This window comes from Elgaria multicarinata, chromosome 20 (assembly GCF_023053635.1).
Source record: "Elgaria multicarinata webbii isolate HBS135686 ecotype San Diego chromosome 20, rElgMul1.1.pri, whole genome shotgun sequence".
In the NCBI taxonomy this organism is placed as follows: domain Eukaryota; kingdom Metazoa; phylum Chordata; class Lepidosauria; order Squamata; family Anguidae; genus Elgaria; species Elgaria multicarinata.
In genome coordinates this window covers 11,930,365-12,040,591 of record NC_086190.1, presented here as the reverse complement: position 1 = coordinate 12,040,591, position 110,227 = coordinate 11,930,365, and the positions used below count along the sequence as shown (strand labels likewise).

Genomic DNA, 110,227 nt, shown 5'->3' with positions numbered 1-110,227 from the left:
ATAAAAAAGGCTGCAAAAACAGGGATTCTTGCTCTAATTCAGGTGTGTGTGTGAAAAATGTGATTTCAAATAAATAAGGATTTACTATGCAATCCCAGGCATGTCTACTCAGAAGTAAATCGCACGGTGTTGAATGGGACTTGCTCTCAAATAAGTGAATAAGTGAAGCCTTAAAAGTGCAAGATCCTATAAATTAGGGTGACCCTATGAAAAGGAGGACAAGGCTCTTGTATCTTTAACAGTGGCATAGAAAAGAGAATTTCAACAGGTGTCATTTGTATATATGGAGAACCTGGTGAAATTCCCTCTTCATCACAACAGTTAAAGGTGCAAGAGCTATGCTAGAGTGACCAGATTTAAAAGAGGGCAGGGCTCCTGCAGCTTTTACTGGTGTGACGAAGAGGAAATTTCCCCAGGTTCCCCATATATACAAATGACACGTGCTGAAATACCCTTTTCAATACAATTGTTAAAGATACAAGAGCCCTGTCCTCATTTTCATAGGGTCACCCTATATAAATCAAAGGGGAAGAGAAGTTATTGTTGCTGTTATAACAGCTGTTCCTTTTACAGTTGCTGCTTGAACAGTTATTATTTTAGACGTCTGCAAGCGGTTGCTATGGTGGTAGTGATTTCCATTTAGATCCCATTTCCAAATAAAACATTTCCAAGGTGACTTTACAACACAAACCAATAAAAACCAATTAAAAGGAACATTCTCCATTTCAACTGGTGGAAACTGGAGAGGGTATAACCCAGGGCAGGAACATTGCAAACATCAAGTATATCAGCACAAATGTTTTAAAACAGAATCTTAAGAGCCAGGATGCTGGGAGTTGTGGGACTTTTTTCTGGCTAAACATGCAGAGGATTGCAATTTTAATAAACTCAGAACTATGATAAGTAAGGTCCCATGGCAAGTAACCCTAATGAGAAAAGGAGTCCAAGATGGGAGTTTTTTGTTTTTTAAAAAGGATATTTTAAAGACACAATTACAAACAATTCCAACAAGGAAAAAAGATAGAAGACAACAGGAAAAAAAACCAATGTGGCTCCACAAAAAGCTTAGGGATGACATGAAAACAAAAAAGATACGTATAGGAAGTGGAAGGAAGGCCAGGCTACAAAAGAAGAGTACAGACAGGTGGCACAGAAGTGCTGAAGTGGCGTCAGGAAGGCTAAAGCTGAGAATGAGCTGAGCTTAGCGAGGGATGCTAAAAGCAATAAAAAGTCTTTCTTCAGATACGTGAGTAGTAAAAGACAGAGGAAACAAATGGTGGTTCAACTGCTTAATGAGGATGGTAAATTGATAACAGATGACAAAGGAAAGGCCGAAGTGCTCAATTCCTACTTTGGCCCAGTCTTCTCCCAAAAGAGGGTCTATGACCCTCCTGGAAAAAGTGAAGCAGAAGTTGAGGGGGCAGGATTGCAGTTTGAGATTGATAAACAAATGGTCAGTCACTGGCATCACATGACTTTTTTTTTACAGAAAACATTTGAAGGAAATCCTCCTCCCATATGTGCCTGCCCGGACCTTAAGATCATCCACAGGGGCCCATCTCCGGGAGCCCCTGCCAAAGGAAGTGAGGCAGGTGGCTACTAGGAGCAGGGCCTTCTCCGTTGTGGCACCCCGGTTGTGGAATGAGCTCCCCAGAGGTCCGCCTGGCGCCTACACTGCACTCCTTTCGCCGCCAGCTGAAGACCTTTTTATCCTCTCAGTATTTTAACACTTAATTTTAACTTAAATTTAAATTTTACTGTTTTAACTCTGTATTTTAATTTTATATCAGTTTTGCTGCGTGGTTTTTATCCTGGCTGTGCTTTTTATACTGTATTTTGTATTTGTGCTTTTAACCTGTTGGTTGTTTTATTATGGTTTTAATTTTTGTGAACCGCCCAGAGAGCTTCGGCTAATGGGCGGTATAAAAATGTAATAAATAAATAAATAAAAACATTTGGAAGACATCTTCATGAACAAGCAGAAGTATTTAAAGAGGCACTCGGTGGACCTGGTTTTATTGTTTTATTTAACAAAGGAGATTTCTATGAAGAAAACAGTGAACATGATTACAGTTGTACATTTCTTCTTCTTCTTCTTCTAAAAAAACCCCTTCACAACAAGCAAACTTCATAGCTTGTTTGCATCTTACACAGGTAACAAATGATTATCCACAGGCTCGATCCATTTGGGATTTGAAACAGGCATCGCCGGCTGCAGAGAGCGGATTACGGATGAAAGCTGGTTGATAAAGCACGAGGACATTCTACATCAGCTGTTTCCCAGCCTGGTGCCTTCCAGATGTGTTGGACACATCTGGAAAGCACCAGGCTGGAGACAGGTATGCTACATTAAGTAAATACTGGAAGACTGAACACTCAAGAGTTTTTAATATAGTCATGTTTTTCAGTCTCCTGTTGGAGAGGTTTGGCCCCATCACAAAAGCACCAGAGACAGGTTTGTCATCAAGTTTCTGCAGGAAGAGAGAAAAAGTTTTGCTATTTCCAGAGAACAAGTCCAAGAGGTTGTTTATGTGCCAGGCTCTGCCTCTCCAAAACAGAGTTATGAAGTGCAATCCTATGCATTTGCACTTGGAAGTATGTCTGACTCACTGAAACTCACCCCCAGGAACAGCTGCAGACCATCAAATGGTTTAATTGCCTAGCTTAACTGTTGCGGCTTTCCACAAAGAATCATGGGAGTTGTAGTTTGGCAAGGTTGCCCAGTATTTTATAAGTGGTGTCTTCGTTCAGGGGTGAGCAGCCTTCAGGCTTGTGGGATCGGCTTCATTGTTGTTTTTACTAGAACCCGGAAATCCTTTAAATAAAACTAGTAGAATCTTATTTCATTACGGACTGCTACATTCATTCCGAGCCTGGCCCTCTGAGGATGAGACGCTGAAAAACATACACGTTTCTCTATGAGGATTTAGGACCGATACGTTTACGGTCAATGGATGGCTTAGTCGAACCAATCTGAAAGCCTTCCGGGCCGTTAAAAAGTGCACGCAAACGTTAGTCAGGCAGATTTAAAAACAAACAAACGAGATTGAAGTACTTACGCAGAAAAATCAGTTTGGAACAAGCATCGCTGTACACCAAGGAGAGAATGCCTCTTAAGGAAGGCAAAGTCGTCACCTCAAAACGAAGAATGCTTCCCTGCCCTGTCCACCATTTCATTTCATTTCATTCGTAGGCAAATGTATGTGGATTTAAGCTGCAATCCAAGTCCTACTTCCCTTGGAGTAAACCCTATTGAACTCAATGGGGCTTACTTCTAGGTAGATACGCCCAGGATTGTGCTTGATGATGAAGACACTTAAGATGCAATTCATCAGGTGAGGCGGCAGCCCAAGCGATGTGGTGGGCTGCTTTTTCCCCCCTTTTCTTTTACAAAGCACGGAAACCTGCTGAAATTCACCGAGATACAAAGCAGTGTGTGGGGTTAGCAAGCCTTGTAAAGGTGACTCTATTAAGTCTGCCAATGCGACTGCTAATTTGTGGGCTCAGACCCCTGGCTGTGTGGCTCTCACCTTTTGTCCATTCAGTGCAGTTCTAACTCTGGTCCCTCCCATCAAGTCGCTTCCGCCCTTTCCCCATATCAGGGATATTCCCAACACATCAACCCTCACTGAATCCAGATCCGCGTGCACCACGGGCAGAGAGAAATAAACAAGATTGCCTCCCACGAAAGGAGAAGTGCTAAATAAGGAACAGACAGCGCCGGGTGAATGAACTCAGGTTTCGCTCCAAACCTGAACTGCGGCCTATTCTCTACAGGTTCCATCCTTGGCATCTCCAGTCAGAAGGTTCAGGTAGCAGGAAAAACGCTGGGCCGGAAACGCCGGAGAACCGCTTCCAGCCAAGAGCGAGTAATCCTGGGCTGAATGGAGAAATAGTCTTGCCCTGGTATAAGAAGGCGGCTCCCTGTGTTCCTAACGGGGTTTGCCGGCAGGGATAAGAGAGGGGAGCTCTGCCCTGCCCAAACTCACTCCCTTCTCAAAGCAGCTTTCCGGCCAAGCTAGTTGCCGACCAGAGCTGTACATCATAATTCAGAACAGAATGCTGAGCCCTGCTTCCTCCACCCCCCTGCCTTTATAATCTTGTGCGTTAACCCCTTAACCCCAAGAGGTGATAGGCGCAACTCTGCCATATTTAGAGAGAGAGAGAGAGAGAGAGAGAGAGAGAGAGAGAGACTGCCCTTGTGCCTCTCCCTCCTCCGATTCTGTTTCGGGGCCCTTTCCCGGAAGAACGCCTCGTTGACATTCATTAAACAGGAAACTTGCGTTTCCAGGAGTCCCTTATTTACTGCCTGCTTGTACAGTCTCAAAAACGAAAACAAACAAGGCTCAAATTCTTCTCCCTCCCAATCCGTGGTGCAAAGCATTGCCCAAGCCTGTGTCTAAGAACACTTTATAAATGTCAGTTCAGGGGGGGAATGACATTTAAACTGTGCGTGCGTGTGCGTAGGATTGCTGTCAAAGTTGCTGATGTCATCTCATCGATGGCTGAACATCAAAGGAGGTTTTCCCCTAAACATACATAGTGGCTTCTGTTCCTAGATTTGGCCCATCCGAGAGTGCATGTGAGGTTGAGGGTGTCTACGGGTGCATATCCAACACGCAGCAGGCTAGTGGTTAGGGGGCCGGGCAGCCCCAACGGGTCTCCTTTGCTGGTTTGCATCTCCCACCAGTCAACACTCTATCACGGTGTGGGAATCGGGACAAAACCAACCACCGCTTTGCCTTCTGAAATTCCATTTCGGCAAAAGATGTCCACACCCTGCAATGGAGGCGTTTCCAGCCCGCTGCACCCATGCCGACGGGGAAACGCGCCATATTTCACATTGCTTGGGCAGAGGCTGGACTCCAGAAGCCGCCTCCTTACCTGCGTGCGTTTGGTTTTGATATAAGAGTCACGAGCCGAACGCAAGGCCAACTGATCCGGAACACTCTGCTGCTTCTCAGAGACCTTTGCAACGGCCCGCCTCCCGTTTTGCTCGACTGCGAACCATCCCCTGCCCTGCGAGCGCAACGGGTCTCAGGCTGGCACAGCGGAGGGCGAGAGGCTGGTCTCATTCATACGGCTTGAGGTCCTTGGGAATTAGCGGCTCCGTGGCGCCATTCTGCGACGTGGCTAGAGGCGAAGACACAGCTGCGAGGCTCTGAATGGCTTCTTGCTGACGCTGCTTTGCCTTGTTATATAGCAGAACCCCGACCGTCACGAAGACGGTCCCGATGGCCGAAAGGCTGGTGATCTTGTTACCGAAGACGATGATGCTGAGCCAGATGGAGAGGGCGTGCTTCACCGTGCTGGCGACGCTGGAAAGGGCAAGGAAAAGAAGCGAGTGAGAAGGCACGGCTAGGCCTCGAGCCTCGGGCAGACCGTCCTGATCCAACACCCTTCCAATACTGCAACGCTGGAATAATACCGACAGCGCCAGTCCCTCCAATAGCGAATTCGGACGGCGAGGGCAGATCATAAACATGAGAGACTCGCTTACACAAACAAGCGTTAGGCATTCTCACATCACCCATATAGCATTTCAACCTTTTCACGACTATCTTTTCAGTTGAAAGGAAGGAAAGGAAAGGAACCTCTCGTGCCAGCACTGAGTCATTACTGACTCTTGGAGGGACGCCAGCTTTCGCTGACGTTTTCTTGGCAGGCCTTAGAGCGGGGTGGTTTGCCGTTGCCTTCCCTGGCCATTATTACCTTTCCCCCAGCTAACTGGGTACTCATTTTACTGACCTCGAGAGGATGGAAGGCTGAGTCGACCCGAGCCGGCTGCCTGAAACCAGCTTCCGCTGGGATCGAACTCAGGCTGTGTGGGGAGAGTTTCAGCTGCAGAAACTGCGGCTTTACCGCTCTGTGCCACACGAGGCTCTTTCAATTGAAAAGAGTGACCCAAATAAATCTCAACGGAACAACTATTAGGTGGATCCACAGTTGGCTGTAGAATCGGGCACGAAGAGTGCTTATCAACGGTACCTTCTCAAACTGTAACAATTAGTTTAGTTGGTTTCTTGCGGATTGCTGTTTAATTAATTTTGTCCCTGTTCACATTTTATTTATTAGACAGTGTTCATAAATCTGAACTGAATCAGATTTACTGCAAATCATCCAGCAATTTACCAGGTGACCTTTCTTGCGCTCCCGCCTTGAACAGCACCGTGAGCCTGCCACGAAATATCCAACCACTGGAATATCTATTTATTTTTATGATTACATTTACCTTTATTGATTGATTTAAGAACGTTTCTATAAAGCTTTTAATTAAAATACACACACACACATGCACACATGCATCTCAAAGCGGTTCACTCGATAAAATCATGATAAAAAAATAATAATCAAACCAATCCGTAAGACTGTAATACAAGAATAAAATATCCCAGGGCTGGCTGGCTATGCTAAGCCCAGGCAAACAAAAGGGTTAAGTAGTTGGTGGAAACACTCCAATTATCTCCCCCTTGAACCCAGCTGGTCTCAAGGAGGAGATAATTCCTCACGGAGGGTGGCACAACAGAGAAGGCCCTCCTTCGCACAATGGCCAAATGAACATCAGTAATTAACTTAACTTGCACAAGTGCTCTTAATATTTATTTATTTATTTATTTATTACATTTCTATACCGCCCAATAGCCGGAGCTCTCTGGGCGGTTCACAAAAACCGTAATGCAAAAACTTTGCATTACGCAAAGTGCAGTCTGTATTCTGCTGCAGGATTTTGATTTCTATTTTTTTTAAAAAAAAAATACAGAATACTCATGGTCCAACCTGTAAGGTCCTAGTCCTCATGAACGGAGTCTGAGTGCAAAATACGCCAAGTGACAGTCCGGAGGGTTGTGATGCCCATGGAATCAGAGGAACGGTGCAAGCAGTCACTAAACCCACCCTTCCGCCCTTTCCCCATATCAGGGATATTCCCAACACATCAACCCTCACTGAATCCAGATCCGCGTGCACCACGGGCAGAGAGAAATAAACAAGATTGCCTCCCATGAAAGGAGAAGTGCTAAATACTTCCTCCTGCCCCACCTTCCTCCCAAATGTAGAAACCAGGGCGGCCTATATGGGGAAGGTCTCTTGAATAACCTGAGCTGCTGATATATATATATTCTAATCTCATCTCTACTCAAGACCACCTGGAGTTTTTACCTGAAAGTTACAGGTGAGATCTTGCCCATCAAGGCGTAGGCTGTGACGCTTTGAAGATGGAACAGGGCTCCGTCTATGAGGAGCAGCACGACCACATCTTGGTTGTACTGGAAGCTCTTCCCGCTTTTCCCAATTACTGGGACATCCTAAAGAGGGAGAAAGGAAAGGAAGTATCTCCTCAATTTAGCTTTTTCAAATGTGCTTCTTTTTTTTTTTAATGTTTTGAATCGGTTTTTAAGGTTTGAAATGGTTGCAAACCTTGATGTGTGTGTTTTTAGCAGAGAAGGAGGCATGGCCATGGCATTAATAGCGTTGCCTATACGCTTCCGGTCGGAATTCAAAGTGTTGGTTATGACGTTTAAAGCCCTCAACGGCTTGGGACCTGGTTTTGTCCTGGTTTTTGTTCTTTCCATAGTGTCAGGGGGGATTTTCTATAATTTTCAATAATGTCCTGGAATGACACACCTTCCCCTTTAAGGCTGCCATTAGCACGGCAGGAGGGAATGACATGCTTTCTTGAGGCACATCATTCCCCCACCCCGAGCTCCAATTGAGGTCTTAAAGGGGAAAGTGGGTCATTCGTGGACATTATAGAAAAGGCCCCCATTGGAGTGGATGGTGGTGGTGCGGAATGAAATCCTTTCCCCTCCTCCACTCCAATCGGGTTCTTTAAGGTGGCGGGGGAATAACGTACTTTCTGCAGGAGTCAGAAAGCTGCTTCCCCACACACACACTAGGTGTCCTCTTTTTTGGTTTCCCAAATATGGTCACCCTAGTAGAAAGGGAATTGTTGGCAAAAGGGAAGCAGGCCGGAGACAGCGGTCCAGGTGGGGGGCATCACTCCAAAAGTTATGTTACTTGTAATTTACCAAACTATGTAGATTTGTCCGTTGGAAAGAATAATGCGTTCACACATTGTATGAGGGCTCTACAGTAGGGTGACCATATTTTGGAAACCAAAAAGGAGGACAACATGGTCGGTCCCCAAGGGGGCGTGTCCAGCACCAAGGGGGCGTGCCCACCCGAACATAGCCTTGGTCACATGTCTGATTTTACAGCACACATTTAAGACAAATCTGTTCCACTTGCAACCGGTAGACAAACTGCCTTGATGTGTTTGCAGTCAAACAAAGAAGCCGAACTCTTAGTAAATAGACTTTATTATGCGAATCACCCCAACCAACAGCGCTATGGGAACGGCAAGTTCCATAGCAAACAGGCCACCCCGGCCCTCACCCCCCCCCCCCCCACTTCATGATCAAAGAGTGGAAAAGAACACAGATCTCAGCTCACCATGAAAAAGATCCAAGCTGGAATAAGCATGATCACCGCGGCTGCGCTGGTGTAGAACTGAAGCTCTGGGGCGCTGTAGAAGTGGGGGTGTGGGGTGGAGAAGAGGCGGGTTAGCGATTTGCATGACTGTGATCAAGGCACGAATCACAAAGGTGAATAACAGAACTGGAGGTACCATTGCAAAGAAGAGGATGGTTTTTAAAAACGAACAAACCAGACTTCCCCCAACCTGGTGCCCTCCAAACTTTTTCAGGTCACCGCCCCCTGGGCCCCACAAACTCATGCCCAGCGCCCCCCTGCCCTACCCTACAAAAATCATTATTCAGAACAGCGGTTTTCAACGACCCACTACGGAAGATAATAATAAAATTCAAAACAGTAACAATTCATTGAATATTTATTCAAAATCCAATTGCATTTTTTTAGTTTATTCGATTAAACATAATTGGTGAACGTGATCCAGTGATACCATCTTTTCAAAGTCTGATCGTCATTTAGCAAGAATGTTAGGTATCACATTTAGTATCTAGGGCAGATCGAGTACCTCACTATTCTGTAAATTCTTAGAGTGATGGATGGGCTTGATGAAGCGATACCAGTTTCCCAATGTCCGGTTTAAGGTCACTTAACATGAGTCTTAAATCACCACATTTAGTAATCTGGAGTCGATTTCTTTGTTTGGAGAGAAGTAGGCAGACCACACTAAAACTACATTCCACCAAATATGATGTTGGAAATGCAACCAGGAGCTTCTGAACCACTCTCCATAGTGCAGGAGAGCGATCAGAAATGTCCTCCTGTAACCAAAACTCCTGGTACGGAAAAGACCACCTGCCACCCCCTTACCTCTTAACGCCCCCCTATGCAATCCCACCGCCCCCAAGGGGGCAGTACCGCCCACTTTGGGAACCACTGTGTTAGACTACAATGCCCATGGTGGCTGGGGATGATGAGAGTTGTAGTCCAGGGCATCTGGAGGGTGCCAGGGTTAAGGGCTACTGACTGCAGCGATCAGCAACGTGTGTGGCGTAGTGGCTAAATCGTCAGACTGGGAGTCAGGAGATCCAGGGTTCGAGTCCCCACTCAGCCATAGAAGCTCACTGGGTGATTCTGGGCCAGTCACAGACTCTCAGCCCAACCCGCCTCACAGGGTTGTTGTTGTGAGGATAAAATGGAGGGGAGGATTCCTTGCAGGAAAAAGGCGGGATATAAATGCAAGAATATCTAAAATAAATAAAATAATAAATATCTTGGACAATGGGCCAGCTTAGAGCCGAGGACGGAGTTTTTCTCCGTGTTAAAAAACACACACACCAGACAGTGGTTGTGTTTGGATAATCACATCTGCAGACCACGAGTTCAATTGCAGTTTTTAAAGCTCGGTTGAAAACTTTCCTTTTTCCTAAAGCTTTTAGAACTTGATTTTGATCTTACTTTCACACTGTTGGTTTTATTGTCCCCCTGTGCCTGTTTGGTGCATTCTCTTCCCCTTCTTCATGGCCTGGTTCAGGCAACACGCTAAACCATGCTGCTTAACCCCAGAATGGTTAAGGGAATGCATGCATCTGGGGCATTCTGGGAGATGCAGTCCAACACATCTGGAGCGCCCCAGGTTGAGGAAGGCTGGGCCGTGTTGTCTGAAAGGGGCCATGGCTTTATTACGATTTTATTAGAACGCAAGCCTATATGGCAAAGTCTTGCAATTTTAGTGTTTTACTACGTACAGCACCATGCACATTGATGGTGCTAAATAAATAAATAAATAATAAGCTGAGCGGTGAAATTAGCCTCTTGGCCACACATTCAGCCGCTCTCTTCCTCCCACTGTGGGAGCTAGTAAACAAACCAGTTTCTCAAGTCATCCGGACTGGGAAACGGTAGTTTGTGGCTTTGGAACAAGCCAGCCCTCTTTGAGCTTAGCTTAATATCGCGGCTTGTTCCAAAGCCACAAACCACCGTTTCCCAGTTCGGAGAAAAATGAGAATCTATAGTGAATTGACTTCCTGGTTTGCTTTCTAGCGTGTACATCTTGCCGAACTATAGGCGCTCGGAGAGTAGGTTTGCTATTTACAAAGTACATGAACTGTAAACGAAGTGACCACATATTCTTTCTCCGTTTATCCCGCGCCTCCGTCTTCTTCCTGTCTCGCTGTATCCTCTCTCCTGTGGCAAATCTTAGATTGCAAGCTCTACAAGCCGGGAACCTGGAGCTACTTGGTAAACCCTGGGGTAGAATAACCCCTCCTTCTATTTCTGATGCTCCAAGTTGAGTGCCGTCACTCTCCACCATGCCTGGGTCCAGCTCCAGCTGAGAGCCCCCTCCCTCCTGCTACCAACTGACTCTGGGGAGGCCATCAGTGAGGGAGGAAGCAGCAGCCAGGCACCTCTCCACCGTGCCTGGGTCCAGCTCCAGCTGAGAGCCCCCACCCTCCTGCTGTCAACTGTCTCTGCAGAGGCCACCAGTGAGGGAGGAAGCAGCAGCCAGGCACCTCTCCACCGTGCCTGGGTCCAGCTCCAGCTGAGAGCCCCCTCCCTCCTGCTGCCAACTGTCTCTGCAGAGGCCACCAGTGAGGGAGGAAGCAGCAGCCAGGCACCTCTCCACCGTGCCTGGGTCCAGCTCCAGCTGAGAGCCCCCTCCCTCCTGCTGTCAACTTAACTGCTGAACTTTCCAACTAAGATTGTAGTGCCTGAATTTGCTTTCCTTTCCCCCCAATCACCTTTCCTTTTGCGTCATGTCTTTTAGATTTTAAGCCTGTGGGCAGGGACCGTCAAGAAATACTTTTGTAAGCCGCTGTGAGAGCCTTTTTTGGCTGAATGGTGGCATAAAAATCCTTAAATAAATAAATAAATAAAATAACAGGAGAAACTCCCTGCACAAAAGCCCAATGGGGGCGGAACATGCCGAATGACTGTTGGGGGGGCGGGGGGGGGCGGTACCAAAAACTGGAAGAGTGAACCTGAGCATTTAGAGCAGGAGCACTCCACGCTGCAACATTTTGTTGCAGGTGCCCTTTGTCCTAATGCTAAAACTCTGACAACGGGCTAACGAAAACCATTTAAGATACAATCTGTTTGCTTCCCCTGGCTTAAGGCGCAGTTTTGCAAACAGAGCGTGAGGTTGCAAATCTCAGGATATTCCCCTCTTGCTGTCATTTGTTTTCTTTCCCCTTTTTTTATTGTTTGACCCTTCTGTGTTCTCACTTCCCTGCTGGGGCGGTATCAGAGCCAAAGTGCCTTTCGGTTCTCCGGCCAGGGCTACAAAAACGTCTTCTGGGCACTTCCTTAATGGCTTTGATCCGACAGCGCGCTAAAGGGCTTAGCTGCCTCTGCAAGGAACTGGACCAGGGAACATCAGCAGATCAAGTAGAAGGCAACCGCCCTACAAATAACAACAACGAATCCCTAGAAGTCCACAGCCTGGACTTCCTGCACAAGGGACCAACCCCGTGGGTCGCTCAACGAACAGGAGAGAGAAGCTTTGTTTCTGTAATACGACGGGTACTTACGAGAAGCGGTACTTGTCTCCGCTGAGCAGTTTTTTGGAGAAAACATTTTGCAAGCTGCAAGGAGGAGGGGAGGAAATGACATTTATTATTTTAAGTATCGCTGGGAAGTAACAAGGGTGGTGGTTACTGTAATGGCAGGTTTATAGGGTTATCGCTTGATAAAAGAAATCTTAAGAACAGTCTTAATAACTCCCAGCATATCTCAGCCAGTCCACTGGGGGAGGGGGGGAGAAAAGGGGGCATCAAAAAGAGGGGGGCAGAGAGAGAGAAAAATGGGGCAGAGAGAAAAGAGAGAGAGATGAAGATAGCAGAGAGAAAGAGAGAGAGATGAGGGTGGCAGAGAGAGAGAGAGAGAGAGAAATGAGGGTGGGAGAGAGAGAGAGAGAGAGAGAAATGAGGGTGGGAGAGAGAAAAAGAAAGAGGGTGGAAGAGAGAGACAAATGATGTTGGCAGAAAGAAAGAGGAATGAGGGTGGCAGAGAGAGGGAGAGAATGATGTTGGCAGAAAGAGAGAGAAATGAGGGTGGCAGAGCGAGAGAGAGAGAGATATGAAGATGGCAGAGAAAAAGAGAGATGAGGGAGAGAGAGAAATGAGGGTGGCAGAGAGAAAAAGAAAGAGAGGAGGGTGGCAGAGAGAGAGAAAGGGAGAGAGAGAGAGAGATGAGGGTGGCAGAGAGAGAGAAAGGGAGAGAGAGAGAGAGAGAGAGAGAGAGATGAAGATGGCAGAGAAAAAGAGAGAGATGAGGGAGAGAGAGAAATGAGGGTGGCAGAGAGAAAAAGAAAGAGAGATGAGGGTGGCAGAGAGAGAGAAAGGGAGAGAGCGAGAGAAATGAGGGTGGCAGAGAGAGAGAGAAATGAGGGTGGCAGAGAGAAAAAGAAAGAGGGTGGAAGAGAGAGACAAATGAGGGTGGCAGAAAGAGAAAGAGAGAGAAATGAGGGTGGCAGAGAGAGAGAGAGAGAGAGAGAATGATGTTGGCAGAAAGAGAGAGAAATGAGGGTGGCAGAGAGAGAGGAGGAGGTGCCCCCACCCACCTGGGGCTCTGGCCCCGCCCACTTCCAGCACGCAGCACCCAACTGAGTGCAGTCCCGAGGAAATGGAGCCCTTGGAAGCAGGGAAGGGGGGAAGGTTCCCCACCCCTGTTATAGATGAAGCTGCTCTTGAGAGGAAAGTAAAGGTACGGGTTCAAAGTCTGCAACCCTAAGGAGGAGGGGGACAGAACAAGGGTGACACCCCCACACACACCGCCCTTCAAAATTCCTGTCCAAATGCCTGGCAGCATTTCTCCAGGTTTTCAGAGAGGGTTCCCCCTGCCAGGAGATGTCAGGAATCGAATCTGGGACCTTCTGCGTCCAAGGGGAGCGCTCTACCTCCGAGCTCTGCCTTGCCTTGCCACCCCTACAAGGCGCTTCTTCATCTTACTTTTAGGCCCCACAGCCGCTTTTGCAGCCTACAACGATGCCTAGGTACAACTTCAACACGCAAACCTCTCTCTCTCTCTCTCCCTCCCCCGAACGCCTCCGCCCACCACTTCCGGAGCACCTACCAGTCCATAATGTTCGTAGACAAAGCCGCCGAGAAGCCGAGGAAGTTGAAGCTCAGCTCGGTCGCGGTGCACAGGGCGAGACCTCCCATGACGGGAACCAGAGAGAGGTTCACCAGCAGTCCTGGGTCCCGGCGGAAGCCGAGGGAGAAAAAACAACAACCGAGATCTCAGACGGCAGCACTCAAAACCCAAGCCAGCGTCCCGCAACTGATCACGCTTTCCCCGTTCGTTGTGGTTTCGTGCCGGCTCGGTGCCGAGACGCTGAAAGTCTGGCTCGCCTGTGCGTGGAGACGGAGGACGGACAAAAGGGACTCATGATGTTTGCCCTGTGGGGAAGAAGAAGGACCGAGGGGACAGGAGCAGGCCGAGGAAACATCGGGGCCTGCTCCAGTTGGACTCCCCTCCTTCGGGAGCAGGACAATCCCATCAGCCCTTTCCCCAGTCCACGTAATTTCTCTCTCTCTTTACCTCTTCCCTCCTGAACTCCTGTTCCTTGTGTGTCATGTCTTTATTAGATTGTAAGCCTGAGGGCAGGGACTGTCTTTTTTGCGAAGTGTAAGCCGCTCCGAGAGCCTTTTTTGGCTGAGGAGCAGGGTATAAATATGATAAATAAATGATCCCGTATAGCACCCTTTCCCATCGGACTTAGGAATGTAGGAGAAATCCATTTGGGGTGGAGTTTGAGGAGTTTTCCTATGCTCAGCACCCCCATGACTTTGTTTTAGTTCCTATTGCAGCACCTGACCTGATCTGCAGCGAGTCATGCCGGTTTGCCAATATTCTGGAAATTTTGTACAGAATATTGTACAATATTCTGTCCAATATTCTGTGGAATGAGCTCCCTAAGGAGGTTCGCTTGGCACCTACGTTAGATGCTTTTAGACGCCAGGGGAAGACCTTTTTATTCTCCCAGCATTTTAACAGTCTGTAAATGAATTTTAACTTGGTGTTTTAAATTTGTAATTTTGCACTGCTGCTGTTTTGATCTGGTTGAGCTTTTATATTGTATTTTATATTATCCTGTTGTTTTATACTTTGAGTGTTTTTAATTTTTGCGAACCGCCCAGAGAGCTCCGGCTATTGGGCGGTATAGAAATGTAATAAATAAATAAATAACAGATAAATCATCCCCGTTGCCCTCCTCTGAACCCCCTCCAGCTTGCTGGCCTCCTTTTTGCAGTGTGGTGCCCAGAACTGGATGCAATACTCAAGATGGGGCCTAACCAATGCCTCATAATGCACAGGCACTCGGAGAATCGCTATTCACGTACGTTGTTTCACCCCTGTCTTTTCCTGCAGCAGCAGCACCTACCGGTATATTCTCCTAATATCATGCGAGACATGATGACGGTGAAAATGGGCGCGGAGCTTTTCACCGTCTCGGCAAAGGAAACCGCAACGTTCTTCAGACTGACCAGGCCCAAGACCACGGTTGCAAACCTGGGGGGGTGGAAAGGGGGATAATAAAGCTGATAGCCACCTTATCCGCAGCGGTGAAGAACACGCTCTGCATTCAGCATGAGCCAGGCGTCTCCGGCGAAAGGCTCTGAGCAAACCAGACTGGGAAAGGCCTTTGTCCGGAGGCAGGGAACCACTGCCAGCCAGAAAACAAGCCCTGGGCCGACTCAGGGGAAGGCCAACCCTCCTAAAAGAGGGCTACATGTTTGCTGTGATCCTGCAGCAGCACAGCAAAAGCCGCGTAATGAAGTATTGGCCGCACAATTTAATTCCAGCTTTCATTAAAACAAAAACGCATAGGATTGTGCCCTTAGTTGTTTTAGTACGTCTTGTTATTTAAATTGTTTTACGTTTTAGTAGGTTTTCATCCCTGTTGTAAGATGCCTTGAGTCTTTTTCTGGAAAAGGCATCTATTAATAAAAGAAGAAAGAGGAGGAGGAGGAGGAGGAGGATCATAGAATAGTAGAGTTGGAAGGGTCCTCTAAGGCCATCAAGTCCAACCCCCTGCTCAATGCAGGAATCCACCCTAAAGCATACCTGACAACTTGAGTCTTTTTCTGGAAAAGGCATCTATTAATAAAAGGAGGAGAAGGAGGAGGAGGATATAGAATAGTAGAGTTGGAAGGGGCCTACAAGGCCATCGAGTCCAACCCCCTGCTCAATGCAGGAATCCACTTTAAAGCATCCCTGACAGATGGTTATCCATCTGCCTTTTGAAGGCCTCTAGTGTGGGAGAGGCCACCACCTCCCTAGGTAACTGGTTCCATTGTCGTACTGCTCTAACAGTCAGGACGTTTTTCCTGATGTCCAGCTGGAATCTGGCTTCCTGTCACTTGAGCCCGTTATTCCGTGGACTAGGAGGTGGACTAGGAGTCCGAATCAGTATAAATAGCTTCCTACGTCCCCTTGTTCCAGAGCTTCATAGCTCCGCACAACATTTAAAAAGAAAAGCAGAGGCAGCGGACAAAAACTTTCTCACGTGAGCCACCACGGCCAGTGCAAGGAAAGGCAGGCTACAAATTAGCTGCCCTGAGCACTTAGATCTATTTTTTGTTTGTTTGTTTAAAAAAATGAAATCGAGGGATGAGCGAACAAGTGAGCCCCGTGCTTCTTCTCCAAAAGTGTCTCGTCCCGTACCTCATCAGCCCGACAAACAACATGATCATGATGAAGTTGGGCGGGTAAGAGAGGCGCGTCTTGTGCTGGTATAGGCAGCAGGGGACGAACATCTTGATGAACCCGATGAATGTGGTCGAGAGCATCTGGACGGCGCCTGGAAGGAAGAAGGGAAATGGGGACATCTTGACCTGCCTCTCTCCTGGTCCTGGAATAGGACGGAACACGCCTGCTCCCCGGTGGCATATTATGAAGCGGGGACAGTCCTCGCGTGGGCACCCAAGGAGAACCCAACGTCACAGGCGGCTACGTTGATCCATATCGAGAAACCAGTTCTATTGGTTTTCATCGCGAACGGGAATTAATTCCTCATGGTCGAGCGAATGGGAACTAATTCCGCATTCGAGAGAAAACGCACCACGGCAATGCGTAGTTGCTGCAAAAAATCATACCTCCCCAGTGCCTTGAGCAGCTAAGCTCAGAAGGAGCAGAGAAGTCAGGGTGGGTTTGTTGGCAGATGACACCAATGTCCCCCCGAATGACAAAGGGCCAGCGTTGTGTCCCGGCAAACCCTGCCTCCGCTCCACCACCGCTCTGCTGTTCTCCGCTCCTCAGGTGCCCCCACAACCAAGCCCCCAAGGAGAGTCCAAAATGACAGGGGATTTGGCCTACAACACCCAGAATCCCTCGCCGTTAGCGACGCTGGCTCGGGCTGATAGCAGTTGCGGGTCAAAACATCTGGCGAGCCGATGTGCTGCAAGGAGGGAGGGATTTGGGACTGCAGAGAAATGTGGGGCTTTGGCATGCAGTTTTGGCACATGCAAACCGCCCCCTCCCCTCCCCGGGCTTCATCCTGCCATGTACAGGATGGATCTCCTGGTTAGGGAAATCTGGTGCCCCAAAAACTGCTCATTCAGAGTACTCATTCAGGAGTCAACTCCACTAAGTTCCAGGAGACTCATGCCCAGGTAAGGGTATACAGGACTGCAGCCTCGTTCATCCATTCCGATTTATCCTGCCCCTCCTCCAAGGCACCCGCAGCAACACATATGGCTCCCCATTTTAGCCTCACAACAACCCTGTGAGGTTGGCCAGGCTGAGAGAGAGTGACTGGCTGAAGATCAGCCAGGGAGCTTGGGGGCTGGGTGGGGATTGAAAGGCGGGCTACTAGTCTCAGGAAAGGTCTCAGTGGCCACATTCCGTCCGAGGAGGGGGCCAAAGGCAAAGTGGACAGGCCCAAAATGTGATACTGACCAATTTGAAACCTACTCAGAAGTAAGCAGGACAAACTATGCATATCTACTCAGAAGTAATCCGGACTGAATCACTCAGCTGCACTTTCAAATAGCCTCACAAATACCAAGTCTCTGCATGTCTACTCACAACTAAGCAGGGCAAGACTCTTCATTACTCAGAAGTAAGTTGGGCAAACCTCAGAAGTAAGCAGGACTGTGTCCCGCAGCATCTTCCTTCCCCTGGCCTTGACCCCTCTAATCTCCTAACAGCTTTTCCCTGCTGATTGCTGAGAGCCTTTTTCAGAGCTCAGCAGGGAAAACGGCTTCTCTCCGATCAAGTGTTTCCAGCCGGGAGAGCCTGGGGGAGAGGTGGGCTGGCCGGTTATGGAAGACGCGCAGAGCGTATCTGTCCTGTGGGACATCGGTTCCCCTTGCCTGTTCGACAGGTTGCAAAATACAGATTGCCGCACAGTTAATCTGTGTTCAAACTTCAGGGAAACAGCACCCTGCCCCAAAACCAGAACATTGCTTTTTTGTTTCGGGGAAAAAGAAGCATCATATAATAATTACCCAGCATGCTCGGCTCCCCCTCCAGCAGCGAAAGGATGTACTTATTAAGAAAAAGGGTGCAAAAGCTGAAAAAGAACCACAAAGTGAGGTAGATCAGGGCGTGGGAATTCCAAATGCCCAGGTCCGACTCAATGACCGTGGTTTCGGTGATAGTGATTTTCAAAACGTTCTCTTCCGGCACGCTGTCGCTCCGGGCGATGACGAACTTTTCGTTGCGGGCCCCGAAGAGGGAGCCGAGTTGGAGAAAGCCTTTGTGCTTGGGCTTTTCCTCCAGGAGGAGAGGCGAGGCGGCGGAAACATCACTGGCGTTCTCCGAACCCGGGCTGCTCGGGATGGCGGCCATCTTGAGGGACGAGATCAGCATTCGGCCTTGAAAACGACGCGCCTCAACCGAGTAGAGAACTCAGCTTCAGTGGGATGAATCCTCTAGCCCAGCAGTCCACGGGTATCCCACCAAAGTTCCTCTCGCTTGCAGATAACTTGACATGCTTTTGCCTGGGTGCCTTTCCATTCCCTGTATTATTATTTTTAAAAGAAAGAAAGAAAGAAAGAAAGAAATTTATACATAATCCCTGCTAAGGCATGCAAGATAGCTGCTGTGGTGTGCAGGGCCTGCATTTTCAGAAATTCTCCACCTGCACCCCACGTGAATAACACCTGTTATTAAGCATGCAAGAAACAGGAGAGAGGAGGTTGGAGTTTTATGCCTGATACATCCCCATACCTTTCTATTCTGTTTATTTCATTTCTTTATCATGGGTATTTCTATAGCATCTTTTAATAAAATTCCCAGGACGGTTTACAGTGACATTCATTTAAAAACAGTAACGATGTTGCTGAAATAACAAGAAAACAGTCTTCCTCAACCCCCATCATCCACAGCCAACTTTGCTGAGGATGATGGGAGTTGTGGTACAACATGCCTGGAGGAGCCCAGGTTGGGGAAGGCTGTGAAACAACCACGGATGAGGCAGTAAAACTCATGCAGTGTAAAATGGGAGGGGGAACCCACCCACCCCATTGAAACACTTAGAGAAATAAGTAAATAAATTTGCTATTTACTGTTTTACTCTGTACAGCACCATGTACATTGATGGTGCTATATGAATAATAATAATAATAATAATAATAATAATAATAATAATAATAATGTGGTCTTTGCCTGGTGATGAACTGATAACAACGGTGATGGGCACTCCAGACATGCTCTATGGATTTTGTGCAATCTGTCCAACGTGCGTTTCTTGACTTGTACAGTACCGTTCGTTCCAGCATCCGTTCCCAGATGGGCTTTTGAGAGAGGTCTTTCAGAGGATATTTTGAGAGTCCCGAAAGTCACTTCCAAAAATGTTCAGCCACGAAAATTTAACATCATACATTGTGATGCAGGGTAAAAGACTCTTTCTGATGGAATTTTTTCCCACCGTTAGAATATTTGCATGGAAAGGTTCCATTGCTTAAAAGGCACTCTTTCATAAAAAAAATATTAGCAATGTAATGAATGGATTCAACGTCAGTCAAAATTGCAAATGTTTTTCTTTGTTTGCAGGCGACATTCCTTAGGAAACGGCTCACATACAGATTCCGAAAAAATGCACATATTTTTCTGGGTATGTGAATCCTTACATGATGCCCTCAGCCTTTAAAACATTGTTGTTATCTGAAAATAGTCCAGAAAATATGCATTTCCAAGTAAAACTTTGCTTTTGTTTGAAGACATCATTTAAACCGCACTAAGAGTGCTGTTTTGCTTACTCAGAAGTAGGTCCCACTGAATTCAATTGGACTTAATCCCAGTAAGTGTGAACCTACACTCTAAAGCTGCAATCCTATACGCACTTACCTGGGAGTAAGCCCCCAGGTAAGAGAACTCTGAATGAAAAGCTTAGAGGCGGTAATGGGCTGGATGAGGAAAAGCAAACTGAAGCTGAATCCAGACAAGACGGAGGCGCTCGCTGTCAAAGGCCATAACCTGGGTTCGGAGGTGTGTCAACCAGTTCTGGATGGGGTTACACTCCCTCTGAGAGACTGCGTTCACAGCTTGGGGGTGCTTCTAGATCCGTCGCTCCAAATGACAGCCCAGATAGATGTGATGGCCAGGAGTGCCTACTATCAGCTTCGGCTGATATGCCAGCTGCGCCCCTTCCTAGAGTCAGAAGACCTAAAGACGGTAGTGCACACGCTGGTAGCTTTGAGGCTCAATTTCTGCAATGTGCTCTACATGGGGCTACCTTTGTGCCTATTCTGGAAACTTCAATTAGTTCAAAATATGGCAGCCAGACTGGTCATTGATACACCTAGGGGTGACCACATTACACCAGTCTTAAAATCTCTTCACTGGCTGACAATTAGTTTCCGGGCGAAGTATAAAGTGTTGGTTATCACCTTTAAAGCCCTACATGGTTTGGGTCCAGGCTACCTGCGGGATCGCCTTCTCCCGTACAATCCGCCCCGCACACTCAGGTCCTCTGGGAAGAATTTACTCCAGCACACAAAAGCAAGGCTGACAACTAGTACCCAGAGGACCTTTTCCTCTGCCGCTCCCAGATTATGGAATGGCCTGCCGGGAGAGATTCGTCAACTTAACAGTCTTCCGGATTTTAAGAAAGTTATAAAGACTGATCTCTTCCGGCAGGCCTACCCAGTTGAATTTTAAGACGCCTTTTAATAATGTGCTGCTTTTAATGATGTATTAGTTTTGAATGTTTTAATTATATGTATTTTATGGCGTTTGCATTTGTGTTGTACCCCGCCTCGATCCGGAGGGAGAGGCGGGTAACAAATAAAATAAATAAATCACACCCGGTGTGTTTTATAGACCCCCCACAACCACCAATCAAATATTTTAATTGAAATACTTTTGGCTATTGGGTCGTTTCCCCGCTTTTGAGATACGGGACTGATTCGATCTTCCAGAAAAGCTACATCAATGATTAAAATCTCCCCCCCACCCATATCAAATTTCAAGACGCTGCGGGAGAAAACCACAGCAGGGACAAATAAATTAAGAGGTACTGTTGTTAAATATCTACCTTCTTACATCTTTGGATCTTCAGCTAGCTACGCAAACAGACAGAGAAGTTGGCTGCCTGCAGGACTTTAACCGGTTTACTGAGCTCTTAAACTGGCATCAGGACAGAGAGAGAAAGACAGGCCTGTGATTTGACGCCACGTCTTTGGGATATCGTCTCCGGTGCTTTGCCGGAGCGTCCCTGTGCCTGCGTGTTTTTTTAAAAAGGAGGAAGTCACAAGCAGTGCTCACCACGCTGCAGAGGACCGAAAAAGTAACATTTCAAGCCGCGACGACCTCGACTGATCGGGGAAAATCGGAAACAACTGGAAACAGAAAAACAGGAGGCGATTCTGTTAAGGCGCACGAATTTCCTCTCCTCTTTTCAAGCACGGGTGATGTGGAAAAGAAAAGGGCAGATCTGAAGCGAGCGACAACAGAAGACAGAGGCGATCATGACTCAGATAAGATGCGGTTTCTCAAAACCGGTCTGGTTTATTTATTTTTATTTATTTATTACATTCATACCCTGCCTTTCCCCCTCCTTAAGGAATTCAAGGCGGTGTACATAATCCTCCTCCTTTCCACTTTATCCTCACAACAACAACCCTGTGAGGTAGGTTGGGCTGAGAGTCTGTGACTGGCCCAAAGTCCCCCAGTGGGCTTCCATGACCGAGTGGGGACTAGAACCCGGATCTCCCAACTCCCTGTCCAACACTCTAACCCAGAGCTTTCCAAACTTTTCATGTTGGTGACACAGTTTTTAGACATGCATCATTTCGCGACACAGTAATTTAGTTTTACTAGCAAACCAGAAGTTAAACTAACCCCTTATAAGAGATACAGGCACATACATAAATTGTAATACGTTCGCGCAACACACCTACACACTGCAGCCGACACACTAACGTGCCGCGACACAGGGTTTGGAAAGCTCTGCTCTAACCACTACACCACACTGGTTGAGTTGTCGCTCATAAAACCGAAGTCCACGGGGTCAGGAAGCAGATGTTAAAAAGCACGGCTCCAAAGCCAGATTCCTTTGCTGTGCAAAGGTTTTGCACCTTTGCTCTGGTGTGTGATCTTTGTTAACATTTTTCTCCAAGTCTGTGGTAATTCTATGAAATGCTTAAAGTTACACAAGACAAGCACAGCGCAATTTACGATAGTTCACGCGGTGACCGTTGGATCACCAATTCATGATCAGTCTAGCTTAACAATATTAATTAACCCCAGTGTCCTCTTCGAAGGTGATCTACGAAATCAATGGTCAACAATGCCCTTCTGTTTTCTGCACCAGACAACAGGTCTGTCTCTGTCTACATACACCAAACTCTGAGAAACCGCTGAGAAATTCTATTATATTCAGTGGTATATCAATGTTAATGGACACAAATCTCACATCCGAAACGGCAACACTGAAGAACTTCATAAACTGCGTGACACTCTTACCGCTGTCTAAAATGGTACAATTCTCCAAGAGAAGAATTCCAAAGGGAGATTCCAGTGTGAAATTAAAATGTATCAAGGTTTGATTCTATGTGTTTAGGCTTGAATAGAGACAGGGATTTGCTGTCCCACTACAAGAGTTAATTAACCCTGGAAAGCAAGGATGGTTTTAGCTTTATCAGTTTATAAAATTATTTCTGAATTGCCTTTCGGTCCAAGAAGAACTCCAAGGCGACTTAAGATTTAAAACTTCAAAACAAATTTGGAACTTTCAAACAATGCACACAGCACAATTAAGAACATGGGATCACCAGTTACCGCTGCTGTGAACTCTCACTGTGCTTATTTTGCATATATTTCAGCTTTAATTAACAAACTATACTTTTTGAATTTCATTGCCAGTTGACGCTGTACTTTACCTTCTTTTTCTCTACACCGGCCAACTAAAGATAACACTTCCAGTGTCTGATGACGCAAGCTCTACTCCCAAAAAACCTCTTCTGCAACAATAAGGTGCCCGCATTTTAAGGTGGCACAAGACGCTCAGTTTGTTTGACAAAAGAATTTCAAAGGGGGCATCCAAGCAGGAAACTGCTGAACCTATTAAGAAATTTGATTGTATTTGTTTCGGCATGAACCTAGATCAAGGTTTTGGCTTTTCGTCCTTCTCTAGGGGCTAATTAACCTAGCAAAGCTAGGGTGGCAGTGTTATCACCAATGACCTCATGTGCATTTTAAGATTTAAATGGAATGGTCAAACTGGACTTGCATGTATATAATTTAAGTGGCACCAGGGGGGACACTGATTATACTCCCACCCACGTGCATCCAGTGAACTGTAGTCCACAAAAGCTTATGACTCCATGAATCTGCCTACGTGGGAGGCAAAAGCGGTTTTGTTTCAATTCAAGGATGAAGTCAAAGAAGGCCAGGACAGCTTCACTTCCTACCAACTTGGAAGTGGGGGCTGATGATCCAGGGTTAAAACGGATGAGAAATCAACTCCCTATGTCTGCTCTACACACAGAGAGAGGTGCACACATCAGCAATACCCGGGGTGAATCCAGATCGGATGAGCCCTGACAATAATTCAAAAAATCATTCCAGCACTTCCCCTCTCCCCCCCAATAATCCAATCCTACCCACCCACCCGGGCTTCTGAACATACAAATAGTATTTTTTTTATTTTGCAAGTCTGGCGCTAAAAAAAGGAAAGGGAAAAAAGGGTTTTTTTCCCGAATGGCTTCAACACTCATTTGCATGATTTCTTGCAAAACATGCCCCCTTTTCCCCGATTGCAATGCAGTGCGATGGCACAGTCGCAGCCCCCCAAAACACCCACCTGCCTCTCCCCTCGGACGGGTCTCGTCCTCGTCTTCCGCAGCCATGATCGCGGCCGCCTTCCCCGGCCAGATCCGCCAAGGGCCCCTCCTCCAATCGGGCGGAGCAAAACACCAAACAAAAGCTTGTTGGGGGGGGCGGTGGGGGGTAGAGAAAGAGAGAAGATTTGGGGGTTGTTGAAGTCCTTAAAGAGGCTCACGCTTAGGCGCGGGGCCGTTGCCACATGTTGCTCCCCGCCCCAAACCTTGCGTCATTGATTCTGCCTCTGGGCGCGTGCAAAGTGCGGTTCGTGTTTCACCCCGAGCCTCCCGTTCTCCGGGAAGCTGTAATGCCAGCTCTCCCACCCACACACACCCACACACACACGCACACACGTGATTTTCTTTTGAGACGTGTCTTTGTGAAAAGAAGGGTTGGAAGGAGTAGATTGCTAGATCAGTTTATACACGCATTATTTTAGTGTTTATACAGCCCACCGTTCTTGGCGTTCCCCTATGGGGAGGAAATAAAACATAGGAACATAAGAATCATAGAATAGCAGAGTTGGAAGGGGCCTAGAAGGCCATCTAGTCCAACCCCCTGCTCAATGCAGGAACCCACCCTAAAGCATCCCCGACAGATGCTTGTCCAGCTGCCTCTTGAAGGCCTCTAGTGTGGGAGAGCCCACGATTTCCCTAGAGAATTGGTTCCATTGTCGTACTGCTCTAACAGTCAGGAAGTTTTTCCTGATGTCCAGCTGGAATCTGGCTTCCTTTAACTTGAGCCTGTTATTTCATGTCCTGCACTCTGGGAGGATCGAGAAGAGATCCTGGCCCTCCAGAAGTGCCTTGCTGGATCAGACCAAGGGTCCATCTAGTCCAGCATTCTGTTCACACAGTGGCCAACCAACCATCGGTCAGGGAACAACAAAGCAGGACATGGTGCAACAGCACCCTCCCACCCATGTTCCTCAGCAACTGGTGCACACAGGCTTACTGCCTCAGATACTGGAGGTAGCACATCGCCATCAGGGCATGTAGCCATGGATAGCCTTCTCCTCCAGGAATTTATCAACCCCCCTTTTAAAGCCATCCAAATGGGTGGCCATCACTACATCTTGTGGTAGTGAGTTCCATAGTTTAACTCTGCGCTGTGTGAAGAAGTCCTTCCTTTTATTTGTCTTGGATCTCCCACCCATCAGCTTCATGGGACAACTCGGGTCCTAATATTTGGTTGCCTTCAATAAATTGATTGTGTTTTCTCAGCTTGAGATGGCTTCAAATGGGGACTGGACAAATTCATGGAGGACAAGTCTACCAATAGTGGCCAGATGACCTGGCTTTATTGACCCTCCAGGTTCAGGAGCAGTCTATCTACCTCTGAATCCCAAGGTCAGGAGAGAGCTAAGGCCTTCACGCCCCGCTTGCCAGAGACATCTGTTTTGCACACTGTGGAACAGGATGCTAAATGAGATGGGCCATCATATTTCCTTCCTTATGTTTCCATCTTTACAGATTCCCATAGTTCTGCTTAGAAGGGTGCTTGAGAGGAGCCATGAGGATGTAGGGTGACCATGCGAAAAGGAGGACAGGGCTCCTGTATCTTTAACAGTTGCATAGAAAAGGGAATTTCAGCAGGTGTCATTTGTATATATGGAGAACCTGGTGAAATTCCCTCTGCATCACAACAGTTAAAGCTGCAGGAGCTATACCAGAGTGAACAGATTTAAAAGAGGGCAGGGCTCCTGCAGCTTTAACTCTTGTGATGAAGAGGGAATTTCACCAGGTTCCCCATATATACAAATGACACCTGCAGAAATCCCCTTTTCAATACAACTGTTAAAGGTACAGGAGCCCCGTCCTCCTTTCCATAGGGTCACCAACACTCATCCACCAACACTCAATTTTAAAACAAATAATAATAATACCCCACAAGTTTCCAGTCCTGTTGAGGCAGCAACAAGCTAGGTCCTCATTGCTAGGAACTGAAGTCCCTACATTTAAATCAAAAGACAAGCACACAGTCCAGTTGAGGTAGCATTAATCCAAAATGGCAGTAGCCTATGTTCCAATTTAAATGTAAATTCAAGTTTCCAGTCCACTTGTGAAACAAGCAAGCCCCGCCCTCTCCCCCCACCAATCTACCCAATCAGGAAGAGGGATATTTATAACGGTTCCTGCGTCTATAGAGGAAGCCGAAGTCAGTCCGAGACAGGAAGTGACGCAACAACGTTTTCATGATAGCATAGACGCGCTAAGAGTGTAGAGATGCCAAAGGGTAGAGCGACCATTCTCAAAATGGCATTTTTTCTTTTTTTTTCCTTGTATGGCTTTTTTAAAAGACTTTTAAAGTGTTTTCTTCAACCAAAAATCATGCTGTTTGTGTGTATCATATATAACTCTATGGCTTTTCCACTCCTTACTTCCCATACTTATGGAGAGGCAGTTTTACCATAGACATGCCATGGCGACTCCCCCCCCCAACCTCTATTTTTAAAACAATTAAATTTTTTTTTAAAAGGGAACTGTTTTTACAAGCCTATGTTGTGCTTATCTCCACAGGACACACACACACACTATTTTATGTATTGCTCTATACTTTTATGTATACTTTTATGAGTTTATGTATAGCTCTATACTTTTCTGTCTCTATGAGTTTCACAATCAACAGGGCGACGGTGACCAAAATGGCGGCTTTCCGCGTTTACCGGAAGTAGGGCCGCTCTAGCCTTTCCCAGTCTCTATGGTCTGGGCCCACAAGTGCGCCTCAGACTTCTGCGCTGGGCCATGTAACATCTGCTGTCGCCATGGAGCCGCCCGACACGAGGTAGCTGCCGCCTTGCGCCTCGCGGGGACCCGTAGCCAGCCCGGGGGTGTGGGGTGGAGGGTGGGGCTTGTTAACTGGCCTGGCGAGTAGCGGGCAAGACTCCTCCCTCTTTCGTAGAACCACTCCTCCCTGGCTCTCGGCGTGACGTCACTGTTGCGTCGCGGCATTGCTTCTCGACGTCATCACGCCCCACTGACGTCATTTTCCATACAACTTTTGGGGTTCTGCCACACCAAAACGTTTTTAATACCTCCCTTATAGACCCTTTGCAAAGTTGGATTTCCTTTTAAATTGGCAGACACACGCCTACCCGTGCAGAGGCGCAGTTGTGGCTGCTACCTCATCAGGACTAGAAACTTAGCTTTTGATTTTCATGTAGGAATGGAGGAGTTCAACCCCTTGTCTTCCTTGAACTTATGCTTGCATTCTCTTCCCCTCCTTATTGTTTTACTATGATTTTATTAGATTGTAAGCCTATGCGTAGGCTTGCAAGATTGTAAGTCTTGCTATTTACTGTTTTACTCTGTACAGCACCATGTACATTGATGGTGCTATATAAATAAATAATAATAATAATAATATGCTGTCATCCTAATGAGACTTGAGGTTAGGGTGCGCTTGCCTGTGCAAACTCAATGCTGCAAATTGTTATTTATTTGTTGCATTTATATCCTGGCTTTCCTCCTGGGAGGAAAGGAGGCATATCTGATCCTCCTCTTCTCCATTTTATCCTCACAACAACCCTGCGAGGGAGATTAGGCGGAGAGTCAGTGACTGACCCAAAGTTGCTAAGTGAGGACTGGAACTCAGGTCTCCTAAGTCACAGTTCAGCCCTCTAACCCCAACACCACACTGGCTTTGAAGGATTACGAAGGCTCTTGCCTGTGCAAACTCAGTGTCGCAATTTGTTACTTGTTGCATTTATATCCCCCCTTTTTCCCTCCAAGGAACCCAAGGTGACTTACATGACCCTCCTCCTCTCCATTTTATCCTCATAACAACCCTGTGAGGTCGGTCAGGCTGAGCGTGATTGGCTGAAAGTCGCCCAGTGGGCTTTAAAGCCGCCTTTTTTCTTTCAAAATCTGGAGAAATGCCAAGTGCTCATCTAGAATTGGTTGCTGCTTTGAGATGACACCATTGTTGGGGTTCATGTGTGAGAAAAGCAAGCCGGCTGAATCCTTCCCTGGCTGGTAACGGATTCAATGAGGGATTGTGTGTGTGTGTGTGTGCTTGAGATAAGAGAGCAGGGAGTCATGTTCTGTGGAGGGGCAGAAACGTGGATTGGGCTCTTAGCAAGCCTCTCTCACTCACACACACACACACACACACACACACACACACACACAATCACAATCTTGCACTCTGCAAAAGCAGAGCCGGTCACCCTGACCACGAAAAGCCGACAAGGTGAGGGTAGTGCAGACAAGTCAGATAAAGACAAAGATCCGGAAGGCTCCAAGTGAACAAAATAAGCCGTTAGAGAAGCCTTCCCAATCTAGTAGCCCACTAGACTGCAATTCCCATCATGCTAGGTTGAGGGTGATGGGAGTTGTAGTGCAACACAACTGGAAGGCTGCCTTATATACTGCGCCTGGGTCTGACTCCCTGCCCTCTGATAGACTCCACCCCCTTCTGATAAGTGGAGACCCTTAAACGGCTACATCTCTGGCCTGCAGGCTATTATATTATTATTATTATTATTATTATTTTACATTTGTATACCGTCCCATAGCCGAGGCTCTCTTTTTATCTTTACATAGGATAAAAACACTTCAAAACAACATACAAACATTTTAAAATCACAAAAACGTATCGTTTAAAACCACAGAAACATACAAAAACAAATCCAGGCGAATTGCCTATTGCTAAATGCCTGGGAGAAGAGAAAAGTCTTGCCCTGGCGCCGAAAAGATAACAAGGCTAGCACTGGCAACTTTCACTTATGGTGGTGATCAGGCACAGGGGACTCTGAGGCGCCCGGTGAAGAGTGGGCTGGGCTCTCAGCGTGATCCCTGGCCCAGAGGGCACGCATGGGTTTGCATGCCTGTCCAGGGCTCCTGTATCTTTAACATATGCCTAGAAAAGGGAATATCAGCAGGTATCCTTTGTATTCTCTCTCTCTTTCTTTTCTGTCCAACTGTTGAAGATACAGGAGCCCTGTCCTCCTTTTCATATGGTCATCCTAGATAAGGCTACCCATAGCTACTAGTCCTGATGTCTCTATGCTACCCGCAGTATCAGAGGCATTACGGCTATATACACCAGTTGATTTGGAACGTGGGCAGGACGGTGTTGTTGCACTCAAGTCCTGCTTGACGATTTCCTATGGGCAACTGGTGGGCCCCTGTGTGAACAGAATGCAGGACTAGATGGACCCTTGGTCAGATCCAGCAGGGCTCTTCTAATGGTTCTTAATGGGTTCTGGTGTTGATTGCTGAGGCAAGAGGAATCTTCATGGTGGAGGTCTTTCAGCACGGCTGAACTCAGAATTGAACTCAGGTCAGGCTGGCAATTTGTCCACGGCCATCCAATGAACCTGGTAGGTTTCCCAAATCCGTATACAATATTCTCTAGTCACTGCATGGTTTTGCCTCCAGATATTCTCATTCTCTCTCTCTCTCTCTTTCTTTCTCTTTGCTGTTCTTTCTCCAGCGTTCTCCTTTCCCCTCCTGAAGAGACTCTAAACCCCCCATTGCCAAATGAGGCTGTAAGCTCTTCGCTACCAAATCTCACACCACGGCATCAAGAACTCATCCCGACTCCTTGCGGTCCTGTAAGTCCCTGAACTTCATAGATCTCTATTAATTTCAGTTGTATATATCATACATAGAGCAACGCCTGGATCTTGCTCACGCATGATGCAGTAATCACGTCTTATTCCCCTGTTTACCCTGCCTCTGTTCCTTTCGCTTTCCTCCATTTTGTTCTGTGTGTCAGTTTTAAACTGTAACCCCCTTGGGGCAGGGATCTGTCAAACCTGATCTTTCTAAACCCACGTATGTAGAATCAAACTACCAAGGCTGCCAACTCACAAGCAAGCAGCTCTCTTGCCTGCAAAATTCACAGCACGAAATCTTACGAAACAACTTGATTCTTTGCTTTTAAATGCCCCTTTCAGGAAAAGAAGCTTACAGGCCAAAGTTCTTTCCAGATACAGATGGTGCTATCCAAACTAACATACTTCAATAAAAACGATAGTAGGAAGCTGACATTTGGTTCACAGATACTCCATGATTACTTACAAAAGCCTGAAAACGCGCCTTTTTGTGTGTGTTTATCAGTTCAAAGGCCTCAGCGGGCTTCACCTCATAATAGCAGCCTGCGAGACTCCCAAGTCACATCTGTGATATAACAAATGAACACTGGAACTCTCTGTTTGCAGACTTTATCAATCCTTGCGCTGGGAAAAGAGCGATTTCCAGCGGCAGTGAGAAATATACCTCTTTGCTTTCGAAACACAAACCACGCTTGCTAGTTTATCATAAAGCTTCCGGGTGGTAATTCTTGTGTAATGATCACGGAGAAACAGCGATGGAAACAGCAGCCATTAGAAGCAAGTGAACGCCGGGTTCCATCCATGGAGTTTCAAGCTTTGGCTAGAAACAGGAAGGTCTAGAACAGGGGTACAGAGCAGGCAGCACTCCGGATGTGGAGGAACTCTTCCTGGTTCTTCTCCACATCAGCCGGCTTGGCTTGGCAGATGGCAGTGGGCCTCCAACATCTGTAGTGCAACAGGTTCTCTCCCTAGGGTGACCTTATGGAAAGGAGGACAGGGCCCCTGTATCTTTAACAGGTGCATAGAAAAGGTGTCCTTTATATGCATGCAGCCCCTGGTGAAATTCCCTCTTCATCCCAACAGTTAAAGCTGCAGGAGTATTTTACTGCTGCAAAATACTCTGGTCTTACCCGGTCGCCAGGCTGCTCAGAGAACCTATATCTGCACTCCAATTACAGATCAAGCCATGGTCGGAACTGTCCTCCCCGGTCAAGATCTATTTCTGCGTCACCATCCTCTCGCTGCTGAGTGTCCTCGGATTAACCATCGAGAACCTCGTCCTGCAAAAAGATGAAAACTTCACCGTCTCGCTCATTCAGTTCATTGGAGTGGGTAAGGGATATCTAAACCATCACTCCAGCAAAAGGCCCGGTCTCACGGCAGGTGGGAAGAAGGCCTGTATTCAACCAGGTTGGGGAAGGGAATGTGCTCGGTGCATGGAAACGCTTATTGTATTTATTGATTGCATCTGTGGGGCCTCAGGGTCTCCCAGGCTCACGCAAACAGCCTGAGTATGTGAGCTAGCCTTCCCCCGCCAAGGGCTCTTGTGATGACCCCCACCGTATACTGCTCCTTAATTTCTCTTCTGAATCAAAGGACCCATCCCTGTGACACGCCCCCCCCCCTCTCGTACGGGAGAAGGCGATCCTGCACGTAGCCAGGACCCAAACCATGTAGGGCTTTAAAGGTGATAACCAACACTTTATACTTTGCCCAGAAACTAATTGGCAGCCAGTGAGGAGATTTTAAGACTGGTGTGATGTGGTCACCCCTAGATGTACCGGTGACCAACCTGGCTGCCATGTTTTGAACTAGTTGAAGTTCCCGGACTAGGCACAAAGGTAGCCCCATGTAGAGCGCATTGCAGAAGTCGAGCCTCGAAGTTACCAGAGCATGCACTAACGTCTTTAGGTCTTCCGATCTAAAGATGCACGTAGTTCCTCCTTATCTCTATCCAGTACTCTCTCTTGTCAGGTCCCTCAACAATCCAATATATCCACACACATCCAGTATATCAGCCAACTCCTCCCATTCTTCCAGCCAACTAATCCAGTCATTCCTCACAACTGGCCAATCAGCACTCACGTTTCATCCTGGCCTCACACTCCCCCCCCTCCCTCGTCCCTTCCTTTAAACTTAAACCCAGTGAATACATCCTGGCATAGATACCTGCTTTAACTTTTTCACCTTCTTTTCACCTTTTAAATACTTATGTTAATAAATGCATAAACAGCAAGATCTTTCAGGACAGTTATAATGCCCTGCAGATACGTTGGACTGCAACTCCCATCGATACCAGTCCGACTCATCTGGAGGGCACCGGGTTGGGGAAGGTTGCTAGGAACGGTTCCATTTCTCGGCCCGCCCCCAAACAATGAGCAATGCCGTGTACAGCCAGCAGGGGGCATCCCTAGCTCAACCATTTCCTTAGTAGCCGCCAAAGGGGGTGTGGTCCCAACACGTGGGCACTTCCGCTAGTAAACTGAACGGATTTCCTCTTCGGGCCTGTTCAGACGACACGCTAAACCGTGGTTTGGCCCCAAACCCTTTTGCAGCAAATGATTATATTTATTTATCGCGTTTAAACCGTGGTTATGTAGCCACCATGGTTAGGAATGGTTCACGCGACACACTAAGCCATAATGTTTAGCTCAAAATGCTTAACCACGGTGGCTTAGCATGTCGCCTAAACAGGGTCTTCTAGCGTAAGGCATATATAGGGCTTTAACTATAGAGTCTGGGGTCTACAAGGCAGTACCCATGGGTGTCTGTGTGCCCACAGAGACCTCTCTGGGCAAATGCCCAGCTCTGCTCTTCCTGATTTTAATTTTATTTAAGTTTTTTTTTTAAAAAAAAAATTAACTGGGAGGTTGGCATGCTGCCACATGAAGTTGTGCCATCCAGCAACATCTTTATTTGGGTTCAGAAGAGTATTTGGGGGGGGGGGGGTTTGGAGCTCAGACTCCCACCTCTGTTTTTATCATTAGTTTCTTCTTACCTAAATTGCTTTTCTTTTTGTCTCACCTGTTCTGGGAAATGAGTGCTTCTAGATGAGCACTTGGCATGAGTGCTTTGAGTCCAGTTATGCCAACCCTGGCATAAGGTTGCCCTGTGTGGCAACCTTTCAAGTATTTGAAGAGTGCTATCACGTCCATCCAAACTTCTTGTGTCTGATGGAAACTGTAGAGGGGTGGGGACTGATTTTTAGGGTGAGGAACATCTGAGATGCTCTGATCTAGTTCTCTTCTAATGCTACTGTTGATTTGGTACCCTAATCAACAGACCCTACTGCGTGCATGTGGCTGTGTGCAAAGATTTTGGGTGTTCGTGTGCCAAAGAGATGGCTGCTTGTTTGACATAGTGAGCTCAGAAGGTAAAGACAGTTTAGAAGGGGAGCTGTGGTTGTCAAGTTGAAAAGTATGGTTCTTTCAAGGTACGGCCGTGGAGAAATTTTAAACATTTTAGCCCTTGCCCAGTGACAGAGTAGCAAGCTAGCTCAATAACCATGGTTTAAGGTGTCATCTGAACAGGCCCATTGTCTGTAATTTTAAAGAAAACTCAGCAAAACAGCGCCTGCATTGCCTGCAGAAGGTCTCCGATTCAATCCCTGGCCTCACCAATTAAAAGAGGGTCAGGTAGGAAGTGATGGGGAGGGGGGGAAGTCCCCTGCTTAAGATTTGGGGAGCCACTGTGAGTCAGAGTAAGCAATATCGGGTAACATCAGGGGTCCCCAGCCTATTCGGACCTCTGGCCACATTTGGAGTTTGAGAAACCCTTGTGGGCGCCTCCACAAAATGGCTCCCATGGCAGATGTGGCCAGCCACATCATGGCTGATGTGGAGGCCTGGCTAGTCAAAAGAGGAATGGGGAAACAGAAAAGTTAGAGGTTGGGAAAGAGAGGGAGAGAAAGAGCCAGGCTAGAGGCTAGGAGAGGGAGAAACAGTGAGTTAAAGAGCTGGAGGAGTAATGAGGCTAGAGGCTGGGATGGAGGAAGAAATAGCAAGGCAAAGGGGCAGTGGGAAGAGACAGAGCAAGGCTAGAAGTGGGGAGAAAGAAGACTGCCCTAATATTTCCCAAGGTTTTTCTTCAAACAGTATTTTTGAAAGGGCGGGCAGGGAGGGGAGAGCTTTGTGGGCACAGCTGGAGGTCCCGGCAGGCACGATGGCACCCGCGAGCACCACGTTGGGGACCCTTGGGGCTAGGTAGACAAATCATCTGACCTGACCTTTGGCAGCCTCCCATGTTCACTGGAGCATAAGCAGCTGCGGACTAACAGTAGGGCCTTCTTAGTGGTGGCACCTGAGCTCCCAGAAATGTCCATCAGACGCCCTATTCTTTCCCTTTTCAGGGGCGGGTCAAAACTGATGCATTTCGCCGTATTTGAGGCAAGCACATCCTTCCCCCTGTTGCTGTCTTAACAGCGCTGCTGGTTCCATTTATTGTCTTGTCTGTTTCCAGGCATTTTGTCTTGAGCCTCCTGAACGTGGAGGAGACGTAACAGAGGTTTCTTTATGGAGTGCGCCATCACGAGGTCCTTGCAAGGCGGAAAGGCAGACTGTCGATGACAGTTAGACAGAATGATAAAAAATGAACACGTAGATAAATTACCTCTTCTGCAACTGGCGTCAGAGGCCAGGACCAAGGGCCTGCGGCCATAGCAACAGACAATTGAACGAGACAAGACTAAGTTAGGTGCACCAATGTGATCTGTCTCAGATAACGGCATATTTATTGCTTAAAGCTACAAGCCACAACAAAGGCCATGCACGCTAGAACAACTATACTCCTGCCCCAATTTAATTCAGATGGGCATGTTTAGACTGGAGAAAAGAAGATTGAGAGGAGACATGAGGACACTCTTCAAATCCTTAAAAGGTTGTCACGCAGAGGAGGGCCAGGATCTCTTCTCGATCCTCCCAGAGTGCAGGACACGGAATAACGGGCTGAAGTTAAAGGAAGCCAGATTCCGGCTGGACATCAGGAAAAGCTTCCTGACTGTTAGAGCAGTATGACAATGGAATCAGTTGCCTGGTGAGGTTGTGGGCTCTCCCACCCTAGAGGCCTTCAAGAGGCAGCTGGACAACCGTCTGTCAGGGATGCTTTAGGGTGGATTCCTGCATTGAGCAGGGGGTTGGACTCGATGGCCTTGTAGGCCCCTTCCAACTCTGCTGTTCTATGATTCTGTGATTCTATGACTGGCTCAAAGTCCCCCAGTGGGTTTCCACGGCCGAGTGGGGGACTAGAACCCGGCTCTCCCGACTCCCAGTCCGACACTCTAGCCACCACACCACACTGGCTCTAGGAAGCCCCCAAGCAGGGCTTGAGCATAAAGGCCCCCCTCTGCTCGTGTTCTCCAGCAACTCAAAACAGCTCTCCCTCCAAATGTGGGCTGGTGTTTTTTGCAAACAGTCTTTAAGCCAGGAATAGCTTTCTAGCTTACCGGCTTGTTGTTACAAGGATGGATGAGCAGAGGGCGGGACGTTCTTTCCCTCCTGAACCTTGGAGATAAAGGAATGCCATAATTCTCACTAAACTTTAAATATAATAAAACTGAAGACATACCTCACTGGACGTCAGTATTAAGCTTCCCATCCAGCCCGGGAGGTTTTCATCCCCCACGCGGACGGCTACTGATGGATTTCTCTCTCTCTCTCTCTCTCTCGGCAGTCTTCTGCATCTACTATGTGAGCCGGGGGATCCTGCAAGAGAACCACCAAGAGCTCATAGTGTTTGTGTTCTCCGTCTCGCTGGTCATGCTGCGCTCCATCGTCAACTTCACAGTGCTGTCCGCCAAGCAGAAGCCAAAGTTGCTGGTGAGACTCCAGTTGTCGGCTCTTTGACTCGAACCCAAACCCCGAGAGAGCCTGTTATATATTGCACAAATCCGTCACGCACATTGCCTGGGTAGCCCAGGGCAGGGTCGTGGGGGGAGAGGGGATTATATCGATCCCTCTTTTTCACTGAACGCCATCAACGTAGGTGGCGTTTTGCAGCGTAACGTCAACGAAGCAGAGAGATTCCTGCCCCGAGGAAGTGACACGGTAGATTTTGACAGACAGCAGGGAAGAAAGTTGCAGTTAAACCTCAAAAAAAAAACCCAAGATTATGGCAACCGGCTTGATTGATAACTGGCAAATAGAGGGAGAAAACGTGGAGGCAGTGACAGACTTTGTATTTCTGGGCGCAAAGATTACTGCAGACGCTGACTGCAGCCAGGAAATCAGAAGATGTTGACTTCTTGGGAGGAGAGCAATGACAAATCTCGATAAAATAGTTAAGAGCAGAGACACCACACTGACAACAAAGGTCTGCATAGTTAAAGCCATGGTACTCCCCGTAGTAACCTATGGCTGCGAGAGCTGGACCATAAGGAAAGCTGAGCGAAGGAAGAGAGATGCTTTTGAACTGGGGTGTTGGAGGAAAATTCTGAGAGCGCCTTGGACTGCAAGAAGATCAAACCAGTCCATACTCCAGGAAATAAAGCCAGACTGCTCACTTGAGGGAATGGTATTAAAGGCAAAACTGAAGTACTTTGGCCACATAATGAGAAGACAGGATACCCTGGAGAAGAGGCTGATGCTAGGGAAAGTGGAAGGCAAAAGGAAGAGGGGCTGACCAAGGGCAAGATGGATGGATGATATTCTGGAGGTGACAGACTTGACCTTGGGGGAGCTAGGGGTGGCGACGGCCGACAGAAAGCTCTGGCGTGGGCTGGTCCATGAAGTCACGAAGAGTCGGAAGCGACTGAACGAATAAACAACAACAAGGGAAGAAAGGGGAAATGAACGCAAGGGTAATACACACACACACAGATGAGATAGCTGTCCTCCACTTCAAATTAACCAGGGATGATGACCGTCACAGGGAAACCCAAAAAGAGCCAGTGTGGTGTAGTGGCTAAAGTGTCGGACAGGGAGTCAGGAGATCCGGATTCTAGTCCCCGCTTGGCCATGGAAACCCACTGGGTGACTTTGGGCCAGTCACGGACTCTCAGCCCAACCCACCTCACAGGGTTGTTGTTGTGAGGATAAAATGGAGGGGAGGAGGAGGGTTATGTATGCCGCCTTGGGTTAATTGGAGGAAAAAGGCAGGATATAAATTCAATTAATTAATTAATAGGGCTGGATTTCCCCGTGCCAGCCATCTCTAGTTAATGTGAGATGGAAGAGAGCAGTCTCATAACTATATATGAGTGTGTGTGTGTGTTTCTGTTGCTCAAAATCCAGGAACTTTCGGTTGTTTTTTCTTAAAATTGCCATTTACACAAATTGTAGCCTGTCTCCGTAATTTATGCAAATTGCAGCCATGGTATGCCTAATTGGCACAAATTGTGCCTGCGATTTGCGCAAAATTGAGTTGATTGCAGATGCAATTTGTGCAAACTCCCCAAATTACAGATGGAATGTGTGTGAATGACACAAATTGCAATCACAGTTTGCATATGTGGAGTAAATTGGCGTAAATGGTGATGTTAAGACACCGAAAATACATAATGTGATACAGGTCAAGCTGGAGTCCTGGGGGGTGGGGTCAAGCTGCTGAAAGCTTGGCGAACTTCACCCTCTGGACAGATTCCTCTGATGTCCTTAACGTTATCAAATTCAAATTTAATAGTAATCCTTCTCCTCTTCATCTAACCAAGATGAAGCCTAATAATGTATACACCATATGTACAAACATAACCATGGTTTCCTCGTAAGAGAATATACCGACGCATGCCTTAGCCCCACCCCCGTTCCTTACATGCCCCTGGGGATGTCTTAGGATGCAATCCCATTATGCACTTACCTGGGAGTAAGTCCCATTGAACTGAATGGGACTTCTTCTGAGTAGTTTCGTATAGAGTTGCACCATAGAGCTTGCACATTTGCAGCTTGGAACAACCCGCCGTTTACTGTTTACATCTGACTGTGGGAAACGGTGGTTTGTTTAAACCACAAGCAGTGAAACCAGGAATGGAAACCACAGTTTGATCTCGGTTGGTTATAACTAACTGTGGCTTGTATAAACAACAGATCCCAACAGATGTACCGGGAAGTCCACCGGGGAAGAGCCTTCACTGTGGTGGCCCCCCTCCTATAATTCCCTACCTCTGGAGGTCAGGCAGTCGCCAACTTTGTATTCCTTTCAACGCCTCCTGAAAATGTCATTCCAGGAAGACTTTCCTTAATGAGCAGCCACGGTTCACTTTTCATTTTGCTTCTTTTAAAAATCTGTTTTAATGTGTTTTATTCTGTTTTTATTTTATCTTGTACACCGCTCCGGAATTTTGAATGGGGAGCGGTATATAAATATTGTAAATACATAAATAAATAAGCTGTAGTTGCAAACCGCAATTTCCTCCCCTTGTGGCGGGTAAGCTTTGCCAGAACATTTTATCATAACGAGAAAACATTATTTCCTGTTATGTCTCAATCGGGACAATATCTGTTTCTGCCCCATTCGTTTCATGACCTCTAGCTAGGCCAATAGCATTCCTAGAAATCATAGGCTAAATTTTGTTGTTGTTAATAACACAAAGCATACTTTGATAATAATAGACAACAAACATTGAAAGAAATCTCCATCATCCCATAAGTCTTCCAGCAAGGCAGAATTGCAGTGTCTGACTTTGCACCAGACTGAGGTCGGGAAGTTCCCTGCAACCCTGGGATAGAAATCCAGACCGATACTTCTACATCGGTTCTAATGAACCACCACCCTCAAGTCTTAAGAAGATGGCCACCACTGTTGGCAGGAGGATGCATAACAAGTTTGGGCTGGGCCAGGAGGTTGAAAAGGTTTATTTTGCTCACTCAGTCACTTCATGGTTAAAGCCATGGTTTAAGGTGTCTTCTGAACACAGCCAGTGTGACTGACGGAGGTGGATCAACCGTGGCATGGGCGGGATGGGAAGGGTGGTCCATTCTGACCGTTTGGTTCCCCGCCCACCCCCAGGCTCGCTTCGTCCTGATCCTTTTGGTTGGTGCCTTCGACGTGATCTGCGCCGTCGTCCTGATCCAGAGCGATAGCATGATGGCCTTCCGGGTGGGCGGAGCCTTGCAGAGCCTCCAGGCCCAGTACTTCATGCTGAATCTCTGCTTTTCCATGCTGACCTTCGACCTCCAAGCTCAGGTAGGCCGAAGCCCGAACCAAATCACTGTCTGGATATGATGCCTATTTTCCCCATCCCTCTCTAACTATGTCAACCACTTGAGTATTATCCAGTATTATCACTGCTTGGAGTAGAATGAGGCTTAAGCGAAATGAACGAAGCTTAAGTGAGTTGCGACTAACCTAAGTCCCGTTCATTTCAATAGGTCTACTCTAAGTAGGGCTAACGTTAGAGTCAACCGATTGATCGAACAATGGAATGACTAAGTTTATAAGACCTGCTAATATTATTTTTATTAAGTTTCATTGACTGCCTTTCTACAGACAAGGAATACTCACGGCGACGCACGCAAAGCTAGGAAACCCACGAAAATAAGGGAAATGAAACGTTTTGTTAAACATGTTCACAGTGGTATCGTCTGTGTGTGTTTTTGGAGTTCAGAATGTCCTTCCCTTTATTTCTGACATCCAGGCTGTGAGTGCAGTTGGTTACGTGGCCAAGATGGTCCTACCTATGCACAAGGAATCAGCGCACTTGAGGGGGGGAGCCCCAAAGTTTGCAGAACTACCCCCCCCAAAAGAAAACTTGAGGGGGAAAACCGTGTGGATGTGTGTTGAGGGGGAGGGCACGTTAGTGGCCACAAATGCTGGGTGACGGAAGGTATGTGTGTTGGAATATCAGGGAGTGGGGAACGGAATGGAATAGGCTGAAAGAGGATGTGGCCGGCTACCTGGGACCCTGAACAGGAGTGCTCCACGGTGCCACGTTTTGTGTTCCTTCTATCAAAGCCCCTGGAATCATTCATGAAATGATTAACTTTGTGAAGAAGGAAGACAGTTGATTAATTTTCCATGAACCATACCTGGGCAACCAGGATGATCAGGGGTCTGGAAACAAAGCCCTATGAAGAGAGACTGAAAGAACTGGGCATGTTTAGCCTGGAGAAGATAAGATTGAGGGGAGACATGAGAGCACTCTTCAAAGACTTGAAAGGTTGTCCCACGGAGGAGGGCCAGGATCTCTTCTCGATATAAATAAATAAATAAATAAATAAATAAATAAATGGCTCCAGTTACAGGAAGCCAGATTCCAGCTGGACATCAGGAAAAACTTCCTGACTGTTAGAGCAGTGCGACGGTGGAATCAGCTACCTTAGGGAGGTTGTGGGCTCTCCCACACTAGAGGCCTTCAAGAGGCAGCTGGACAAGCATCTGTCGGGGATGCTTTAGGGTGGATTCCTGCACTGAGCAGGGGGTTGGACTCGATGGCCTTGTAGGCCCCTTCCAACTCTGCTATTCTATGATTCTAAGCACGAAGCAAGATGTCTCCCACCTGGGGCCTCTCTGACTTCCATCTTCTGCCTTCCAGCTCTGCTTGTGTGTTCTGCTGCTCACCACCATCCGGGAGATCTCAGTGCTGCACAGCGTCTTCTTGGCTGTTGGGATTCTTTGGGCTGTCCTAAAAGTCACATGCGGCATCACGGCGGTGAGTGTCTCCGAAGAGACAGTTGTGCCCCAAAGGGCATTTCCAAGGGCCGGGGACACTTCCCCTTAAAACCTCTGCCCTTGTTCCACCTGCGTGGAGAAGGGGCTGCCCCAGCTTTGCCTCCAATGGAACCTCTTCCCTGCCTCTGCCCCTGTTCTACCTGGGTGGAGAAGGGGCTCCCTAGATTGCCCCGCCCAGTACAGAAGAACTTAAGACCCCTGCTGGATCAGACCAAGGGTCCATCTAGTCCAGCACTCTGTTCACACAGTGGCCAGCCGTCTGTCAACCAGGGACCCGCAAGCAGGACATGGATGCAACAGCACCTTCCCACCCATGTTCCCCAGCAACTGGTATGCATAGGCTTATTGCCTCTGATACTGGATGGGGCTCTCCTAGTTCTGCCCCCTGTATTCTCCCCTATGAACCTGCCCGTGCTCTGAGATCTTTTGGGGAGGCCTTTCTCTCAGTCCCACCAACATCCCAGGCGCACCTGATGGGTACATGGGACAGGGCCTTCTCGGTGGCTGCTCCAAGGCTTTGGAACTCCCTTCCCAGGGAAGCTAGTCTGGCTCCCTCTGTGCTACACTTTCGGAGGCAGGCAAAAACCTTTTTGTTTCAGCAGGCTTTGGGAGCTACTCTGGACCTGTGTTTAATGTATTGGATCCCCCCCACCCTTTTAAGCTGTTACAGTTTACATTTTTAACGTGTTTTTAATTTTACTGTAGGTTTATTTCTATTTTAACTTTTGTAAGTTTATATTTATATGTTTTAATTGTACGTGTTTTAATTTTGTAAACCGCCTTGAGTCTCAGTACTGGGAAAAAGGCGGGATAATAATAATAATAATAATAATAAGGTAACTAGGATAACGCTTGGGAGAGTGACTTTAAAGAGAAGCCAGAAGTATATGGCTAAAATATATGAGGTGCCCTTTGCCACGACACAGGCTCTGAACACCAGACCTGGCCGCGGCTACTCCCTGCTCAAGCCAAGTACCACCGCTTGATACGCCTGAGGCAAGGGATAAAACCCACCTTCCTCCAAACTAGGTGGAGAAAGGGGTTTAAATGGAGAAGGATTTTTAATATATATAATAATGCGCTGTGAGTTATATCTGCTGAGGTGAATGGTTGTCAGAGTGGGTGTTAAATGTGTAAACTTAAGATGATAAATGCCAAACAGACACGTGGGATTTTTGTGGTAGTTAAAAACAAAATAATTTAAATTTATTTTTAAAAGTTCACAAGCTTTGTTTCAAATAAAACCTTTAAAACCTTTTTGAAACCTTTCATCCAATCCTTTCACTCATTCACATACACGCTTTTCTTTCTCTCACACAATCACTCTTGAGCTTTCTTTATTATCTGTATTGATTAATATACATCAACTATGTGCATGCCACACTCCAAAGACACCACTCTCTACCCTGAACCTCCAATTTCCCAGAACTTAAGTACCCTAAACACAGAGAGCACTAAAGACTCTAAGAATACCTAAAACGTCCCCCACAATCCCCTCTGTCCTTCCCTTATATATCCTCCTCCCCCCTGCTAAGATGTTCAATCTCCACCCACTCAGGCCAACATCCTAAAACCCACAGACTTTCAAACTGCAGACATACATTTGGGAACTGACTTGTGGGGTGTAACGCCACACCCTTCTGTGAAATGGCTCCGCTGATCCAATCCCTGACTCTGCAGTTACTCAGCGTGGCTTTGTGCTCTCTTTCCCCAGATCCTAAAAGAGTTAAAACCTCTAGCCTGGATTTTCCTGACTCAGAATTTACCTGAAGTGGCTTACCTCGCCTACCTGCTCTACACAGTAAGTCTTGCCAAGGGCCTTGTTGACTTAGCGAGAAGGGCAGAGAGAATTCTTCCATCCTCGGGGCACTGCCCAAGCCAGGGGAAGCTGGTGGCTCTGATTTTGGTGGAACTGTGAATCCATTCTGGGTTTCGGTCAGAACCATCCAGAACTCTAAAGGAGCTATCCGAAAAGCTGAACCCTATCCCCAAAATAGGTCCAGCACCTTGGATAGCTCCATTAAGAGTTTTGACTGGTTCTGACTAAAATCCACTGGTATCTGGCTGCCCACTGTTGGAAACAAGACACTGGGCTAAATAGACAGATGGTCTGATTCCGCAGAACTGTTAATATTCTTTGATTTTAACAAGCCAAAGTGTCAGGCTGTGCACACATTTGGGCGCTTTTAAAAAACAAACCTTATTTTGTTAAGGGGGTGCTTCTGGATCCGTCGCTCCAAATGACAGCCCAGATGGATGCGACGGCCAGGAGTGCCTACTATCAGCTTTGGCTGATACGCCAGCTGCACCCCTTCTTAGAGTCAGAAGACCTAAAGACAGTTGTGCACGCGCTGGTAACCTCAAGGCTTGACTTCTGCAATGCGCTCTACACAGGGCTACCATTGTATCTAGTTCGGAAACTTCAGCTACCGTATTTCTTCGATTCTAAGACACATTTTTTTCCCTAAAGTAACAGCTCTAAAAATTGGGGGCGCCTTAGATTCGATGGCGCCTTAGAATCGAAGAAATACGGTAATTACATTTGTCGAGTCTGCAGCGGGACAGGCGGGGAAAGAGCGTAGGGGTTGAAGAGCGAGCGAGAGAGAAGCGAGTGGAGAGAGGCAACGTCTCGGAGCATCTTAAACGTTGCCGCCGGGAGCCGGCTGGGAGGGACCCCAGCTCCGGCAGGCCAGCAAGCTTCCAAAGAGCTCGGCCTCGCCTCTGTTAAGGAGATGGGAAGCGGAAGAATCACCTGAGCAGCGCTGGTTGGGCTCGCCCGCCCACCCCCTCCCATCCGTGTGAATGGTGCAGACCAGCTTTTGAATGCATGTGTGGCTGTCCGTTCCCAGGCAGGGGACGATTGATTCCTGCTTCCCATTCATGTAACCTGCCTCTATGCGTGTGCGTGTGCGCGCGCGCGCGTGTCTGTGTCTCGCTCGCTCCCTGTTCCTCTCCCCCTCCGCTGCGTGTATGTACCGTAAAATTGCTTTGCTGGCTGATTGGAGAAATTTATTTTTTCTTCGAATCAAAGCTTTTTTCCCCTGTTGGTGGCACTGAAATTAGTGTGCGCCTTAGATTCGATGGCGTCTTACAATCGAAGAAATACGGTAGTTCAAAATATGGCAGCCAGGTTGGTCACCAGTACACCTAGGGGTGACCACATTACACCAACATCAAAATCATTCCACTGGCTGCCAATTAGTTTCCGGGCAAAGTACAAAGTGTTGGTCATTACCTTTAAAGCCCTACATGGTTTGGGTCCAGGTTACCTGCGGGATCGCCTTCTCCCGTACAATCCGCCCCGCACACTCAGGTCCTCTGGGGTGAACTTACTCCAGTCAGCTAAAACTAGGCTGACATCAGTTTCCCTGAGGACCTTTTCTTCTGTCGCCCCCGGATTGTGGAACGGCCTGCTGGAGGAGATTCGTAAAATTAACTCTCTGTGTGATTTTAAGGCAGCTTTAAAGACTAGCCTTTTCCAGTAGGCCTATCCAGATCAATGTTAAATCATGAATTTTTAAGATGTGTTGATTCCTGTTCTAATGTTGTTCCCCGCCTCGATCCAAAGGGAGAGGCGGGTAAGAAATAAATTTATTATTATTTATTATTATTATTTTAAATGCAGGGAATTGTCACATAAAGCAGCTTAACGTAATTTGAATGATGGAGCACAACCTAGTGAAAATGAGTCAGATTTCATATGTACTGAAATTTGCGGGACTCTAGTTCGCGGTGGTGACTAGGACTCGGTCCTGAGCCCTGGCTTTCAATGGAATGTAGTTGTGTAGCTGGATTGTACCCTAAGAAATCACACATTGGCTAGGTTCAGAAAACAAATCAGCTATAGCTAGCATTCACTTGCCCTTTCTCCCACCATGAGCAAATCCGCTTTCATCTTATCTAAACCATTGTGTACAAACTTGGGGAAACTGTGGCTTGTTATAACTTCAGTTAGAACTGAAGTTAGAACAAGCCCGGATCAAAGTGTGGTTTCAGATCATGGCTTGTTAACTTTGGTTAGAACAAACCACAGTTTCCCAACTCCCTACATGACAGGAAACTGTGGTTTGTTCCGAAGTGAAAGTAGATGCTTTACCGTTCCTCCCCTTCTGCACAAAGGAAGACAGGGGGCACAGAGAAGACCACAGCTCCTTCCTGGTCACCTTAAAACATGGCTTTGGTGATCATCTGAACTGGGCCAGAGAGACATCAAATTTAATGTCAAACCAAAATAAGAGGGCTAGTTATAAATCTGGCCACAAGCCTTGTTGAAATAAAAGACTCCTTTGATTCAAATGTGCGGGAGATAAATGTGCCACAGCTGCCTGGCTGTGTCTCTTGTGCATTTCTGATGTCTTTCAGTTGCCTTTGAAGGCGTTAACGTTAAACGTTCTCATAAAATTCCAGGACTGTGGATTTCATTCCATGCCAAACTCTCCCACGTACCGGCCCTTGCCAGACATCCACAGCTAGGGGTCAGATCATCCCAAGGGGCTTCTGTGAAGAAGCCGCAAGTCCCCCATGTCAGAGTGCCCTGGAATTTTTCTGCTGGGCAAGGCGAAAGCAGAGAAAATCCAGACACAACAATCCCTTTCTTTTTGTTTTTAATGCATTGCAGAGATGGTGCTCAAGCAGCTATCATCACATATCAGGAGGAGGAGAGTAGACACATTCCAGGAATAAGGGGGTTCTGCTCCGACAGAAGGGACGTAGCACAGTCTTTCACCCGTAAATAGTTTCTGCAAAAAGCATGAAAACCGGGAGAGTCCTCCTGAATGGGCTAGGTGGGTTTCACTTCCCTGACAGTCCCATATCTTCAGTCAGCTCCTTCAAACTTTAGAAAGAGATCCCCAAGCGGGATTTCGATGTCTCAAGGCAGAGTGGCAACAAGGCAGAGGGACTCCAGAGGGATTCTTATTTTAATAAGAATCTGGCCGGCGAGATCACATTACGCCAGTCCTTTTACAACTTCATTGGCTGCCAGTCCAGGTCCGGGCCCAATTCAAAGTGCTGGTATTGACATTTAAAGCCCTAAACGGTTTGGGGCCAGGTTATCTGAAGGAACGCCTCCTCCCATATGTACCTACCCGGACCTTAAGATCATCTACAGGGGGCCTTCTCCGTGAGCCCCTGCCAAAGGAAGTGAGGCAGGTGGCTACTAGGAGGAGGGCTTTCTCCGCTGTGGCACCCCGGTTGTGGAACGAGCTCCCCAGAGAGGTCCGCTTGGCGCCTACACTGTACTGCTTTCGTCGCCAGCTGAAGACCTTTTTATTCACTCAGTATTTTAACACTTAATTTTAACTTAAATTTAAATTTTACTGTTTTAACTCTGTATTTTAATCCTATATCAACTTTGCTGTGTGGTTTTATCCTGGTTGCGCTTTTTATACTGTATTTCGTAATTGTGTTTTAAACTGTTGGGTGTTTTACTGTGGTTTTAATTTTTGTGAACCGCCCAGAGAGCTTCGGCTATTGGGCGGTATAAAAATGTAATAAATAAATAAATAAATAAATAAATAATCCCAGCACCTGTCAGCTCCTCCAAAAGGCTTAGAAGTTCACAAAGGAGCCGGGCACCACGGGAGAGGTCACGTCGGCCGGGAGTGGGTGTGCAAGACAAGAAGGTCTTGTCTTGCAGAGACAAGGTGCAGAGAGGTCAAGGGCTTACAGTCGTGGTTCTCAGGGAAAGCAAGAGGAGACAGACAATATCCTCACAACCACTTGGTGGGGTAGGCTAGACTCCGGAAGAGGGACCGCTTCTTGGCTAAGTGGGGATTTGAGCCTGGTCTCCGCGGATCTTGTCCAAGCCTACACCACCCTAGCAAGAGAGTCATCTCCGCATGGCATTATCAAGCTGCGCTCTGGAGCCTTTTCTGGATTATCCGTTTATACACACGTTGTGAAGAATCATAGAATAGTCGAGTTGGAAGGGGCCTATAAGGCCATCAAGTCCAACCCCCTGCTCAATGCAGGAATCCACCTTAAAGCATATCTGACAGATGGTTGTCCAGCTGCCTCTTGTGTAGGAGAGCCCACAACCTCCCTAGGTAACTGGTTCCATTGTCGTCCTGCTCTAACAGTCAGGAAGTTTTTCCTGATGTCCAGCTGGAATCTGACTTCCTTTATCTTGAGCCCGTTATTCCGTGTCCTGCACTCTGGGAGGATCGAGAAGAGATCCTGGCCCTCCTCTGTGGGACAACCTTTTAAGTATTTGCAGAGTGCTCTCATGTCTCCCCTCAATCTTCTCTTCTCCAGGCTAAACATGCCCAGTTCTTTCAGTCTCTCTTCATAGGGCTTTGTTTCCAGACCCCTGATCATCCTGGTTGCCCTGGCTGTGTACGTCCCACCTGGCTGTGTATGTCCCACCATATCCCTGAATCAAGCGTAGCTTCTTTTGCAGGCACATCACGTATCCCCCAGTCTACTGCAGGTCTCAGTTGGGTACACTGGAGAACACCAGTTCCTCCCATTCTGCCACCATTATGAACTTCCCTGCCAAATGTGGCTTTTTCTCCCCAGGTCATCGAAGAGTGGGGCCAAGGGAACTCCTACGCGCTAGAAGCTGCTGTCATCACCTGCTCCTGCATCTCCGTGATGATCAAAAGCGTGCTCTTCTGGGCTTTGTTCCATGTCTACCGCAGCTTTGGGCAGGGGCTGAGAGAAAGGAGTGAGTATTTGAAGCAACTGAGGCAGCGGATACCAGGTAGCAATGCTACCAGCAAAAAAACTGGCGCCATCAAAAAGCAGGATGGCCCATAGAAAAGCCCCACAGGGCCAATGCGTCTGGCTGTGCAAAGCCAGAGGCGCCCAAACACAGCAGACCACAGCAGGACACGGAATAAGGGGCTGGCTTCCTTTAACTTGAGCCCGTTTTTCCGTGTCCTGCACTCTGGGAGGATCGAGAAGAGATCTTGGCCCTCCTCTGTGTGACAACCTTTCAAGTGTTTGAAGAGTGCTATCGTGTCTCCCCTCAATCTTCTCTTCCCCAGGCTAAACATGCCCAGTTCTTTCAGCCTCTCTTCATAGGGCTTTGTTTCCAGACCCCTGATCATCCTGGTTGCCCTCCTCTGGACACGCTCCAGCTTGTCTGCGTCCTTCTTGAATTGTGGAGCCCAGAACTGGATGCAATACTCTAGATGAGGCCTAACCAGGGCCGAATAGAGAGGAACCAGTACCTCACGGGATTTGGAAGCTCTACTTCTATTAATGCAGCCCAAAATAGCATTTGCCTTTCTTGCAGCCACATTGCACTGTTGGCTCATATTCAGCTTGTGATCTACAACAATTCCAAGATCCTTCTCGTTTGTAGTATTGCTGAGCCAAGTATCCCCTATCTTGTAACTGTGCATTTGGTTTCTATTTCCTAGATGTAGAACTTGGCATTTATTCCTATTAAATTTCATTCTGTCGTTTCCTCCGTCTCCTTTCTGTGCAGTGTTTTCTTCCTATGGAAGGATCGAGTCGTGACGTGGTTCTCCCTTCGCCAGGCCTGCAGCGGTGCTCTTATAGAGTGAAAACGTCTTCGGGGAGTCCCGAACTTCCCGTTTACGTGGGAAAGAGAGGCCGAAGAGCAAATATCAGCCAGAGAGGCTCAGCTACAAAGGTCAACCAGGACACGTCCACACGACCTTCCACGCTTCAGGCTCGTAGCCGGGGCTGTCTCTGGATGCAGCCAGCAGCTCCATCTTGAAACCTCGTCGAATTCCCGACCTAATCACACCATTCCCGTTTTAAATAACATTGGTGCCGCATCATCTGTTATCATGCTGTGACGCCCTCTAGGCGTGGCGTGTGTTGCAAGTGGGTGCCGCCGCTCGTGATCAATTTTCTGCTTTCTCTCCCTTCTCCGTAAGCCTGCATGTAGATTAGTTCAGCTTGGGCGTTTTGCCCTTGGTAGGCCCGGACAACAGTGGCACCCGGTCAACTTGAGATTCGGCAGCCTGGCTCAGGACTGGGAGCCCTCTTTTGTGATTTTACATGGCCAAACGCTCCATCTTTGTGCAACCAGGAGCCGTCGTTCTTTCCCCCATCTCCCTCTCACTCAGAAAATAAAGGGTATCTGTTTTAAGATGCCACCCCCTAGACAGTACCTTGCGTTCAGATTCAGGTCTCCTGCTTAGAACTGTAAAAGGCCGAGCTGGGTGGACACATCTGTCCATCTCTTTGGTTGCAACTCTGAATTTGCCTGGCGTTAAAACACAGATGGCTTTGTTCAGTTTGAAACACTAATCAAACTGCATAGGGTCTTTCTCCTGCAACCACCTTCCAGAGGCCCAGAGGCCCTACACAGCTACTGAAGTACCAGACAGCGTGCACGGAGGGGTGCGGGCACTGGGCTGCAGCAGTACTAGATACCTTCAAGTTTGCAGGATGAGTTTTCACTCATCTTTCGCCATTGATTCTGATCCTGTTTCTTTGGTAGAGAGGGTGTCCAGGAATACCTAGCCGGTTTTGCTCCATCGTTCACTTCTGGGATGTCGGGGGTCAGCGGTGGAGACACCCAAGACAGCAGCTTGTGCCTCAAGGGTGGCTCTCTCACGAGAAATGAACAGTGAGGACAGGGGGAAATGCTATCCCTGGAGGTTAGATGGAGAGAAGCTGCCCGCCCACCCGCCCTGAGCCAGCTCCAGAATTTTGGGAGCACTTCTGTCAAGATCTATCAGAACATTAGACCAGAAAGTGTTTTGGACTTCAACTCCCAGCATTCCTGTCCATTGACCATGCTGGCAAGGCTTTCTGGGGTTGAAATCTCAAGCACCTGGAGGTCTTCCTTCTGCCCACCCCTGCCTGAGACAACAACAGCTAGAGAAGGATGGGGTGAGTGGATTCAGAGCTCGCTTAATCCCCCTCTGCTCCCGACACTCAACTCTGCAATACAGTGGAGAGAAAGCTCCTCTTGTGAGGGCTACACAAAAAACTGATGACCTTGATCTTGCTGGTGTCTGTTGGGTTGGTGGTCCTTCACCCAGCTGTAAATCCTGGTCCTTCCCCGCAAGCCAGTCTACCTCTGGTACGGGACATGTGGTCATGTTTGTTCCCCCTCTTTTCTGGAAAAGGCAAATGGCTTAGGCTGCTTAACCATGGAGGACTGTTTGGCATCATTCCGTAGCACAAAACCACTTCTGCTTCTGATCTGCATAGCAAAGCTGCATTAGTAAAACAGCCCAACTTACCCCATGGAAGCATAGGCTGTATTTTTGCCCCTGCATATGGAAATATGAGTCGGGGCGTCACTCTTCTGTGAGCCCCAGTACGCCGCCAGTCACTCAGACGACGTCTCCAGCTCCCACCGACTAAAGCTACAGCGAGTTGCTTGTGTCTGTGTATTAGCATGGCTGATTTCTTGCTAAATCCAAATAACTTTTCTTACGTTAGAAAAATCCTCAGCCTCCAAAGCTGACCTCACAAATTTTAATATCTTTTTTTTTTTGTTTTGGTCCTGTTCTTTCAAAATAACCAAGTCCCAGCTATGTGAGTGTCTTAACCGAAGTACTGTTTCACAGCAGAGTTTTTGTTTTTGGAAAAAAAGAAATGTTTAATACTGTAATTTTAAAGCGTTAATTTGTTAAGAGGTTTGTTACTGGCCTTGTATTTTTCAATAAAGTGTCAATGCCACCTGTTGGGAGTTTTCTTCCCTTTTTTTTAACCACAACTCTCCAGAGAGAAAAGAGCTAAAATATATATATATATTTTTAAAAAAGCAACCATCTCAAGTAATGTGTTTATAAATCTTGCACCAGAGAAGCAACGCCTGTATTCCATAGCTACACACGTAACCACACAAATATTTTCTAAGGCAGCTGGCTTTTTTCATATTTGGGAAATGAAATATACATAGTCTTTACTTTCATAATTGGTTTCGAAGTGTCGGACTTACGCAACACTCATCCATCTGTACCAACCGGCTCTTGTTAAAAGCCAACCGGTTAGGTAGACATTTCCTTCTTCTCTCAATAGTTCTGCAGAAAGGACACAATTTGCTTAATTTTAAGGTACCTCGCTAAATCAATCACTTATTTACTTTGCTGTAACAATGCCCCCCCCCACATGATATCTCAAATAGCTGCAGAAACATCACTCTTTTGAAGCAACATGATAAAATTAATACCATGCCACTTTGCTTTGCTTTCGAGGTTGTGGGAGGATAAATATTTTTCTTCCCCACCCTCAATCTTTACAGATAGACTCCCCCATAACATTTCACATTCCGCTTAATCTCTTACAACAGGGTGGCTAGCCTACAAACTATGAACTGGAACCACACAGCAGTGCAGAAAAGGGCAACTCAAATGATTAAAGGGCTGGAAATTCTGGCCTACGTGGAAAGGTGACAACAGGGATTGTTTAGTTTGGAAAAAAGGAGGCTAAGGGGAGACATGATAGAGTGTACAAAACGATGCCTGGTTTGGAGAATGTGGAGAGGGAGACATTTCTCTCTCTCATAATAGAATCACAGAATAGTAGTGTTGGAGGGGGCCTACAAGGCCATCGAGTCCAACCCCCTGCTCAATGTTCCTGTTAGAGCAGTACGACAATGGAACCAGTTACCTAGGGAGGTTGTGGGCTCTCCCACACTAGAGGCATTCAAGAGGCAGCTGGACAACCATCTTTCATTGAGCAGGGGGTTGGACTCAATGGCCTTATAGGCTCCTTCCAACTCTACTATTCTATGATTCTATGATGGGAGTTGCAGTCTAAAACATTTGGAGTGCCCTTCTCCCTACGTCCCTTTTTTTTTTAAAATGAGCATTGGTACTTCAGAGCTCAATAAGAACAGCTCCATTCCAATATTTTAAACCACCATGTTTTGATGCCCTATGGATGCCCAAAACATCCCCACGGCAACATAAAAACACACGCTTCTGTACGACACCAACTTTGGAAAAAGAAAAAAAGATTTATTGAAAAGATCTGGAAAATAGTCATATGCTCTCAGCAATATTTAACAAGTTTTCAAAGCATTCACAATACGAAACGTTAGGCATTTTTCTTTATAAAGTTCAGAATTCTGGGCGGGGCCAAGTTTGAGTTAAAACAAAGATTGGCCTAATTTTTTTGGGGGGGGGGGGGAATGTTGATCGACAAGGTCTCTGACGCACAACTAATAGCCTACCAAATCCTTTACCTGAATAACTCTGCCATCCAGCCGCTTCTCTTCTGCATCCACTGCCATCTTCTGCACATGCGCAGAAATCGTTAAGAAAGAATCGTGACTGGGCAGGGGAATGCTGGAAGCAAACAGGCAAAAAGTGGGAGCTACTAGATTGTAGATGTCTCCATAGTCAGGTAACATTGGACTAGAACAACTTCTTTCAAGAAAACAAGCCAATGACATGTTCTTTAGGGAGGATTGCTGGCATGCTATGCTTCTAGCGCTCAAAATGACCCTCTCCAAATCATGCCCTCATTTAGAGTATTCCTGCCTTTCGGTCAGCCTAGCAAATGGCCAATTTCTGGGAGCTGCTCATTTGTGGGCTCGTGGAGAAGGGAAAGTTCCCAGATGAAGCAAACAGGTCGAAATCCAAGCCTATCGGATAGCAGGATGAACCAGAACTTAAGAGGAAGCGACGGCGATGTGCATGACATCAAATCCGCTGCTTCTTTTTCAGGCATGGGGTTGAGTTGAGCCTGGGTCTTGCTTGCTCCTTCTCTAACCCTTCCGCTTATCTCCTTTCCCCCTGCTCGATATACCAAGCAGGGCTTCAGTCATGTCCCACCACAGGAAAGAAGGGATGGCCTGAAGGACCAGGGATGGAGATGCAGCAGGAGAGCAGCAGCTGCATCATTAAGGTTAACATTTAAATACCGGCTTCTCTGGGTTTCACTCTGGCAACACTTACGTTCAGTGGGACCTGGCTCACAAACTGGGAATGCGTTCCCTTCCAATGACCCTGCTGCACTAAAAGAAGAAGCGAGAGTATTTGAGTACCAGCGCAAGATTGAACAGGTCTGCTGGCTTAGTGCCTGCCCACAGAACGAGATGGCAGGAACCGTGGGCTCTGTCGTGCCAGCTTCACCTTCTCGCAGGACTGCGGACTGACAACGGTTGCTTTTAAGATCGCAAGGACCAGAAGAGGCGTGGATGAAATTCCTTAAGGGAATAGCATACTGGATGTGAATTGTTACAACCCATCACCACGTTCTGGATGCCCAAGGGAACGACAGCAGCGCTGGCTGCAAAGGATTTGACGTGCTGTTTTGATAGGCCCGGCTCTCGCACTCGTTCCCCGACCTGACTGCTTTGGGGCCAAACAAAGCCGTTCAGGACTGCAACAGGGCAGGTGAAACACACCTGTGCACGATAAGATGTTAGGCTTCCACTGAACAAGGTTGGAGGAAGTAATTTAACAGATCTTTCAGGGAGGCATGAGATAAAAACTTTAATAAATAAAGAAATCAGAATTTCTACAGATCCTGAAAAAATGTTACTAGTTTCAAAAGGTGCTGAATATTTGGGATTGGGGGCGGGGGCGGGGTTTTTTTCTAAAAAGAAAACTCTCCAATCTTTTAAATCAGGCTTGCTTTACCTTGTCACCTCATCTATAAAGGAGGTTTTACTTATCCTCATCCTTCTGCCTCACATCAAAGGACTTCGTATTAACGTTAAAAACGAAAGGCTTAAAAAAAACAAAACTGTCCCTTAATTATTGCATTTAAAGGTGGGGATACAGGTGAGTGAGCAGGCTGGCAGAGGAGGGATGGAGCCCAGTATAGAAACCAAGGAGACTGCTAGGGGAGGACCCCCCCCCCCCACTTTTCTCCACACCCAGTATAGAAATATAGTCATCTGCTCCCAACAGGCTAGTACAGTTGTCTGCAGGCCAGGCATTTCGTGGGCTTATTTACAAAGCTGTTCTAAAACAAAGGCCCGCCTCTACAGCTCAGGAATTAAGACTGCTATTCAAAAAAACAGAATACTCTTGCCATCCAGAAAACCCGTCGCTTTAAAAACAGTGATAGCACAAACTCATGTCATTCGAGTGAAAACAAGTTATTTAAATAACTATCTGAACATCCTGCTGAAGGGAAAGGTAGGGCTCGCAACATTTTGCTCATTCAGACCCAATTTAAAGAGCAACCAAATAAACCCAGCCACCCCTATCCTGGTACACAAAGTATTTACAAGGCTCGCTTTTACACAAGTACATTTAACACACACACACACAGGTTTTAGTGCAGTTGACACTACTGTCGAGAGCGGAAGATTTGCTCTGTGCAAAATAAAACAGGAAAGGGCAATTATCAATAAGGATCTCGAGGAAAAGAAGCGTTCACTTAACAGTGGACATGGTTCATGGACAGCAGACGCATTATTTCTCGAACGTTAAGATAACCACCAAACATTGACACAGCTCCATTTAATTTATTTAGGGTATGCAGGCAGCCTCAGTCCCTTGTCTTCGTCCAATCTGTGCCACAGACAAAGGTTAGCCGAGATCTCAAGATCTTTGCCGAAGCAAACTGTTGCCTGGGTAAGTCGCAGGCGAAAATAACACAGATGGAAACGTCCGAGGCTTGGTCTACACACATGCAGCGGAATGAAGAGGTGGTAGAATGGACTGTTCCCCTTCAGAACGAACTTGAATATTCCCCTTTTTAGAAAAAGAAGAATAACACACTCCCTACATACAGAAAAACACCTTGACAGGGATGGGTGACCAACTTCCCTCCTGTAGTGACGTTTTCCTATATGCAGGAATTTTTCTTTTTTAAAGTGGGGAAACATTCAAAACTGGAAGCCCCCTACTAGTCGTCTGAAGTTGCTCAGTCCATTTAAAGTTTATTTTACCACCTCACACCGCTGCAAGCGTAGGCCCCAGACTGAGTGACAAAGGAGCAAAATTGGGGGGAGGGTGTTGACAGACACGCCGTATTCTTGACGATCCCCTTTTTATCTACCTTCATAAAAGCCATGTACAGTTAAAAAACAAAAGTACATCCGTAAGACAGCTTTAAAAAAAAAAAGACGAGATCAAAAAAATTAAAAATAAACAAGGGCGTGTTGAAGGCACCAGAGCAATTAAGCTAGGAATGTCTCCTGGTCTTCCAAACGGACGTTCGTGGAATATCTTGGTCGGACACTTCTCACGTGACGGTCCGCATTTCAACATCATCAGCTTCCTGGCGGTTTAGATCAAGAGGCAGGCCAGCCTGTATTCTGAAAGGAGAGAGCAACTCACGGCTAGTTGAGTCACGAATATGTGCTTGCATCTTGCGTTGCGTTTTAATGACACCTCCTCGCTCTGAGGACACACATGCAAGCCGAACAATCGTACGGGCACCAGGAGCACGCGATAGCCGGCCATCATGAAACTCGCCTCTCCGGCCGGTTCCTGTGAAGACAGGTTGACTTCGTGCGTGGCAGAGCAAATGGGAGAAAGTATCTGAAAGGAAGGCTCTGCTGGAAATGATGCGCAAGAGGTCTTACGGAAGTCCATGGGGGCAGGGACTGAGAAGGAGCTTCTGAGACCCACTACGAGGTCTACGCTGCGTCCCTCATGGCCACTTGAAGAAGCACCCCAAATTTGGAAAGAGCCAACCGTCACAGCAAACATGCTGCCGTTGGGAAAGGAAACTGCTGAAATCTCATTGTGTATATGGGGAATCTTTTTCTTTTTTAAAAAAAAGAATTCCAATACATTTTCCATGTTAGGGTGGTATTTAACACCTGTCGTTGTGTGGATTTGGCGCAATTCACTAAAAACATTTCCAGTGCAAGGGACAAGACCTCAGCCTTTCAAGTAGTATTTATGCAACAAGGCGTTCACATCTGGCCGCATCTTCAGATTTAGCCAACTTTCAAAAGCACTCCGGCACCTTTCTATTCTGATGGGAGAAGCCACCATTATCTTACAATCCTTAATGCTGCTGTGACATCCAGAGTAGGGATCCAAGAAGATTCATCTGGAAAATTATCTGTGATCACCCGCCCCAAAACCATTTAAAAAGACCTGCTTGTTTTGATTTCTGAGAAGGAGATGTAATGAAGTTTGCTCAAACCTACGTCGGTGACCAAGGCAGGAAGACACTTGAAAGACTGACAGGGGGAAAAAGAAAAATCTAAGCAGCCATCAAATCACATTTCTTTGAGGTTGAAGACAGAAAATTAAGTCCTAAACAGGAAATGTACTATTGATCCTCCTTGCTTTGCTAACGCGATGCTTCTCCGTAAACGCACAGAACTGCAGGTCTCACAAGTGACCTACCGTTTGCCTGATCCACAAAAATCGTGGCTGTTAAGGAAACGTGTGGGTTTGCCAATATTGGGAACGAGTCCAAGGAAATGTCATTTGTTTTAATAAGGCTTCTGCAAAACTTCTTATTAGAAAACATGTTGCTCAGAAAACACGTGGGACATTTACAAACAGAACAGCTCTCTTGGCCTGACAAAGGGGGGAAAAAACTCCACCTCCGCTCTTGACTGTCATTCCACGCTCTCTTGACAGACAGAAAAAATAACATGATATCTGGTCATCAGCAGAACAGACTGATATGAGGTACATTGCTGTCTTTAAAAAAATTATAATATATAATATTATATTATATTGGTCTACTCCCAGTAGCTACAGGCTTAAAAGACATTTGTACACCAGGGACAGTGCCGCTTGTTAGCTCCTCCCGTGAGTTTCTGCCAGCACCGACACTCAAAACTCTTCTTCCTCGTCAACAGCAAAGTTATTTTGCTTCTTCCGAACGTTCCAGTGCAAACACTCGGCCAGGCTTTCGAACCAGTCGCGCACGGGGTCTTGGAAACAGATCGAAGGGAGAGGGTAACAAGAGGTAGTGATGCTGATACTGCAAGAAACAGAAGAATCCGCCTTCAGTCAGTACAGGTCCAACCAAGGAGAAGAGTTGGCCTCTGGAAGCTAGCGGAGTGTCCGGAGGGGTTAGAAGGCCGGGCGGCCATCTTCCCGTTATCACAAAATGACCGGGTGGGGCTTTCGACAAGGTACTAGGCCCTGAGCTTCAGCGGAGGGACACACAAGGTCTGCAATCTGGGAATAACGCTGCCCTCCCTTGCATGTGGGCTGGAGAGGACTGGGTGTTGCAGCCCAATATATCTGGAGGGCCTGAGGACGGAGAAGGCGGAGCTAGAGTGGGGCAGAACGCTAAAATGGATGTTTAAAGGCCCGTCAAGTATTGGTGAGCCGCAGAGGAAGGGGGGGGGTTACAGTTATTTCCCCGCTACTCCTATTCCTCAGGCACAGAAGGTGGCTTGATTCCGGCAATGGCCGGAAACAAATGAGATGCGGAGGCAGCGTGGGCGAGCGGGTGGAGTTCTGCCTAGGGATGTTGCGAGCACCCACCGGGTCCGGTTGTCTGGTGGACTTCCCCACGTCAGCCACCCAGACCCTGATCGCCAAGTGGCGGGGTGCTGACGGACCCGGTCGCCACCCCCCGCCGCCGCCCCGGGGCTCAGCATGCACTTGGGAGCAGCCGGCCCTCACTGCTGTCCCCACCGGCTGGCAAGCCCTCACGATCTCCTTACTTGCAAGGAAGAAAAGCACAAGGCCTTGGCAGCCGGCGGGGGGCAGGGATCCCCATCGCCGCGCACCAACGCTCGCCCTTTCCTCCTCGCACGGCGGAGAGGACGAGCGTTTGGCCCGTGGCGGCAGGGACTCCGCCGGCAGCTTGGCCTCTCGCAGTGAGGGGACGCCGTGTAAAGGGCTCCTTTAGGAAGCATTTCCTTCCCAGAAGAGGCCTCCCCGCCAATTTGCGCAAAACGGCGGTGGCTTACAAAGAGGGCAGGTGGCCCCGCGAGGAAGCCTCATTGGCCACTCGCCGAGAAGCTCGTGCAGTGCTGTGAGCAGGGGCGGGCGGGCGGTGGCAGCGGCTCAACGAGCGACTGACGAGCCGGGCGCAGGCGAGCCTGTCCGTCCCTATCCTTCCCAGCTACTAAGAACACAGCCTGCTCGTAAGCGATTCAGCCAATTCTGCTTCTTAGTCGCCCTAAAATGGGATGGATTGTGGAGACTGTTGGTTGGCTGAATCGGACGTGGCTGCCCATTTCTTGTCCGGGATGCTCTCCAGAACTCCAAAACAGCACGGCCGGATGAATGACCTCACCTGTCCCCGTGGCAGATTTCCTGTCTCTTCCGCCCGTCGAACGAAACCCACGCTGTGTTCCTGGCATCGGGAGACAGCATGATCTGAAGAGGGGGGGGAAGCACAGGAGTTTATATCAGTGCTACGCTTAGTTACAGAACCAACAGTTTAGGGTTCTTTGTGTGTGCATGTTGGTTTTAAAATTTTATTTTAAAAGAAAGTAATTGATCTCTCCCAAATTTCAACACGTTTTTGGGACGTTACAAGCTGTTAACTGTCCTGTTTTGGGTGCCTTTATACAAATCTATGGTGTGACCACACTTAGAAGAATGTGTACACTTCTGGTCACACCTAAAAAAAGATAGCGTAGAGCTGGAAAAAGTGAAGAAAAGGGCAACTAAAATGGAGTATCTCCTCTATAAGGGAAGGTGACCACAGCTGGGATTGTTTAGCTTGGGGGAAAGGAGACGAAGGGGAGACCTGATAGAGGTGGACAAAATGATGCACGGTGTGGAGAATGTGGGTAGGGGGACATTTTCCTCCCTCTCCCATAATGCTAGAATCCAGGGTCATCTCATGAAGTTGATTGGTGGGAGAGTCAGGACAGATAAAAGGAAGGACTTCTTCACCCGGCGCAGAGTTCAGCTATGGAATTCACTACTACAAGATGTAGTGACGGCCAACCATTTGGATGGCTTTAAAAGGGGGTTGGAATACATTCCTGGAGGGGAAGGCTGTCAATGGCTACTAGCCCTGATAGCTACATGCTACCTCCAGTATCAGAGACAGTGAGCCTGTATACAACAGTTGCTGAGGAACATGGGTGGGAGGGTGCTGGCGCACCCAAGTCCTGCTTGTGGGCTCCTGATCAACAGCTGGTTGGCCACTGTGTGAACAGAGTGCTGGACTAGATGGAACCTCGGTCTGATCCAGCAGGGCTCTTCTGATGTTCTTAGCCAGACAGCTGGTCTATGTAGTCCAGCGCTGGTTCAACCGACTGTGAAACAGTTTTCAAGGGTCTAAAGTTCTGGTTTTTTTATTATTATTCTAATGTGGCTGAGAACCTTTGAAACAGATGTCAGCGTGATGTCCAGCACTGAGTGACAGCCCCACAAAGAATGGTTGGTTGGCCGCTGTGTGAACAGAGTGCTGGACTAGATGGACCCTCGGTCTGATCCAGCAGGGCTCTTCTGATGTTCTTATACCAGAGCTATGCTTCATTACATGACAAACAACTGGGATCACATAATCACAGAATACCCTGTTTCCCCGAAAGTAAGACATCCCCCGAAAATAAGACCTACTTCCAGTTTTGCCTCTCGCTGTAATATAAGGCATCCCCCCGAAAATAAGACCTTTTTTTTGTTCAACAATAAATGTGTACCGTATTCTTCTTCATGGAAAAATAAGGCATCCCCTGAAAATAAGACCTAGCGCATCTTTGGGAGCAAAAATTAATATAAGACACTGTCTTATTTTCGGGGAAACAGGGTAGTAGTTGGAAGGGGCCTACAAAGCCATCTAGTCCAACCCTCCGCTCAGTGCAGGAATCCACCCTAAAGCATCCCTGACAGATGGTTTTCCAGCTGCCTCTTGAAGGCCTCTAGGGTGGGAGAGCCCACCACCTCCCAAGGTCATTGGTTCCATTGTGGTACTGCTCTAAAAGTCAGGAAGTTTTTCCTGATGTCCAGCCGCAATCTGGCTTCCTGTCACTTGAGCCCATTCTTCCGTGTCCTGCACTCTGGGAGGATCGAGAAGAGATCCTGGCCCTCCTCTGTGTGACCACCTTTCAAGTATTTAAGAGTGTTCTCATGTCTCCCCTCAATCTTCTCTTCTCCAAGCTAAACATGCCCAGTTCTTTCAGTCTCTCCTCATAGGGCTTTGTTTCCAGACCCCTGAGCATCCTCGTTGTCGTCCTCTGAACACGCTCCAGCTTGTGGGTGTGTATGTGGGTTTTTAAATTCTATTTTAAAGGAAAGTAGTTAAAGACATACCTTCAGTTCCACACCCGCGGGAACCACAATAGGCCGGAAGGACAGTGAATGAGGGCAGATCGGAGTGATCATGATTGCTGGGACGTTGGGATGGATCATCGAGGCCCCTGCTGCAGCGGCATACGCCGTGCTCCCAGTCGGAGTGGAGACAATGACACCTGAGCAAGGGGAAGAAGCACAGCACCGTTCACATTCCCAGCCTCCCCTGTTCTTCAGGCTTAGGACCAGCAACATTCAATCAATCAAGTTTATTACGGTAAATAACAAGCATAAACTGGCAACATTCCGCATCTCAGGACTTCTAACCCTAGGGTGTGTGTGTGTATATCCTTCCAGCTTTGCTGCCACTTGCTCAGAATAGCAAATGATAGTGTTGTGTGTGTATATGTGTATGGGGGGGGGGGGGAGTTCCTAGCAGGCCACAATAATAGGGCTGGTGGATTGAGTTTGGCTTGCTGGCTCGCAAAGTGCAGCGGCCAGCCTTATAACAGGGCAGGCCGTTTACTAACAGGGACTGGCCGGCGAGATCACATTACACCAGCCCTTTTACAACTTCATTGGCTGCCAGTCCAGGTCCGGGCCCAATTCAAAGTGCCGGTATTGACATTTAAAGCCCTAACGGTTTGGGGCCAGGTTATTTGAAGGAACGCCTCCTCCCATATGTACCTGCCCGGACCTTAAGATCATCTACAGGGGCCCTTCTCTGTGAGCCCCTGCCAAAGGAAGTGAGGCAGGTGGCTACGAGGAGGAGGGCTTTCTCCGCTGTGGCACCCCGGCTGTGGAATGAGCTCCCCAGAGAGGTCCGCCTGGTGCCTACACTGTACTCCTTTCGTCCCCAGCTGAAGACCTTTTTATTCTCTCAATATTTTAACACTTAATTTTAACTTAAATTCAAATTTTACTGTTCTAACTCTGTATTTTAATCTTATATCCATTTCTGCTGCGTGGTTTTATCCTGGTTGTGCTTTTGATACTCTGTTTTGTATTTGTGCTTTTTGTATTTGTGCTTTTTGCTGTTGGTTGTTTTATTATGGTTTTAATTTTTGTGAACCGTCCAGAGAGCTTTGGCTATTGGGCGGTATAAAAATGTAATGAATAAATAAATAAATAAATGAAGGAAGGAACGCTGGCAAGGCAGAATTTATTTATTTATTTATTGCATTTCTATACCGCCGAAGCTCTCTGGGCGGTTTACAAATTTACAAAAAAGTTACCACTCTTCCCGTTACGGAGATGCGGGACAGTAGCTAAGAGTGGGAGAGATTTGCCCAAGGTTAGCAACTCCAAGACAGCAAACACTCATGGGGGTTATTTATTTATTTTGTATTGATTTATTGCATTTATATCCCGCCTTTCTTCCACCAAGGAACCCAAGGCGGCGTACGTAATGCTCCTCCTCCTCTCCATTTTATCCTCACAACAACAGCCCTGTGAGGTAGGCTGGGCTGAGGGTCTGTGACTGGCCCAAAGTCACCCAGTCAGCTTCCATGGCCGAGTGGGGACTTGAACCCGGATCTCCCGACTCCCAGTTCAACACTCTAACCGCTCCACCACACTGTGGTTTAATGCCACAGGCATTATTGTGCCAAGTAACAAGCAAAGCCCCTGGTTTGAATCTCACCTCTGTCACTAAGTGGCCTTAGACAAGTCATAGTCTCCCACTCTAGATACAATATGGGGATAAAATAGGGCTGTTGCAAGGACTGAGTTAATGTATGTCAGGTGCTTTGAAGGACTGTAGTTCAAGGGCAGAGCATCTGTTTTCCTAACCAGAGATGCTGGGTTCAATCCCCTAGGAAACACCCCTGCCTGAATCCCTTCCAATCAGAGCGAGCAGTACTGAAACAGATGGGCCAATGGCCTGACTCGCTATAGGGCAGCTTCCAAGAAATGCTCAGGAAGGCTAAAAATAACCATCCGCATCATTATTGGTAGCCACCCACCTCACTTCCCTTGGCAAGGGCCCTTCTCCGTGAGCCCCTGCCAAAGGAAGTGAGGCAGGTGGCTGGCTACCAGGAGGAGGGCCTTCTCTACAGTGGCACCCCAGTTATGGAATGAGCTTCCCAAAAAGGTCCCCCTGGCACCTACATTATGCTCTTTCCATCATCAGGTGAAGACTATTTTATTTTCCCAGGCATTCCAGACTTTTTAGTTCTGTCATTCTAAATGCGTTGCTGTATTTTAAACGTCTCCACTGCTGCTAGGTTTTATTCTGGTTTTACTTTTATATAACAGTTTATATTCAACTTTTAAATTGTTATAGTTGTTTTTTTGGGGGTGGGGTTGTTTGCTTTTGCTGTATTTTGTAGTTTTAATTATTGTGAACCACCCAGAGAGCTTTGGCTATTTGGGTGGTATAAAACTGTAATAAAGAAATTAATAGCTTTGGCTAGTGAGTGATATAAAAACACAATAAATGAATGAATAAACATGATCGTCACATGAAAAGTAGATCAAAATCTTTCAAAGAGCCTACATCCAGTCTCTCCTCTGCACTCCTCATTTCCTAAGTCGTTTGATGTGTGGTTTTTAAAATGAAGCGGCTGCAGGCTGCCCCACCTGCTTTCTGGCAAATGGAGAATTGACTCACCGTCTCCTTGCACTGTGGTTATAAGATGCCCATCTAGAAAAACATCCACATTGGAAAGGTACGATGAAGGGCCCCGGTCCACTACAACTTCATTCAGGACCTATCAACAGGAAAACATGGTACGGAATTCAACCTTTATGTAAGGAGTTAACAATTTGATGCCGTTACCTAGAGCTCTAGAGGCATTCAAGAAGCAGTTGGACAACCATCTGTCAGGGATGCTTTAGGGTGGATTCCTGTACCGAGTGGGGGTTGGACTCGATGGCCTTATATAGGGTGACCCTATGAAAAGGAAGACAGGGCTCCTGTATTTTTAACAGTTGCATAGAAAAGGGAATTTCAGCAGGTGCCATTTGTATAGATGGAGAACCTGGTAAAATCCCCTCTTCATCACCACAGTTAAAGCTGCAGGAGCTATACTAGAGTGACCAGATTTAAAAGAGGGCAGCTTTAACTGTTGTGATGAAGAGGGAATTTCACCAGGTTCCCCATATATACAAATGTCACCTGCTGAAATTCCCTTTTCAATACAACTGTTAAAGATAAAGGAGCCCTGTCCTCCTTTTCATAGGGTCACCCGACCTTATAGCCCCCTTCCAATTCTACAATTCTATGATTCTATGAACTCTGGTCAGAGTCGTTTTGCATTGAAAAATTGCCATTTGAGATCACTGGATGTTTTCATCATTTGCGAGCCCACATTTGGCACACGGGGAAAAGCAATCAAAAAGGGTTTACATAAACACTCACTTCTCCTTTCATTTTTACAAGTACTTCATTAATTTCTCTTCTCCCCTGTTCCCTCTCTATATTATATTTGGTATCATCCATCTATCTACGGCAGGAAAAATGCAGGAGTGGAAAAAAGCCTCTGTACAAACCCATTCTTAAAAATAAATAACCAAAGTGGTTTGGAATGAATGCCATTTTGGGAACGAAGCGAAGACTCTTACCCCTCCCTTCCTTCCTTCCTTCCTTCCTTCCACCCCGTCCACATCAATATTCAGTGCAAAAGAGGAAGAAAAGCCAAGCATGAGCTTCTCCACCCACCTGGTACTGAATGGCTTGCTTGAACATGTCTTTCTCCAGACTAGGAGACATCAGTCCATTCTCTTCAATCCCATTCTGCAGCATCGTTTTCTTCTCCCTGTGCTCCTTGACGACTTTCACCTTGAGCCTGCTGCGGAGAACAAGCGCCGCGTTGCCTGCAAGGGGAAATTAAAAAAGGAGGGAAATGAAATGGCGCCGTCGTTCAGCCCAAGGCCCAAATTCAATTGGGGAGAAGATCTCAGGGGCCGCAAGACAGGAGTGGGCGGGACTGAAAGCAAATGGGGCTGGTGGACACCAAAACCAGCCTATTTTAAGCTTCCAGGTCTGCCTGCAGGTCGCTGAACCTCAGGAGACGCACTTCAGCCTTTTAAGAAGGCAGGAAAAGGGCACGTGCTGAGAAACCACCCAACAACTGGTGGTCAGGGGAAATGGGGAGAGGCCAGGTGGGAGGAGGCATGAACATCTGGAAACCTCGCGGACCCAGACTGGGGCCACAAGTGGGAGGGTTTTGGCTCCCAGGTGGAGGTTTTGCAGCCCTGATCTAAGGAAAAGGAGGCTCCAGGATTCAGCAAAGGGACCCCTGCAGGGATGTGGGCCCCAGCAGATGCCCAACAAAGCCAACCCTCAATGCCTGGGCCCCATCACTGCCTACTTTTAGGTGGGCGGTGAAGGTTATATCGTGCTGACAAGCTTTAGACAAGCCTCCAAAGAGGTTTTGATCTGCTGCCGCTTGTTTCTGGATATTATTTTATCCAGCCTGTTTCTGTTTTATTGAATTGCCTGTAAAAGTTCTCAGGAGTGTCCTGCACACAGAAAGACGGGATATAAAATATGGCGTGCATCAATTAATAAAACGGAGAGCCCCTGTGATGTAGTAGCTAAAGCAGCCTCCCGCAAACAGGTGCCCTGCAGGCTGGCTGGGAATGATGGGAGTTGCAATCTAACACATCTGGGTAGCACCAAAGGCTGGGTGAGATTGCTAGGCTGGGGCCAGAGAGAGCAGGGGTAAAAGGCGGACGACCAAATGGAATAAATATAGCTTGGTTTTGCTCCACTAAACAAATGCCAGCATTATGTTACCTTTGCGGGAAGCTGTGATAGTCAAGAGCTTGGCGTAATCGCTTACCTTCTATAACCTGAGTGACTTGGGCTTGAAAGTTCTCAAAATTGAATGGGGTAAGAAATCCCAGCGACCCCAAATGGAAAGCCATAACCGGAGGCACGCTACCCTGTCGGCAAAAAGAGGACGGCGTTCAAAAGCGGCCAGACACTGCACAAACCCTTGTCAACTGCACTCCCCCTTGGCATCATGGCCGAGGCATGCTCCATTGACTAATTCCGTGCCGAACCGTATGAGCCAAATAAACAATGTCAGTTTAGTCAGCCTTGCAAACCAGCTCACGAATCTTACCAGCCCAAACACGTTTCTAGTGTCCCACCTCACCTGCTCACACATACCTCTGCTGGCAATTGGTGGCCTAAAAGCAACAATAAAAGCAAACTTTGCTGCTGCTTCACTGCAGAGTGAAGGTAAGACCTACTCTCCAAAGGCATGTAGGCTGTGGACAAGCCTGAGTTATGTGTGTCTGCTTGTATCTAATTTTGCAAAGGGTTCTCCCCTGCATATGTTAAAAAGAATAAATGTTGTTGTTTTAATTTAACCAGCTGGACATCAGGAAAAACTTCCTGACTGTTAGAGCAGTGCGACAATGGAATCAGTTACCTAGGGAGGTTGTGGGCTCTCCCACACTAGAGGCCTTCAAGAGGCAGCTGGACAAGCATCTGTCGGGGATGCTTTAGGGTGGATTCCTGCCTTGAGCAGGGGGTTGGACTCGATGGCCTTGTAGGCCCCTTCCAACTCTGCTATTCTATGGTTCTATGATAATGTGTGTGCAGATGACTGGGCCTGTTTAGCCTGGAGAAGAGAAGATTGAGGGGAGACATGATAGCACTCTTCAAATACTTAAAAGGTTGTCACACAGAGGAGGGCCAGGATCTCTTCTCGATCCTCCCAGAGTGCAGGACACGGAATAACGGGCTCAAGTTAAAGGAAGCCAGATTCTGGCTGGACATCAGGAAAAACTTCCTGACTGTTAGAGCAGTACGACAATGGAATCAGTGACCTAGGGAGGTGGTGGGCTCTCCCACACTAGAGGCCTTCAAGAGGCAGCTGGACAACCATCTTTTGGGGATGCTTTAGGGTGGATTCCTGCATTGAGCAGGGGGTTGGACACGATGGCCTTGTAGGCCCCTTCCAACTCTGCTATTCTATGATTCTATAATTTACTGGAGTATTTCTTTTATCACACACTTATTTATTGCATTTCTATACCGCCCAATAGCTGAAACTCTCTGGGCGGTTCACAAAACAGCCCCCACCCCAACGCTTTATATTTAAATCACTGTTACCCACCCCAAGCTTTTTGAAAGGGGCAGGACAGAGACTGAAGCAAATAGAGCTTGGTTCGGAAAACAAACAAGGAGTTGGCATAGGAGCAAACTGGAAACACATCCAAACATATTTCAGTCGTGTTCCAAGCTGTGACAGCGAGCAGGGCTTAACAGGGGGGGAAAAACCTTGGGCAAGAAAATCGCGCTGACTACAAACTCACCGGGAAAAGCGAAGAAGCGTAAAGTAAGGTCCCATCTCCTCCCAGGCAGATGATAAAATCTATTTGATTGGAGATATCGTCATAGTCTGCGGAGGAATTTTGAAAAAACAAAACAGGAGGTTATTTTACATTCCAATTCTATCAATTTGACAAGCAGTGGTGTAAATAGCCAATGATCCATCGTAGGAGCTTTCCACTCGATCCCTTCCTATAGTTACGCACATTTTGCACCACCGCTACAGTTTTGACTATACTGCTTTCCTTAAAGCGGTATGACAGAACAGGATATTTAAAGGAGAAGAGCACTTCCAAACATGTACTGAGTGCCTTTGCTCCACCACTGAGCCACTGCAGCCTGTACCTACACAGTTAGGATGGAGGCGGGCATCCTTCGAAGGCACACGGCATGCCTTCCTCTTCTGCCTGACTAGCAGCGCCCCTCTTAATGCAGAGAGATGTAGGGTTTCGATATGAACGCGGTTCCTACCTTCACTGAAAGTGCAAAATTTCTTCTTCACTGGTCCAAAGCTATCATCGTTCATGATGGCTGGGTCTTCCAGGACCTTCTTCTCCACATAAACAATCATGTTGTTCACCTGAAGGGGAAGAAGACCACGAAATATTTCGAAACACCATAACGCAACGGAAACAGGCCCGATGACCAAAGTCTACCGGTAGAAATCGCAGGGTTTTGACAACATCTTGCCTTCCAAGGTAGAAACGAAGCTCACAGGGCAAGCCGCCTCAAAGTGAGGCCCTCTCATTTAGGGGGAAAAAGGTGATTTGGCATTTAGATCCAGAGGGAGAGGCGGGTAACAAATTATTATTATTATTATCATCATCATCATCATCTCATAACTCTATCACATTTACACACACATTTATTGATTACGCAGACTCAGGTTATTTAACCCATGGTGAGGCTCAAGTGCATGTGGGCTCCAGGAGGCCTCCATTTTGCATATCCAACACCAACTTGGGGGTTGCCATGTCGTGTGAAGCTGGTGAGCGTGAGAGAGGGTTAAATAATCCACGGATAACCCTAGAACAGAGAACGATTTGCATGACACAAGAGCCCACCCTGGGTTAAAAAACCCATGCATAACCCTAGAACAGACCGTGGGTTAAATAATCCATGGATAACACTAGAACAGACCACGGTTTGCATGACACAAGAGCCCACCCTGGGTTAAAAAACCCATGCATAACCCTAGAACAGACCGTGGGTTAAATAATCCACGGATAACCCTAGAACAGACCACGGTTTGCATGACACAAGAGCCCACCCTGGATTAAATAACCCATGCATAACCCTAGAACAGACCATGGGTTAAATAATCCACGGATAACCCTAGAACAGACTACTGTTTGCATGACACAACAGCCCACCGTGGGCTGTCACCTTGTGTAAATTGGCCCAGTAAGCTGGTTTCCCTCTAGCTTGGTTTCAAACAACCAAAAAGCAGGAGTGTCTCCCCTTTCCCTGCCTCTTTCCTTCTGTTGCCTGGATCAAGATTTCCCAGGATTCCCTAAGACAAACTGTATCCATTTGTAATGTAGACCTGCCATATATGTGAGACACAGGGTGAGAGAAGCGGAACAGGTTGTTTTAACAAAGAAAAACCAAACCTCCTACGGGCAAATAAAATATCTTGCAATTCAAAGTGCTGCTTTAGACCTTCAAAGGCCAAAACCAGGGTTGGGGAACCTGTGGCCCTCCAAATGTTCCTTGACCCCAATTCCCATCAGCCCCAGCCAGGTTGGCTAATCATGAGGAATGATGGAGTTGCAATCCAGCAATAACTGGAGGGCCTCAAGTTCCCATCTCTGCCCTAAACACACTGGGGTCAGTGTACCTGAAGGACCATGTGCTCCCACATATTCCTGGACCATGAGATCTTCTTTGGGGGCCTCCCTCAAGCGAAGTGGGGCACACGGCTACAAAGGAGAGCCTTCTCAGAGGTGGCACCCCAGTTATGGAATACTCACCCCAAAGAGGGGCCACCTGGTGCCTTCTCAGTGGTCATTTCAGTGACAGAGGAAGACTTTTTAAAAAAACTGTTCCATCCCTTCTAAAACCTGTGACTTTAACATCTTGAATTTTAACCGACTGTTTTACATGCAGTGCGTTTTTAAGTCATGCTGTGAAACCAGTTTTATTTCTCCCACAGCTGAAAAAAAATCATGCTGCACTTTGTTGTTGTAGGAGATTGTATGTTGATATTGTATTTTATTAATGGATACTTGTGAACCGCCCAGAAAACAATGTCATTGGGCAAATAATTAAATATAATTCTTTTACACGATGCTGCCCGTTTTAAGCTTCAATGGGGCAGCAAGGGAAGAAAGCCGGGCTGTGAAGACGCTATGCAAACAAAAATTTAAATTCAGGACCCGTTCTACAAGAAACTGAGTCCTCTAACCTGTATACACCATGCAAGTTAAATAAATATGTATGACTTCTCTTGTTTGCATAGTTCCTTCTGCCATGAGGTCACGAATGCTGGAAAGTCCTGCCACTGGGGAAGCCGCCTTCAACATTGTCCATGAGCTTCCAGGTACATCTTTGCAGCCATAAGAGATGGGCACGCGTCTTTTTTTTCCAAGAAAACAACAACTCTAAGATTCTTAGGAAAGCCCTGGCAACTAGTTTCTCAAGCCAGAGATGTTCAGCTTACCTCTGTGAGATAAATGCAGAGGTCTTTGAAGGGCTGCAGGAGGCTGGCATCGCGGATTTTTTTGATAACAAGGACACTCTTTGGAGGTTTGTTCCATGTCAACCGCTGGCTTGCTGGATCCTGAATGTGCCTGCAGACACAAAGGCAGGAGATCATGGTGCCATTTTTGAGACTGCCAAGTTCACACGCCTTGGGAGAGATTGCTGGGCCAGCTTTTACACATTTGTCAGATTTAAAGGGTCGAGATTTTGCTGGAGATTTAGCTGAAGATCACATGTGTTTAAATTACCGTCACCCATCAGCTAAAAACAACAACTCCTTGGCCATATATACAGGGATTCTGGAGATCAGTACATAGAGAATTAACGGTTATTACTAAAACAATTGTGTATGATCCAGAATTATTCTTATTATCAATATATAAAGGACTTAATACTGGACTGAAATGTCAAGATTTAATAATATTCCTGATGACAGCTGCTCGTCAGACAATCATGCAGCAGTGGAAAAAACTGGACAATGTGAATTTATCTGCATGGTATCAAAACATATGGTCTGTGGCAATATCAGAAAAAATAACTTATGACTTGCTTCAAATTCAAGGAAAATCAGAATCCACGTCATTCAAAGCCCATATGGGGGAGATTCGTTCAATACGCATCACAACCAAATGTACAACAATGTCTGCCTGTTTCAGCTCTGAATATATGGACATTGTAACAACAAATGAAGGAATACAGAACATTTATGATTTGGGATGGGTTCCCCCCCTTTTTCTTTCCTTTTTGTCTCCTTTTTTTCTTCTTAACTTTTCTTTTTCTACTTCAATTAAGCCTCTTTCCCTTAGAAGCTGTATCAATCAACTTTAATATTTTTTTCTTTGTACTTTATACATATTCATATAACCGTTGGTTTGATATTAATTGTTAGGGGATTGTTCGTATTCATTCCTTTTTTTGTACCACTTTAAATAAAATAAAATTTAAAATTTAAAACAACAACAACTCCTTAGCCATGAAAAACTAGCACAATGGGGAAGGAAGGAATGGTCAGTGTAACCATCGCCTGGACTTCCCAGGGAATTGATTTCCTAGGGGAAAAAATTAAACATGGAATTCCTCACCAGCAGGCCAAACTGGTATATTCCAGGAAAAGAAAGCATTTGTAAATTTGATTCTGCTCAAGAGCCAGTAAAACAAATCCTCTGGATTGATGAATTTATACTGGCATTTTATAATGCCAAATATTGTGCAATGAGGACCATCCTATGTTTCTTTGTTTGTCCTTCCACTCCCCGTTTTTGCTGCAATGTGGGAAGCTTCCAGTGTTAAAGCCGGTTTTCGATTTCCTTTTCTTCTGGCATACCAAAACCGAACAGTTCAGAAAGCATCACGCTCAGATTGCTTTGATGCTAACGTTAAGGCCGCAATTCAAAAGATTATTTGTTTAGGAACCACGGCTTTAAAGAAAAAACTAAGAATTCCTGTCCTCAGAAAGCCCTTTGTACATTCCTGCACAACTCCCCCACCTCTCCCCTCGCACATCTGCTCCGCAAGCCCTTAACGACGCAAAGGATCCGAGCTGCCCTCTTGGTCCATGCAGGGCCTTGGCCAAGCCGAGAAGCTCCCCGTAAGCTCTTCCTTGCCTCCTCATTACAGGAGAATAACCTTTTTATCTGTCAAAACGTCAGAGTAAATCCCATTTCTGAAAATGGGGTGTCAGATTTTCAAAAATCCCCCCAAAACCAGGGGATGCTTGGATTTGCTTGAGGCTTGGCATGCATGTGTATACATGGATCAGCTGTCATGGTGCCTAATTTGAGGTTTCTAACGTGGAAATTGACAGAGATATCGAAAGGGGTGTGAATAGGAGTTAGGGGTGATGTCTAAAGCCAACGAGGCCTCTTTTAGGGAAACGCGTCTGCCCATACTGAGCTTACAAGCATGGAATTCTTGGAAGTTTCAGAAGAACCCCAGGGCTCTTGGGAACAGATGGGGCCCCACCAGCAGGTCTCTGGTGCAGAATCAGAACTGTTGCCGAGTCCTCAGAAAGCAGGCCACTTCCCTCTAAAGCTGAGTGGTTGTGGTAGGGTTTTCACAGCAAAGCCTGAGCAGGAAGGGACGGGGGACTGAACCTTCCCTTTGTCATGCCGTCGCTGGAGGAATCCTCTACAGAGGAAGAGCGAGAGCTCCCAGAGACAAACGACATCGAGGAGTGGCCCATTCCAGAAGACTAAGAGGAGCCTGGGCTCTTTTGGGGGAGACGGCTGGGGGCCACCCCCACAAGAGGTCAACTCCACTTCTAGAGCCAGAACCCCTGGGAGACGGGGGTACCCACTGGTAAAGGAGGGCTCCCCGTGAGTAAAGGACTCCTCATGAGGAGGGCCCTTCCTCTCGAGGACAACTTCTTCCAGAAGTATTTCATGTGCTGCAGCTGAGTCCTGGGTGGGTCTGTGGAAGCTCCAGTCCTAGGTAAGAGGCCTGTTGGAACAAAACCTTATTCCAACTGCCAATTTTTTAAACAAACATCTTTCCTGACCTTGCTTTTTCTATGGGCTGATCTCTTGTGCTGCTGACCCTGGATTCCTGATAAGCCCCTGTTTCTTGGATTGTGCTTGCAGTGGTCTGTTTGCCTGTGCTTCAGACTTCCAACCTTCGAAAGCCATTTGCCCCATACACTGCCTCAGGACTGAACCTGAACCAACCACAGCTGGAGATTTAAGTCCATGCTCCCCCATTCAGAAAATACTTTTTCAAAATTTATTTAACCATTTTTCTCTCTGGTGGGGTTTCATAATCAGAAATAAGCCCTGTCGGGAGAAAACTGCCTTAAAAATAACGACTTCAAGGGTGTGCAAGAAGTGGGGAGGGATTTAGCTTCCTCCCACCCTGCAGTTTTAAGATTGGCCTCCACCAGCACTCCTGCTTTACAGTTAATTGGGACAATGCAGGCTGAGTCTTGCCATGGTCATATATAGGTACTTGATGCAATCTTACAGATACAAACCAAAGGATTTGCCAGTTCAAAATTGGCTGCCCACTCAGCCTTGTGTCACTGGACGGCCTAAGCAGTAGGGCTATGGACTTAGAAGAACCGATTACTTGCCCTGGGCAACAGCTGACCTGTTTGGCTGAAGAGCTTGATTTCAACAGGTGCTCTTTCACAACCACAATTTAAAAATACAGTTTAGAAATTTGGTTCAGCTGCACCATCTAAGTATCTTCAAATGGGCCCATGTTCCAATGTTGTCCTGTCCCTCTTCTCCCCAACAAGAACCATACTTGGCCCATATTCTGGGTTGTCCTGATGTGAGAAGGAGGCCATTGACTCTTTGGATTTTAATAATTGTGGTTGCTTTGCTTTATTTCTGTTTTCAGTTCCTTTTTTGCTTTATTCCTGTTTTTAGTATTCGAGCCAAAGAGAAAATCTGCTTGGCGAATCAGCACTGTTTCAGGAAACCTTGGTAAACATTTACAGTACATTACCATCTGATTTTGTAGTGCAACTTAAGTATCAAACCCTGCCAATGATGATTAAGTATTATATTCGTTGTTCTAATCAGCTTTAACAACACGTGAGCATGATTTGATCAATATTTGGCAGGTAAAATGTCCAACTCTAGGTCCACCTCTGGCAATGAACACAACTTATGGACTGAGCCGGAGCACAAATATAGCTGTGTACCTTAACAAAGCCAGTAAGTGTTTGATGAAGGAAGACTCAGGATAAAGTCTTCAGTCCCACCACCTGGCCCTGCAAGGAACTGGCAGGAAGGCCTTAGGCAAATCATTTTCACCTCACAAGGACTGTCGCTTGTAGAGGAAAGGCAAGGTTCAACACTAACTCACAGGCACAACAAAAGCCCAACTTGGTCTTGAATCCAGAACATCAAGGGCAGAGAAAGCAAGCTTGATTTTGTCTTTTTATGCTCCCTGTAATATGCAATACTTACATGTTGGAATGCTAGAGAATCCACAGCACAGGTGAAAGGGGAAATCATATGAAGACCTTTTAAAATAAATGTAACCCTAGTTCAAAATCCATACATTAAGAGGGAAAAACTAAGGATAAACTCTGTGGAATCCTTTGGGGATTTATTTTTAATTGCAGAGGTTGGGGGAGCACTTTGAAAGGATTCTGCTGTTTCGGAGTCTTGTTTGCCCAGCAAGGGATATTTATTTTTGCAATAAGGTGGGTTTCAGAAGAGAAACTACCCCTTCCTCATACCTTGAACTAGGGCCTTTTCTACACCTGCCTTTCCCCCCAGGATCGTTCCTGGATTGTTTTTGTGCATCTAAATGCCACACACCGGTAGCAGGCAGGGATGATCCTTCCATTTTCCTGGGATAACTCTTAGGTGTAGAAAGGGCCCAGGAAAGATATTAAACACAACATTTCAATGTAATCTTCCCAGGCTTCAGGGTCAGATTTAAGAACTACAGCTCATTCCAAGATTACAATGTCCCTTTAAGAAATCCCAAACCGTATCTAAAGCTAACAAAAAAGTTGGCTTGTAACATAGAAGGTAGATGAACTCTCCCTGTTTCTGTACACAACTACAGTACTCACCACTTCCACACAGCATTGGTGAACGGTCGATCGCTAATGCGTTGAAAAATCTTCATCGTGTTCTTTACAGGTCAGGCCCACGACACGCTCAACACCAGAAAAGGCCTCGGAATAATCTTTTAAAAAGCCAAACTGCTACCTTAGACAAAACATTGCACCTGCAAATCAGGTAGCCTGTTTCAAATTGCTCCAATTAACAAGAACACCAGCTCTGCCACTTCACTGCAAAAGGAAACTTAGCATTTCTAACAAAACGGAGGCAGAAACTACCAGATTAGAAAGAGGAGGAACACACACACACGGCATGTTTGTTAAATATTACTATGGTTCCTTTTGCATAACAGCAGCTTACAAAAAGCTCTAATCAACACCAGACGCCTCGGTGTGCCGTCATGTAACGAGCCACTGCCATCCCGAGTTTAATCTTGGATTTTGTTCATTGCCAGCTGCTTTCAATGACTTGAACGGTCAGCTTCCAGCTACTGGAGGGAAAGAAACTAATTTTTGGACACTACAAAAAGAAAAGAAAAAGTTTTTTTTAAAAAAAAACAGGTTGAAGCTCTCCTGGGAAATCTAAATGCTCAGCTGCTTCCTTCTCCAAGGTGAGGAGGACTCGCCCCGTCTCACTGGATGCCGGTTATGCTTCCGTCTAAGCTCTAAGAGTCTCCTCAAAAGCCTCTGGGCTGGTCTAATCTCAACACGCTGTCATTATATTGTACAATCCCAGCTCAGCCCAGAGGGAGGAGCAGAAGCAGCAGCTCAGCTGCTAGAGCCTGGTGATAAAATGCATGATGCAAGTCCAAAGTTGAATAAGCAGCAATCATGGCTTAACCCATAGGCTTCCGGGATGGGGGTGGGCCTCCTCTCCAGAGGCGGGCAGGCTTGGCAGAAGACGTGATGCAGGAACTCAGCAAACAGGGCCCAGGGGAAGAAGCTGCTCAGCTCCTGCCCTCCGAGCGCAATCTCCTCCCGAAACCCACGGCAACACCTTCTTCCACCCACCTGCCAGATGTTCCTGATGCTACGGAGTCCTCACCTGGCATCAATGCTGGTGACAGCCAGTTACATTTCCTCACTCTCTCGTGAGCCAAAATTAGCAGGTGGGTGAGTGGGAACTGAATCACCCAAGGGAGGTGAGTGTGTGTGTGTGTTTGTGTGTGTACGTGTACATGCATGTGTGTCCCTGCTGGGGAGGGGAAACACCTTTGATATCTCTTCCTTTGTTTTTATTTGTTTGCTTTCTTTCCAATATTTGCATACTGCTCCACATCCAAAGATTTCAGAGTGGAAAAACAGCAGAATAAAAACACCATGTTAGAAATGATATATTAAAAAAGAAACAGAAACAGAGTTTGGATAAAACCAAGGCCAGATCTACACTAAGCAGGATATAACACTTTGAAAACGTTTTGAAGACTGTATAGAGTGTGTGTCCTGGGCCTCAACAGTTGTCACTACTGTTATAAACCATTTCAAAGCAGTAGTATAGATCCTGCCTGAGTTTTGATAAACCACGGCCAGTCACTCAAGAAAGGCTTCCTGAAATAACAGGGTTTTCAGGAGGTGTCAGAAGCAGCACAACGTTGGCACCTGCCTGGCCTCCGAAGGCAGGGAGTTCCATAGGAAGGGGAGCCACCACACTAAAGGCTCTTCTCCTGGTGAACTCCAATCGGACCACAGGTCCATGTGAAACCACTAATGACCTCAGTGACCAGGCAGGTTGGTAAAGGAGAAGGCGCCTCTCTCAAGTATCCTGGTCCCAAGTTGATGAGTTTGTACACTAGTACCAAAACTTTAAACCTGCCCTAGTGGTGGATAGGCAGCCGGTGCAGTTCTCTCAGCAAAGGAGTTGCATGCTGAACCATAGAACCATAGAATAGCAGAGTTGGAAGGGGCCTATAAGGCCATCGAGTCCAACCCCCTGCTCAATGCAGGAATCCACCCTAAAGCATACTTGACAGATGGTTGTCCAGATGCCTCTTGAAGGCCTCTAGTGTGGGAGAGCCCACAACCTCCCTAGGTAACTGGTTCCACTGTCATAATACTCTAACAGTCAGGAAGTATTTCCTGATGTCCAGCCGGAATCTGGCTTCCTGTAACTTCAACCTTGAAAAATCCACAGATCCCCACGCATAACTGCAAGCACATAGACTAAAACAGCTTTCTCCTTTCTGGTGCCCTCCAGATGTAGCCAAGCAACAGCTATGCTGGCTGGGAGATTATGGGAGTCGTAGTTCTACACATCTGGAGTGCACCAGGTTGGGGAAGGCTGCCTAGAATACCTGTGTGAACAGAAAACTGCTTCTTGTCTAGTACTGTGGAGCAGGGGTAAACATAAAGGAGATGCTTTTTGGAAGGAAGAGCCAATCTCTTTGGATTCACTGCCTTAATCCCATCTCCAAGCAACTGGCAGAAGAGGGGCGTACACACCTCCTACACCTTTTTGTTTTGGAAAGTTAAACCACATCTAAAGCCCGCTGAAGAGGAGGAAAAATCAAGCCGCAGAAAAATCCGAGAACACAGGTTGCTTTGATCAATAAGTGCTTTTGTTCATCAAATATTAACAACGTCTCTCGTCACACTATGTCCGAAGTGGCATTGACCAAGTTGCTTAATCCCATTGTATTACGTTCCTCTGCCTCTACTCTGGACCAGAATTAGTGAAGTGGAGTGTGTGTGTGTGTGTGTGTTTGTCTTCTGAAGGCCAACATTTAACGAAGGAGGAATAATGTTTCAAATACTGATTTCAGAACCGGACCCAACGTGAATCGACGTGGGTGCTTACAAATCCACCTTGGAGGTGAAATGGCAGCTGTAGGTCCTCCAGCCCACCGGGGGGCAGTGAAGGCTCCATCTCGAGAACTACCCATGAATACTGATGGGGCTTTTGAACCATGAGAAACATCATCCAAACCAAAGATGTGCATTAGACAAGGAGCCACTGAAGAATTCCCCATCTGGCTCTCTCAGGTTGCCACCACCGCTCTCCTAATCCCCGCCACCACCACGGCGGGGCAGAGACAGCGAAGTGCTCCATTCAGAGGAATGCAGTCTGGCTTTTAGGAACCTTCCCTGCAAGTCCTGGAGTTTTGCCAGACTAGAGACCCGATTATCAGCCTTCATCAGGAGAGGCTGGGGGAAAGGTGACGCCTGGGAGTGTTTAAACCTTCAAATGGGAACGTATTGGTACATCAAGTTGCCAAATCTTTTATGAGACTTATTTCTCCAGCCCGTTTCTCAGAATTCCTCGCCTAGGAGAAACCTCCTTCTTGATCCTCCCATTATCTGCCTAATTCTCAGACCATAATAACAACTAACTAAATAAAGGAGCCACCAAATACACACAACTGAAAAACTTTCTCAATGCCTACATTCCATTATTGATTATTATTTTTAAAGGAGTGCCTGGGATGTTTTTCCAGGCCTGCTGCAAGTTAAAATCGGGGTTTTTCCCCTAGTTATCCTATTCTCCAACAAGCAGAGAAGGTTGAAAACTCACCTAAACTATGAACTCAAATTGCCTGTTCAGATGACACGTTAAGCCCTAGTTAGGCCACTAAGCCTTTTGCAGCAAATGGTTAGTGAGCATGTTTAAACCATGGTTGTATAGCCACCAGGGTTAGGAACGGTTTACATGAGATGCTAAGTCATGGTTCACACAACACGCTAGGCTATAATGTTTAGCTCACAATGCTTAACCACCGTGGCTTAGTGAGTTGTTTGAACAGGGTCAGTGAGGGATTTCAGGACAGCATCCCATGCAGAGCTCAAACCCTTAACAACGCATATCCGTTCGAATACAAGTGCTACAGAATTATAATTCCTGTCAGTCCCTGGAGTGTATGTGAACAGCAGCTTCCAGTAGGTTTAAAACAAGCTTTCATTAAGTGGTGCATAAGAAGTCATTGGTCTGTTCAGCTCAATATTGTCAACTCTGGCTGGCAGCCACACTCCAGGGCTTCAGACAGGGAAATTCCCCAACCCTACCTGAAGACACAAGGGTTCGAACCATGGACCTTCTGCATGCAAATCAGGTGCTTTACCACTGAGTCTGGCCTTCTTCTAGTGCATGTTTTACTATTCCTTGACATCAGGGCTGCATAATTCACCCATTCGCCAAGTTAAAAGCCATAAGCACACTTGAAAAGGAGCTTTAAACCACATATACAATGCCACTGGCTTCCCACTACCTGAAAGATTAACTTCAGGTACAAAATGTCATGGAAGACACCTTGAAAGATATCCACAAGCCAAATAGGAACGACAAAAATGGGCCTGAATATCCTTACCAACAATTCTGCCGCACAGTTTAGACCAGTTAAATGTTGACACAAACCCCTCTTTAGAGTAACAGGCAATGACTTTGATGACGCAGTCATCCAATGGTGAAAGTGACAAATGCAACTTAAGTTTCGTTCCACACTTTTTCTCAAATAAGTGTCCTTCCTCTGGGTGATTAGAAATGAGGCAGCTCCCGTCCAGCCGTGTTCAAATCAGTCTCCCAGGCCCGGGAAAGCTTTGGGGACAGACGTCACTTCAGCTCACTGCTGCCCTCAAGAAAGGGGGAGAAAGGACTAGGTGCTGCCACTGTTAGCCCACACAAGCCTCTCTTCCACAGCAGCTATGGCATGCTCGCATCAGTTCCTCATTTGCTTCAGCAACAGCTGAATTCCCCAGACTACATGAAGATAGCCCCTGACAGAGCAAATGAGGAATTGGTGCTTTCAATTTATAGCCACAGCTATTGGGGTTGGCTTCCCCCCCCCACACCGCTCCCCCTGGCCCTCTGAGAACACAGGTGAGGTAACAATAAGCCATCCCCTAAAACCTCTGCTTACCTGGGAGACTGTTCAGAATTTTGCTGGATAGTGCACAACTGGAAGACAAACCTCACCCGTACATTCCAGAGAGTGGGAATTAAATCTAAGCCCTCTCCAGATGTTGTAATCCAGTATCTCCCACCTCCCCCAGCAAGCAGGGCCAGTGTCCAGGGTTGATGGGAATTGTCATCCAACAACACCTGGGGAAACAAGGTGTAAAAGAGAAAGGAATTCATCAGAAGAAAATGTGACTTTCATAGAATCATAGAATAGCAGAGTTGGAAGGGGCCTACAAGGCCATCGAGTCCAATCCCCTGCTCAATGCAGGAATCCACCTTAAAGCATCCCTGACGGATGGTTGTCCAGCTGCCTCTTGGAGGCCTCTAGTGTGGGAGAGCCCACAACCTCCCTAGGTAACTGATTCCATTGTCATACTGCTTTAACAGTCAGGAAGTTTTTCCTGATGTCCAGCTGGAATCTGGCTTCCTTTAACTTGAGCCCGTTATTCCGTGTCCTGCACTCTGGGAGGATCGAGAAGAGATCCTGGCCCTCCTCTGTGTGACAACCTTTTAAGTATTTGAAGAGTGCTATCATGTCTCCGCTCAATCTTCTCTTCTCCAGGCTAAACATGCCCAGTTCTTTCAGTCTCTCTTCATAGGGCTGTGTTTCCAGACCCCTGATCATCCTGGTTGCCCTCCTCTGAACACGCTCCAGCTTGTCTGCGTCCTTCTTGAATTGTGGAGCCCAGAACTGGACGCAATACTCTAGATGAGGCCTAACCAGGGCCGAATAGAGAGGAACCAGTACCTCACGCGATTTGGAAGCTATACTTCTATTAATGCAGCCCAAAATAGAATTTGCCTTTCTTGCAGCCATATCGCACTGTTGGCTCATATTCAGCTTTGCTTAATATGGCTCTGACTTTGCTTAATATGGCTCCAACAATCAATTTGAGTGCCATTGGAATCATTGCTTAGTGAGTAGAGCAGATGTACAAAGGTAACAGACACACAAACATCAAATTTGAGCTGCTCAAAGACACCATTTTGTGATACAGCTTGATAGCACACAGCCTGTATTTAAGACCCAAAGGACCCTACCTTTAAGACCCAAAGGATCCTACATTTCTAGTGCAAGAGAAGGCCAAAATTGGACATCTGCAAAGCATTTTTTGAACTAGGGTTACCTATGACAGTTACAATATAGTCACACCAGCTACCTTTCTCAAAAGGTAGCAGCAGGCTCCCCTCCATTGGTTTAGAACATGGTGATACCCAAAGGCTTGCAACTTCATGGCAACGCACTGTGCCCCACCAAAATGGGGTAAGACTAGGAATCATTCCTAGGTTACAAAGCAATAAAGATTCCATAAACCACACCGCTGACTCAGAAAGCCTTACTGCGAGTCCAGAAAATAAGGGATTTTATGGCAGAAACACGGAAACAATTAAATGATAAAAACTCAAAAGCAAGCAAGCACGCAGACCTACCCTGTTTCAATGAAACATAAAGCATTGCCATAAATGGACACCAAATATATGAATGAATTCAACTGGACAGGTTGAAAGTGTGTGCACGAGAATGGATTATCAGATTTCATTGTTCAGCAGCAGATGAATCAGATAAAAAGACCAGGAACTTTCCCACTTACATGATAGTTTGGGGATTCTGCAACATGCAAGCTTTTGGTCCGAATGTGGTCACCGGGCATGGTCCATGCAAGGAGCGGGTCCTCCTGAAAGAGAAAGGAAACGACTTAGTTCCTGTATTACCTAAGAGTTCTTGGTAATACGCTTTCAAAACTGCAATTAAAAAAGAGATAGTGTCAACCTAATACAGTGGTTCCTAATTAACTAAGTGCTGCGGACACCTTGTTTTTCAAATGCCAAGCCATGGACATTTGAAAAAATTGTTCTCTCTATGGTAGTTACTTGTGCGAAGCAATTTTTTGGAGAAAATAAGGGGTAGCCCCTAATAAGCAAAGGATTTTAAGTATACTAAAAAAACAGACCATAAAATTTGTGATATTTGTGGTATTACCACGCAAAAATGACAATGATTTAGTTAGGAATATAAAGACGAATTTAATTTTACTAATGTCTAGTTTATAATTGAACAAATTATGACATGCCTAGCAGCTACTAAACCTAAATGAGATGGGAGAAATCATGCCTCTTTTTGTGCCGAACAATCCCTTCCACATCCGGTTCAATATTTCCTACTTTTAATCTCAAATCTGGATCAACATCGAGCCAATTTCTATGCCTGTTCTTCATATAACAAAATGTCGAAAACGTTTGTTCACAAAGATATGTGGAACAAAAGGGAACTAGATGTTTCAAAGCTTTTCCACCTAACTTCTTATAATCAGGAAAAACTGTCACCCAGAATTGGTCCAGTCTATATTCTTTGAAAAATGATTTCAATGAACCATCACAAGTCACGTCAGCAAGTGCGTCTCGCTGTTCCGCAGAGAGAGCTGTTAGTTGTACATCACCACATTCAAAAGGATTCCTTATCCATACATTTTCAGGATTAGGTGCAGGGAAGTAATCTCTGAAGCTAGTCGCAGGTGCTCAGTGATGTTATATTTTACTTCTGGTAGGAATTTGTTGTCAGTGTACTCCAGAAATGAATGGTGAATATGTGAATGGTGCCACGGAGCCCCTGGGTGGGTTACACGGACTCCCTGGGGTCCATGGACCCCCAATTGGAACCACTGACCTAATAGATTACTGCACAAACGCATCATAAGATTTAAGGTGGTGTTGGACTGAGACTCAGAAGATCTGGGTTCTAGTTCCCACTCAGCCATGGAAGCTCACTGGGCGACTTGGGCCAGTGACTGACTCTCAGCCCAACCTACCTCACAGGGCTATTGTGAGGGGGATCATGCATGCCACCTTGGGGTCCTTAGAGGAAAGGCAGGATACAAATGTAACAAATAAATGAAAATAATAAAAATGATTTTTTAAAAGAACAATTTGGCTCTAAATCAAGCAGTTTCAAGTGGGTTTGATTTCCAAAGGAGAATCAAATGTATTAACATATATAGCTGTTATACTGATTCAAGCCACTAGTCCAATGTTGGCTATTCCAGAAGTGGGCAGGCTACAAGCTTTTGAGATCTACCTTAGATGTTACTAGAATCTGCCCCAAGATCCACCAACTGGAGCTGGGTACCAAAGACATGCTTGGAATTAAAGAACAGAGTGCCTCTAAGCACATTCCAAGCTTGCGAATTTTGTTTTCAATGTCAGAACTGAATTGAGCATACTGTCTTTTCAAACAAAAGCCTGCCCCTGGTCACAGCAAGCTTCCTCCTTTGCAGCAGCCTAATTTAGCTGGAGGGAAATAATTCACTGCCGCTATTGTTAGACAATTAGGAATCAGAAACCAGTAAAAACCCAATGGATGTTCTGCTTGCCTGTGGTATAGCCCAACTGGCAATGGGTTTTCTCCCTCTACCATAACACTAGAACCCAATGGGGTCATTATCCCATAAGCTGATTGGTAGGAAATTCAGGACTGATAAAAGGAAATCCGTCTTTGCCCAGCGCATAGTTTAACTATGGAATTCACTACCACAAGACCGTGGTGACGGCCACCAATTTGGATGGCTTTAAAAGGGAGTTGGATACATTCCGGAGGAGAAAGCTATCAATGGCTACTAGCCCTGACGGCTATGTGCTATCTCCAGTATCAGAGGCAGTAGTATGCCTATGTACACCAGTTGCTGGGGAACACGGGTGTGAGGCTGCTGTTGCACTCGTGTTCTGCTTGTGGGTTCCTGGTAAACAGCTGGTTGGCCACTGTGTGAACAGAATGCTGGAGTAGATGGACCCTTGGTCTGATCTAGCATCAGGGCTCTTATGTTCTTATGTCTCTGGCAAAGGTCTCCCCCTGGACTGTTACTGGAGAGCCTTTTAAGCAGATAACTGGTGTTGGACTTACTTCCCTCAATACTTTCCCCAATGAAATAAATAGGATTTAAAGGACCTTCATTTTGGTTGGATAGCACTCATACTATTAAGTATCTGAAGTCTGCTAGGTTTTGCACAAAATATTGAATCATAGAATAGCAGAGTTGGAAGGGGCCTACAAGGCCATCGAGTCCAACCCCCTGCTCAATGCAGGAATCCACCCTAAAGCATCCCTGACAGAGGGTTGTCCAGCTGCCTCTGGAATGTCTCTAGTGTGGGAGAGCCCACCACCTCCCTAGGTAACTGGTTCCATTGTCGTACTGCTCTAACAGTCAGGAAGCTTTTCCTGATGTCCAGCTGGAATCTGGCTTCCTTTAACTTGAGCCCGTTATTCCGTGTCCTGCACTCTGGGAGGATCGAGAAGAGATCCTGGCCCTCCTCGGTGTGACAGCCTTTCAAGTATTTGAAGAGTGCTCTCATGTCTCCCCTCAATCATCTCTTCTCCAGGATAAACCTGCCCAGTTCTTTCAGTCTCTCCTCATAGGGCTTTGTTTCCAGACCCCTGATCACCCCCCTTGCCATCCTCTGAACATGCTCCAGCTTGTCTGCGTCCTTCTTGAACTGTGGAGCCCAGAACTGGACGCAATACTCTAGATGAGGCCTAACCAGGGCCGAATAGAGAGGAACCAGTACCTCATGTGATTTGGAAGAGACACAAAGAACCCTTCCCACCATCTCAGCAGCTGCTGAAACCTCAGAAGCTGGAAGGAGTTGCTGAACAGGATTTATTGGAAAACAAACAAATAAACTGCTACTTGTTCAACACTCAAGCTTTCATGTTTGGGTTTTTTAATGGATTCACAGTCCCAGTTCTCTGAAATGCATCAAACTGAACTGGATTGAATCAAGTTGCTCGTGCAGGATCGGAGCTAGTACTCCTGTAGCGGCGATAGGGATGCTATTCCTGTTATGCCACTATGCAGCCTTAGGAATGATTCATGCCAAAAAGCTACAAATTGCATAAGAGAAACTATACCGTGAATGACTGACAGACACACTTCTCATTAGGTATCCTGTATCATTCCCTATAATTAATAAATAAATCTCTCTCTCTCTCTCTCTCTCTCACACACACACACACACACACACACACACCTCTGAAGGGCCAATTATGTCATTACAGCTTGGCAGGCACATTTAATATGAATAGGGCTGCGTCCTCCAAATTTAAAAAAAGAAAAAAGAATTAAAATTTTGCACTCATCAATCCAAATTCTGTGCCCCACCCCCACCCCACCCCAAGTTTTGCACCCTGGATAAGTGGATCCCATTTGCATAATTGCTCTTATTTTGCATAATGTAGTCTACATAATTGACTTGCAACATCTAGTGTGCACTGAAATCTTCTCCGCAAAACACTGCAAACCTCATCCAGCAACTCTTCGTGGCATCAAGGTATTTCAGCGGCCAGCTGCCACAGCCATTAGAGCTAGAATCTTGTTTTGACTTCTTTCTTTTTTTTAATTGGAAGGCTAGGAAGTTGAATTTTGTAACCAGTACCAAATTTTGCATTGTTGTGGAATTGCAACACATATCTGATTAAAATCTCCCACATTAAGATGCAAACAATGTTTTCAATGGTGGTGGTGGTGACAACCTGCCCCCATAAGGACCAGTACTGGGCAAAAGGCGGGATACAAATAAATAATAATAATAATAATAATAATAATAATAATAATAAGCCTGCGAGGACAATGCAGGTATTTAGCTTTCTTGGTACGGCCTTCAAATGTTCAGTAGTCTGAACCAGCGTGTGCTGAGTTTCTAAAGATGTACACACCACCAAGGACGCACCCTTCTAGATATTCTCCAAAGCTACGCCTTAAGGCAAGAAGTCACATTACATCACAAAACTGAAATGCGTCATAAACACAGCCTATAATCACATCTGACTAAGGTAGCCTTACAAAACAATCAATCATAAGCTACTAACCTACAAGTATCATTTTTACTAGCCCACTATGCAACTATGCGACACGTCAACAACCTAAATTAGAGAGCTACTTCTCTTCGGCTCCTCGCCTGGAGGCATTTTTTCTTCACCACAGGTGACCAGGGACATGACATAAGCAGCCATTCCCCAGTCACTTCTGGTGAGGAGCAATTATCACCAGGTAAGCTTGGAACAAGGGCATGAATATACATTGAAGCACACACTCTGGTTTTTTGAAGACCACACTCCAGACAGAGACGACAGCGATTTTATGCAATTACAGAGCTTCAAACAGGTGGCCTCAGATACATTCCCAAGGTCTCTAGCCCATACAGCTGCTCTCTGAACTCCCTGACCCCACCCTGACACATTCCGAAGAACCCCATCTTTCTCTCCTGGCGAGCTAAGACAACAGATCTTTTGTTTCTCTGCGTGTTTGAAGTAGACAACAGCACTTTCCCATTATCACATCACAGTAAAAAACAAATGTCCATGTGAGATGGGACAACTTGGAGTGCGGGGGGGGGGGGGGGGAGAGGTGAAGAGACCTTCACGCCAAGTTTTTTGTTCTGTGAAGCCTAAAAACACAAAACAAGCTCACTAAGTTTATATGCTGCTTTACCCCAAAGCAAATTAAAGCCTGTCTATGTATGCTCACACACTCAAACGTAGGGACAAGAAATACATAAATCCAAATGGATATGATCAGGAAACACAAGCTACCCCAACGGAATAGCTCAGAGCCGCCTCCCTCAACCTGGTACCGTCCAAATGTTGTTGAATGCCAAATCCCATCAGCCCCAGTGAGAATGGCCAATGGTCAAGGATGATGGGAGGTGAACTCCCAACAACTTTTGGAGGGCCATATGTTCCGCAACTCTGCTTTAATATTACAACTCTCTTGGTGTCATGCTCAAGCTATCACTGTGTTTCCCATAACCATGAACTCCGCATTCCAAGACATATCAACTTCCTTATGGAGCTTGGTTCATGGGGCCTTGTATTTAACAGCGCACCTGGCTGCCAGAGGAAACAAGGAATTCCACGCTGGCACCTGAGCGGGCAGGCAGAGGAAGGATGGATCTCTCCATACCTCCTCCACCAGTCCACTTCGTATTTATTTTATTCATTACATTTTTATACCGCCCAATAGCCGAAGCTCTCTGGGCGGTTCACAAAAATTAAAACCATAATAAAAACCTACCCTACCCTACCCAGTGCCTGTTTGCATTCTCTTCCTCTCCTTATCGCTTTACTATGATTTTAATAGAATGTAAGCCTATGCGGCATGGTCTTGCTATTTACTGTTTTACTCTGTACAGCACCATGTACATAGATGGTGCTATATAAATAAATAAATAAATAAATAAATAAATAATAATAATAATAATAATAATAAAACAACCAACAGGTTAAAAGCACAATTACAAAATACAGTATAAAAAGCACAACCAGGATAAAACCACGCAGCAGAAATGGATATAAGATTAAAATACAGAGTTAGAACAGTAAAATTTAAATTTAAGTTAAAATTAAGTGTTAAAATACTGAGAGAATAAAAAGGTCTTCAGCTGGCGATGAAAGGAGTACAGTGTAGGCGCCAGGCGGACCTCTCTGGGGAGCTCATTCTACAACCGGGGTGCCACAGTGGAGAAGGCCCTCCTCCTAGTAGCCACCTGCCTCACTTCCTTTGGCAGGGGCTCATGGAGAAGGGCCCCTGTAGATGATCTTAAGGTCCGGGCAGGCACATATGGGAGGAGGCGTTCCTTCAAATAACCTGGCCCCAAACCGTTTAGGGCTTTTAATGTTAATACCAGCACTTCGTAGAAGATTACAAATAAATAACCTGCCTTTCCACGCTGGCTTCCCTTCCACCTCAACCAGGATTGTCACCCAGGCTACTAGCCTCTTAGCAGGCCAGTTGAAATAAAAAAAAGCAAGCTAGTAATTTTTTTGGACATATTGAAAAGTGTGCCTTAAAACCAATCTTCCCCTTTCTAAGACCTAGAGGGTTTCCCCCCGCCCTTGTTAGCTTCTTGAATGAGCCATGATTTCGAAGATTCTGTATCCCACACCAACTTCTGCCCATTTACAGTATCATCATAAGAGTCTGGTCATAAGATAATGCTCGTTACAGCAACTAGAGGATGTGGTTCTTTTTTAATCAGAGATGAAAGTAATACCATAACTATTCTGGTCATCACACAATGAAGATCATCAGGGATGAATCCTTAAGCAACACGATGACACAGTTATAACTATATAAATACCTGTATCACCATCGCTACTGGTACTGTGACAGTGACTAACTTGTCTTAGGCGCTTGAGCAACGCCAAATCAACACGCCTCCGTCCTCGTCACAATGTATACAGGTCATCACGGAACAGAACTTCAAGAAAAGTGGGGACTGAAGAATGGGATTCTTCTTGGATTTAAAGGACTGCTTGTCTGACTGATGCAGGCAATGAAGTTAATGTTTTGCAGGGGGGAGAAATTCAGAACAGGCGCTGCTAAAGATAAGGGTCCCAAAATGGTTCTGCAGGCCTCACTTCCTTTGCATAAACTCTTGCGTATGCAGAAAGGCTCCTCTGCCTATCACATAACCATCGTGTTCACTGTTTATTATTATGTTATTGCTGAATTTACGTGTATCCCGCCTTTTCCCCAATACTGGGCCTCAAGGCGGCCTTACAAAATTTAAAACATATAGATTTTAAAACCTATGAATAGAAATATACAAAAGTTTAAAATATAGTCCAATACTAAAACATTAAAAATATATGACAATTTTAAAAGACCTTAGCACAGACGGAGGCCCAGATTAATCGCCGAAGGCCTGCCGGAACAAAAAAGTTTTTGCCTGCCTCTGAAACCTCATCAAGGAGGGAGCCAGCCTAGCTTCCCTGGGAAGAGAGTTCCAACGCACTGGAGCAGCCACCGAGAAGGCCCTCTCCCATGTTCCCACCAAGCGCGCCTGTGATGGTGGTGGGACTGAAAGAAGGGATTCCCCAGAAGATCTCAAAGCATGGGCAAGCTCATAAGAGAGAACAGTCTTTCAGATAACCTGGACCCGAACCGTATAGGGCTTGATAGGTCATAACCAGCACTTTGAATTGTGCCCTTGAAACAGACTGGAAGCCAGTGGATCTATTTTAACAGGGGAGTAGTATGCTCCCTGTAACCAGCCCCGGTCAACAATCTGGCTGCAGCTCTTTGAACCAGCTGAAGTTTCCGAACACTCTTTAAAGGCAGCCCCACATAGAGAGTGTTACAGTAATCCAATCGGGATGTAACTAAGGCATGTATCACCGTGGCCAGGTCTGACATCTCTAGGAATGGGCACAGTTGGCGCACTAGTTTTAACTGTGCAAATGCACTCCTGGCCACCGCTGAAACCTGGGCATCATCGTCAATATCAAATTCAGTTACACCTGCTGCCAAGTAAATCTACATAGGAGAAGGCTGTAAGCATCACAGTGAAGTGGAAATGAGCTATCCTGAATTTCCATTTATTTATTTCCTTGGTCCGAGCAGGCTAGAGAACATTTTGCAAGCTATTAACTGTTGTAGGCTTATTTATTTTTATTTTATTGACTTAAAACATTTCTTGGCTGCTTTTCAGGGCAGAAGACCTGCCAAGGCGACTTAGAGCAATAGAATACATAAAAACAGTTAAAATATTAAAAGCAATAAAAACATAAACACAATAAAACAGCGATAAAAACAAAAAAAACAGCAACAACACGGCAACAGCAGCAGCAACAGTATTCATATCTCGAGAAGGCCATGGTAAAATAATGTTTTCAAGGCCTTCTTAAAAGCCTGCAATGATGGAGCATGGCAGACTTCCAATGGCAGCTTGTTCCAAAGGTGTGTGGGGCCACAGCAGAGAAGGCCCTCTCAGGCGTGGTCACCCACGAAATTGGTCTCACGGGTGGGCAAATGAGAAGGGGCTCTCTTTCTGATCTGAAAGAGCGGGCAGGCTGATATGGGTGAAGGCGGTCCTTCAAGTAACTTGGTCCAAAACCATCATGGTGTATCCTTGAGAATACTAGCACTTTTTGCATTTTAAAATTTTCTCCAGACCTTCACACCTTTACTCCAGATGTTTTGGACAGCAATTTCCAGGAATCCTGACAGTTGCCCATGCTGGCTGAGGCTGATGGGAGTTGAAGTCCAGAGCCACTACCAGTTATTTATTCATTTTAAAAACTTAGATCCTGTTCCCCTCTCCCCTGCACTCGCCCTCGGATGGATTTAAGGTGGCTATAACAAAGAGCACCCTAAGAACAGCAACCACAAGAGACCAGTGTTCACATCCCAGGCTGAAGAACAAATAAAGATAATTCCTGAAAAAACAATGTTCATAAAGACACAGCATTAAAAAAGATAAGCCAAAAGCTGTCTTCTCTTCTGCTGCTCCCAGACTGTGGAATGGCCTGCCGGAGGAGACTCGTCAGCTTAACAGTCTTTTAGCATTCAAGAAAGCTATCAAGACTGATCTCTTCCGGCAGCAGGCCTATCCAGTAGAATTTTAGGATATTTTAATATGTTTTTAGGATGCTTTTAGGATGTTTTAAACAGTGTCTACCACGTTTTTAATCAGTATTTTATGTATGTTATGCTTGCTGTTGTTCCCCGCCTCGATCCAATCGGAAAGGTGGGTAATGAAATATATTATTATTATTATTATTATTATTATTATTATTATTATTATTATATAACCAACCTCTCCAAAAGAGAGATCTGATAAGAACCTAGAAGAGCAGCAAAGGAAAAGTGGGCCTCTGACTCATGCCAGTTCGAAGAAAGAGTTTGGCAACCTGCTATGCAGTGTACCAGAAGAGGTGTCACAAGAGAAAGCCCCCATGGCAAAATCAAAATAAAATAATAATATTAATATTATTAATAATAATAATAATAATTTGCAAGTTCCCAGCTGGCAAGACTGATTTGAATTCAATGTTCTCAGGTGTTGCAAGGGTGGATAAGATGGTTTGATGAAGCGAAATTAGATTGCTTGTACTTATTAAAATGATGTCCTCCTGCCCCCACACAGACACACCTGTCGCATTGACAAGGCTGCAGGAATATCTTTCTACCAGGCTTTCACAAGTAAGTCAAGAAAAAAAGGAGGGAAAGTCCACACATAATACACAAGAATACAGACAGGCCATGATCACAATCAGTCCCAAATACAGGGGGTTAAAAGTTAGGACACTAAACCTGTAATCCTAAACACTCTCTTTAGGGATTAAATGCACGCACTAAACATAGCAGACATTTCTTTCAAGTAAACACATTCAGGACTGCGCTATAAGACGTGTTCCTGTCTATTTATCTCTTGCCTTCCTACAGCTCCTCCACACCCAATAATTTCAACACACTCCCTTTCACCTGCTTTTAACCACATGTTACATTTTCTCTTCCTTCTCCATTTCTCTCTCTTTCCCTTCCCACTTGCTTCAAGTAATACAGAGTGGGGAAAGTGATCTCACGAATGGAGAGGGGGCTAGATTCAGACTGAGGATGCCCCAAAAGTGGGCTGGTGCCAACAACTACATTAAAAAAAACATCAGCCCAATTACATTAGCTGGAATTAGGTCTTCTATAAACACAAACTGCAGAGTCCAAGAGAGTGTGCACAGAAAAATGCACCATCTTGCCAAAACAATATTGGCCTTCAACCAGTGGGTTTCGGCTGATAATTGGGTTGCAATCAATGTGGGTGGTACAACTTAGGGAAAGGTGGTTAGGGTTAACCACTATGTGTACCGCTGCCAGACAACCACTTAACCACCCTCTGCAGCATGGTTAACCTAACCACTCCTTAACCACCTATGGCAGGCAGAAGTCTTCTGGCCACTCTCTCATGCATCCCAGCAGCCCAGACTGCTGCCGGTGGCCATTACAGGCTGCTGCTGCTGCTGCTGCTTACAGCCACAGGCAGCCATCTCAGGGCCAGTGCTGCTTGAGCTGTTTTTTAACCTTCAGGAAAAGGAGGAAAGGACCCTCTCGTGCCAGCACTGAGTCATTACTGACTCTTGGAGGGACGCCAGCTTTCGCTGACGTTTTCTTGGCAGGCCTTATAGCGGGGTGGTTCGCCGTTGCCTTCCCCGGCCATGATTACCTTTCCCCCAGCTAACTGGGTACTCATATTACCGACCTCGGGAGGATGGAAGGCTGAGTCGACCCGAGCCGGCTGCCTGAAACCAGCTTCCGCTGGGATCGAACTCAGGCCGTGGGGAGAGATTCGGCTGCAGAAACTGCTGTTTTACCGCTCTGCGCCACACGAGGCTTTCAGGAAAACCACCCCCCAAAAATGGCCCAAAGTTGCATTGTTGGCTGGTGGTTTTTTCCTACATTTTTGCGGTTTTCCCAAACCAAGACAATCCAATTCCGTTGACAGGGACAGCGTTGCTAAAGGCCAAGGGTAAGATCGCCCATTTTGACCTTAGAGAACAGTCAGACGCAGCAGGGGCAAGGAGCTCTATAGTAGCACTTAACTAACCATGGTTAACCACGGAGGCCTATTCAGACGACACACTAAGCCATGATTAGGGCTGTTAAACTGTAGTTATGTAGACACCATGGTTAGGAAAACCGCTAAGCCAGCACAGTTAGCTCAGAACGCTTAATCATCATGGCTTAGTATGTCATCCGAACAGGGCCTTTCTTTCTTAAAGCAGGGCTGGGAAACTTGCAGATACATTCCTTAGCCTACATAGATCCCACATTGGCCAACCGGCTGTTGATGAGAACCCCACAAAGAGGACATGAATGCAACAGCACCCTTCCAGCCATGTTCCCCAGAAACAGGTTGCAAAAACTCCCAGCGATAAATTCAAACCTCTAGACAGGAACGAAGAGGAAGGAGGAAGATGGAGGAGGGAGAGTAAAAGAGGAAAGGGGATGGCAGAAAGAGAGAAAGAAAAGTGGATAGGGGAACAGAGAGAGAGAGAGAGAGAGAGAGAGGAGGGTGACTCGTCCTACATTTTGCTCTGGGCTTGCACATCCCTGGTGTGTAGCCCCTAACAGGATGCCCTCAAGGGAATACAGCTCTCAACAGAAAAAAAAAAGATTCCCCTTTCTTGTTTTAAAATACCTTAAGAAAAATATTACCAAAGGAGAAGGCGAAATAGAGAGAAAAAGTAAAACAGAGAGAAGACAGGCGGATGTGTTTAAAACAAAGAGAGTGCTGATGTGTTCCACGCTGAGTTGAAACATAGTCCAAGGCCTCTGAGATTCCTTGCCTAGGAGATCTAGGTTTCAACTTGCTTTCATTTAAAGAGCTAAGTTCCACATCGCAGCCATCATCTAGAGGAGACGTAATTCTACCTGCACAGCAGTTCCATACTCTCAAGAGAAGGGGCACACCGTTCGGCCTTCAAGTAGTGCCTTCCTTCTTGACGCTGGGGCATCAAAGCACTGAAGCAATGACCTCTGTACACGTTGCTGTCAGCCCCCGCTGCCCACGTGATGAATTTTCAAAGCCATTAGGCTTGCAAGTCAAATGAGAAAATGGGCAGTACTTACATGTTGTGAGGTAACTCCGTCTACAAAGAGTTACCTTTGTACCGTCATTAGTCACCATGCAAATGAAAGTGCAACAGGTACTTCAAACACCATAACTGTTAATCACTGGGCAAGACAGTCTGGTAGTTATTACCGCCTAGCTGCCATGCCAGTAGTACAGAGCCGAAGCACATTAACTTGCGGTGGCTCAAATTCATTCCATGCACCCTAAGCTTCTGCCTTCTTCGACATAGAATCATAGAATAGTAGAGTTGGAAGGGGCCTATAAGGCCATCGAGTCCAACCCCCCAGCTCGATGCGGAGCCCAAAATGTTAGAGAGGGTGAAACAAGCTGCCTTCAGGAGAGACTTATAGAAACTGATCATAGCCACTAATGGAGGCTATGGGGGGGGCTCTCTGGTCCAAACTTGGTGTATTTCTTGGGACACACAGACGGGCATCCAATGACTGACTGATCTATTCATTGCACTTTTACACCACCCAATAGTCCAAGTTCTCTGGGGGGTAGAAAATACTTTAAAAACACACAACAAAACCGCGAATACAAACCACGAACTCAACAGGTGGGCAGATTCAAATGGGAGTTGACAGTTATGGCCCCAAACCTGTTGGTTGTTTTATTATGGTTTTAGTTTTTGTGAACCGCCCAGACAGCTTTGGCTATTGGGCGGTATAGGAATGTAATGTGTAGAATCTTCCTCACTAGTGATTTACAGTATGATTTAAATCATTTAAATTTAGTCCTTCAGAGTAGCAATTTAAATCATGATTTAAATCAAATCAACCCTGCAGGGCACTGCATAGCCCAATTGCCAGCTGATATCTATGGGAGAGCTCAAATAAGCACATCTCATTTGAGACTTAATAAGCTGAGATATGATCAAGCCTCCTGCTCATAGAATGATAGAATAGTAGAGTTGGAAGGGGCCCATAAGACCATCAAGTCCAACCCCCAGCTCAATGCAGAAATCCACCCTAAAGCACACTTGACAGATGTGCTTTAGGGTGGATTCCTGTCATGGCAGGAGCCCACGACCAGGAAGGTTCCCATATTGTCCAAACCAGGAAACTATGGTTAAAACAAGCAAGGATATTAAACTAACTTTAAAGCATAGCTTAATAACCTGTGGTTTCCAAAGCTGTTAAGAATAGTTTCCTAGTTTGGATAAAATGGGAAACTATAGTTAATTGAAGACTTCGCTGTTTGTTCATTCACTCATTCAAAGAGAGGAGCAAAGGGTCAGAGTCTACAGCCAAAAGGCTGAGTGCACAGCCATAAGCCAAGATATGACTGTCCAGACACAGTCTTTGACTTATATGATTCAAAATCATGCCTTTATTTCATACCTGAATTCTTTGGTGCTGCCCAGGGCTGGGGAAGCAGACAAGCTGCGTGTCTTTGACCGACCCCGCATGGAGTTGGCACAACTCCGTTCTTCGTCAGTACGACAAGTGGAACAGTGGTAGTGAGTGGATTCTGAACTCGTGTCGTCTCCAGCTGGGCTGAAGGCTTCTGGCTCCATCTCCATTTTGGGAAAATGATTGCCTTGGAAAGAAAGAGGAAGGTGTGAAATTTTAAAATCACTAAACACCGAAAATCACAGAAGAACTACGTTGTCGGAGCAGACTCAAAGTCCATCTAGTCCAGTATTCCATTTCCTATCGTTTATTTATTTACTTACATGTATACATCACCTTTTCTCAGGCTAACAACACAAGTTAAAACAATAGCCTACTTAAAAAATGTTTAGACAGAGGAAAAATCCTACAACCCCCATGCTGGCCAGGGGATGCCAGGAGTTGTAGAGCTTTTTATACAAATATGCATTAACCAGAGAATTTAAAACTAAAAAATAGAGCAACTATATTTGGTAGAAAGCCTTCCTAAACAGGATGGATTTGACCATTTTAGGATATTAGAGAGGGTGAAACAAGCCACCTTCAGGAGAGACTTATAGAAACTGATCATAGCCACGGGGGGGGGGGGAGCTCTCCCTGGTCCAAACTAGGTGTATTTCTTGGGGTGCTGGTTGGGGGACATAGAAGGGCATCCATTAATTGAACGATTCATTCATTGCACTTTTAAACCACTCAATAGCCCAAGTTCTCTGGGCAGTAGACAATACTTTAAAAGCACACAATAAAAACAACAAAACCGCGAATAAAAACCACAAACTCAACAGGTGGGCAGATTCATATGGGAGGTGACAGTTATGGCCCCAAACCATAAAGGACTTTAAAAGGTCATCACTGGCGCTTTGAATTGGTCTGGAAACAAACTGGGAGTCAGAGTACCTGTTCTAGTAAATCACATGTTCCCTATATGCAGTAGCCAGGCAGGTGCTCCTTGCGTGAGAGAGCCTTCCCTTTGGCTGTTCCCAGCACGTAGTAGCCGGAGATATACTGGCCCTATACTAATCATGCAATAAACCATCATTTAAGAATATAGTTTAGTATCTACTTTGAGATGTTGTTGCCTGAACTTGTTGCCTTTCAGATGCATTGGACTATGATCCTATCATTCATTAGCCAGGCTACTTGTGAGCTGTAGCTGATGCTGGCTCCAGGTTTCCGAAGGCTCTTGGGAAGGTAGACTCAGTGAGTCTACTTTCCCACCATTGTCAACAGCTGCTATTGTGCCTCCTCTTTCTCCTCATTGCTACTACTTGCTTGCTTGGCAGGCAAAGTGCCAGGGAGCAAGTTGGCAATTGCATCTATGCTCCTGCATCTCACCACCACCATTGTCTGGACCACAGCAAGAGGCAGGTGAACGCGTGAGTTGCAATAGCAAAAGGGAAGAGCAACTCCTCGAACACAAGCCCTAGAACACAAGCCCTAGCTGTAATCCAACACATCTGGAAGGCAACAGGGTGGGAAAGGCCGCCTTAAGGGGACAATGGATCTGTACAGACAGTAAAACCGATTTAAGCTACCCCAAGCCATCTGAATGGGGGACGGGGGGGACGATATAAATAAAAAGAAAATATAGTGTGCATATCTTAGCAACTCAATATAATACTTTAATATTTAAACACCAGAGTTCTTTTGTTTCCCCATCCCCAAGAAAGTCGTGCTTCTCAGAGTTTCTAGAGGGGTGGCCATTTTAGTCCGTTGCAGCAAAAATGGCAGGCACCTTCAAGAATAACAGATTTGTTATGGCATAAGCTTTCATGGAGTAGAGCCTGCTTCATCAAATGCAGGAAGTGCTGTCCTAAGTTGGTACAGGTATTTTATACACATAGATGTAAGGGAAAGTAGTGAATTCAGAGAGAAATAAAATGATCTCAGGGCACCATAGTTATTGAGCTAACTTGCTACTCTGTCACTGGGCAAGGGCTAAAATGTTTAAAATTTCTCCACGGCCGTACCTTGAAAGAACCATACTTTTCAACTTGACAACCACAGCTCCCCTTCTAAACTGTCTTTACCTTCTGAGCTCACTATGTCAAACAAGCAGCCATCTCTTTGGCACACGAACACCCAAAATCTTTGCACACAGCCACATGCACGCAGTAGGGTCTGTTGATTAGGGTACCAAATCAACAGTAGCATTAGAAGAGAACTAGATCAGAGCATCTCAGATGTTCCTCACCCTAAAAATCAGTCCCCACCCCTCTGCAGTTTCCATTAGACACAAGAAGTTTGGATGGACGTGAGAGCACTCTTCAAATACTTGAAAGGTTGCCACACAGAGGAGGGCCAGGATCTCTTCTCGATCATCCCAGAGTGCAGGACACGGAATAACGGACTCAAGTTCCAGGAAGCCAGATTCTGGCTGGACATCAGGCAAAATGTCCTGACTGTTAGAGCAACACCACAATGGAACCAATGACCTAGGGAGGTGGTGGGATTTCCCACACTAGAGGCATTCAAGAGGCAGCTGGACAGCCATCTGTCAAGTATGCTTTAGGGTGGATTCCTTCACTGAGCAGGGCGTTGGACTTGATGGCCTTATAGGCCCCTTCCAACTCTACTATTCTATGATTCTATGATGGTTGCAGAGCAAAACCTCTGCACAGGCTTTTATCTGCGCCTGCTCTTGGATCAACTCCCTCCCTGGAATATATCCCTCTCCCCTCCGCCGTCACACACCTCCGCAAGAACAACCACATTAATATCAATTACATTTTATTACACTTCTGTATACATTTCAGCCCTTGTTTTACCAAACACAGTCCTCAGAGTTTTAAAAACAGTTTATCAAAAAAAAAGGGGGGGTACAAGATGTTCCCAGTAGTTTCTGAGCCTTTGGTCTAATTTACTTCTTATAAAAGCAACTCTTAACTATAAAACAGTCTCCAGTTTTCAATGTCTTTCATCTTAGGTAGGTTATGCCTGGCCAGTCATTATACAAGGAGAGCCATGCCACTGAGAACGGTTCAGGAGGCAATGCAGTCTCGCAAAGAAGTGCTCACACTTTTCTATACAAATCCACCTAAATAACTGGTGGCAAACTGGCATCCTTGCAGGGTAGGGGCGGTTGAGAATGCGACTAACCCCAACTCTTTTAAAACTTTGATTCATTTCTCTGATGGCCTCCAGAGGGTTAATCTTACTTGCCATAGTGACAAAGGAAGCAGGAACTTACTTCTGCTTGCTTGGGATTTACCCGTTACTAGAAGCCCATTCATTTCAGGAGCGAAGTACGTACAACAGGAGCAGCTATGTGAATTTATGTGCACGCTCTGCTGTGGAGGATTTGATTTTAACATCAATGGAGGTATATGGCTAAAAAGAACAGAATCTGCCCTGACTTTCAGACACTTCCAGTTATTGAGCACTTCTGGGCCAACAAGTGCCTACAGTGAAGGAGTGTGGGGAGGAAAGACAGGAGAAGATCCGGCTAGCTGAGGATGGTAGGTGCTGTAGTCCAGCACTGTACCAGGTTCAGGAAGGCTGACAGTCTTTTTATTTTCTCCATCTCTTTGGAATTCCATCTCTCTGGGGTGTCAAATGCACTTCATTTAAAATATGAACGGAGAAAAATATATCCCCTAAATTAGATTTTCTCATTTCCTAGCTTAAACTCATCTTCAGGGCTTAATAAGTACATCAGAAGAGCCATGCTGTATCAGTCCAAGGGTCCATCTAGTCCAGCATTCTATTCACACAGTGGCTAACAAGCTGCCAACCACAAATAGTGACACATGCTAGTAGCCATTAATAGCCTTCTCTTCCAGGAATTCATCCAGCCCCCTTTTACAGCCCTTTAATGTATTTAACCTCCTTTAATGTTGAAAGTTTGGCATCTTTGACTTTAGCTATTGAACTGGGTTGGGGGGGGGGATGTTTTATAGTTATTGAGGGATTTGGTGATCTTATTGTGGTTTTAACCTTGTGATATATGATCCCCTTAGGAACCCTTCAGGGTTGAAGAGTGAGCTAAAGGTGTATGAAAGGAAAGGAAGAATCCTAATCGTTAAAATTTCACACGTTAGATTTTGGCTTTAACTATGAATGCACGTGCTGGCACTGTCCTCATACAGACTGGCATCTCTACAATTTTAGTGTTTCTATAATCTTATTTAACTAGTTATATTGCCCTGATCAATCTATCTCCAATACAGACTGAAAAGTGCAGGTTTATGAATACTTTGAGGAAGGAACTCTAGTAAAAAGCAGAACAGGTGGGGACCCAAGTATGCTTATGAGGAAATAACGCCGATGTGTGCAAGAGTAGAATATACCGAATGATGTTATCAAGTAAGGGCCCATTACTTCATTATTTGCTCTCTTCCTTACCCCCATGTCGTCATATGGCTTAGCCCTGAAGTGCTGCTATTTCCTTCCAGCCCAGGTCAATAGCTCCGTACTAGACTATTTCATCTTCATAAATTCACGTGTTAAATAACTATTACGGGCTTGTAAAAAAAAAAACACAAGCAGACATCATGCACTACTACCTCTGTGCATATTCTAGGAAAGATATGGTGGAGGGGAGCACAGAGAATGAGCAAAATTGTAACAGAAGTGTTTGAAAGTATTTGCCATGGAGTAATTACTGTATTGTTAATGAACATGGCATGTTGTAGCCACTTGCCTTTGCTGACAATTGACTTAAAATGACTTTAGGCTAAAGCAGAGAGGTGCGTGTCTCAAGATTCTGCTTTTTGTGCTTCCACTACCATCACACAATTGTAAATTCTTTGGTCTGGTGAGAGTTGTCCAAAGTTCTTGCAACCCAAAAGGATTTTAAGGTTAAGACAGTGGGTCAAAATGTGAAGGAAAGGTTGGAGCTGCTGTGTGCTATCTTTTCCCCAATGCTATTTAATATTTACATGAAACTGCTGGGAGAGATCATCCGGAGGCATGGGGCGGGGCGCTATCGGTATGCTGATGACACCCAAATATATTTCTCTATGCCTTCGACAACGGCGTCAGCTAAGGATAGTGCGTCTCCTCTGAATGAATGCTTGGAGGCAGTAATGGGCTGGATGAGGAGAAACAAACTGAAGCTGAATCCAGACAAGACGCAGGTGCTTGCTGTCAAAGGCCATAACCTGGGTTTGGAGGTGTGTCAACCAGTTCTGGATGGGGTTACACTCCCTCTGAAAGACTGCATTCGCAGCTTGGGGGTGCTTCTGGATCCGTCGCTCCAAATGACAGCCCAGATAGATGCAGTGGCCAGGCGTGCCTACTATCAGCTTCTGCTGATACGCCAGCTGTGCCCCTACCTAGAGTCAGAAGACCTAAAGACAGTAATGCACGTGCTGGTAACTTTGAGGCTCGACTTCTGCAATGCGCAGAAGGTAGGGCTACCTTTGTGTAGGTAGCCCTACAGGTAGGTTTGGCTACTTTTGTGCCTAGTCCAGAAACTTCAACTAGTTCAAAAAATGGCAGCCAGGCTGGTCACCGGTACACCTAGGGGTAACCACATTACACCAGTTTTAAAATCTCTTCACTGGCTGCCAATTAGTTTCTGGGCAAAGTATAAAGTGTTGGTTATCACCTTTAAAGCCCTACATGGTTCGGGTCCAGGCTACCTGCAGTATCACCTTCTCCCGTACAATCCGCCCTGCACACTCAGGTCCTCTGGGAAGAATTTACTCCAGCCAAGAAAAACAAGGCTGACAACTAGTACCCAGAGGACCTTTTCCTCGGCCACTCCCAGATTATGGAATGGCCTGCTGGGAGAGATTCATCAACTTAACAGTCTTCCAGATTTTAAGAAAGCTGTAAAGACTGATCTCTTCCGGCAGGTCTACCCAGTTTAATTTTAAGATGCCTTTTAATAACGTGCTGCTTTTAATGATGAATTAGTTTTGAATGTTTTAATTATATGTATTTTATGGCATTGGCATTTGTTGTACTCCGCCTCGATCCGGAGGGAGAGCAAATATATTATATATTAAAATATTTCAGTTCAGGTTGCACATCATACAAGTGTGGGCAGAACTGGATCACAAGGTTATTTCCAGCCTGTTTTCAACAGAAACCTTCTACCCTTGTTGTGTGACCCATTAATATCATAGAAAGGCAGGGGTAGTGCCAGAGGAGGCAAAGGAAGCCCCGTACATTGCTTGAGTGTATAATTGCCACCTTGTAATGTAAGGAGAGGTTTATAAATTGCAGTTGGCAAACTGCAGATGGCTGTACGGTGCATGACTGCGATCCTCAACCGTCAGGACATCTGATGTGGCAGATTGTGTGTCCACGGAGTGGAGGGCCGGCATCACACAATATACAGTGTCACGTGGAGTGCTTGAATTATTTCTGACTACCATTTGTTCATGCCATCATTAATTGGCCAGAAGTGCTCGATTACCCCATAAGACGTCGGCCTATAAATTACACTATTAAGAACTCACTATAATTCTCATAACACAATGGGACAGTGGTACATTCAGAAAGCAGAACAAGCAAACACTTTATCTCACTCTCTCTTTGCAAATGAAATGTTTTGTTCAGCATTTTATAAAATTAATAATACATGCAAACACATCGCCTTCTAAGAAACCATTCAGTCCAAGTATTTCTCTCTAGAATAGCTAGAACACATATTTTCCTTTATGCAGTCTAAGCTTCTGCTATCATAGACCAATTACTTTACGAGAGCAATCCTATGCCCCTGCCCCCAAGGGTCTGGCTCAGGAGGTCAGAGGCAGAGCTCTAATCTCGGAGCCAGGAAACTATGTTCCGTGTCACTTCCCACTCCCCCTCATAGCTGGGGCGGACAGAACCACACCGGTTACCTCTCCACACTCAGAAAACAGCGTGCGGAGACAGGGAAAATGGGGCATTTCCAGGAGTTGGGGAGGAGCCTGGGGCAGCTGCCATTTGCTATGGCCACCCCAGCCTCCTTCCCATCTCCTCTGAGGTGCCACTGCTAGACAGGCGAAATCACCTGTCTAGCAGAAATGCAGGGCGGCTGGAGCACAGAGGCGAAGATCGCCTCCACTCCTGCATTGAATACTCATCAGCCTTTGAGGTTGGAGGCTACCAGGTATCCACATAGGATTGTGCCCTAAAGCACTTTAAAAATTAGACTATGCTCACTCTTACAATAATCCTGCAATTTGGCCACCTTTTGTTCAATTTTACATACGAGAGAACTGAAAGCAAGACAAAGTGACTGCATTCACACAGAATAATAAGCCGGGATTCCTGGCTTACCCTGGTTTACTGTGAAGGAACAGCATGCTAGTGGGTGCAGCTCGTTCTCACAGCCATCCCTTGTGAGGGCAGCTAAAGAAACCATGAAAAGATTACTTCATGTGGTGTTAAAACTTGGGATCCTGGTTTATTGCTCCCAGACAAGCTAGGATCATAAGATACTGGCAACAAGAAGGATCCTGGTTCAGATGCCATGAGATGCACTCTCCTTTTGCTGTTTCATTTAACTGCTCGTGTAAAGGAAGAGGCTTAGTGGAAACAAATAAACTACATGCACATGCAAATAGACTATAAGCATAAGCTTTCATGGTACAGCTACCTCCAGAGGTAGAGCTATGTCTGTAACTATAGTTAGTTCATTGAGAAATCACACTGCTCATTGACATTCTGGTTTATTAAGTCAGAATTCGTGACAAAATGATGTGCGGACACAACCACTGATGCAGCCAAGGTCACCGAGTGACAATACAACAAAGGTAGAACTTGAGTTCAGGTCTTACAGATGCAAATTCAGTTGTATCTGCTTAACCTCAAGCCGAGGGACAAATTCCAGCAATCTAAGGGTGCCAATCTGGTTCTCCATGGTTCTCCAGAAGGCCATGTCCCTTTTCTCCTAACTAGTGATTGTGTGGTTTTCAGACTTTTGTACAGATTCTTTTTGCCATTCTAACAGCTTGAAATGCTTCTCCTACGACCCAGTTATTGGCAGTAGGAGCTTTACACTAAAGTATATGCTGACATTTTTGGTCCCGCTGCCCTGATTTGGCCTTGCCCCCTTTTTCTTTCAGCCCCACTCACCACTGGAATGTGACTCCCAGAAGCTTCTCTGAAATGGAATTTGGCCCTCAGGCTGAAAACGGTCCTGCACCCCTGTGCAAGATCATACTGTTGTTCATATAACCGGAAATGTACAGAAATGGGCAATCTGCTGAAAGCATTGCAGGCTTAGAATGCCTTAATCTAGTTGCCTGTTACACAATAGATATTTTTTACACAGAAGTGAAAAACAGGAAACATTGCCGAAAGAACAGAATTATGTAAGAACGAAATTTCACTCTTATCCTTCCCCAAATTAGCTTCCCAGCACATATCCCAGTTTTATATCTACTTCCCTTGCACTATTCAGAAACTTAAGCAGTCCAAGAGTGCCTTTAACTTCCAAATTCACTTAAGCGCTGAAGTTTTATGAACTTCAGAAGTCAGAAAGGTGTAATGGATGAAGCGTTAGATTTGAACTTGAAGTAGGAGAACCATGTTTAAACTAGGCAACCTGTGGCCCTCCAGAAGTTTTTCTTTACATCTCCCATCAGCAATAGCCAATGTTGTGCGATCATGAGAACTGTAGGCCACAACATTGGGTTGCCCATTCCTTCTCTATATGGGCAACTCACCACAACAGGGTTTGTACTAGTCATTTAGAACAAGGCTAAGGAACCCTTTTTTTCAATCAAGGGGTGCATTCCCTCAGGGGTAATCTGTCAAGGGTTGCATGTCAGTGGTAGGTAGAGTTGAAGACACCAGTAAGGGGAGCCACACACACCCTCTGTCTGCTACCCCCTTCTCTCCCCCCCACTCCCAAATGGGAAGAGACAGTTCAGTCTTGCCAGAGAGATCTGAACAGACTGCTTGAAGAGAGCTTTTGAAATTAGTCTGAGGATCACCAATAGCAGTGGGGAAACAGCTATTCCAGTTGGGATCACCAGCCAGGGGAGGCTTTAGCCTCCTCTCCCCACAGCAATCCCATCTGGTGCGTGCACATCTTTGTGTGTGTGTGTGTGTGTGTGTGTGTGTGTAGTCCCCAACATTGACAATTTTTCACCAATTTTAGCTTCAGCTTTCTGTAAATTGTGGGTTATGAAAAAACAGGTTCATTCACTGGATTTCTCCTGAGGTCTTGGGTAATGATGGCCTAAAGGCTGAGCTCTCTGTCACCCTGAAGTTAATAGCCTTAGATTTACATCGTCTGAGAACAGCAGCTGCTAATCTTGTTCCCAGTATCCTTTAAATAATCTTTCAAATTATTAAATTACCAGAGCTTTATACTTGCAAACATTGACTATCTACAAGTACAGGACAGCATTCATGCTTCTCTGTTTTAACATGTTGGCCTCTGCTTTAACTGGCTAACTTAACAAGATTCTGTTTAATGAACACCATTGTCTCTGTGGAATCAGAGATACAATCTGTTGATCATGCTCTTTTACACTGCAATTTGAATAAGGAGCTCAGAAATAGGCTGACTAACTTTATTCTTTTTTATTTTATTTTTCTTTATTAAGATCTCCACAGAAGACCCACTAAAACTGGTATATTTTTGTTTAAGCGATTACTCTATTTACAATACCGAAAAGCTATGTAAGCACTTTTTATCCTTAACACACATTAGGAATAAATCCCCTTTGGCTCCTTTGAGAATTTATTTGTATCCTTATTATATAATTTATCCTGTTTGCGTTAACTTTTATTAGACTAAGGCTGTAATGAATTATGATTCTATGAATAATGTTGTAAAAGTTCCAACTTTCTGAAGAGGAAATTTTAATCAAACTGATGTTTAACAAAGAAAATTGGGCTTTTTCCACAAGAGTTTTCATTTTTTGGTAAACAATTGATAGGGGGAATTCCACTAATCAAGCCCTCTCTTGTTACAGCTAAGGGTTAGGAAAGAAAAATTAGAACAGTCTTTGTAAAACTCCCACAGCAGCAGTGGAATAAAGCATAAGAAACTGAGCCAGCTAAAAACATTGATAAGTGCAGTTGTGTAACTCTTTTCCACCTCTTGAATTTATGTAAGAAATCTATTCAATTGTGCCAAAAGTTAAAAATAGACAAAACTCAAGTTTCTTCAACATCCAAGGCCATCTCTAGACTCCACTCAAATCTTCATCCTCCCCTCCCAAATCATCTACAACACTCCAATTGCACCATACCTCCCAAGATCTCTCCTTGTCTTCTTGCATTGTACTCCAGTTTCTCTCTGCAGACCCTTCCTTTACGTAACTTTTTCTGGCCTTTAACAGTTCACCTGTCAACTACCCCCTTGCACTTCACACATACCAGGTCTAGGTGTGTTTGGCCACTGCTTAAAAACCAAAGTACTCGCTCCATATCTCAGGGACTCCAGAACCCTCTTGGATTTCCACAGTTTTCGCTATTTAACCTCCACCCCCTCACAGCTGCATAGCCAGGGCCTAGTTCCAGAACCTGAGAAATAAGACTTGGGCCTTGAACATGCACGGAGTGAATTTGTGCATTTTCAGGTCAGATATTATGACACCCACGCAAAACTGAGCCTATATACTTCTCATTTTAGAAACGAAACTCTGCCTGCTGTTCTAAATTCAGTCCTCCAATTATTGCTCCCCTTTACACCCACCAAATACCCATCATTTTACCCACATAGTACTCTTCCCCCACACCCCTAACGCCTCATACACCCCTTTCCCTGTCATAATCATCCATCAACCCAATATCCATTTCCCTCACCCACAGCCCCTCCAGCCCCATTCCTTTGCATTCAGCCCACACACATGCCCTGCCCCAGTTCCCTCCCTTTCCTCTCCCCACAGCCCCATGCTCCCTTTTCCTCAATCCTTGTCCCTCCTGCCCCATATCCTTTTCTTCAAACCTCACACCTCCAGACCCTCCTGCCCCATGTTCCCTTTTCCTCAAACCCCCAGACCCTCCTGCCCCCTGAATTCATACATCCACAATCTCTCTTGCCCCATATCCCCTTTTCCTCACACCCTATGCCCCCTCCTGCCCCTATCCTTTCCCTCAAACTTCACCCCTTCTGCCTCATGTTCCCTTTTCCACACGCCCTAGATCCTCCTGCCCCATGCCCCCTTTACTTCACATAAACGATGATCCCTCCTGCCTCGTATCCCTATCCTTTACCTCACACACTGCATGCCCTTTCTGCCCCCATCCCCTTTACCTCGCACACCTCCAAACCCCCTTCTGCCCCTTATCCTTACACACTCCATGCCCCCTATCCCATTTTCCTCGCACAACTGCAAACCTCCAATCTTCTTCACCTCTCGCACACACACCCTATCCCATTCTCCTCACACACCTCCTGCCCCCTATCCCCTTCACCTCTCACACCCCATGGGCCCCTATCCCATTCTCTTCACACACCTCCTGCCCCTTATCCTCTTCACCTCTCACACCTCCTGCCCCCTATATCCCATTCCCCTCACACCTCCTGCCCCCTATCCCATTCTCCTCACACACTCCATGGGCCCCTATCCCCTTCACCTCACACACCCCATGGGCCCCTATCCCATTCCCCTCACACACCTCCTGCCCCTTATCCTCTTCACCTCACACACCCCATGGGCCCCTATCCCATTCTCTTCACACACCTCCTGCCCCTTATCCTCTTCACCTCACACACCCCATGGGCCCCTATCCCATTCTCTTCACACACCTCCTGCCCCTTATCCTCTTCACCTCACACACCCCATGGGCCCCTATCCCATTCTCTTCACACACCTCCTGCCCCTTATCCTCTTCACCTCACACACCCCATGGGCCCCTATCCCATTCTCTTCACACACCTCCTGCCCCTTATCCTCTTCTCCTCCCATGGGCCCCTACTGCCCTCCCACCTCAACCCCGCTTGCCCCAGACCTCCTCTTCTCTCCCACCTACATACCCCTTCCCCATGCCCCCTCGGGCACCTAGTGACCCCCCCTTTCCTGCCCCCGCCCCCCTTCTCTCTCCCAGACCCCCCCCGGCAACTTGGCCCCTGCCAGCCTCCCCTCAGACCCGTGGCCCCGCCCCCTCCGCCGCACGTCACTCACCCGCGCGCGCCGGGGACCGCCCCCTCCCCCTCGCTGCCTGTCCAGGTGCGCGGGCCTCCCTCCTCCCGCGCCTCAGAGGCCTGCCGCCCGCCGACAACTCCTCCAGCCCAGCAAGCGCAGCCAAGAGGAGCAGCAACGACGGCCCCCGCCACGCACCGCCTCCATTCTCCTCCCTCTCTCCGCCTCTCTGAGGAAAGACCGAAGGGAGGGCTGAGTGCGCATGCGCGAGCTGCGAAGCCGAGGAGCCTCGCTGTGGGGAGGACAGCGGGCGGAGGAAGAGGTGCGCGCGCACAACACACGCAGCCCCTCCCCTCTCCTCTCCCCCGCATGCGCAGTATGTATGTATGTGCGTATGTGGGCGGGATTCGGGAAGGAAGCCCATAGATTTAGAAAAAAGTGTAGACTGGTACGCAGGGTTGGTTTTCCGATTCTGTAGACGCCGCTTCTAGACAAAGTTATGGGTTGTTGTTTTGTTGTCGTTATTCTTCTATTTTCCTAATGTTCACTGGTTTTCCTTTTAAGGTCTTATTTTAAATTAAGGACAGGGTGTGTGTTTTAATGGTGAAATGCATGGCCTTTGTTGTTAGACCCCTTTTGCATCCAGGAGGAAAAGTGGAGTATAAATACTTTAAAATAAATAACAAAATAGGCAATGGGAGAAATCCAGAGTTTTAGCGTGGCTTGTGTTTGGGCAGCAGCTCCCCCCTCCCCCTCCCCCTAAAACTCACACACCAGAGCTACACCAAAGGATAATAATAATAATAATAATAATAATAATAATAATAATAATATATTTTTATGCATGCACTTATCTTGAGTGTAAGAAATGGCTTGCAAGTCTTCTGCATACGTTTGGACGTTGCAATATTTGCAGAGGTTTGTGGATGGCATTTTTGGATAGAAATCAAAAGCACTGTTCAGGAATGTCAACAGTGGAATGCCTACCTTGCAGGGCTGTCGTGAGCCACAGCCTCTCCTACTTCCAAACGGTAGCAGCAAAGAGAGGAGTTTGTGCTCTTTAAAACTCAGATCTAATTTCCAGGGGGATTTTTTTTTAAAAAAAGTTGATAAACATAAACCTGGCAGTGCAAATACATTCAAATACAACCACAGCTATGGAAAAATCCTGCATTTTCTCCATTGATTTCTATGGTTAGGTCTCACTTCTGCCCTGAACTAGATTTAAAAATACCTCCCCACTTCCTAAGTTAACCCAGAAATTTCATATAGAGACAAGCAGTGCGGGGTCACTCTACTATTTTCGTATCTCTCCGGAGAAACCCAGCAGTCGCCAGTAGAGCTATTGCGCACGCGCGACAAAGGCTGGGCCGAAAATATATGAGAGTGAGAGTACCTTCAACGCGCATGCCCAGTGCGTGGCATTTGGGAAGGCAAGAGGAGTTCGAACATCTGTTGGAAAACCTTGCCCAGGCTCTAGAGCGCTCTGCACAAGCTCAGAGGCACTCTCGTATTTATTGCGTTCTGCAAAAGTTTCCTGGCACAAAAGCTCATTTTTGAAAAAAGGGGCAAAACTGTAGAAAGGGTTGAAATGAAAGAGTCTCTGAGCATAGGCAGAGTGATTTTTTCGCCTTTGCCAAAGAACGATACTAGTGCAGGCTGTATATCTGAGATTTTTTTGGGGGGTAGGAAGGGGGATTACTCGCGAGTAGGCATGATTTCCAGCCAACATTGGGGCTCCTTTCCTTATAAGTGAAGCACTTTGAAGGAAAAACAGGTAGCTGTGTATTTAAGTGTTTATGACAGTGCTTAAGGAATTTTGAAACTCTTGGGTCCGCTTGTCAAGTGTCTCCACACATATATTTCAGAAGCATGAGGGAATTAAAATGTGGAAGTTAACCAACAAGGAAACAGGGTGACCTAATACAGAATAGATTCTCATGATGTTTACTTCTAGAGAAAGGTTGAGCAACATTGGAAATTTCAATAGGATGTGTCCAACAGTGGGCTTTTAAAGACAGAAATTCTGTCCCAAAGCAAAGTTAATAACAACAAAAACAACCAAGAGGGAGCTGCAACTGTTTTTTGCAGCGTGGCGTGCTCCTGTTCAGGGTTGCAGCCAGCCAGCCAGCCATGCCCTCCTCCAGGACATTCCATTCTATCCCACCTCCCCATTTTGGCATCCCCTCCCCCATCTGTCAGCCGGCATTCTTTGCTCACTGAACATGCTTCCCGTTGACCAAATAGTTGAGAGTGACCAAAACCAGATGGATGAAATTAGAGGTGGATCGCTGCCTTGGACTACAAGAAGATCAAACCAGTCCATACTCCAGGAAATAAAGCCAGACTGCTCACTTGAAGGAATGGTACTAAAGGCAAAACTGAAGTACTTTGGCCACATAATGAGAAGACAGGACACCCTGGAGAAGGTGCTGATGCTGGGGAAAGTGGAAGGCAAAAGGAAGAGGGGTCGACCAAGGGCAAGATGGATGGAGGATAGTCTGGAGGTGACGGACTCAACCTTGGGGGAGCTAGGGGTGGCGACGGCCGACAGAAAGCTCTGGCGTGGGCTGGTCCATGAAGTCACGAAGAGTCGGACGCGACTGAACGAATAAACCAGATGGCAGATTTGGAGGAACCACCGAGACCTGCAAAAAGTGGCCCACCAGAATCTGTGCAAGTCTCCTGTGCATTTTAATCACCTTTTGTGCAGGAGAGCGTCCTTCTGGCTTTGCTCCATGGTCATGAGCGGGGGCGGGGGGAAACAGAGGGGACCCATTTGGATTTTCCAAAATGCCCTTCACTCACTCTTCATGAAATAAGCAAGGCGTTAAATCCCCATCCGAGAATAATGAATCCTAGTGTTTCTCCTTCCTTTCTGTAGTTATATCTTTTCTCTCTCCCTCTCTTTCTGTGTCTGGATGCTGTGTCTGTGCCCCACCTGCCCTAGGATGCTTCCAGTTGAGGCCTTTATCGTGAAATTGGCCCGCCTCATTCATGGCATTTCACAAGTCCAGACAACGTTCTCCTCTAGCTGTAACCCTCCCAGGTTTTCCCGCTGCTTCTGCCATCTTTTTTCTCATCACAGAAAATCTGTTAAGGTTAGAAACACGGAAAAGCTCCCCCATGTCTTGGTATTGGTAGTGCCAGAAACCCTCCAATGGAAAGAACCTTCTGTCACACTTTTCCAGCAAAGGGGAGGGGTGTTTCAAGAGATACCTGCTAAGAGAAAACATATTTACATAGCCAATTTTAATTTTTGTGAACCGCCCAGAGAGCTCCGGCTATTGGGTGGTACAGAAATGTAATAAATAAATAAATAAATAAATACTGTCTGCAATCTATGGATTTTTCAGGACAGGACACTGAAAAAGAGAGACGCATTTCTAGCGAATGCCTTTATTGTCCGTGCAGGGACTACCAGATGTCTCCCTAAGGTTGGAGAACTCCTAGGTTTGATGAACACTTATCCTGATTAATAGCGATTACACCCAATGGCCAAGCAGACAACAATCTCCTATTTTTAGACAGCTCAGTCTCGTCCAAAGGAAGTAACCTTGGCAATGAACTCTTGAAGGCTTACTCAATGGGGTAGGATTGGCTCAGTTGATAATTAAGTAATACGAATCTTTTAAAAAGCTGCCAGGTGTGCTTCAGAGACCGCCTCTTAGGTGTGTCGTCAGAATTCGAGCAGGGATGCTGACATGCGAGTTTGAATTCTTGTGAATACAGTGGCATTGAGAGTTACTTTCCTGCCAGAGATTCTGGGAGTTGTGTTCCCAAGTCCCTGAAGAAAAAGTTCTCTGCCAAGGACTGGGCCTTCCTGCCAATTACCCCTGCCCCGACGTTAGTTTTTGGAACCTTGAGAAGAACAAGACATTGCCTTCATGCATCGTTTGAGGCACGGAAGGACAAGACATTACCTTTGTGTAATGCTTGTGAGCCTTCCCGGAAGGAAGCATCTCGCTGCAAACAGGGTATGAGACATGATCACACTCTTCAAATACTTGAATGGTCGTCACACAGAGGAAGGTCAAGATCTCTTCTCAATCATCCCAGAGTGCAGGACACAGAATCATGGGCTCAAGTGACAGGAAGCCAGATTCAGGAAAAACTTCCTGACTGTTAGAGCAGTACGTCAATGAAACCAATTGCCTAGGGAGGTTGTGGGCTCTCTCACACTAGAGGCATTCAAGAGGCAGCTGGACAGCCATCTGTCAGGTATGCTTTAAGGTAGATTCCTGCAATGAGCAGGGGGTTGGACTTGATGGCCTTATAGGCCCCTTCCAACTCTACTATTGTATAATTCTAGGATGGCCCCTTGCCCTGTTTGAGGGAGGCAATTGTGATGTTCTTAGAAAGATCAGATTCATTTACTGCAGACAGGCCGACACTTTGTTCTGTGCCAGAAACATTTTATAAGAAGTCTTCGGAAGGAACTTTTCAACCATGCTAAGAAGGTAGTTAATCCAAAGGGCACATTCTTAAAGGCAGTTTAAGCAGAGATTTGGCGGCCGGACAAAGATGGCATAAAGCTGGGGGCAGGCGAAGGAAGTTAAAATAGCTAGTGTATGGGGCTGATCAGAAACCTACTTTCATAAACTTTCACTGTGATCTTCTTTCGTAATACTAGCAGGCACCTAATTAAGCTGGCAGGTAAATTAGGATGCAACACGACACATAATGAAAATGATATTCACTATCATAAGATTGGTGTAAACCTCTGAAGTACTTTTATTCAGGTTTGTCGAGGAGATGTGTCTTCTGTTGGTTTAGCGAAGTTCTGAGCAGTGGTTCAAAAGCTATTAAGGTGTTCCTGCCCCATGAAAGCCTATGGCAGCAACTGCTGGCCCAGTTATGTTGGACATGCTCAGTTTCACTCTGAAGCTACAATGCTGCCAGGACTCCAGTGTTTTGAGAGGAAGCCCAGTGTTCCCTTCAGCACACTGACTGGGAGACGGATAGCAGGAAACAGTCAACTGAGATAAGCTTGAAGTACATAGAATCATAGAATAGCAGAGTTGGAAGGGGCCTACAAGGCCATCGAGTCCAACCCCCTGCTCAATGCAGGAATCCACCCTAAAGCATCCCCGACAGATGCTTGTCCAGCTGCCTCTTGAAGGCCTCTAGTGTGGGATACTCATAGAATCATAGAATCGCAGAGTTGGAAGGGGCCTATAAGGCCATCAAGTCCAACCCCCTGCTCAATGCAGGAATCCACCCTAAAGCATCCCTGACAGATGCTTGTCCAGCTGCCTCTTGAAGGCCTCTAGTGTGGGAGAGCCCACAACCTCCCTAGGGAACTGATTCCATTGCCGTACTGCTCTAACAGTCAGGAAGTTTTTCCTGATGTCCAGCCGGAATCTGGCTTCCTGTAACTTGAGCCCATTATCCCGTGTCCTGCACTCTGGGAGGATCGAGAAGAGATCCTGGCCTTCCTCTGTGTGACAACCTTTTAAGTATTTGAAGAGTGCTATCATGCCTGCCCTCAATCTCCTCTTCTCCAGGCTAAACATGCCCAGTTCTTTCAGTCTCTCTTCATAGGGCTTTGTTTCCAGACCCCTGATCATCCTGGTTGCCCTCCTCTGAACCCCCTCCAGCTTGTCTGCGTCCTTCTTGAATTGTGGAGCCCAGAACTGGACGCAATACTCTAGATGAGGCCTAACCAGGGCCGAATAGAGAGGAACCAGTACCTCACGTGATTTGGAGGCTATACTTCTATTAATGCAGCCCCAAATAGCATTTGCCTTTCTTGCAGCCATATCGCACTGTTGGCTCCTATTCAGCTTGTGATCTACAACAGTTCCAAGATCCTTCTCGTTTGAAGGCTGAGGGAATCACTCCCACACTGACTGAAAGTTCACTGATCAAGGAAGGATAGGAAGAAAGAGGGAAAGGGAACATTGGCATCCTGTGCAGGCTTACTTAAAAGTAAGCCTTTCTGAACATAGGGGGACATGTCTATTCATAAGAACATAAGAAGGGTCCTACTGGATCACACCAAGGATCCATCTAGTCCAGCACTCTGTTCACACAGTGGCCAGCCAGACGTCGGCCAGGGATGAACAAGCAGGACATGGTGCAACAGCACCCTCTCATCCATGTTCCCCAGCAACTAGTGTATACAGGCTTACTGCCTCGGATCGTGGAGGTAGCACATAACCATCAGGGCTAGTA

The 110,227-nt window shown here is 46.4% G+C and overlaps 3 protein-coding genes across 10 annotated transcripts; 1 reads left to right on the top strand and 2 right to left on the bottom strand.

The window, feature by feature from the left end:
- Positions 1-2,793: 2,793 nt before the first annotated feature.
- Positions 2,794-30,418, bottom strand: SLC35E2B (solute carrier family 35 member E2B). Of its 3 annotated transcripts, none has more exons than XM_063145532.1 (9): positions 30,391-30,418; positions 17,880-18,393; positions 16,096-16,231; positions 14,813-14,940; positions 13,501-13,621; positions 11,958-12,011; positions 8,452-8,524; positions 7,159-7,304; positions 2,794-5,318 (listed from the first exon to the last, which is right to left on the bottom strand). In XM_063145532.1, the coding sequence occupies exons 2-9, from the start codon at positions 18,241-18,243 to the stop codon at positions 5,072-5,074; spliced, it is 1,269 nt and encodes a 422-aa protein (XP_063001602.1). In that variant the 5' UTR covers positions 18,244-18,393; positions 30,391-30,418; the 3' UTR covers positions 2,794-5,071. The 3 variants fall into 3 exon arrangements, with proteins under 3 accessions (XP_063001602.1, XP_063001601.1, XP_063001603.1); XM_063145531.1 differs by lacking the exon at positions 30,391-30,418 and adding an exon at positions 23,681-23,777; XM_063145533.1 differs by lacking the exon at positions 30,391-30,418 and adding an exon at positions 21,142-21,194.
- Positions 26,413-49,462, top strand: LOC134411647 (uncharacterized). The gene is made up of 9 exons (XM_063145535.1): positions 26,413-26,484; positions 29,137-29,257; positions 30,439-30,592; positions 34,928-35,073; positions 38,198-38,374; positions 39,723-39,839; positions 41,574-41,660; positions 46,379-46,526; positions 47,295-49,462. Exons 1-9 carry the CDS (start codon positions 26,465-26,467, stop codon positions 47,324-47,326), a joined length of 1,002 nt encoding a protein of 333 aa, XP_063001605.1. The 5' UTR covers positions 26,413-26,464; the 3' UTR covers positions 47,327-49,462.
- A 1,274-nt stretch (positions 49,463-50,736) lies between these two features.
- NADK (NAD kinase) lies at positions 50,737-104,201 on the bottom strand. Of its 6 annotated transcripts, none has more exons than XM_063145551.1 (12): positions 104,093-104,201; positions 92,019-92,217; positions 78,870-78,950; positions 67,830-67,959; positions 65,639-65,747; positions 65,152-65,237; positions 63,666-63,768; positions 62,540-62,694; positions 61,490-61,589; positions 58,900-59,057; positions 56,927-57,009; positions 50,737-55,654 (listed from the first exon to the last, which is right to left on the bottom strand). In XM_063145551.1, the coding sequence occupies exons 2-12, from the start codon at positions 92,198-92,200 to the stop codon at positions 55,504-55,506; spliced, it is 1,338 nt and encodes a 445-aa protein (XP_063001621.1). In that variant the 5' UTR covers positions 92,201-92,217; positions 104,093-104,201; the 3' UTR covers positions 50,737-55,503. The 6 variants fall into 6 exon arrangements, with proteins under 6 accessions (XP_063001621.1, XP_063001617.1, XP_063001620.1 ...); XM_063145547.1 differs by having other exon boundaries at positions 78,870-78,953; positions 104,093-104,190; XM_063145550.1 differs by lacking the exon at positions 104,093-104,201 and adding an exon at positions 102,215-102,234 and having other exon boundaries at positions 78,870-78,953.
- Between the last annotated feature and the right edge of the window lie 6,026 nt (positions 104,202-110,227).

What these genes read in the sequence shown, in the direction of transcription:
- SLC35E2B (XM_063145532.1), bottom strand. Translation starts at nt 18,243, where the DNA reads ATGCTGATCTCGTCCCTCAAGATGGCCGCCATCCCGAGCAGCCCGGGT. An exon ending in TCTACGAACATTATGGACTG is followed by an intron (nt 12,012 to 13,500) that starts GTAGGTGCTCCG and finishes TCCTCCTTGCAG; the next exon opens with CTTGCAAAATGTTTTCTCCA. An exon ending in GGAGACAAGTACCGCTTCTC is followed by an intron (nt 8,525 to 11,957) that starts GTAAGTACCCGT and finishes CCACTTCTACAG; the next exon opens with CGCCCCAGAGCTTCAGTTCT.
- NADK (XM_063145547.1), bottom strand. Translation starts at nt 92,200, where the DNA reads ATGGAGATGGAGCCAGAAGCCTTCAGCCCAGCTGGAGACGACACGAGT. An exon ending in GGCAGCACCAAAGAATTCAG is followed by an intron (nt 78,954 to 92,018) that starts GTATGAAATAAA and finishes TTTCTCTTTCAG; the next exon opens with GAGGACCCGCTCCTTGCATG. An exon ending in TCTGCATTTATCTCACAGAG is followed by an intron (nt 65,748 to 67,829) that starts GTAAGCTGAACA and finishes CTTCCCCTTCAG; the next exon opens with GTGAACAACATGATTGTTTA.
- LOC134411647 (XM_063145535.1), top strand. Translation starts at nt 26,465, where the DNA reads ATGGAGCCGCCCGACACGAG. An exon ending in TCCCGACTCCTTGCGGTCCT is followed by an intron (nt 29,258 to 30,438) that starts GTAAGTCCCTGA and finishes CTCCAATTACAG; the next exon opens with ATCAAGCCATGGTCGGAACT. An exon ending in CCTTCGACCTCCAAGCTCAG is followed by an intron (nt 38,375 to 39,722) that starts GTAGGCCGAAGC and finishes TCTGCCTTCCAG; the next exon opens with CTCTGCTTGTGTGTTCTGCT.